The 138,147-nt window shown below is 51.4% G+C and overlaps 7 protein-coding genes across 21 annotated transcripts in view; 2 read left to right on the top strand and 5 right to left on the bottom strand.

The window, feature by feature from the left end:
• The window catches only part of KIF7 (kinesin family member 7), a 25,467-nt gene extending 14,049 nt beyond the window's left edge, over window positions 1-11,418 (bottom strand). Inside the window, exons 1-11 of one of the 2 annotated variants that reach the window (XM_035024120.1) lie at window positions 11,304-11,418; window positions 9,378-9,732; window positions 7,911-8,111; window positions 7,129-7,522; window positions 6,394-6,934; window positions 5,766-5,882; window positions 5,022-5,249; window positions 4,169-4,290; window positions 3,668-3,783; window positions 3,345-3,497; window positions 1,898-2,100 (exon numbers count right to left, since the gene is read on the bottom strand). In XM_035024120.1, coding sequence (XP_034880011.1) covers window positions 1,898-2,100; window positions 3,345-3,497; window positions 3,668-3,783; window positions 4,169-4,290; window positions 5,022-5,249; window positions 5,766-5,882; window positions 6,394-6,934; window positions 7,129-7,522; window positions 7,911-8,111; window positions 9,378-9,705 — 2,403 coding nt within the window. In that variant the 5' untranslated portion in view covers window positions 9,706-9,732; window positions 11,304-11,418. The remainder of the gene's footprint in view (window positions 1-1,897; window positions 2,101-3,344; window positions 3,498-3,667; window positions 3,784-4,168; window positions 4,291-5,021; window positions 5,250-5,765; window positions 5,883-6,393; window positions 6,935-7,128; window positions 7,523-7,910; window positions 8,112-9,377; window positions 9,733-11,303) is intronic. The other variant, XM_035024122.1, reaches the window with a different exon arrangement.
• Window positions 11,419-17,736: 6,318 nt separating this feature from the next.
• Window positions 17,737-30,758, bottom strand: PLIN1 (perilipin 1). Of its 3 annotated transcripts, none has more exons than XM_035024125.1 (9): window positions 30,568-30,758; window positions 29,827-29,885; window positions 26,900-27,104; window positions 25,180-25,262; window positions 23,581-23,845; window positions 23,082-23,254; window positions 20,896-21,087; window positions 20,238-20,483; window positions 17,737-19,291 (listed from the first exon to the last, which is right to left on the bottom strand). In XM_035024125.1, the coding sequence occupies exons 2-9, from the start codon at window positions 29,869-29,871 to the stop codon at window positions 18,944-18,946; spliced, it is 1,557 nt and encodes a 518-aa protein (XP_034880016.1). In that variant the 5' UTR covers window positions 29,872-29,885; window positions 30,568-30,758; the 3' UTR covers window positions 17,737-18,943. The 3 variants fall into 3 exon arrangements, with proteins under 3 accessions (XP_034880016.1, XP_034880017.1, XP_034880015.1); XM_035024126.1 differs by having other exon boundaries at window positions 30,496-30,758; XM_035024124.1 differs by having other exon boundaries at window positions 30,421-30,758.
• Window positions 30,759-33,891: 3,133 nt separating this feature from the next.
• Window positions 33,892-42,895, bottom strand: PEX11A (peroxisomal biogenesis factor 11 alpha). Of its 4 annotated transcripts, none has more exons than XM_035024131.1 (3): window positions 42,712-42,851; window positions 37,364-37,479; window positions 33,892-35,357 (listed from the first exon to the last, which is right to left on the bottom strand). In XM_035024131.1, the coding sequence occupies exons 1-3, from the start codon at window positions 42,765-42,767 to the stop codon at window positions 34,786-34,788; spliced, it is 744 nt and encodes a 247-aa protein (XP_034880022.1). In that variant the 5' UTR covers window positions 42,768-42,851; the 3' UTR covers window positions 33,892-34,785. The 4 variants fall into 4 exon arrangements, 3 of the variants coding, with proteins under 3 accessions (XP_034880022.1, XP_034880023.1, XP_034880024.1); XM_035024132.1 differs by lacking the exon at window positions 42,712-42,851 and adding an exon at window positions 40,546-41,987; XR_004682648.1 differs by lacking the exon at window positions 42,712-42,851 and adding an exon at window positions 40,546-42,000 and having other exon boundaries at window positions 35,265-35,539.
• On the top strand, window positions 42,875-89,085 carry WDR93 (WD repeat domain 93). Of its 7 annotated transcripts, none has more exons than XR_004682644.1 (18): window positions 42,875-42,961; window positions 46,308-46,649; window positions 47,270-47,462; window positions 49,157-49,221; window positions 55,118-55,196; window positions 57,160-57,275; window positions 58,869-58,907; window positions 64,563-64,647; window positions 68,438-68,609; window positions 69,797-69,867; window positions 70,424-70,510; window positions 71,574-71,693; window positions 73,075-73,288; window positions 75,503-75,566; window positions 76,395-76,551; window positions 76,881-77,079; window positions 83,563-84,022; window positions 85,102-85,190. XR_004682644.1 is itself a non-coding variant. In XM_035024127.1 (18 exons), exons 2-17 carry the CDS (start codon window positions 46,350-46,352, stop codon window positions 83,741-83,743), a joined length of 2,142 nt encoding a protein of 713 aa, XP_034880018.1. In that variant the 5' UTR covers window positions 42,875-42,961; window positions 46,308-46,349; the 3' UTR covers window positions 83,744-83,746; window positions 85,102-85,182. The 7 variants fall into 7 exon arrangements, 3 of the variants coding, with proteins under 3 accessions (XP_034880018.1, XP_034880019.1, XP_034880020.1); XM_035024127.1 differs by having other exon boundaries at window positions 83,563-83,746; window positions 85,102-85,182; XR_004682646.1 differs by lacking the exons at window positions 83,563-84,022; window positions 85,102-85,190 and adding an exon at window positions 76,616-76,759 and having other exon boundaries at window positions 76,395-76,519; window positions 76,881-76,971.
• Window positions 89,086-90,806: 1,721 nt separating this feature from the next.
• MESP1 (mesoderm posterior bHLH transcription factor 1) lies at window positions 90,807-92,197 on the bottom strand. The gene is made up of 2 exons (XM_035024351.1): window positions 91,481-92,197; window positions 90,807-91,154 (listed from the first exon to the last, which is right to left on the bottom strand). The coding sequence occupies exons 1-2, from the start codon at window positions 92,195-92,197 to the stop codon at window positions 91,089-91,091; spliced, it is 783 nt and encodes a 260-aa protein (XP_034880242.1). The 3' UTR covers window positions 90,807-91,088.
• Window positions 92,198-110,453: 18,256 nt separating this feature from the next.
• MESP2 (mesoderm posterior bHLH transcription factor 2) lies at window positions 110,454-113,014 on the top strand. Its single transcript, XM_035024352.1, has 2 exons — window positions 110,454-111,308; window positions 112,155-113,014. Exons 1-2 carry the CDS (start codon window positions 110,454-110,456, stop codon window positions 112,425-112,427), a joined length of 1,128 nt encoding a protein of 375 aa, XP_034880243.1. The 3' UTR covers window positions 112,428-113,014.
• A 2,759-nt stretch (window positions 113,015-115,773) lies between these two features.
• ANPEP (alanyl aminopeptidase, membrane) overlaps window positions 115,774-138,147 on the bottom strand; it is a 25,930-nt gene continuing 3,556 nt past the window's right edge. For 2 of the 3 annotated variants that reach the window (XM_035024135.1, XM_035024134.1), the window contains exons 2-21: window positions 133,052-133,909; window positions 132,383-132,525; window positions 132,131-132,270; window positions 131,583-131,709; window positions 131,345-131,499; window positions 130,970-131,083; window positions 130,734-130,877; window positions 130,526-130,591; window positions 130,317-130,382; window positions 128,669-128,841; window positions 128,439-128,518; window positions 127,022-127,155; window positions 126,846-126,901; window positions 125,937-126,084; window positions 122,872-122,963; window positions 122,037-122,147; window positions 121,784-121,951; window positions 120,873-121,013; window positions 120,377-120,458; window positions 115,774-116,387 (exon numbers count right to left, since the gene is read on the bottom strand). In XM_035024135.1, the coding sequence (XP_034880026.1) occupies window positions 116,238-116,387; window positions 120,377-120,458; window positions 120,873-121,013; window positions 121,784-121,951; window positions 122,037-122,147; window positions 122,872-122,963; window positions 125,937-126,084; window positions 126,846-126,901; window positions 127,022-127,155; window positions 128,439-128,518; window positions 128,669-128,841; window positions 130,317-130,382; window positions 130,526-130,591; window positions 130,734-130,877; window positions 130,970-131,083; window positions 131,345-131,499; window positions 131,583-131,709; window positions 132,131-132,270; window positions 132,383-132,525; window positions 133,052-133,683 (2,922 nt within the window). In that variant the 5' untranslated portion in view covers window positions 133,684-133,909 and the 3' untranslated portion in view covers window positions 115,774-116,237. The remainder of the gene's footprint in view (window positions 116,388-120,376; window positions 120,459-120,872; window positions 121,014-121,783; window positions 121,952-122,036; window positions 122,148-122,871; window positions 122,964-125,936; window positions 126,085-126,845; window positions 126,902-127,021; window positions 127,156-128,438; window positions 128,519-128,668; window positions 128,842-130,316; window positions 130,383-130,525; window positions 130,592-130,733; window positions 130,878-130,969; window positions 131,084-131,344; window positions 131,500-131,582; window positions 131,710-132,130; window positions 132,271-132,382; window positions 132,526-133,051; window positions 133,910-138,147) is intronic. The other variant, XM_035024136.1, reaches the window with a different exon arrangement.

Here is a 138,147-nt window from a genome sequence, read left to right on the forward strand (position 1 = left end):
GTTACTTCTCTGACATCGGCTGGAGGAACTTTTTTCTAGATAGGTCTCCTGAGGCAAGGGAACTAGAAAGAGAAATAAACTGTTGGGACTACATCAAAAATAAAAAAAGCTTCTGCCCAGCAAAGGAAACAATCAACAACACTAAAAGGTAACCTACAGAATGGGAGAAGATATTTGCAAATGACATATCCAATAAGGGGTGAGTATCCAAAATATATGAAGAACTTACACAACTCAACCCCCAAAAGATAATCCAATTAAAAATGGGCAGAAGACATGAACAGACATTCCTTCAAAGAAGACTTCCAGATGGCCAACACACACGAAAAGATGCTCAACGTCACTCATCATCAGGGAAATGCAAATCAAAACCACAATGAGAGATCACCTCATGCTTGTTAGATTGGCTAGAATTAAAAAGACAAGAAATAACAAGTGTTGGTGAGGATGGGGGGTTGGGGAAGGAAACCTCATGAACTGTTGCTGGGAATGCAAATCAGTGCAGCCACTATGGAACACAATATGGAGGGTCCACAAAAAATTAAAAATAGAAATACCATATGATGATCCAGTAATCGGTATTTACCCAAAGAAAATGGAAACACTAATTCGAAAGGATGCAAGCACCCCTATGTTTATTGCAGTATTATTATTTTTCTCAAAGACTTTATTTATTTGAGAGACAGTGAGCAAGAAAGAGCACAAGCAGAGGGGAGAGGGCGAGGGAGAGGGAGAAGCAAACTCCCCGCTGAACAGAGAGCCTGACGCAGGGCTCGATTCCAGAACCCATGACCATGACCTGAGCTGAGGCAGATGCTTAATTGAGCCACCCAAGATGTGGCTGCCATCTTGGTTCCCTTCACTGGCCTGGAGGTTACAGCACACAGAGAAGCCCTTACTGAATTCATCCAGCAAGCCTTAGATGATGGCCAACAAAGTCTGTTGTTACTGAACACTGAAATGTCTCTGATGAGAATAGCTATTCTCCAAACTAGGATGGCCTGAGACATTATTACTCCACAAGGAGGCACCTGGGTGCCATTATCCAAACAGAATGTGGTGTGTTCACAGCTGATGAGTCTGCTAATGTATGATCTTTATTAAATCACATAAGGACATAAGTGAACGCCCTGAGTGATCCAACCCCCAGCCTCGGGAACTTATTAAATCAGTGGTTCGAATCATGGGGCTCTTAGAAAAAGCTGTCACTGATTTTGGAATCAGTGTCTTATTCTGCATTCTCTCTTACACGTGCCTATGTTGTTGCTGGGGCATCTGCCTCCAGTGTAGCCAGAGAGCCACCAAAGGAGCCACTTCCAAGTGAATCAGACCCCCTGCTGATGGCTCAGAGCCCACTGCAGAAAGAGGGGCACCCAAGACAAGTTCCCTTGCTCAGTAAACCCGCCACCTTCCCACTTGGAGTGGCTGTCTCTTTCTTCCATTTCTCCCTCCGAGTGTGGGGACCCATTTCAGGTTATACCTGGGAAGCTCCAGAGGGGGTTACGAACCAACAAAATGATAAACAGGTGTATGGATGAGACAGACATATGGATGGATGGGTAGACAGAGGGAAGATGGAATGGAGAGGTAAGTGCCTGGGGAACTGGGAGGCGAGGGTCGCATGAGGAATGGGTACCTTGCTTTCGATGCCCACCCTTCCCCTCTTACCGGTCTCCAGGCAGGACAGGCCTCCCTGCCTCTGCCGTGTTTAAAGCTGAGCTGACCCCCCAGGCTGCCAACTTCTGTGTAACACCAGCCTCACCCCGGGAGGCCAAACCAGCTAGAAGCTGGGGGCACAAGGCCCTGAACATCCACAGGTTCCAGTGAACGTGGGCCCTGGGACCCACGTGTCTCGATCCCAGGACTCCAGCCACCACCCCGGGATCCCAACACTGACCTGCACTTGGCTCTGGGCGGCAGCGACCCTCTTGCGGAACTCCTGGAGCTGGGACCGCTCTCCGGCGTCCTGAGGCTCCTTGCCCTCGAGCTCCCGCAGCTGTCTCTGGCTTTCACTCAGCTCAGCCCGCACCTGTTCTGCATCCCGCTCCAGCTCCTGAATATGCTGGCTGTGCTGGCGGTTCAGGGCCTGGGCCGCCTTCCCTGGAAGAAGGTGGGGGGGCTCATCACAGGCCGCCCCTCTCCCCCAGGAGGACCATCCCTTCACACCCCTGGGAGGGGTTCCAGTCACCCGCCAGCCAGGGGCACCTGCATGGGCTTTGCCAAGGTACCACAGGTACCATGAGTTAATCTACTTTCTTTTAAATCACTCGCTTTATAAATGGGCCTTATCAGTAACAGCAATCCAGGGATATTAATGGGTTAAATTGGCTTTAGTTTTACCTAATACATACTAACAAATATAGAGCTTGGGCCTGCATATTATTAAGCCTCTAGAACTAACTTCCATTTGCAGGAAATCTGAGGACAGAGGAACAAGTTAAATAACAACATGAAGAAGCAAATAGGCAAACCGAGAACATGGGGTTGAGGGGGTGGGGGTTGAGACATTCTACAGGACTTTGAGAAGGAGCTAGAAGGGAGACTTCAGAGGCCTAACAAGCACACACAGCATGTGGGACACGTGTGGAGCTGGGTTCCAGCAAACCAGCGGGCCACAGACCCTGCCGAGGAACTTCGGGGACGGCCGTGCCCTGGGCATCCAGGTGACAGGAAGTTTTGTTCGACGTGCTCACAGCATTTTGGTTAAAATGTCCAGAAAGAGGCATACCGAAATGTGTGGGGGCCAAATGACAAGATTTGTGGGGATTTGCTTCAAAACAGCAAAGAGAAAAGGGAGAGATCAATGTGGGGAAAACCTCGTAACACTAAATCTGGGTAATGGGGTGAGGGCCCCACTGACCCAGTCTCTCCTCGTGTGTTTGAAATTCTTCATCAGGCATTTTGTAACAAACATGTAACTATTAAAATAAAAAGTCTCAGCTGGTCACTACCTCAAACCGTTCCCAGGCCCTTTACACACATCACCAGGGGTAGACAGAGCATGATTTGGGGACACTGTTTGCTCCCTAAGACCAAGAGGTCTGAATGCACCACACCGCCTCACACAGCAGACAACTAGTAAATACAACTACTCCTCATAGGTAATGCTTCCTGAGAACCAGCCTAATTACTTCAGCTGAATTAACTCACTTCAACAACCCATAAAACAGGGACAATTACTATCCCCACTTTAGAGATGAGAAAACTGAGTCACAGAGGCGCTATCCTACTTGCTCAAGGTCCTACAGATGCAAGAGGCTAGCTGGTTACCAAACTTAAACCATCTGGCCCCTGCTCCTAACCACCCTCAGGTGGGAGACCCACCCGAAAGCCCACCACCTCACCTGTGCGGACCAGCTCGCCAATGAGCTCCTCCTTCATGCGGATGTTGATGGCCAGTTCTCGGATCTTCTGTTGGGCTTGCGCCAGCCGCCACTCAGAGGCCATGGCAGCGGGGGTCTGACGGGGTCGAGCCAGGGCCTTGCTCCCACCAATGACTGTAACAAGCCCACTGTCAAGGCCGCTGCCCCAACAGGAGGTGACGGGGGAGGGAAGAAGCACGCCCTGGGCAGGGGCAGCCAGGGATGAGGTGTGGACTGTCCAGGATGGCTAGTGCAGGACCACGGAGGGGAGGATCAGAGCCCTCTCCACCCCGGACCCAGCTCACCTCTGGGCCCCGGGATGGCTGCACCCAGTTCCTCAAGGTGAAGCTCTGGGCCCTTCTTGTCGAGTGGACTCCCTGGGCAGGCCCCCACCCTCTGGCTCCACTTGCTGATCCCGTTTCTGGAAGACAGAAGCAGGAGTCTGTACCCTTCCCAGCCAGAGGAAGGAAGAGAAGCCATTGGGCCTTCTATCCCCTCAGGGCCAATGGAACCCCAGGGTGTTAGTCTGGAAGAACTGAGGCCAGGGGGGCTGAGCTTAGGGGGCGCTGGGCTGTTGGGGGCACCGAGGGCCACCTTGAAGGCTGAGAACCAGGAAGCCTCGGCCCACCCTGCAGCACATTCACCCCAGTGAGAACTCTGGGTCCCAAGCCCCCCGCCCCCATCTGTTCTTCCCAACTGCACGGGGGAATGGAGGTGAGGGTACCCTGAGACCACAGCGGGGTCCTCCCCCTGCCCAGCCCGGGCCCTGAGGTGGTTTCTGTCGGGTGGCAGCTGGTCCCACTCACCTGCGCAGGTGCAGGGTCCGCTGGGGGGGCTCCTCCTCCTCCTCGTCCGAGGCAGCTGAAGAGCCGCTGCCGGGCCTGTCTGCCTCCGCCGTGGCTCTAGCCTCTCTGCCATCTGTCACCTCCTAGGGGAGTGCCAAGGGCTTCAGGACAGGAAGGCTCCAGGGCGCCCTCCACCAGGCATTTCCCATCACCAGTCTTGGTGCCCCCCATGCCCCGCCCTGCCCATCCCAAGTTGGAGCAGGAGCTCCCTCCCTCCCCCACCCAGCACCTGGGACTCCTCAGGTGACAGTCTGCCCTATCTTTGTATACAGGCCATCTGCACCCAAGTCTTTATCTCACCAACAACACTCTGCCCGAGTGGTGGGTGTGTAACAGACTCCTGCCAAACTCACGCCCTCCCTCTCCTCTGTGCTTTTACAGCGGAGATGACCCAGAGCTTTCAGGAAGATGCAGGAGCAGCCTTTGTCCAAAAGGTCCCAAGTAGGAGGCCAAGCTCAGGGCGATTAGGGCTCATGGGAAAGTAAACTTGCAAAGACAGAAGGGGTAACCTCAGAGGTGATAAGCTCCCCATCTCTGGAGGTATGCAAGCTTCCCATCCAGTGCCGGAAGCCAGAATCCCCTCTGTAACCTCCACAATCTGCAGCCAGCCCAGGGATGCCCAATGGCAGCAGATCCTTCTGAGTGGCCCTACAGAGTCACCCAAATTTTGGCCCTTCCTCTAGGGGCACTGGAAAGGGGCGTCTCCCAGCTGGTCCCAGGAAAGCCTGGGGTGAGGGGCACATTCCCCCGCACCGCCCTTGCTCTGCCCAAGGCTGTCCAGTTCAACAGACACCCAGCCTCACCACCTCCTCACCTCTCCCCAGTTCTCGGGGCCAACTTCATCTCCAGGAAGGCAGGCAGGGGGCACCATGCCCAGCGCGTGGCTGTGGGCACCCCCCAGGGGGGCTGTGTGAGGCCGGGGCACAAAGGACCCGGGAGGCAGGCCCTGCAGGAGCCCTGGGGCCCCCCAGCCGGGCCGCACCAGTTCTAGCCGCAGCCGCAGCTCTGCCATCTCCCGCTGCTGCTCCCGCAGCCGGTCGCTCTGGAAGACAAGTGCCTGGTGCTGATGCGGGGCGCGGGTGGGGAGGGCGCAGGGATGCCGACAGAAAACTGAAGAACAGGTCTGAGGCCACCCCACCCTCTCTGGGCTAAAACTGAGAAGGGCCAAACACCTCTGACCACCCCTTGGGCCCTCGCACCGCCCCCCCACCCCCCGCACTAGTTCAGGGTCAAACTCACCCCACCCAGTTAAGTCCTATCCCTCCCTCCGTCAGTCCGCCACTTCCATGCCCATCACAGCCGCCAGAGGGCGCCAGGATCAATGCTGACCCAGTTACCTTGGGACAAAAGGGCCTGACTCCAGGGACCAGACCCGCTGCCCCTCCAGTCCCACCTCTCATCCCGCTCATCGCCATCCCGCACACCCACCCGCACCATCTGTTCCTCACCTCCACACTTGCTCACTTGTTCCTCCCCCATCTCTTTCCACCCTGTCAGAAGCCCGCCCTGGCTAACTCCCTCTTCTCTGAATTTCACCTCAAGGAAGCCTGCCCCCCACCTGCAGTTTGTACTGCTCCATGGCGTCCTCCAGCGCAGCCAGGAAGTCTCGGTTCTCCTCCTCCAGCCGGGCCACCTGGCTCTGCAGGGCAAGCAGCTGCACTGCCCCTTCCTCGTCCTAAGGGGCAAGGAGAGAGACTTCAGGACAAGCCTGCCTGTCTCTGGGACACCCCAGCCCTCCCTCTGCCCTGCCAGGGGTTCCCCTAGCCCAGCTGGCCACTGCTGCAAGCCCTGGCAGCAGTCGGGGCTCCAGAGCCCACCCTGCCAGTGGTCCCCTCTGCAAGCTATTTGCGCCATCTCTTGTCATTATTAATCATACTTTTATTAATAATAACATCACCACTATTATTAGGAACCACCTACTGAGGCTCCGCAGCATGCTGGGCTGGGCACTTGGTACCCCTTCGGCCCTTAGAACATGCCCAGAGGTAGATCCCAATGTTAGCCCCATTTCACAGATAGAGACCCTGAGGCTCGGGGAGGGTAAGGAACGTGATCGAGGTCATCAGCAGTACTGCCTCTGAATCGGCAATGTGCTCTGCTGATGGACAAGGCGCAGGGGCACGGCTGGCTGTATGAAGACCTCTTCCTTCCCCGCTCCCTCCCTCCCTCCGTCCCCGGGGCCACACCTGGCCCTTGGCCACCGTTGGCCCGCCGGGCCCCTGCGTGGCCTGCTCCTCGGCTGAAGCGCTCTCGATGCCGCTGTCGGGCCCGGAGGCGGAGCTCAGGGCGCTGCGCTCGCCCTCGACGGCGCACAGCCAGTCGCGCACCTTGCGGGCGGCGGCGCCGGGCAGCCCGGGCTCGGCCTGCAGCTCGCGCAGGAGGCTGTAGGCGGCGTCGGTGCGCGCCCGGTAGCGCGCGCACTCGGCGCCCAGGCGGGCGGCGGCGGCGGCGGCGGCGGGGGCGTTGGCGGGGCCGGGGCCGCGCCGGCCGCGGTGGATGATGCGCGTCTCCGAGCGGTGGCGCGGGGGCCCCCGCGCGCCGGCCGCGGCCTCCTCGGGCGCGCGCTCCGTTTCGGGCCGCCAGTTGACCGTGGCGCGGTTGCGGATGTTCTGGGCGCGGCTGGCGTAGTTGAGGGTGTTGAGGGTCTCGTCGAAGTCGGAGGAGGAGGGGCTGACGCAGGCGATCATCACCGTCTTGGCGTTCCCGCCCAGCGAGTCTTTGAGGATCCTGAGGACGCCAGGTGGGGGCGTCAGGGGCCCCAGCGCGCCCGGACCCCGAATCGTACCCCGCGGGCCGGCACCTCGGACTGGTGGACGGTGCGCCCCGAAGCCAGATGGGACCCATCCCTTACTCGCCTCCTCCCGCTCAGCAGCCCGAGAGGGGCCCCTGCTCCCGTGGGCCGCCGGCCGCAGGGCCCTCACCGGGTGATCTTGGAGTCCCGGTAGGGGATGTGGCTGCCGCGGCGCTGGGGGTCGCCCAGGGCGCTGATGACGTTGCCCAGCGCCAGGAGGCTGCTGTTGATCTGGATGCTCTCCTTGAGCCGCTCGCCCGTGCTGCCCGTCTTGAGCACCCTCTCCGAGCCCGCCAGGTCCACAAAGTGGAACTTGGACACCAGCAGCTGGCCCGCGGGGGGTCGGGGCAGACGGCTGGGGGCGCGCCCCCGCTGCTCCAGGGTCACGGTGAAGACGGTGTGTGAGCGGCTGGACAGGCGGTTGAGGTGTGTGGCCCCCGTGTGCCGCGCCGCGTTGCCCATCTCCAGGAGGCTCAGCACCTCGTCCAGGCCTTCCACGTCCACCTCCTTCACACCACACAGCACTGCGGGCACGGAAGGCGGTGAGCCCGGGCCAGGGGCTGCCCGGGACTGCGCGGCCAGGAGGGCAGGCAGAGCAGGGCTGGCCCTCTACGGCTCTTCCTGACCCAGGTGCCCCTTCCCCATGCCCGGGACACCCGGGGGGTAGGGGGTGGCGTGTCCTGTTCATCCTGGCTCGGGCCTCGGGGCTCCAGCTTGTCCCAAGCCCACCTCAATGCCTTGCACTCTGGGTACAGAAGTATATACTGAACTCACGGGAGACAGGAGACAGGAAGGCACAACCTTCCAGAGCTTGGGTTCCCCAGTTAGGAGGTACCCCTCCCAGACGGGTGAACCACCCCTCAGCAGGTGAAGCCCCACTCCCAGCCAGTGGAGGCCCTGGGAGTTCCTCACCAACATTTCCCCGATCATCCTCCCGAAGCTGGATGTCACGGCTGGCAGTGCCCACCTCCAGCAGGTCCCGGAACTCCTCCTTATACACTTCCAGGTAGGACACATGCACCAGGCAGTCCAGCAGGTCATTCTCATCGATAAGCTTGAAGGCTTCAGCCATGGCCCGTGGGATGATGCCCTGCTCGTCCTCATGCAGGGACGCTGGGGACACACCACAGAGCCTCCTGCCACCATGCCTTCAGCTGGACAGGGCTCAAGGCCGCAAGGCCCCTGCCAGCAACTGGAGGCTGGGGCTCCAGCATGAAGGCAACAGAAGAGGCCAGGATGGCTGGGTAGCCTGAGCCAGCCCATGCTCCAGGGTGGTCAGGCAGAATTATAGAATTTCAGAGTTGGAAGCAACCTCTCAAGGTCCCACCAACCCCTTTCATGATGTAAGCATCCCTTCCACTACATCCCTGCTAGATCAGCAGATACCCTTGGGTTGATTACTCCCCAGGACGGGGAGCTCATTACTACAGTCTAGGCTCAGTTATCTAAAGGACCTCCTAAATTTATCCCAAGGGAGTAATAAGAGGCTATTCAGAGCAGCACTCTAAATAACTTCAAAAAAATTCAAAAGTCCTAAGATCCAATAGGGGATGTGGTTAAATAAATTATCTCATATACACCATAGAATGCCAAGCCACCATTAAAAAATTAGCTTGAAAAATAAATAAATAAATAATTAGCTTGAACAATAATGATGTAGAGAAATATTTATGATAGATTATTAAGAAAAATAAACAGGATATAAAAGAATGGGTATAATATAATCCCATTTTTTAAAGGTAAAATAATTTCTTCAGAGAAAGAAATTGGAATGCTAACAGGGCTGAAAAGCAATTATCAAGTATGTTTTCTTTTGTGCTTGTGTTCTTCTGTATTTTCCTAATTTTGCATGACAAACATGGATACTTTTATAACCTAAGAGAAATGGGGGCAGTGAAAATGGGGGCAGTTCCTTCAACTGGCCCAGAGCATCTCTCCCAAGAGTCTGCTCCCGAGCTCCACTGAACTGCCTGCTCCCTCACCAGGCGGCAGCCAAAGCATGGCTCTCCCAGGACCGTCCCCATTCCAACTACTCTGACTCTGACTCAAACACGGATTCCTGACCCTTGGCAGGCATCCCGACAACCTCCAGAGACAAGCCGACTTCTCTCCCCTTTCCGCCCGCTGAGATCACCCGAACCACATAGTGTGACCTCGTTTCTGGAGCCGAAAGGCCCCCCACCTCCAAGGACTCTCCCTTCCTCCGCTGGTCAGCCTCCTGCCATGGCTGGTCCCCCCAGTGGGCTGCAGATCTGAGGAGGAAAGCTGCTCTCCTTCCCCCAACGCTCCCACCTTCGACAGGGAACGGCAAAGGCAGAAGTTTCGGCGACAGCGAGGCCCCTCAGCACGGGGCCCGGGGCCTCAGGCAGGGTCACTCACCCACACTGGCCTCCCCCATGGTGTATGTCTTCCCGGAGCCTGTCTGACCGTACGCAAAGACCGTGGCATTGAAGCCCTCAAAGAAAGCCTCGAGGAGGGGCTGCACACAGGCCCGGTACACGGCCTCCTGCCCGGCGTCCTCAGCCAGCACCACGTGGAAGCCAAAGTGGCGGTCTCGCCCAAGGGTGACGTGGCTGTGCTGAGGCCCCGCCCTCACGCAGCTCTGGTGCCCGTGCAGCAGCTCCTTGGGCAGCAGCGGACGGACTCTCAGGGCCACCCTCACCGGGGCCTCCTCAGCCCCTGGCAGCCTCTGGCTCTCCAGCCCCATGCTGGGGAGGGGGCGCTCCTCCTGGCCCTAGAGAGAGAGCAAGAGGCCCCTCCCATCAGCACCTGTACCCCAGGGGCTGGACCCACCCCGCAGGTGACCTGGAGCCACATCCTGGGGCTCCTGACCTTGGAGAGCAGGGAGGGAGGGTGATTAAAGTTCGGAGCGTCCTCTGCACCAGCCTGGCGCCCAAATACTGCAAGGGCCGACTCAGTCCTACAGGTAACCCTTCGTGGCCCCCATCACTGGCAAAACAGGCCCTAACTCCACCACCTGAGTCCCATGGGCTCCCGTGTTCTAGCTGTACCCTTCCCCTGGAACCCCATCTCCTAGGACACACCCCCCCCACTACTGCTACCACCACACCAGGGAACTCCTTTCCCCAGTACCCACTGGGGTCTCCATAATCTCTGCCTTTGTCACCTCACATCCCCGCCCCACCTTCTTCAAAACAGTCAGATCCTTCGAGACCAAGTTCCCGCCACCAGATCTGCCAATTCCATCTCCTAAATATCTCTCAGGTTCACCTGCTTCTCCCCATCCTATGGCCAAAGCCCGGGTCCTGGCCACTGACCTCTTGACCAGCTTCCTCACTGCTCTCCGCCTCCCTGTGCCCTCCGCCAGGACAACCAGGGGCATCTTTCAAAATTGCAAAAGCAATCCTGTTACTCTCCTGCTTAAACTCTCCCAAAAGAGGCTCCCCACTGCCCTTGATATTCAAAAGTCTAACAGCCCTGTCTACCTTGTCTACTAACATCCTGCACCCCACCTTTGCCCACCTTTGCTCACCTTTCTCTGCTTGCAACACCCTCCCATCTCTCCCGGGCTTACACACACACACACACACACACACAGCCACTGGCTGCTCTGTTGCAGACGGAGCCGGGAGGCAGGGACCCTGCGGTCCCGTTTCGTGCTGCATCATCAGCGCCCAGCACAAGGTCGGTCGCTTAGTAGCTGCCCAACAGTGATGATGAAACTGCATCCAAAAAACTTTCCCCGTCCCCATTCTCCTCTTATCGCAGTCCACACCGCCCCCTACCCCCGGGCCCACAGCCCTCAATTTGTCACTAACTCTCAACACATGTAACGGTTCGTTCGTTCCCTCACTCATCCAGTCCCTCCCGGGTGCCGGGCCCTGGGGACACAGCGGGAACCATCGCGCAATACAGTGGGCTCCTCCGCGCGCCCCGCACCCTGAGCTCTTCCAGCGCCGCGCGCCGAGGGCGCCCGGACAACTCCACCGGTGCGGTCGGGCGCTGGAGGAGGCGGGCACCGGACAGGAGCTCCCGGAGTTTGGAAAAGTGATTACAAACGCGGACCCGACCCTCGCAGCGTCGGCGCTCGCTCCTCCCGCCCAGGCCCGGGATGCTGGCCTCAGGCCCCCGACTTAGGGAAGGGGGTGCTCCCGCCCGCCCAGGAAAGGGCCTCCAGGAGGCTGGTACGCAAGGATGGGGGTTCCTCGTGCTCGGTCAGAGCTCCCCAGGTGCCGGCCCCCCCGCCCCGCCACCCGGCCCAGGCCTGCGCGGGGAGGGGGCGAGCGCGCGCCTCCCCCCACCCGCCCCGTCTTCGACCTCCACCCCTCCCGGGCCCACACCCACCTGCTTGGGTGGGAGCACAGTCCCCCCCCGCGGTGCAGTCAGCCTCCGAGCCTCCGCGCGGCGCGCTCCGATGCCGTCATCGGGACCCCCGCCCCCCAAAACATCCCGCCCCTCACCCGCAACTCCGCCCGCCTGGGCTCTCGGGGGCGGAGGCGCGAGCCGGGCGGCGCCGCGGAGTCTGTCCGCAGACGGGGCGGGGCCAGGGCTGAAGGGGCGGGGTTTGGACGGGGCCTCGTCGGAGGGGCGGGGTCATACGTCCCCAGGGGTGGGGGCCCAGCGCGGTCCGGGGCTGCAGACGCTGCTCTCTGATTCCAGCGCAGACTTGCGGAATTCTGGGGACACGGCGACCACCAAGGCCCGCCTGATGCTCCGAGCTGGAGAAGCCCACCTGCTCAGGGAGCGGGGCACCTATATCTTACAATGCAAGTTGCAACAGGTGAGAAGACGAAAACGAACAAGGAGACTTCGCTCCGCGAGGGGAGGTTGGGTTTTCCAACCCTAGACTCTGAGTAACAGTGGACGAAAGATAAGCTACTGTTTGTTCATTAGTTCATTGGTTCAGGTGCAGACCTTTTCTCCTCCCTCCATTGCTACCCCTGTATCTCTTCGCAGCACTCCCTACGCCCCCTCAAAGCTCAGCAAAGCTCTCCTTTCCCCATCCCCAGGAAGCCTCCACCCTCCGTTTCTCTCTAAAGCTGAGAATGATCCATCCCCCAGGAGATTTTCGAGATTGGGCTGGAGGCCCACTCCACCCTGTGTGAATGGGCCCTAGCTGCACCCTCTGCACTCACACCAGAGTCGTCGCTGTGCCCCTTCTCCGCCAAGGCCCCGGGTGGGGTGGTGGGGCGGTGGATGCCACCAGGAAGCCGGCAAGCCAGACAGAGCGCAGGGTGGAGGCTGCCCCTGGGGGAGCCTCACCAGGGCAGGCCCTGACAAGGCGTGGCTCCACAGCCCTGGCTTGGAAGCCCCCAGTTTAAAATGAGCAGGGGAACCACTGGTCTATTGGTAGACTGCACGGCTACCCAGCCTCGGGTTCCTGGAGGGACAAGTGCCCCAGAAAGAGGCCACTGGGAGGTGAGGTTGTGGAGTTCTCAGCCAACCTCTCTAGTTAGGGAGGTTATTCTGGGTGAACAGCTAGGGGAACCTTGCAGAGGTATTCATCCTGCATTTACCTGGGCAGGTGCTGCCCAAGGGACTGCCCCACACATCACTTCCAGTGTGTCCCCCACCATCCACCCCAGCACTCCAGCCATCCTTGTCTCCTCCTCTCATCCTGACTGCCCCTCCCCCATAGCTTCCAGTCCAGGCAAAGCTCTTTGTCCTCTACACCCTGGCCACCCAAGCCACCATCTGGGCCACTGGAGAGCCTCTTCACTGGTCTCCCCCCTGTCCCGTAACACACGCCAGTTAAAATAGCACAACGTATGAAGGAGGCAGGTAAGAACAATCAATGTCTTGGAGGTCAATGCCTTCCAACTCTTATTCTCTTTGTGTCTTAGTCCATTCAGGCTGATATAACAAAATGTCAGATGCCCAGACTGGACAGCTTATAAACAGCAGACATTTATTTCTCAAGTTTTGGGGGCTGGGAAGTCCAAGATCATGGCACTGGAAGATTCAGTGTCAGATGAGGGCGCACTTCCTGGATGTCCCAGAGGGTCCAGGTCACAGTGTGCTCACGTGGCAGAAGAGATAAGCTAACTCTCTGAGGCCTCTTCTATATGGACATCGACCCCAACCATGAGGGCTCCACTCTCATGACCTAATCACCTCCCAAAGGCCCCACCTTGAGGGTTAGGATTTCAACATATGAACCTGCAGGGGGACACAAACATTCAGACTACGGCCCTACGATATACAAGCACATACATACATATTACACATGTATAATACACATATTGTCACTTATCCATTGTACCTACTAAGACATTAGTAGGTCCACTGACCTACTGAGAGGTCCTTGAAAGGAGTGTGCCTTATTTACCCCTGTGTCTCTTTCCCTTGGCCCATAGTCTGGCACCGTCACTCCATAGAGGTTTTCAGTAAAAGTTATTGAAGAAAGGAAGGAAAACCTTTTTGCATTAGCAAAAATATGGATATGGATCACTATGGCTCATGTTTTCATATCGTAGGCACAAAGTGACAGAAGGGCACTTAGGACACATCTGGAGAATAAAGAAGCATCCTCTTGATGGCATTTTATGCTTTAGAAGTCAAGGCCCACATCTGGAGGCCATCCTGTCCTCAGCTCAGAGTCCCGTCTTCAGTCACCTCTGTTCTGTACCCTCAGTCCTGAACCCCCCAAAAAACAGTAGAAATGTCTATCTCTCCACATCAAAAAAAAATGCTTCCTCATTTCTAAGACTCCCATTTTCTCACATTGTCACATTTGTGAAATGGAGTTGCATCTTGTAGTCATTCCCCGGGGAAACGTGGCACCAGGAGAGGTGATGGGGACGGTCACCGGCCACCTCAAGGAGATGGTGTCTTCACCTCCGTGACCTCTGATGGACTGGTAGCACTGGGAGCACCACGTGTGGTTGAATTTTAATTAAAATCTAAAAACATATTTGTCACATTAAATGTCATTAGAAAAATTGAACTCTGGGGTGCCTGGGTGGCTCAGTCATTAAGCAGGTCATGGTCCCAGGGTCCTAGGATCGAGCCCCGCATCGGGCTTCCTGCTCAGCGGGAAGCCTGCTTCTCCCTCTCCCACTCCTCTTGCTTGTGTTCCCTCTCTCGCTGTGTCTCTCTCTGGCAAATAAATAAAATCTTTAAAAATAAGAAAAGAGAGAAAAATTGAACTCCACTGTAGTAGAGAAATTTATTATGTATACAGAAGATTGCCTATCATAGATAGGCAATGCAATTAAAGGCTGTAGAAGTTACCAAGTCTCTCTGGATAGATCTATATTAGGAAGCCCTCAGCTTCAAGGAACACAACCATAACTCGATGTGGCTTGAACAATAAGGCTGTGTGTTATCTCAGCTGAAAGACAAGAGGGAGGAGGCTCTGGGGCAGGTTGGGTCAGTGGCAGTGTGACAGAGGACCTGGCTTGTCTCTTTCCCCTGCCATCACCTTCCACCATAAAACATCCAGAGGAAGAAGAGAGCACCGTATCATGCTGCACCCTTCGGATCGAAGGAACTTTTCCTGGGAGCCCTAAGAGCAGCTTTCCCTCACATCTCTTGTACCGCATGGCTTAGGGCTGCTGCCTGGGAAGTAACCACTGTAATGTTTGACTTCCAGAATGACTATGACGGCTTAGAATATGAACATGAGACAGGTCTGCATGGTGTTGGCAAATGTGATGGTTCATTTTATGTATCCACTTGACTGGGCCAGGGACTGCCCAGATATTTGGTCAAACATTACGTTAGATGTCTCTGTGAGGGCGTTTTTTAGGGTGAGATTAACATATAAATTGGTGAACTTTGAGTAAAGCAGATCACTCTCCCCATTGGTGGGAACTTGACACGCTTTGGCCAATGGAATCTGAGGAGACAGGATGCAAGCAGAGGGCTGTGATTTGTTGTGGGAGAGCATGCCCCAGAGAGCCACTGACCCTTACTTACCCTGGATCCCTGAAATAGTACACCTGGAGCAGATCTGAACTCATGCACAGCCTGAAGCCAAGTTCAGATGATCCACAGGCCAGAGCAGAGCCACTTGGAGTGCCACAGGGGTGAGCTGAACCGCAGTCGACCTGCTGACCCACAAACGTAAGAATAAATGTATGTTGTCATAGCCATAATCTGTAGGATATTTGTTATGCAGCAGTATTATGGCAAAGGCTGACTAATACACATTGTTATTTAGGGCTTTCTATCTCTCAAAACAGAATCAATTCTAATACAAATGACTAAGTTAATATATTTGATATTAATATACTAATTTTATGTATGTATTAAATATAAAATGTATTTGTCTTAGTCCATTTGGGCTGCTATCACCAAATACCACAGACTGGGTAGCTTATACACAATGGAATTTATTTCTTACAGTTCTGAAGGCTGGGAAGTCCAACATCACAGTGCCAGCATGGTCATGTTCCAGTGATGGCCCTCTTCTTGGTTCATAGCTGGTGCCTCTTGCTGGGTCCTCACATGGGGGAAGGGGCAAGGGAGCTCTCTGGGGCCTCTTTTATAAAGACACTAATCCCATGACCTCATCACCTCCCTAAAGCCCTACCTCCTTATCCTATCATCTTTGGGGATAGGATTTCAACATATGAATTGGGGGGGGGGATACAATCAGATCACAGCAATATTTGCATAATAAAAAAATCTCTAGTGAAAATGAGTGACTCTCAGGAACTTCATTTTGAGTGAAAAAAAAAAAGTCTCAGAAGAATACATATAATTCCGCTTAAAGTTCAAAGCCTGCAAAACGAAATAGTATTGGAATGAGGTATATGGATAGGAAAGGAATCTATAAAGCAAAGCAAAGGTACAGTAAACACAAAATTCCAGATTATGGTTCCTGGGGGCAGGGCCAGGGTGGGAATGGAGAAGCCAGACAGGACGTTCTAACGGGTGCTCGCTTCGGCAGCACATATACTAAAAATAGGACGTTCTAACGGTACCTCTCACATTCTGTCTCTTACGTTGAGTGGTGGGTAGAAGAAGGGTCCACCCACAGGACATGCAGGCTTAGTCCCCTCTTTGCAGAGAGGGGACCCTCTGGATGCCTGCTAACTATAGTGAGATCCGATGAGACATGTAGAAGTTTCCACTGACTCAGGGTTTATAGGAATATGTAAGAGAATTTGACTTCTGTTTGTGACCAACATTTCAAGATTTAAAATAATTTGATTTATGCATCTTACAAGTTTTGATTAAGCATGAAGTGTTTAAATGTTTAGGAAAATTCTGCTTCATACAATGAGCAAGAAAGCCCAAGTCACAGGGCTGTCTCCAGACACAGAAGTCCTTCAGATATTAAGATCCTGAATAATTATGGAAGAAAAAAGTGGTAAATAACTGCATGGATAGATGTATTTTGTGGTTGGTAATGGTTCTTTTTCCATCTCCAAAAGTTGTGATTGAGTTGGAGGTGCATTTTGTGAGCTGGACTAGAAGAGAGGGGGTAAGGTGTTTCTCTGGAGAGGGGCCCCGACATTCCAGTGTGACATGGAGGGTTTCCCGAGGTCGTGAGCGTCCAAAGATGAGTGTAGATGAGCCTTCGCATCCACGTGAGCAAGGAGACTTGCCAAAGTGATGTCTCTCGGAACAGTGAAAAGTCCCACACCAGACAATGAAGCACATTTCTGTCATTTAGAGGAGATACTTTGCTCTCATTTCTCTCCAAAAAGTGTTCAGAAGCCCCAAGGGCCAGGCTCAGAGCACTGTGCTACCTACAAGAGATTTTTAATGATAGAATCTTTTACTTCAGCTGTTTATTTCCTGGGCTGTGCTATTCCATATGCTGGCCCCCAGCACCCCGAGAGGTGAGGGGTATGGGCCCGGCCAGCAAGTGTGTGGACTGCTACAGCCCTGTGGAGGCCCCAGCTCTTCTGGGTTGCCGAGAGGGCAGTTTTTGTGCCAACTGGGGTATGGTCTAGAAGGAAGAGCCACAGGACAATGGAGGAGTGGACTGTCAGGAGTGTGGTTTCGCAAGCTCCAGGAAGAAAGCAGTGTGGGCAGGTGAGTCCAGACAGCTGGCTGTTTCTGCCTGAGGTCACTGCACCAGCAGCTGCCCACGAGAGCCCTGCCAGGGCTAGGCTGGACTTTATCTTTGTAGCCCCTGTCATATCAGCTTAGAAGGGCCCCTCTTGTCAGATGACACTCCCTCCCCAGGAAACTGCTGGGGGTGGTGTGGACTGTAGAGGTGGGGTGGGGTGCCCAAGGCTAGCTCTGAGTCCTGGCCGTGTCCACCTGTGCATGTCCATCCTCAGATTCCAAACCCAAGCATCAAGGCCAAGGACTCATTACACCAAAGATCTGCCAGGATCCAGAGTCAGTTTCAGAAAGCTGGGCTTTCAGGTATGCAACAGAGTGGGGGCCAAGAGGGAGCTCACAGGTCTGAGAGGGGCCTATGGGGGTTGTATATATGGACATCTAAAAGGACTGACAGAGATGTAGTAATTTCCTGTGCAGCTGCAGATGACAATAACAAGGAAAACGGAGTTTGTTTTGGAAGGCTACTTGGCCTTATCTAACAGTATTTAAAATGCACATACTCTTGGGGTGCCTGGGTGGCTCAGTCGAGTTAAGGGTCTGCCTTCAGCCTAGGTCATGATCCCAGGTCTTGGGATCGAGCCCCACATCAGGCTCCCCACTCAGCGGGAAGTCTGTTTCTCCCTCTACCCCTCCCCCCACTTGTGCTCTCTCTCTAATAAATAAAATCTTAAAAATAAATAAATAAAATGCACATGTCACGATTCCAAGTTATAAATTTCTCCTGTAGATATACTTATACATCTGCACAAAACATTTTGTATACAGACATTTATTGTAGGACTGTTTGCAGGACCAAAAAAAAAAAAAGAAAAGAAAAGAAAGGAAACAACCTGAAAGTCCATCACTAGGGAACCAGTTAAATCAAAGAGCATATCTACATTATGAAGCACTTACTACATGGCCATTAAAAAGAGCAAGGAGGATTTATGGATTTATGGTGCTGATACAAAAAGATCTCTAAGATTTATTGTTACATGAAGAAAGAGGATCACATCCCACAGCTGTGTGCACAAAGTGGGCTTGCACATGGACAACCTGTACCTGGAAGGATACCCAAGAGACTGACGGCACGGTGGTTTTTGTGAAGGGGAACTGGGGAACTCAGTGAGGAAGACACACACCCTTTTGCAATATTTGAATTTTTAAATTATATGTATGCATTCCCTAGATTTACCAAATATTGATATTTTCAGAAATAGGACTTGGAATGAACTGTGGCTACTACAGAGTCCATACATATAGTCTATGTAGTTCTTTATAAGGTGAACGGGTCATCATTGTCGTCCCCCGGCCCTGGGGGCGCCAGCAATGGTGCAAGAGTGAACGTACAGATGAAGTCAGGAAGGAAGCAAATGGAAGTGTGGCTGTGAGCCAGGAGGTGGCGCTACAGAGCACAGGCCGGGAATCACCCTGCGAGGAGTACTGGGTACTCGGAAAGGGAGGCTAATATTTATATAAACATCCAACAGCTTCTGCACCTAATTGTCGCTCTCTTCAAAGTAGTCTGTCGAGAGCCTGGATACTCAGAGGAATCTCTGAGCTCAGGCCTTAAACATATGTCAGAGACTCCTGCTTAATCTTTGTCTACAGAGGATGGATCTAAGTTTTGGAAACAAGTCAAATGTCATTTGGCCACACGTTGGTTAAAGAAGTGAGAGCTCAAGTCGGGCGCTTAATCCTTTGGCTAAGAAACAGAACAAAACAACAAGGCATAGAATCAAAGCAAGCTGCTGCTCCGACGCTTCTTAAAAATAGGTTCGGACAGCGAAGCCCCAGAACGGTGCTAAAAAGATAATGCGTGCCTGGGCAGCGCCGCGGGAATGAGGCTCGGGTTCCCAGGGGACTACTTGGAAGAGGGCACCGCTCCCTCGGAAGTGCCGGTTCTGCTTCTGTGCGGAGAGCCGGTCCCGGCCTCGCCGTCGGGGCGGCGGGCGGGACGGCGGGCGGAGGCGCGGGGCTCAGCTCTTCTTGCGCAGCTGGCTGTACTGCGCGCGGCCCAGGATGGGCTCCATGACGCTGGGCCGGAAGAAGCTGTCGCTGACCCTGCGCCTCGGCTTCTCGCGGGCCACCGCCGGGAAGGCCGGGCGCGTTGCGGCGGGCGCGTCCGCCCTGTCCTCCGGCCCCGGGCCGGGGGGCGCCGCGGGGCTGCGCGCGGGCCGCAGGCTCCCGCGGGGCTGCGGGGGGCGCGGCGCGGGCTCGGGGCCGGCGGGCGGTGCCCCAGACGCCCTGCGCTCCGCCTCCCGGCGCTCGGCCTCTTCGATGTCCCGGAATTCGCTCTCGGGCTCCATCAGCGACAGCCTGGGGAGCTGAGGGCCCGGCAGCCGTGTTAGGGCCCCGGCCTGACCCCTCGTCCCTGCGCCTCCCATCCACCGCTTCTCCCGGCCCCTCGCATGCACCCCTCCCAGGAGCGGCCTTCCGGAGCGCACAGCCTGGGGTGTGCGGCGCGGGCGGGGGAGCAGGGGAGAGCGCTGACGCCTTGCCCTCTCCGATGGCCTCCTCGGCCCAGACCCCCAAGGCAAGGCAGGCAGCCCCCCTCCCAAAGTGCCTGGACCCCTCGGGTCTCCCTCAGGGGTCGCTCCGTGGAAAGTCAGCGGCTTTCCCACCGTCCCTTGGGCCGGAGCTGTGCGCTCAGCACAGCCCACCCGCGGTCCCAGCCAGGGGCAGGGGATCCCTGCCTGGCCCCGTGTGGAGCCCAAGGTGAACAGGCTGGCAGCCAAGACCCCTGCGTGCCTCTTGGAAGTGAGGGACTGCGTAACCCCCGCCCCCAACCCTTGCTCACTCTAAAGGGTGGGTGCCTGACTGCGCCTTCTGGAGCCTACACAACCCGTGCCTTGCTCTGGGCAGGGGCCCGGGGACTGCCAGAGGGACAGTATCGGTGTCTCTTGGGTTTTTCCTGTTGGTAATAGGTGATAGGACAGGGATGGGGCAGCAGCTGCGCCCTGGAACAGAGCCCACCCCCCAGGGCGCCCTGGAAGCCTCCCTCTAGCCGCACGCAAACCCCCTGAGGTGAGGGCTGGCCCAACTGGGGACCCCCAGACTGATGGTCGGAAGGGGGGGCTGTGGGAAAGGGTCTCAGGCCACGGCCAGTGTCTCTATACTCTTGGGGCTGGCAAGGGCCCCCCATCAAGGCCGTAGTTCGTCAAAATGTTTCTGGGGCGCCAAGGAGATTGGGGAAAGGAGGCCCACTGCAGCCCCTTGGGTCCAATCTGCTTTACCCGTCCTTCCCAGGCCCCTGGGGTGGGTGGCACTCACCGGCACATAGTGGACCACCGTATCTACCACGTTGTCAGTGACGCCCTTCAGGGCATCTGACAGGGACATGGCCCTCCCCTTGGTAGGGGAGGCGGCGTGGGCCGGGCTGAGGCCCAGCATCCTCGCCGCCGAGCCCAGCACAGCCACAGGCGCCCACGTCACGGCTGAGATGGTGCTCCACGTGGCCTTCTGCAGCACGTGCGCCACGCTGCCCAGGAGGCCTTGCGGGCTGGGCAGGGCTGCCACCTGGGGGGCCAGAGCTAGGTCAGCACCTGCGGCGGCGCGCCCCCCGCCCTTGTCCTCCCCACCGCCCCCAGAGCTGGAGGGAAAGGACGGGGCCGCCTGTTTCTTCCGAGCTGTGTGGCCTTGGGCAGGTCACTTCCCCTCTCTGGACCTGCTTCCTCACCTGCACCACGGGGATGACAGTCTCCGCCCTGCCTACTTTCTGGGGCTGTTGGGAGGGTCAGCCGAGAGAAGGGCATGGAAGTACTTTGTTAGCCGGCCGTCTGGGGGTGCGGTGAACAGCGCAGCCTGCACGCGCTGTGGCTCTGGGTCTGGGGGCCGAGGCCCACCCCGTGCCTCTGCTTCGCGGCCCCTCAGTGGGCTGTGGGACCGTGAGGCGTCCACGTCCCCACTCGGCCTCTGCTCGCCGCCTTACCTCGCTGAGCTTGTTCTCCTCGGTGTCAGATTCCTCCTCCTGCTCCGTCTCCTCTCCCTCCGTGTCCGTCCGGTCGTCGTGGTCCTCGTCCTGGGCGGCGGCGAGGTTGTGCAGCCAGGGCACTCGCACCTCACTCTGCCGCCGGGACACCACCTGCATGGCGGCCGCCGCGCCCCACTGGGCCAGACTGCTCTGCGGGGGTGGGGATGGGGGGGGTGGCCCGTGAGCCGCTGGCCTCCCACGCCTGCAGAGGGCCGGGCAGCCCCAGCGCGCAAAAGCCCTCACCAGGGGCCGGGCCCCAGCGGACTGTCCCCCAGACTTGTCCCTGAGTGATCACTCACACACCTGGGGTGCACACATTGGAAGCGTGCAGCTCTGTGACGTTTGGTAAGCACATACGTATGTAACTACCACAGATCAAGACAGAGGCCACTTGCAACACCGCAGAAGTCTCCCGTGGGGGTGCCCCCCACCCTGCCAGTACCCCCCCCCCCGCTGAGGGACCACATGTTGACCTCTGCCAACAGAGGGGTGGTTTTGCCCATTTTTAAACTTCATATAAGTGGACTCATGCAATGGGTCTTCTTTCACAAATAGCTTCTTCTGTTCAACATGGTGTTGTGAGACTCATCCGAGCTATTGCACGTCAAGATAGCTCCTTCCTTGTCACTTCTGTGTCATAGTCCATGTGGAGCCACCACAGTTTACCCACCCTGCTGTTGGTGGACATCTGTGCTGTCTCCGGTTCTTGGCTAAGGATAAAGCCTGATAGGAACATTTTGACGTGTCTTATGGGGGGACATAAGCTCTCATTTCTGTTGGGTTGAATTGCTGGGTCTTGGGGCGGGGGGGGGGAGGCGTGTTTAGCTTTAGTAGATTCTCCTTGGAGACTTGGAGATCTTTAAAGAGTGAAAAAATCCAGAGGACCCCAGTGTCCCATGGGTGGAAACAGACCTGGGCAGGTGGGCTGGTGCCCCGTTGAGGCACAGCCTGGCTCATTCCTAGCCCTAGGGAACTCCCCAAACAGGGCCTCTTTATCATACAGCTTCAGGGGACACCACTATGTTGTGTGTGAACAGGCTGCACAGTAGCAGGCCCTCCCTACTACACGTAAGGCTGGGACATGGGTCAGTCGCCGCCCCCACGGGTAAATGATCCCCCAGGGCAGGGGACAGAAGAGAACCACTACTCCCGTATCCCTACTGGAGCCACAGAACCTGGCGCATGGTAGGTTCTCAGCAAACATTTGTTTGAATGAATGAGTCAGGCCTGATGATACTTTCAAAAGTGTTATTCAAATGATGGCTGAGGGCGCCTGGGTGGCTCAGTTGGTTAAGCGACTGCCTTCAGCTCAGGTCATGATCCTGGAGTCCCGGGATCGAGTCCCGCATCGGGCTCCCTGCTCGGCAGGGAGTCTGCTTCTCCCTCTGACCCTCTTCCCTCTCATGCTCTCTGTCTCTCATTCTCTCTGTCTCAAATAAATAAAATCTTTAAAAAAAAAAAAAAATGATGGCTGAGAAGTGGTTGTTTTGTTTGCCGACCTTTATGCTTTAAGTTTTAATTTTTATTTCCTTTGTTTTCCTTGATTTGGCCTTTGTTTCTTATAAAGGTTCTTATGAAAAAATTCCAGTTTCTATCTGCTAAAATACACAGTGGGGGTGGGGTATGGTGGGCAGTTAGCCCTGCCTGGGCCTAGAAAAGGCAGCTTTACCTTAGGTGCAAGTAAGATGCAAATTAGAAGCCTCTAAAGGGGAAATTTTACAACCTGGGGGCAGTCAGAGTCAGGGATGCAGCCCAGCCAGCATTCTCTCCCCAGCAGAAGGGGTTTGGGACCTTGCTTACTTACAGGTGACACTTCCTCGTCCTTGGATAGCAGCTAGGGGGTCTCTGCTCCCTCATAGGTGGGAGGGCCCACCGCAAGAAGCTCCCTTGTGAGGATGAATACCAGGGGTAGGACTCCGAGGGAGAGGGAGAGAGACAGAAGTGCCCTCGGCTCAGAGCCTGTCCTTTCCCCTCTCCTTGAAGCCCAGAGGACTGGCCCTCCACCCCCTTAAGGCCTCCTGTCCTTAAACCAAAAGTCCCAGCCCAAGCTGGAGGAGAGAATGTTCCTAGGACCAGAGGTGGAGTTGGGTGGGATGGGAGGGACCCAGGCTAGGGCTCAGCCAGAGCTCAGGGCAGACACTCACCAGGGGTGCCACACCTGGGATCCACATGGCCAGGGCGTGGCCCTGCTTCAGTGCCCCGGCTGTGGCCTGGAAGGTGTGTTGAGAGAGGGTGCTGGCCAGGGCCCCAACCCTGTGCATGAGGCTCGGCTTGGCTTTGGGGGGCTTCTGGGCCTGCTGCTGTCCTGGAGCAGGGGCTGGATGGGATTTGGGGGGAAAGCAAGGAAAGCTGATCAGAGAGAGAGGGGTGCTGGGGAAGCTGAGGTTGTGTCTAGGGTTGGAAAGTGGTTACCTGAGCTCCACCACAAGTGGAGTCGGTGACTTGGGTCACTCACTTTCCCCACTCACAAATGGGGAGAGGAGGCTAAATTAGGATAGATCCCTCTGGAAATCTTGCTGGGCCTTCCCTGTTCCAGAGCCGTGGCCGGCTGAGCCCTGGCTGCCTCTTACTAATTCCCAGGCAGCATGGGCAGCCAACTCACTTCCCAAGAAGGGTCTGCCAGCCCCCCATAATGGTAGATACCTGACCCTTCCTTGGCTGAAGGGAGGAGGAACTCTACCATCTTCTCAACACTACCCAGGGCCAAGTCAGCCCCTCCAGAGGCCAGCCGGCCAGCTCGGGTGTTGGCAGCATACTCGGCAGTGTCTTTGGCTACCCCCGAGGCGAGCTCATAGCTGGCCAGAGCGGCCCCCAGGACCTTGTCCGAAGTGCTGGCGATGGGCACGCTGATGCTATTGCGGGCACTGCGAAGGTGGGTAGAGATGGTGTCCTTCAGCTCAGAGGCGATCTGGGGGAGATGGGGAGGGGAGTCAGGCCTGTTGGTCTGGTAGCCCTGAGCCCAGCTTCCAGGAAGGCTTCATTTAAAGGCTCAGGAGAGAAGCATGTGGCTGTCTCAGTCTGTAGAGCGTGCGACTCTTGATCTCAGGGTCATGAGTTCCAGCCCTACACTGGGCATAGAGCTTACTTAAAAATAAAATAAAATAAAGGCCCAGGGGAGGGGCACCAATATCTGGACCCCTTGATTAAGCTGAGCTTTAAAGGGAAAGGGCTCCAGTCCTCCCTGTGCATGGATCTCCTGGCCTCTTTGAACCCCACTTCTGCCTGGCAACATCCTAACCAACTTTACCCCCCAAAGGCCACCTCCTTGATGACACCTGTCTTGATATTCTCATGCTCACAAGGCATCTCCACTCCCAAATTCCTCGAATGTCTTGTCTGTCCTTCCCTCAGAACATGCTCTCATTCCCATCTACATTTAGACTGAGTCAGAGATGTGGCTGATCTTCCTACCAGTTCTGTATTGGAATAATTTATCTTTCTCTCCTAGTAGTCTGGGAGCCCTTTTGTGACAAAGATGCCCTTCATCTGGAAAAATGTGAAGAGCACAGGCCTCGGAGCCAAACAGACCTGCTCTCATGTGGCCTCCACTGAAGGCTGTGTGCCCAGGGCGAAGTCACTAGTTTTCTCATCTGTAAAATGGGGATACCCACCCTGTACCAGAGGGTTGACAAGAGGATTAAATGGGAGGGCTCCATAAATCGCATTGTGGCCCCTGGCATAGGGTAGGGCTCAGTAAATGTTAGTGGGATGAGTAGATAGTCAGTCAGTGAGATGAAGCTTATTCCCCAAAAGCGCCTGACATGGCCCTCATCTAGCAAATACCCAATGAATATACAGCTAGGTAAAGGGACTTTTTCAGTTTCCTGGTCCATAAAGGGCTGGATCTTGAGGACATGGGACTGCAATCCTGAGCTCCGATGAGTGTGGCCCATGATCTTAGGTGACTATAGTTACCAAGTGGCCCAGTGCCGGCCCACCAGGTATCCTGAGGTGGGGAAGGGGATCATGGGATTAGAAGCAGTGGGACCCACCCCAAGCCCCTGTTTGAGTTAGCCCCTGGGCTGTGCCTGCTTTCCAGAAAGCCTGCCTCCATTTGGCACCGCAGGGAGAGGACTAAGCCCACTTGTGGCCTTAGGGGCAGGCGGCCACCCCCAAGCTTGGAGGGCACTTGCCATAGAAATGAAAGGCTGACAGTCATGGCATCGTCAGCCTGTGCCCTCTCCTCCTGAGAGGTGGGACAACAGAGTACGGGGCACATTAGAGAAGAGGAAAGGGGCTCACCTTTTCAGGAGGGTACTGGAGGGCTGGGATCTTTTCCTCCAGGTGGTCCAGGCCACGGCAGGCCAGCTCATTGGCAGCTATGACTAGAAGCAAAGGCCACAGTGGGGTGAGCCACAAAGACCTAGCAGTGGCCTCTGTGTCAAGGAAGGCACCTCAGAGCCCTCAAAACCCCCCAGCCCTGCTGCATCAGAAGCATCTTGGAACCTGAGTCCCCCCCCCCCCACCCCGCTCCCCAGCCCCTTTTAGCTCCCCATTCCGGGAGGCCAGGCTGGTGTCTTCCGTCTGTGTAGGAACTCTGGAGTCAGGCAGATCTGCATGCAGAGCCCAGTGCATGCATCTGCAGAGTGTGGCTTCGGGTACGTCACAGCGTGCCTGAGCCTCAGGTTCCCTGTTTGTCAAATGTGGACTAATGGTGCCTAACGTGCTGGGTTGTGGAGAGGAGGAAGTGACAAGAACTCTGTGAATCACCAACAAATACTGGTGTCTCCTTCCCTGTCCTCCCTCCCCTGTCTGGGTGAGGTTTGGGTGGGCATGAAGACAAGGTGTGTCCATGTCCTTCCTTCTACCTTCTAGGAGTAAGATGATCAAGAGGGTGGCAGGGAAGAGAAAGGAGTTGCCCCCAGAGAGGGGGGCAAGTGCCAGAGTATGTAGATGCTTCTAGGAGGTACGGGCTGCTGAAGACAGAGCTCTGCAGTCATGATCATGGAGATCAGTTCTCTATGCTTTCATATATTCTCTCTCTAGATAGCTTACATTTCTTTACAAAATTCTCAAGCAGCAGAGAGCCCAGATGACTTGGGCCATCTTCTGACTGGGCAAAATGAGACCCAGGGAAGTTTTTGAAGGAGTTTGGAGGCAAGGAGGCTGGCCCAAGGCAGAATCCTCATGCACCCATAATTCTCTAATCAGGATGGTAGAAGGTCCTAGACTTCTTGGTGCTGCTGGAATTTCCCTCAGCCCTGTCAAGAGCCTTGCCTTGGATGCACTTGTCGTGATGAGCACTGGGTGATGTGTGGAAGTATTGAATCACTATGTTGTATGGCTGAAACTAACATAACACTGTATGTTAACTATGCTGGAATTTAAAAAAAGAGAGAGAGAGCCTTTCCTTGGAGACCATATTTTCAAATGGGGCAGAACAATTTGAGTAGGGCTGGGTCAGGTAGTAGGGCCTGTATGGACAGTTGCTCTCCACCTCCATGGCCCAGGCTGCTAGCTCTCTGCTGCTGGGCCCGGACACCTTCCCGTCTCCCCCTACCCCACCCCAAGGCTCTGCTGGGCCAGACCTAGAGTCTCCTGCCCCTGCTTCTGTATCAGACTCTGCTAGTTCCTATTGTTGCTGCTGGATTTGGGGCCAAAGTGGGCATCTGGTCTACCACGAGCCTCACTCCCACCACTGCCCACACAGCTCTGCCCATCCCTTGCCCTGCCAATTCTTTGGCCCATCATTGTCATCCCAGGAAAATGCCAACTGGGCTGTAGATGGGACATCTACAGAGGAGGAGAGATGTACCTCCATATCTGTACCTGTATCTACAGCCATCTCTCACTGTATCATCTACAGCTGTAGAGGAGAAGATCATGTAACGGGATATAGGTGGTTAGAAAGGCCATCGGACAGCCAAAAAGGCGCACAGACATATCGGCAGACAGACAAGCAAGCTACCAGACAGACAGACAGATAGACAGGTGGTGGCCTGCCAGTGCCCGGAGGACTCACACTGGGTGGACAGTCTGCGGACCACTGGCTCCATGCTCCAGGCCGCCAGGCTGCTGGCGCCCTGCACACCCTTCTCGTAGGCATTGCATACAGAGGCCACCAGTGGGTGGGCTTCCTTGGTGCTGGTGTAGGTCTTCTGGAAACACTCACAGGTGCCGCTCACCACCGGCAGCTGCAGGACCCTCTGCAACACGTTCTCCTGCTCCTGGAGCGGAAGGAAGGAAGGCAGGCAATCAAGGTGTTCCCTGCCTCACGGGAAGGCAGCCCCGGGTCATGGAGCCCACTGGGGAGGCTAGCCTGCGTCCCAGTAACCTAGGAGGAACCCAGGCCACAGAGGTCTCTGGATGGCTCACAGGAAAAACCAGAGCCAGCCTGCTATGCTCTCCTGGCTCAATCCGGGCTCTGCTGAGATACTGGGACACGGCCTCCCTGCCTACGTAGGCTAGTCCCCTGCCTGTGCATGCTCCCCCTTCCCTCCCATACCCATCTATCTGGCAGAATGCTGCTTCCTCAAGACACAGCTTGAGCATCACTGCTTCTGGGAAGCTTCCTGACCCTTCTCCTCACAACAGCAGCCACCACTTCTTCCCTGGCTCGCCTCCATCACATGGTGCTGTGATCATGTGTGTACTCGTCCCTCTCCCAGTGCCCAGCTCCAGGGCAGCAATGCTGGCTGAATAAATGAATGGGTCGGGGCTGTGCCTAGGAGGGGTAAGTTGAGATCTGCCCAACTGCACAGAATCACAGAAGTTTAGGCCTCCAGGAGCCTCTGCAGCAAAAGAGCTTCCCATAGTCTTTCTGGCGGGCTTGTATTTTTTTTTTTAATTAAAAATTTTTCTCAAGTTCTTCATTTTCTTTAATTTAAATTCAATTAATTAATATATAATATTAGTTTCAGAGGTAGAGGTCAGTGACTCATCAATCTTATGTAATACCCAGGGCTCATTACATCACATGTCCCCTTAATGTCCATCACCTAGTGACCCCATCCCCCCACGTTCCTCCCCTCCACGGCAGGCTTGTATTGACATGCCTCCTTGGATGGACCTTGGCCCTCATAGAGTGGCCTGTGGCCCTCGTTGGACAGCGCTGCTGAGCTGCAACGTGCCTTCACCCGCTGCTCCACCCTCTGCCCTCTGGAACAACACTGAGCACATTTATTTCATCATTCATGGGCTGGCCCTTCACATACTTGAAGGCAATATGCCTGCCTTTAGTGGTCCTTCCTCCGTGCTAAATAGCTCCAGATCCTGGCTCAGCTTACCGCCCTGGTCTGGTGGTCCCCTCTGGCTAGGCTACAGTTTAGTGTTGTCTTTCTTAAACGTATAGCACTCCAACTTGAAGACAGCATTCCAGGTGTGGTCTAAGCATGTGGGGTACAGTGAACTTGTTGCTTCTCATTTTTGAGGTGCTGTGCTCTTATTAATGCAGCCATACAATGAAACTTAAGGTCACCCGGGAATTTCAGTGAACACACACTGGTCTTTGAGTAAAGAATGTGGGTTCTAGTCCTGCACGAGGAAATATTTACTCCAGGCACTGACTGGGGGGCCTGGGTGACAAGACCTCACTGAATTCTAACAGTGACCCTCTGACGTCAGCACTAGCACTTTGCCGGTGAGGACACAAAGACCCAGAGATGTGAGGTGACTTATCCAAGATCACACAGCTAGTAAATGACAGAGTCAGGATTCCGACTCAGGCCTGAAGTGGCCTATCTGCAAGATTCACTTCAAAATATCACAAGGTCTGGGGATAAAGGAGAGCGCAGGTGAGGCAGGATTGGCCACAGGATTGATTAATGGCTGTTGTGGCTAGTGAAGGGTATTAATATTCTTCTGTCCACTCTTAGGAAGGCTAAGAATTCTCCACATGAAAAGTAAAGACAGAAAGCTCCCCAGGTCCTGACTCAGACACTGGAGCTCTCTGCAGTTTGACTATGTCCCTGTTACAGGGTTCTGCTCTGGAGGTGAGGACCTAGCCTCTTCCATTTGTAGGCTGAGTTAGGAGACCCATCAAGGAGACTTGTAACAGCAGGCTACAATTTTTTAGCTTTCATTTTGCAGGTGAGTTTGAAATTTGAACTAGAAAAAGAATCTGACTGTAAACAAGAGAATATTTTCTTTAACATTTGGACAGAGCCTTCGGGGGTTGTTGTAAGCAAAGCCAAAGAGGGACAGAGAGGTCCTGGGAAGGGAATAAACCACCAACCGTTTGGATGGGTTAACTATGCACTGGTCCATTTTATGCCTCTGTGTTCTATGATTTAATCTAAAACTTGGTGGTGATTCCAAGTGCAAAAGTTAGCTAAAGGCTAACTTGGGGCAAGATGGGCATTATATAGGCTCACAGTTTTTAAGTTTCACCCACTATCTGAACTGTGCCTAAATCAGAGAGGCCTTGCCTGGAAGGGTCAGGTACCCCTAAAGGTATCACACTGCTCCAAGTCACAGTGAAAACCAGGCTAGACACAGAACCCCGGAAATAATGTTCCTCTAACCCTTTCGCATATGCAGCACAGGCTGTGTGTCGTGTAACCCCAAGAGGTGCCATTCTCATACTCTAGAACACGCACGACACCCCAGAGTTACAGAATGCAGTGGCTTGGCATTGGAATCTACATCCCGCCTGGGCGGACAAAGCGTGGGCGTTTGTATCAGGGTTTAGAACACAGTAGTTCCCTTCCTCTCCTTACCAACTCAGCCAATATTTCTGTTCTTTTCTTCCGAGGTGCTCAGTTTTCAGTAGGCACCCGCCCACCCCAAGAGCACCCTGCAAAAGGTACTGAGGGCAAGAATAATGAAAGACATAGTGGCCAATGAAACAGGAATATAATCTAGACATAACTTGTTCTGAGTCCCCTGAACCTCTCCTCCCTGCTCCTTCCTCCCCTGCTCAGTGGTCCCCCCACTTCTCAAGTTACTTACAGGGAGGTCTCCATCCACCAAGGTTGGGTCCTTGTTGACCGCCATCGTAGCTCTTCAAGCTGCAAAGCAGAGTCACAGGTCCATCAGAAAGCGCTCAGCTTGAGGCCCGCAGGGTCAGTTCCCAATCTCTCATGGCCCCGATGAGGCCCAGGCTGCCGGGGAGCTCCAGCTCCCTCAACAGAAGGCATTAGGCTGGAGCCTGAATGTCACAGACAAGCGGTCACTCCCTAGAGCCCCATTGGGAGGAGGTGCCCCACAGCCTACTTGTCAAGACTGATGTTTCTGACAAGGGTTCAGGGTAAGAAATGACAAATAAGGGTAGCTTTAAGAGATAAGAGGTTTTAGATGAAATTAAGGGGTCCCAGATGAGGATCCAAAAGAGACTAAAAGAATAAATTTCAGCTTCAGTCTTTTTTTTTTTTTTTGATGCAAAAGTTCTGCAACAATTCCTCTCTTTTTAGGCAAGCGTACCCTGCCAGTCCTTCCCTGAATGTTCAACTAGGAAGAAAGTCATCACTTAAAACCAGCTATTTCGGCTGTGTTCTGGAAAAGCTAGTGCCCCAGAATATCTACCCTACAGTCTTGGTTATTCACCTTGAATAATCTCTCCCCCTCAGTGGTTTCCCTGCGGCCTCTTCCTCTTCAGTGAAATTCTCAGGAGACCCTTACCCTCAGCTTCTTTCCTTTAACTCTCGAAAACAAACCAGGTAAGGCAGATGTTCCCGGGCCCCCCGCACTCACGCTAGCTGACGCTGCCTCAGTCCCCCAGAGCCCAGGCTGCTGAGTGTCTCCCCCAGCAGAAACAATTCCAGCCGCTCCAGGGAAGCCTTGGGCAATATTACTAACACCTCCCAGTTGGAGGAGGGCAGAGAGGAAGAGAACGTTGGGTTATTTGAGCCAGGGTCCCCTGAACATATCCTAACTTTGGCAAGGAGATTTGAGCAACTAGGAGGAGGACTGCAGAGCTGACAGAGATCCAGCCCCAGAGGAGTTATTATTCCAGAGCCACGAAATATCAGTTCTGAAACATGTTTCTGGCCCCCACTTCTCCAAAAAACTGTCTTCCAGAAGGAAGGTGTGGGAATATAGGTCATAAAACTCAAAAAATTCTAAAGTTCTATAATCTTTGGCTCCTTTTTCACAGAGTGTCCTGTGGACCGTTTTTAACCCATTTCCCTCATCCCTTATTATTTACTGTTAAGAGCAAATTTTGAACAGTAAGATTTGAACCCACACAGGAACAGAGTTCACCTGAATGTGCTACTCTTCGATTATTAAGATAAATTGCTCTTGGGGCACCTGGGTGGTTCAGTTAGTTAAGCATCTGCCTTCAGCTCGGGTCATGATCTCAGGGTCCTGGGATCGACCCCTGCATTGGGCTCCCTGCTCAGTGGGGAGACTGCTTCTCCCTCTCCCTCTGTCCTCTGCCCCCCACTTGTGTGCACTCTCTCAAATAAATAAAATCTTAAAAAAAAAAAAGATAAATTACTCTCAATGAAGAAGAGGACCAGAGCTAGGGGTTAACTTCTTGACATTCTAGCCTTTGAGGGAGCAATTTCAACCTCTGTAAATTCCTAAATTTCAAGGAAGTTTATTGAACTCTACCTGGTCTAAGGTGCCACCAGAACATGCTGTGGGAGAGCCAACTGGATTTTGCTGAGTCTGGAAAAGTGTTTGTGTTGACCAGGATCCTCTTACTGATCAACGGCATCCAGACAACCAAGAACTATCAGCTCCCATCCCTTCCTTAGCAACAAATCAGGCAGGAGCCCAAGTTCTAGTTCCTGGCTTCAAAGATGATGGAGGACTGTAGTGTAAGCCATAGTTTTCAGATATCTAAGAAGGGTCTTTTAAAATGGATAATGGGTATGAGGGGGCACCAGCCTGGCTCAGTCGGTAGAGCATGCAACTCCTGATCTCAGGGTTGGGAGTTCAAGCCCCGTGTTGGGGTTTATTCATGATAAAATGGATAATGAGGGGACAAAACTTATTTTCCTTGTTGTTGGTAGAATTACCTCTATTGTTGACCCTCTGCTAAGTTGTATGCTGTGGGCAATAGGAGAAAGAGGCAAGAGATGGGGAGATTTCTGATGGATTCTTGGTAATCCTGTATTTGTGATATAATAAGGCAGGGAATGAGGGGTCAGAAAAGGGAGAGTCAAACAGGGAGCCTCCAAAAGGAGTTATAAGTATGTGATACATTTAATACTTATTGATCCAACCCGGACTTTTAAAATACAAGACAGTAATGGAAAGGAAAGGAAGCATCTAAAAAAGGAGCCTCTGCCCTCACTTCAAGGTTCAGGACAAACTATCCATGAGGCTGGAGAGCAAACTGGGCCAAAGGGCTGTTCCAAGCCTTTGGAGTAATGGCCCTGGGCCAGAGAGTGTATAGGGCTCTGTGCCTGAAAGTTCTGCTGACAAAGCCGGTCGTTTGGCAGCTTCAGCTGGGAGTCTGGAATGTGGGTAAGAGGTGAGAAGCAGTGAAAGGGCCTAGGGCAGTCTCCTGGGAGCAGTCTGTCTTCTAGCCCCAGCTTGAAGGACACAGAGTTATCTTCTTTCCTCCCCTCACCAGCCCCTCCCGCCCCCTCCCTTCCCACATGAGCACAGGGACCTTGGTCCTCCTGCGCACAAGTGGATCCCACTGCTAAGCATGGCATTCAAACATTTGTTGCTGAATAAATTCTCAGGGAACAATGTTCAGTTGTGAATGTGCTGGCCTGTACATCTCTTAGGAACGTCTTTGGTTTTTAAAATCCCTCATGAAATGTGGAGGCTCGGAGGTGGGGAGGGTTCGTTAGAAACGAGAAAGATGTACAGGGAGGGAGGTACCAGGGTACCATTAAGGTTTTCACGAACTCTAGAAGAAGTAGTGCTCCCCAAATTCCCCATCACCCACCCTAAATCGCAGAGGACAAAAGTACCAAGATGGATGCCACCATAACATGCCACCACAGATTCAAGGCCAACTTCTCCAAGCAGAAGCAAAAGCTCCACCTGACAGAGCTGATACAGAAGACCCTGTCCTGGATGAGATCGCCTCAGAGGTCTCTTTCAACCCAGACGTTCCAATCTACATCTTTCTTCATCCTCCTCCTCAGCTTAGATCTTCCAGGCGAGAGCTCATTTTACCAGAGCGCTCTCTACCAACTGTGTATACTCTGATCATCTCTGGATCGCCCTTCATTTAGCGCTTCTTCATTCCCAGAACACATTCACAGACACTGGAGTCTCTTTTGTCTAGAAATTTATTAGACATAATTAATCTACAACAGTAGAGGATCTGGACAAAGTAAAATCAGTTGCTTAAACTTTTTACTTGCCCTGACCTAGCAGCTTTCATTTCACTTAAAATTCCCAAAGTATTTTCTCAAATCTTATTATCTTGATTAATCACTTTAAAAATAAGAGAGCCAAGGACGTGAGTCTGCTTTTTAAGAATCTCATTCACAGGGCGCCTGGGTGGCTCAGTCGTTAAGCATCTGCCTTCGGCCCAGGTCATGATCCCAGGGTCCTGGGATCGAGCCCCACATCGAGCCCCACATCGGGCCCCTGCTCAGCGGGGAGTCTGCTTCTCCCTCTCCCACTCCCCCTGCTTGTGTTCCTGCTCTCGCTCTCTGTCAAACAAATAAATAAAATCTTAAAAAAAAAAAAAAGAATCTCATTCACATTTATGGGAAATTTATTTAGTGTACATTTCTTTTCTCATTTCCATTCAGGTAAGTGAAATGGCTTTACTGATAGGACTGACATTGGCCTCCTAGCTGATGGCATCTTATTTTTCTGCTTCATTTCCCTCAAATCAGAGGATCTGCAATCACAAATAACTCAACACCCAAGATGGGAAGTAGGACCATGAATAAATGGCCTTTTCCACTAGCCCCTTATTGCTCTTTTCCACTCCCCCAACCACCTCACACATATGAAGTCTGATTTATCATAGAAAATTGTGATGCTCCTTCATTCAGGGTATTCATGAAATTTCTTAACTGTATAACTTTTGATGAAAATTAATGTGGTAGTGCCCAAACTGTTATATGGCTTTAAATAAAAAAATCTAGCTGATGAATCTAGACACAGTTTTAATTTTTATATAAACCACTAACAAAGTTCTAAAAAAGGCTTTTTGTACAGGATTCTGGAGTCTCACACGTCCACTCAATCAGGAAGGCAATGACCTATCCTCGAAAGAACACTGAATTGGGAGTCAGAGGAATGAGGTGCTGGCTGGTTTTTTAAACCTGTTTCCTCATCTGTCACAGGCCACCCACAGGCACCTGTTGTGACCTCCCATATTATGTGTACCTCAGTCCTATGTGCTTCTGATTTCTGCTTCCTCAATGCACCACCTAAAGTAACCATATCTACCATGAAGGTGCCTGATGCGTTTCTGATTCTACTTCTGGGCAGAGGAAGGACAGGACTGCCATGATGAAAGGCTATAAGCCCAGCCCCCTCCCCCCGCCACGCCTAGGCATGGGCCTCTAGGGAGAAGTGGGGTGGGGGGTGGGGGGTCGGGATCTGGTCAGAGGAATAAGAGGCCTGTACTAGGTCTGGGAGAGGGCTGGGTATCAGACCGACGGTAGTTGGGCAAAAGCAGTGAGGCGCACAACCCAAAGGTCGCTGTATATTAATGTTCAATTTTGGGGGCCTTTTTCCATTTTTATACATTCAGCAAACAGTAAGCTCCCACGATGAGCCTAAGAGATGTTCAATAAATGTTGGATGAAAGGAAAATACTCAGAAATTCAGAAGTCACTCCAGCCCTCTAAAAAACACATATAAATTTTCATGCGCCCCATTCTCCATTCTTGGCCCCACCTCTGCTCACACCACTGGTCACTAAATGCTCACGTGAACAAGTCTTTTGCGCAGTATGACATGGTCTGTGCCTCATGCAAATGTCCATCCTAAGACGTTATCTTTAAAGCAGGCACTAGTCTTCAGTATGAAACCACTTCAGTGCATCTTCAGCTTCATCTGAGGATAGGCCACGATGATGATGCCTGCTATGGAGGACACAAGACCTCCAAGTCCAATGATGCCAGGATTGGACTTATAGATCCCCAACTGGTCCAAGGGGTTCAAGATATCACAGAAGTTCTTCACTGTGTCCAGGAGCAAGGGAGGATGCTTCTTCAGAGATCGGAATAAGAGAAGGAGAAAGGACTGGAGCCATTCTGTTTCCTCATCAGCCACGCTGTACCCAAGAGGTTCCTGAGACAGGGACTTCTCCCTCTTTGCCCTGTCGTGTGCAGCCTGTTCCATCTGCAGGGAGATTTCATACAGATCCCTGGCCAGGCTCAGCAGGAGAGAATAGTAGTAATGGCGGGCAGCCCACATGCGCCATTTCTCTTTGTTAATGCCAGAGGCAAGCCCTACGCTCCTCACCCACAGGATGGTATCACAGATGAAATAAATCACACGGTTCACGTTGGCTAATGTCAGGCATAAGCGGGGTACCAGGTCAGTGGCATGAACGCTCTGCTGAGTCGCCTGCACAGCATGTAACACATTGCCTAATCTGAACCCTGCAAGAAGAACCCACAACAGTTAACAAATATTTAATTACTATGTTATATGAAGGCAGAATCCCTATATCAGGGTGAGAGGCCAGCACTGGTGTTTTGACAAATGACTGTCATTTGAGGCTCAGTCTTTGCTCAGGCATAAGGAAGGACTTTGCAGTATATTAAGGACACCCAAAATGATCCTGGAAGGCACAAAAGACAGTGACTCTTTAAATTTATCACCTCTGTTCCAGTGAATACCTTAACATTGGCTTACAACATCCTTCAGGCAAGGTCAATCATGAGTATGGATTGCGACATTTGAATGTTACCAGCTATACTTCGTTAGAAGAAAAGTACTATAACATGAAGTCTAGATGCAACTTTATTTATTTATTTACTTATTTATTTATTTTTGCACATACGAAGCTTTGATTCACTGTGGCTATTTCTCTGACCCAGATGCCAACATTCTGGAGAGTCTGATGCCTTAGATTTTATTTACTTTCCAGACAAAGATGGCTTTTCTTATAAAACACCATTATCATTTTGCCATCTTGTGGTCCAAACCCCTTTTGGCTCCCTACTGTTAGGAAGACAAAGTAGAGATGGTAGGATTTAGTGGCTGGGAAAACTATTAATATTGTCGTATGTGACTCCTAGTTGAATTAAATCAACCACTACAAGGCATATCCTCATCTGAGCATGTAATTCAATTAATCAGGGATGTATCAATCAACAAATATTTATTGAGCACCTACTAGAATGAGTTATAGTCCTAAACATTATGGAGAATACAAAAGAAGTACTTTCCTTAAAGGACTATATCTTAGACTCAGCAAACGCTCAAAAGTGGCTACCCTCAAGAGACTTAGAATCTCAGGAGAATGTCTGGTATTATTTTAACAAAAGTAACACAAAACAGAATACGTAATGAATTATCCTGGGTTCCAGTTCTTGCTCTTGCATCAACTGGCTGAATGACCCTGGGTAAGTCCTTCCCGGACTTCAGAGACTAGTGATCTCTAAAGTACCTGTGAGTTCTAAACAATCTGAGATGTTTGTTCATACTAAACAATCTGAGAACTTCTTATCCTATCCTTCAAAGTCATCCAAAAAAGCTCACCCTACCCTTGACAGCTTAAGTCTTCTGTCATTGACCTTCCAATACAATGGTTTGCTCATAACAGTTTTGAGCCTTCGTGGGGGGAAAGAAGGCTCTCCTTCCCTTTCTCTCTAGCTACACCTCAAGTTCCACCTCCTCCCAAACCTTTTCCCCCCCTCTATCCGAGCTAATATATTTGGCACTAAATCTTATACATTATTTATACCATGTAATCTTATTTCTCTTATAAAGCTCAGCTCTCTACCCAAAGTAGTTGCTCAAAAATAATTGTTCAACATCGGATTTCTACATTCCATTCTAACATCTCTGCCTACCTACTGTAACAACATCTGATTCTTATCAAACAACTAAGATTCAGGCATGCAATTGTTACTAGAAGTTTGGGGTTTCCCAGTATGCTTTATTATTAAAATGAATTAAATGAGTGCAAGACACTGACTTCACTTTTGCCTGTAACATGAAACCATCCCACAAACAGGCCGAGAACCACCCCTCGATTTCCTCTAGCAATCCCTCAAGAGAAGAAGGGGAAAAGGCAAGCTATTCTGTTCTAGAGAATACAAAGGCCTTCCACAAGCCAGAAGCTCATGTTAGGGATTGCCAAAACGTTGTATAATTCTAAGAATTAAAGGTGAGCTAACACACTGTATGTCCACTGGCTATGATTAAGCAGAAAGATATGGTATAGCACCAAATGTGCACATAGGAGGGTGTTGGCGAACGGTCTGTAGCAAACGTTCAATCTTCTTGGCCTGTCATTTCATGAAGGCAGCTTTACTGGTCAACTTCATCAAAAAACTTCAAGGATTAGAAATTAATGATCTAGAAAGCATTTTGTAAATTACAGGGTCTGACGATTTGAAACCAGGAACCACTGTCCCTCAAGAGACAGGGTACTTACATTTACGGCCAGTGCTCACACTGGACTCCAGTTTCTTGAGCTTCATTACCACCTTCTCTTTGCCAGCTTTAGGCTCTAACAAATATCTAAGCAACATGCATGTGTACTGAGTGGCTCTGAAATGGAAAAAAAAAATGAGGAGAATGATTTACAAACCAAACGAAATTTGATTCATGAAGTAAGGAAAGGAGAAACATGTGTTGCTAAAAGCAAAGTTTCCAAGACAATTTCTCATATAAGTGGCTCTTACAAGAGCATAATTCTGCAACAGTCACTCCACGAGGCCAAAGGGTAGAACATGTGATGGAAATGTGACACAAAGGTAATGAAAGAGAACTCTGTAGTAATAGTGAACAGCCCTTCAAAAGGCCTGTTGCTGGCACAGAGAAATGGGTAGAGTCAAAGTGGAAATTGCAAAAAATCTCCCTCATGTTAAGTCTGCAGCGATCCATATTCTCTATTTTCTCCTGTTTAGAATGATTTTTCAGATTTCTAAAATGAACTTTTTACGTATCACCACCTACTCATGTGATCGGACATACACTCAAACCAGAACCAAATGAAAAGTTCAGTTGGCACATTACTGAATTTTTTGTAAAAGGATCAAATACACACCAATACATGAATATGTATAGATAGGCTTTTATATTTGTCTTTCAAAACTAGTTAGGATTTTATATAAATACAGACTCCTGCTTAATACTAAATAGTCCATAAAGTGATTATTGTTACGACTACAAATAACACTGCCTTACTAACAGCAGTGTAACCCATGAGAAGTTTTATATCACATGATCAAACATCTAAACGCACCGGAGTCTATTTAACAAAGAGGGTGCCTGTCTCCCACAGGCCTGTAACTGCACTGGAATCCCTGCAGGCTACACATGTTATTCTCAATAAAAATGTGGCACATTTTCCAAAATGGTGAACTTGTTATCGGGGATGAAGTAAAAAAGAATCTCTCTCTTTTAAAGTAGTTTCCTGGCTACAGGGCTCAAGCCTGACACGCCAATAAGCCCCCCTTCCTCAGATTTGGGCTAATAACAGGAATGCGTCCCAAACCCAGGTATTATTTTATGAATGCCAGTTAGTTTACAGGAGCTATAGATCACCATAGGGATTGGGAAATGAATACCAGAGAGCTCAGATCTTGCGGAAAAGTATATCCTAAACAATTATTTTATTAACCAACCTCACTGATAAACCTTGCAGGGTACATTCTGAGCGCACTGCATTTGAAGACTTCTTTTTAATGAAGCCTGTATACAACGTGACCATTTAAAAAAATCTATCAAATTAATTACAACAGTGGTATGGCTTGGTCATTAAAAAGGTGGGCACTGGAGTCAACTGCGTGGATTTAGATCTCAGCTCTGCCACTGTGTTCCTATTAACCTCCTGCTTCAGTTTCCCCATCTGTGAAATGGGAATCATTCAGAGTATCCACCTCTCAGGGTTGTGATGAGGGTTAAATGCATTAACAGTGGTAACACACTGAGAACAAAATCTGGCATAAAGTTGGCTTCCAAAAGTCTCATGACTGGGGCTATGCGTACTGGACTGTTTGTATCAGCACCAGCACACCCAGAAGAGAAGGGAAGCTGTTAAATGAAACCACAACCCTAACGATTTAGAAACCTGTATTTGTCAAAGTTCCTTTTTATTCTTTATTACTGAGCAAGAATCAACCAAATTTCTAAAAGAAACATCATGAACTAATTAGTATGAAAGCACAATCTCTGTTCAGTATTTTCAGTACTTAGAGGTGCAGTTAGTTGTCTGGCGCTCTCCATACGGTACTTGGTTTTACAGTTCACAAAACTATTCACACGCAGACTCTTGTAGGGGCCAAGAGCAGGCTGCCCCCAAATGTGCCCACTGATTATTTTAAATAAAAGTTACTTAAGACACAGCTGGTGCAAGGACACTCAGACCCCCCTCTGTCCCCCGGAAAGTAGGAAACACATCTCCCATATGAAAAATATCCTCCCTGTACTAAGAAATAAAAAGACATCCTTTAGGGGCTTTAGAACAGAGAAAGTTGTAGAAACAAACCTCGTTTCTTTTTTCTAATCCTACTACTCTCAGACCCTACGGGCTCGAGAGAAATTTCTGCCCCTCCCTTAACTATACAGAATCTAAACTGAAGGTCTTTCCCAGAATAAGGGTTCTTAGCAGAGATAAATTTTATCTGAATGACCCATCTGTATGGTAAGGTAAACATTTAATTACCAAACATCTGCTCTTCTTCTTTCACTCTGTGAAGTGCATTTCTTTCTTCTGAAATCCCAGACTTGTACTCCCTTCTCCTTAGCTCAGGATGAGACAGACAGACAGACACACACAACTAATTTTGCCTGTCTTTGGAATTTTCATGTCTAGGTGGATACCCTGTGTGTACACCTGTTAAATTTGATTTTCTTCTTTTAATCCGTCTCAGGTCAATTTGATTCTTAGACTAGCTAGAAGGATCTTTGAGAGAACAGGAATTCTTGCTCCCTGACAAACTTTAATCAGATCTTTAACCATGGCCATTTTTAACTTTTTTATCATTTATAGACAATTAATACTTTACTCAGATCCTTTTACAAAAGTTTCCTGCATATGTGTTTCATCTTGAGAGATTCATAAAAAGGAACTTTGACAAATACAGGTTTCTGATAACCTTAAGATCATAAAACTGAACTGGGAAATAATTTTTGAAACTAATGGAAGAACAGAATTAAAGCAGATCAAGAATAAATAACATGGGACTAAATGAACTGAGGAGGATAATTACAACTGTGACATTTTTGCTTGAAACATTGATAATTTTTTAATGTTTTGTTTCTCCAGATTTAAGAAAAGTTCTTCTCTTAAGCTATGATTTACAACAATTTCTTCTTCTCCCTATCTGATCCCTCCAGAATTCAAAAACTCCCATTGAATTCTTGTATTTTTTTTGACAACATATTTATTTGGGTAAGTTCAGTAAGAGTTTGTTCTTCTTGTAACAGGACACAATTGGAAGCATGGGTTATATTACCAAGGCTTTGACTGGAAAGTCACATTTGGGAGACAGGCATTAATTTGGATATGACTAGACAGGTTTAAGGCACTAAGGGTGACTCTATGGAGCAAGTAAAGCCCTTTGGAAAAACAGCCTGACAGCTTGCTTACAGGGCTCCCAGCAATCTTACCAGGTGAGTAAAGGAGGTCACATCCTGACAGGTGCAAGAACCTCAGGATATTCGGGGGGGCCTGAAGAAGAGAGGAATTAACCTTAACCTGTAGGTATTACAGGTGAAGTCTGATGGCAAGTATCTGGCTTGGCTTCTGGCATCAAACGGCCATTTAAAGTTCAATATGGATATTCCTTATAAAAAGCTCCAGCAAAGCAGATTTAAAAGAGCCTGTATGATTAATCACTATTTTTGCTGCACTTATATAAATAATCAGGCCAAGTTTATCCAAACTAGGCTTATTTTGCAAAGAAATTAGTCTTGATTTGGCTATCTTTGGTAAAATGAGAGTGATTATATGAAAAAAAAATTATGTTTCAATAACACACCTTTGTGGATATTAGATTCGAATACAAGTCATTATAAACTGGACTAGATCCTGATTTCTTCTAGTTTCTTCCAATGCCTGGCTACAATTCTCCAACCTAATATTTTTTATATTTTTGACTTGAAGTCATTTGATAACTAAGACTGACCTTTCTCCTAAAGCCCTGCAAACTGAATATGAACAACTTGATGTGAACTTCAGAAAAATCACAACAGCTCACACATGAGCAATCTTCATGCCTGGTGCTCTATGAGCCACTCAAAATGATCACCAGAGATACTCAAACTACAAACCAAGCAACTCTGTCAGATTGCCACAGTCTGCCCTCATTTTATGTAAAGATGCTTTAAACCTGACAACTAGAAATCCTCGACTGGCTACATTGAGAACTCCGAAACTGGCTTATAATTTGATCTAATCGTGAATCGTTGTTCTTCTTTTGTTTCCATAGAAATGCCTTATTTATTACCTGATTATTTGAACCATAGGCCTAACTTTGAGGACACACACTTGCACCGCTGCCTCCTGAAATGAGTTTAACTAAAATGACCTATTGTCAGAACTAAGACACTGGTTCAAGGAAATGGAACAACTTATCAGCTCAACTTTTAACGTAAGAAACTTCCAGGGAAGTTTCAGAAAAGGAAATTGTAGGGGCGGAGGGTAGGCCACCCCAAAATGTGCCACTTGGGCATACTGATTATTCTAAATAAAAGTTACTTAAGAGACAGCCAGTGCAAGGACACTCAGACCCTCCTCTGTCCCCCAGAAAGTAGAAAACACATCTCCCATATGAAAAACACCCTCCCTCTACTAAGGAAGTAAAAAGACATCCTTATCACCGGAGATAGGAGCTTTAAAACAGAGAAAGTTGTAGAAACAAACCTCGTTACTTTTTTCCTAATCCTGCTACCTCAGCCTAAATCCTATTTAGGATTCCCGCCTAAATGAAGCTCCCAAACACCCGTTTTCTTTATCCTGTCAATTCCTCACAAATGTATTGTCTGTTTGCCTAAAATGTAGAAACACTGCCTGCCTGGGGCATTTCTCTAGGTCTTCATTTCAATACTGGGCCTCTGTGCACACACCTTTTTTTTTTTCCCCCCTGCTGTGAACCTGTTCCGTGTAAACTTAATTCTTAGTCTAGTTGAAAGACCTTGAGGGTAGAGGAAGAATTTTTCCTTCCCTACAATCTCAATGAGGTAGACAGGGCAATAACAGAAGAGAAATACGACTTCTGTCTCTCCATAAGCATTTCATGGGGGTATTTGTAGCCACAACCAAGTGGCTGACTTCCCTGGCCACAAATGCCAACCCAAAGTTCATCTCAAAAAAAAAAAAAAAAAAAAAAAAAAAATTCCGGGGGACGCCTGGCTGGCGCAGTCGGTGGAATGGTGGACCTCTTGATCTCGGGGTTGCCAGCTCGAGCCCCACCTTGGGTGTAGAGATTACTTAAAAAAACCAAAATCCTTAAAAAATAATAATAATAATAATAATCCCGGAAGAACGCTGAGTGGAGAGGACCCGGTCTCTCCCAGGTTAGGAGAGCGCTGGTGGGCTGGTCCACCACGGTCAGGGCCTGGGCGGCTCCGGGGCCACACACCGGGCTGTCCCGCGGAGGCCCGGCCGGACCGCAGGGTCCGGTCCGGCAAAGTGCCGGCGAGAAGGGCTCCGGAACCGAACTCCGTCCCGCCGCCGTCCACTGGGCGAGTCCCTCCTCCCGAAGCCGGAAGACCCGAGACCCAGCTCGGGTCGCAGCACCGGGAAGAGGTGGAGGCCGCGGGCACCTGCCTCACCTGAAGAGTCGGTCCCGGCCCTGGGTCTGGTTGGTGAAGCGGATGAAGCCGTCCATGGCTCCCGGCCCGAGGCCACGTGTCGCCCCGGGTTCAGTCGCGAGTCCTCAAGGGTGTCGCCGCGTCCCCGCGGGAGAAGCTGAGTCTCCCCGCCCCACTGGGGGCCGGCGCGCCGTCCGAAGAACGACTTTGCGGGCTTCCGGTGGGGGCCGGAAGTGGCCGTTACTAAGGCGACGCCACGCTCCCGGCCCAGGTGAGCAGAAACTAGGCTTCCGGCCCGGGGTTCAGCGGTTCCCCGCGTGTCCCCGGACGCCCTTCGACATCTAGGGTCTCCTAGAGGGGGGCTCGAGGGGGGGGGCATCTCCTCAGCCTCCGGCCTTCCCGGAGATCCTGGGAACTCAGGAACCCCAAGGGGCCTCCCGAGTGGAGATTCCCCCGAGGTTTTGCTTGGGGACTTTGGGGCCTAATCATTTCCCACCTCTGGACCTCGGTTTCCCTTGAGCAACACCGGCTCCAGGTCTGGGGAAGGAAATGGTTAGAGCAGAGAGAAGCCAATGCGTGGTATGTAGTTCTAGCATGAAGATCTGGGTAAAGTGAATTTTCTGTTCGGATCATTGAGTACTCAAAGAAGATTGCTACCTGAGGAAATCCTAGAAGGGTTAATATGGACAAAGTGGAGACAGAAATCCATTACGACGAAATTGCACCACTGAACGTTGGTTCTTTGGGGCTTGAAGACGTGGAATCCCACCTGTTCCATAGCAGTAATATTACAAAATACACCCCCTACAATCAAAAAGTGAGGTCACCTATTTTTTTTTTTTAAAGATTTTATTTATTTACTTGACAGAGAGAGAGACACAGCGAAAGAGGGAACACAAGCAGGGGGAGTGGGAGAGGGAGAAGCAGGCTTCCCGCGGAGCAGGGAGCCCGATGCGGGGCTCGATCCCAGGACCCCAGGATCACGACCTGAGCCGAAGGCAGACGCTTAACGACTGAGCCACCCAGGTGCCCCGAGGTCACCTATTTTTGTAACCTTTATTCCCTTGGTCAGGCCTGCCCTTAACATTTGCAGGCCCCAGGGGAAGACTACAAATAGACACCCACATACCATATGGTTATTTTTTATTTTATTATTTTTAAAATACTTATTTTTAAAGGTTTATTTTTATTTATTTATTTGAGAGAGTGTGTGCTCAAGGGCATGGGGTGGGGGGCGGACAAGGGAGAGATCCCAAGCACACTCTCAGTGAGTGGGGCTACATCTCAGGACCCTAAGATCATGACCTGAGTGGAAACCAAGAGTCAGAGACTTAAGGACTGAGCCACCCAGACACCCCAAAAGCTTTTATTTTTAAATAATCTCTACACGGAACCTGGGGCTTGAACTCAGAACCCCAAGATCAAGAGTTGCATGCTCTACCGATTGTGCCAGCCGAGCACCCCCAGATTTCATTTTCTTTTTCATGTGTATTTTGAATTGCTGCAGCTTTATTGAAAAAAAAATTATCCTTTTTCCACTGAATTATCTTTGCACCTTTGTCAAAAATAAACTGTCCGTACATATGTGAGTCTAATTCCGGATGCTTTATTTGGTTTCACTGATCTATTTGTGCATTTTGATGCCAGTACCACACTGTCTTGATTACTGTGGCTTTATAATAACTCCTGAAATAGGTAGTATTAATCCTCCAATTCTGTCCTTTTTCTACATTATTTTGGCTATTCTAGGTACTTTGCATTTCCATATGAATTATAAAATCAACTTCTAAATTTCCTTGAAAAAAGAAAAAGTCCAGCTGGAACTATCATAGAGATTGTGTTGAATTTATAGATCAATTGGGGGAGAACTGACATCTTAACAAAAAAAGCAAGGTATCTCTGTCCACTTATTTCGGTCTTCTTAGGTTTTGTGTATTCCTAAATATCTTTCTGTTACTGATTTCTAAAATAATTTTGTGTGGTCAGAAAACATACTTCATATGACTTGAGTACTTTTAAATTTATTAAGACCTGGCTTATGGCCCAGAATAGGATTTGTCTTGATAATGGTTTTATGTGTACTTAAAAAATGCTGTCCACTGCTGTTATTGGGTTGGGTGTTCTAGAACACTGCTCTACTGTTCTTCACTGGTGGTTTCCTTAGGAAATCTGCTGTCATCCTTTATTTTGTTCCTTTATTCATGTCTTTTTTCCTCTGGCTGCTTTTCAGATTTTGTCTTTATCACTAGTTTTGCTCATAATGTGCTGTGGTATAGATTTCTTTGTGTTTCTTTTGCTTAGGACTTGTTTTTCTTCTTGGATCTGTGAGTTTAGAGTTTTCATGGGGATTTCAATCACACTTCTATTAGGCTACTTCAGGTTCTCCCACACCTCACTTTCTTCATTTTTTTCTCTTTATTTCAATATTTCTATTGCTGTATCTTCAAATTTACTAATCTTCTGTCCATCTAATTTGTTTTGCTCTGAGAACTTGTGATTAATGTAATCGAACGAATTATTCATCTCAGACATTGTAGTTTTCATCTCTGAAAGCTCAGCTTGGGTTTCTTTGCAACTTCCACATCGCTAGCTAACATTTCCTCTTGGTTTTTGAACATGTGAAATACATTTATAACTGATTTGTCTGCTAATAACTGTGTTGATGATGAGTCAGCTTCAATTGACTGACTTTTCTCTTTTATTATGGCTGTGTTTTCTTGCCTCTGCATGCCAGGTCATTTTTTTTTTATTGCTTTGACAGTGCAAGACCCCACTCTGCTACAGGTGAAGCATCTTAAAATGGACCCCATGTGCCACATTAAACGCCTTTATTTAACTGTAATTTTGAAAGCCTTTTTATAATTTGTACAGTTTTGAGTTTTATGAAGTTCAGATTACTTGTTCTTTTCTATGGACTGAAACGTTATGCACACATGCAGACTGGAGCTGCTAAGTTGTAATATTTTTGTGAATGTTTAATTATTTTGATTTTGTGAGGATTTTGTTTTGTTTTAGTCTATTTTTTTTTTCTGAGTCTCAAACATTTCTGTAGGCCCTAGAAAAATCTCACAGGCCCTGGCACTCGGTCTACAGAACTCCCAGTTGGTAGCAGTGGGCCTAGAGAGAAAGGACCAAATGAGACAGCAAGGATTAAAAGTGCCTGAAGGGCATCTGGTTGGAGGCGAGAGAAAGGAAGGAGAGCAGTCCTGGCTCACTACCCAGCTGGCCTGGGCACAGCCACTTGCAGAGATGGAAGAAGGAGAAGACCGAAGTTGTAGGAGAGTGGTTGGATTCTAGTTGGAACCCAGACAGACACTCTCTGAGTAGGAGCTGGGAGAAAGGCAACAAGGATGCCACATTTCCTCTCCCTGTGCCATAGCACCCATCATCTTGAGCTGGCCTGGAAGATGTGACTCGTTAATACCCGTTTCTGCTGATATCCTTATAATATGAAGATCATTCTTTAGTGATGTGGTAACAATCCTGTGATAAATAAGGAAAATGCCAGTCTCTAGAATAAATAGTCCCCATGGGTTTTTGGGCTTGAGAAGATGATATGCTGTCTTCTGGTAACTTCCCTTTTTTCTCAAAGTACCTTTGCTTGCTTCCTTTATCAGCTTTTCAGAGTTTCCTAGACGTTCCCGGTGCCAGCTTCTGTGATGTCAATCCCCAGAGGAAGTCAAGTCCAGAAGAGGTTCTCCAGTTTTATGAGAAAGGGGCTGCTGGAGGTGCCGTCCCCAACAGAGAAGGACTGGCCTAAGGATGATGAAGATGATTATGTCTTCGTAGACTTGGGTCAGGAGGTGGATTCCCTGCCACAGCCTTATCGCATGATCAACAAGATGGTGAACCTTCTGTTTGACAGATGTTGGGAAGTTATTCAGGAGAGGGATGCACTGAGGGATGTTGAGTTCAGCCGGACCCAGCCCACCACCTACCCTCCACTTGTAGAAAACAAGGTATGGAGCAGCTGACCAGGAGTTCCTGTTTCCCAGTTGAGGGTTAAGAAATGAAAATACCTGATCCAGGGAAGGAACTCCTACAGGGAACCTACTCATTAAGATAGGTGCATTTTTGAAAGATTACTAGGCATGCTGATGTTGATTAAAATGGATCTAGTAATTACCTGGGAGGAATGGGTGTTCTGATTAGCTGAAGATTATACAGAAAGTCTTTTATATTCTGTTGTTATTTAAAAATATTTCTGAATATATTAATCACTCTCTTGCTTGATGGTTGAGAATCGGCCAGTGTCTCAGCTATAGCTCTTTCCACAGCATTCTAGATGAAAAAAGTACAGGGAATGGGGCCATTGTCCACTCATCACAGGGCTTGTGGTTGTGGTTAGTGTTGTAAATGTTTACTGATTCCCAACTTATTTGTTTGCTCTGGCTCCTTTCTACTAAAAGTAGAATGCTATGACTTTCTTGATATTTGGGCAAGATATTTAGATGGGTACTGTTTGGGGTGATATTATATCTAGGAAGGGCCCACATGCCTCTTTGAAAAATTAGCTCATATTCTTGCAGCTGGTGGCAGCTGAAAATCATTCCTTTTCTCTTTGTTTTTGTTTTCCCAGTTCAACAAAATGCCAAATTGTATGGCGATTTCCCAAGACTATGTCTTTATTGGAGGAGCCAAAGGATTCTCCATCTATAACCTGTACAATGCTAAACGAATATATATTTGGGAGAAACTTAAGGTTGATGTCACTTCCATCTGGGCCACAGATTTGGGGAATGAAATACTTATTGCTCCTGTGGATGAAATGGGTACATGTTCTTCCTCTTTTTTTTTAGCCGAATTTATAGTTATCTGTAGACTGTTCAATTTAATCTCCTTTCCAGGTATGGGTGGGGCCAGACCTGGAGAGTTCTCCTTGGTCATGTAGTATTAACTAACATCCACAGGACAGGATGGTGTGCCAAGCACTAGTCTAACATTGCACATAGGTTAGCCCATTTAACCTTCACAATAGCTCTAGGAGGTAAGCACAATTTCTTATCCCTGTTTTTCAGAAGAAGCAACCAAGGCATTGAGGTTAAATAACTTACTTGAGGTAATGTGGAAGGTGAGTGGCACAGGCAGGATGCCAACCAGCCAGTGTGGACCCAGAGTTCACACCCTTTGGGCACTCAGAAATCCTACTGCTCATAAAAATCAGGGATTGTTTCTTCCCCTCAGCGTGAGGATGAACCAGGGCTTCATGGGGATGATAGTACACAGAACCATAGACAGTGTCGTGGAGGACAGTGCTTCTGCAGGAGAGTGACCTGACCAGATTGGCATTTTAGGAAGGACACTATGGTAGGAGCAAGTCAAAATGAGAGGCAGAGATATGGTTGTTTAGTAGTTTACTTGTCCAGGGATGCAATTCTGTACTATCCCCAAATAAACTTATCTTCTGTTAGAAAGAGAGGAAGAGGGCGCCTGGGTGGCTCAGTTGGTTAAGCGACTGCCTTCAGCTCAGGTCATGATCCTGGAGTCCCGGGATCGAGTCCCGCATCGGGCTCCCTGCTCAGCAGGGAGTCTGCTTCTCCCTCTGACCCTCCTCCCTCTCATGCTCTCTGTCTCTCATTCTCTCTGTCTCAAATAAATAAATAAAATCTTTAAAAAAAAAAAAAAGAAAGAGAGGAAGAAAGAGAGAGAGAGAGAAAGAAAGAAAGAAAGGGAGAGAGAAAGAAAGAAAGAAAGAAAGAAAGAAAGAGAGAAAGAGAGAAAGGAAGGAAGAAGGCAGGAAAGAAGGAGGGAGGGAGACCAAGAAGAACTGTTGCTTTCATCAAGGAGAGAAATTATGAAAGTCTGAACCAAGGCACAGGCTGTTAAAATGAAAGGAAAAATCATACTATGGTTATGTAAGATGCTATCACTGGGGAAGTGAGGTGAGGGATATATGGGAACTCTTGGTACTATTGTTGAAACTTTTCTGTAAGTTTGAGCATGCACAGCCTTGAGGCAGCTAGAGGGGGAAAGTTGATACTCAAGAGGAGTTTGGTCTAAAGATAGGAGTGTACTTTATCACTGCATTACATCTGCTTGGTTTCACGTCTGTGTGATCCTCAGTGTAATGCATGTGAAGGCAGAGACTGCCTTGGTTGTCCCTGGCATATTTGTGGTCATGGAGCAGCTATCCCTTGGATGTTTATTGTGTTGAGTTAGACCTTCACCCACAGTGGGCCCTTTACCTTTCTGGATTACGGGTATTGGGGCAAGTTAAGAGTGTCTTACAGAGGCTTCTAGGACAAGAGGATGGGCCACGGTAGGCAGAGAGGACCCAGGAGGTAGAACAGCCTGAACATGTCAAGTCAGGGGTGGAGGAAGCCAGGGAGACTGAGTCAGCAGGGGCCATGGAGAGGCCAGGAGGAGGCTTAAGAATCCATAAGCACAAGATGATAATTCAGAAAGTCAGATATAAAATTCCAGTTCTTCTTTGATTCATTTGTCTGTCTTACATTCTCTGTTTCAGGTATTGCTAGACTGTTTTATTTTAATAAGGATGGTCTTTTCCTAATCAAAGCCATCAATGAAGTGGTAAGTTCCTGTTCTTTCACCTAGAGCTGGGCCAAAGGCTGTAGCAAATGAAGTTTACTTTTACTATGGAGGTGACAACAGTTGTCCTAGAGTAGAAAGATAGAGACTCTCTGGATGGAGAGCCTCCTCTAAAATATCCAATTTAAAGATCCCCCACCAGCTCAGGGTACATGCTGAATGCTTTGGATTTATTTACCCTGTTGTCGGGAGAAGAAAGTTACTAAGGAACTCCAGTCCAGATTGAGCACCAGACCAATATATTCAGCAACTATTTACAAGTCCCTAAATTTTCCAGGCTGCTTCACATCCTGTTCCCTTGCCTGTGCTGTTCCCTCTGCTCAGAGTGCTCCCCTTGCCTCCCTACCTACTATGTGTGCCTCTTAAATTTCCCTCATTCCCTTACATTTCCTTTAAGACCAGCTCAGATATTTCCTTCTCTGAGATACTGTCCCTGAGATGCCCCAAAGGACCCGTTGTCTCCCTCCTCTGTCCACCCCATACAGAACAGAATCTCTATCACAGTGTTTTCTCCACTCTGCATACTTAGTTGTTTGTATGACTACTTCTTCTCTTGGACGTAACTGTTCTGAGGGCAGGGGACATGTCGTATTCACCCACGTATCCCTTGTTCCTAGCACACTGCCTGTATACTGTGGGGTCTCGGAAAGTGTTTTGTGAATTGATGAGTCCAGAAAAAAATGAGAGAGAGAGAGAGAGAGAGAGAGAGATTGCTCAGAGTAGATTTTTAATTGCAGTTTAACTTGTAAAAAATACCATTGATGGGTATACAAGCAAGTCAGTGTGGAAAAGAAAGTATTTTCAACAAATGATGCTGGAATGCTAGATTAACAAGTAGGGGGGAGACGAACCTCCACCCTACTTTGCACCATATATGAGAAATAATTTGAGCTGGATTATAGGTCTAAATGTAAAGGCTAAAAACATTATCCTTTTTGAAGAAAACACAGGAAAATATTTTAGCTACCTTGGGGAAGGCAAAGATTTCTTAGGACATGGAAAGCACTAAATATAAAAGAAAAAATTGATACTGGACTTCATCAAAGTTAAAAACTTCTTATTCTCATACCATACACAAAAATTACCTTGAAATGGGTCACATGTCTATCTGTAAAATCTAAAATCATAAAACCTCTAGAAGAAAACATGGAAGTCTTGTGACCTTGGGATTGGCAAAGAGTTTCTAGCTGCAACATCAAAAGCACAACCCATACGATAAAAAATTGATAAGTTGGATTCCATCAAAATTAAAAACTTCTGTAGATGACACTGGTAAAAAGAATAAAAAGACAAGCAGTGGCCTGGGAGAAAATATTTGTAAATCACCTATCTGATAAATGACTTGTATCCAGAACATGTGATGAACTCTCAAGACACAAACTCAAAAATAAGGCACTAAACTACCCAGTTTTCAAAATGGGCAAGGGTTTGAAAAGAAAAGACAGTTCACCAAAGAAGATACATGGAAAGTAAATAAGATGGTCTGCATCCTTAGTCATTAGGAAAACAAGTCAATCACAGTGAGCTACCACTACACATGCATTAGAATGCCTCATGTTAAAAAGAGTGACCACACCCAGCGTTGGGAGAGATACAGAACAGCCAGAACTCATACACTGCTGGTGGTAAAGTAAAATGGTACAATCATTTTGGCAGGTTTTTTTTTTTTTAAGTTTTTTAATTTATTTAAGTAATGTTTACACCCAACGTGGGGCTCAAACTCACAACCCTGAAATCAAGAGTCGCACGCTCATCCAACTGAGCCAGCCAGGCACCCCTTTGGCAGTTTTTTAAAAGTGTTAAACATACACCTACCATACGCTCCAGGCGTTCCACTCCTTGATATTTACACAGAACTGAGAGCATATCTCCATACAAACACGTGTACGTGAATGTTTATAAGCAGCTGCATGTGTCATAGATAAAAACTGGAAGCCACCCAAATGTCCATCAGCAGGTGAGTGGATAAGCAAATTGTGGTATACCCACACAATGGTATGAACTATTAATGCACGTAACAATGGATGCATCTTAAAATAATTATGCTGAGTGAAAGAAGTCAGACACAAAAGAGTACACTCCGTATGACTCCATTTATAAAAAATTCTGGAAAATACAAACTAATGTAGTCACGGAGAACATCAGTTTTTGCCTGGGGTGGCGTGGGAGGAAGGTGAAGGGGATGATTACCAAGGGCAGGAGGAAACTTTCCAGGTGATGGATATGTTCACGGTCCTGTGGGGATGGTGTCAAGGGGTATACGTATGTCAAAACATCAAATTGTACACTTTAAGCATGTGTAGTTGGTATATGTTATTATATCCCTATATCCTATAACATATACCTGTTTAAAAAAATTAAAACTTCTCATCAAAAGATGTTAGTAGAGTTCACTCTGTAGCAGGAGCTGACTGGAGCCTGAGGGCCTTGAGTGGCCCCACTGGTGCTGGCCAGTGACCCTCACACCCCAGGAGGAGCCTCACACCCCAGGAGGAGCCGCAGCCGGCCCCAGTCAGAGTGACCACAGTCCTGAGCAGTGGGGCAGAGACCCAGCAGGGGCCTCACAATGGCCCCGCCCACACTGCAATGCCCCCACCCACGCCACCTGCCACCGTGCAGGGAGCTGTGGCATCTGCTGGTGGGGACAGGAGGTCACAGCAACAGAGGTTTAGGGACCAGTCAGATGATTCCATGTGCAGAACAGACATGGTTTCATTAGCAGCAAGGACACCAAGGAAGATGTATTTGCATAGCAGACTGCCATAAAGGGTAACCCCAAGAAGGGACTTTTCGGTATAGGAGCTGGAGAGATGGAAGAGTTTGATGTTGTTGGAGGAGAAAGTGTGCAGAGGCAGTAGGCCTTACAGGCCCTGGTGGAGTTCAGTGCAAGGCAGTAAATCCGCAGCAGAAGACAAGCACTGTGAACACCGTCCACGTCTAGGGCCATGCAATTACCAGTAGAATTCCAGACTCTTGAGAGTAAGGAAAGGAGTGAGGGGTCAGAGAATGCCCCTGAATGTCAGGCCCCACAGCACTGGGCCCAGCGCAGGCGACAGTCCCCACCTGCATGTGGGCAGAGACCTTTCGGGAGCCCATCACACCACACCAATCCTCCTGTGCAGAAGGGATGGAAGGGGTTGACAAGCAGGGTGCAGAAGCAGATAGATGGTGAGAGAATAAGGTAAGATAAGCAGTGAGAGAATCTGTATCAGGGGATGGGCCCTTCTCACTGAAGACAGCCTAGAGAGGACAGCAATGAAGAGGAGAAGGAAAATCAAGGAGATGAGACCCAAGATCAGCAGCCACCTCAACCCTGCAACTTCTACTACTGATGTAAATGCCCAGAAAACCTAGGCCATAAGATGTCAAAGGGACAAAAGCAGCTGAGAATTCAGGTGAGACTTCACGGCTCCTGAGGCTGAGCAGGGTGGGGCTGAGCAAATGCAGGCTTACCACCTGTACCATCATGCACTTCAGTCAGCCAACAAGGAGTGATCTCGAAAAATAAACTATCTGGACTACACCAAAATAAAAGGATTTTGTGCAGCAAAGGAAACCATCAACAAAATGACAAGGCAAACTACAGAATGGGAAAAGATGTTTGCAAATGACCTATCTGATAAAGAGTTAGTATCTAAAATATATAAAGAACTTTTACAACTCAACACCCAAAAAATAAATAATCCAATTAAAAAATGGACAGAAGATATGAACAGACATTTCTTCGAAGAAGACATGCAGATGGCCAACAGACACATGAAGATGCTCAACATCACTCATCATCAGGGAAATACAAATCAAAAAACCACAATGAGATATTACCTTGCACCTGTCAGAATGCCTAGAATCAAAGACAAGAAATAACAAGAATTGTCAAGGATGTGGAGAAAAGGAACCCTTGTGCACTGTTGGTGGGAATGTAAATCAGTGCAGTCACTGTGGAAAACAGTATGGAAATTCCTCAAAAAATTAAAAATAGAAATCCCACATGATCCAGTAATTGCACTACTGGGAATTTACCCAAAGAAAACGAAACACTAATTTGAAAAGATATATGCACCTTGGTGTTTACTGCAGCATTACTTAAAATAGCCGAATTATGGAAGGACCCAAGTGTCCACTGATAGATGAATGGATACAGAAGATGTGGTATATGCAGACACAATAGAATATAACTCAGCCATAAGAAAAAATGAGATCTTGCCATTTGCAACATGGATGGACCTAGAGGGTATAATTCTAAGTGAAGTCAGACAGAGAAAGACAAATACCATGTGATTTCACTCTTATATGGAATCTAAGAAACAAAACAAATGAACAGAGAAAAAAAGAAACTCTTAAATACAGAGAACAAATTGGTGGTTGCCAGAGGGGCAGGGTGGGGGGGTGGAGGTGGGAGGATGGGTGAAATTATGACACTCTGGCAGTAAGAAGTGAAAAAAAGATTGGAGCCGAAGACCTTAAGTGCTTGTTTTTCTACCATTGACCAGACAGCTAAAACTAGTGGCATTATCTGCAGCATCTGGTTTTTATTTTTACTTAAAGATACCTCTTTTTGGTAATACCAAATGGGTTTTTCAAAAAGTCTGGTTTTTCTTGATATACCCTTAAAGGTTTTTAAATTGTTTCATATCTAGCCAAGTTGAGATTTTTATTTTTATTTATTTATTTATTTTGGAGAGAAAGAAAGAGAGAGCAAGCCTGGGGTGGTGGGGGAGAGGCAAAGAGAGAGGGAGAGAGAATCCCATGCAGGCTCCATGCCCAGTGTGGAGCCAGATTCGAGGCTTGATCTCACCACCTGAGCCAAAATCAAGAGTTGGACTCTCGAGCAACTGAGCCACCCAGGTGCCCCTAGCCAAGTTGAGATTTTAAGCACCTCATTTTTAATTTGTAATAAAACATTACAACTTGATTTTTTTTTCAAAAAAAGTCAACAAAATGCAAACACCTATTAATAAAGGTCTTAATAACAATTATCTTCGTTATTATAAAGATACAATTAAGAAAATGAAAAGGCAAGCCACGGACAACCATAAACATTGAGTCTCTCACCTGGCCTGAAATTTGAGCAGATTTCATACTAGGGTTACAGTCAGTCTCTTCTTGCTGTGGACTGAATGTTTGCATCCCCACAGAATTCAGGTTGAAAATCCTAATCCCCAGTGGGATGGTATTAGGAGGTGGGGCCTTTGGGAAGTATTTAGGTCATGAAGACAGAGCCTTCGTAAATGGGATTAGTGCCCTCAGATGAGGCCCAAGAGAGCTCCTTCAACCCTTCCACCATGAGAGGGCACCCTGAGAAGGTGGCAGGCAGGAAGTCTACAAACCAGCAAACGGGCTCTCCCCAGGCACTGAATCTGCCAGATTCTTGAAATCTGGAAATCTTGGCTTTTCAGCCTCCAGAAGTGTGAGAGAGAAAGGTTTATTGTTTATGAGCCATTTATAGCAGCCTGAACAGACGAAGACACTGTTGTAGTCCACATAGAGCCTTTCTTCAACACCTGACCAGTTTTCAGTGTCATACAGAACTTAGTTCAACTCATTTTGAATAACTGAGTGCTGGCATAGTTCTTTAGAGTTTGCAGAGATGACCAGGAGAACAGATAGTATGTAATCACCACAGTCATCAGGAGTATTTAAGAAACCAGGAAATATGTCCAAAACCTTTAGGCAGGAAATTGAAATTCCACTTCTTTATATACGATCTTGTCCAACTGCTGTACAAAAATGGGAAGTATGAAGCAGTTTGAGGCATCTTTTCATGTCTCAAGCTCTACGAGGATTTATGTTCCCTGGTGTGACCCACAAAAGACCCCGAAACACATTCCTCTCCGTCATCAGGCTGAGCTTACTCCATCAGCCCTTCTCTTCTTTTCAGGATGATGCCAGCAAGCAAACCACCTGTATAAAGATGGAGATCTCTCAAGGAGGGGACTTCGCAGCCTTCCTCCTACAAGGCAAGATTAACCGAAGGCTGATAAGAAGGTTCAGATTTGTAGTCTCTTCCAGATAACCACCTTTTTTCAAACCTTCTATTTAGAAATAATTTACAGGAGAGTTGTAAAGATCAGTACAGGGTTCCCCTGGACCCTTCACCCAGCTTTTCCAATACCAACATTTAACATGACCAGATGTTTCCATTTGTCAAAATCAAGCAATGACATTGGTATAATACTATTCACTAAAGGTGGTAGGATTTTTTTTTCAGATTTTGCCCATTTTCCACTAATATTTTTGTTCCAAGGCTCAATCCAGGATATCATATTCTATTTAGGCATCGGATCTTCTTAGTCTGCTCCGATCTGTGACAATTTCTCGGTCTTTCTTTTGTTTTCACGACCCTGACACCTTTGAAGAATACCAGTCAGATATTTTGTACAATGTCCCCCAATTTCAATTTGCCTGCTGTGTTTCTCATGATTCAACCAGGGTTACGGATTTGGGGGAGATGCCACAGAGGTGTCATTGTATATCGGGGGTATGTGCTAGCAACATCATCTAGTTAGTTGGTGTCTGCCAGGTTCCTCTAGTGTTAAGATACTGCTTTTCCCTTCCCATACTGTGTTAGAAGCAAGTCACTACGTCTAGGTCACACTCAAGGGCAGAGGATTTAAGCATCCCTTCCTGGAGGCAGGAGAATCAAAGAATTTGGGGGCATATGTTGAAAGCACCACAGTAATTGATAAACATTTGGGGGGAGATACTTTGAGACTATGCATATATCCCATTTCCCCTTAAAGTATAACCCCCCAATTCTATCATTCATTCTTGGATCTTACCTGCTGTCATTATTACTGTGGTGATAGAACATCTTTTATTCTTTTATTCAAGTGACTGTTAGCTTGATTTTTAACTTTTAAATATTTAGACACACAGTATATGGACCTCTATATTCTTGCCACAGGCCCCTCAAATGTTAAGTGCTTATATACTTTATAATGCTTTATGCATCAAAGGAAGCTTTTATACTTCGTCATATTTCCTAGGCCCCAACAAAGTACCACAAACCAGGTGGCTTAAAACAAAAGATATTTATTCTCTCCCAGGACTGGAGGCCAGAAGCCTGAAGTCCAGATGTCCAGATGATTACGTGTTAAAGAAAACACACTTAGCCAGAGTCCCAGACCAAGGGGAAGTAACCCTTCCCAGGTTGACAGGTATTGGGTATAGAAGCTGAGCGTGTTTCTGTGACAAGTTAAAGCCCCACAACCACTTCCATGGGTGGTCATTTCCTCAAATATCAGAAGAATGCTCCGGAGGGATCTCTCCCAATTCTAGCCCTCAGCCATACCCATTATAGAGTTATAGACTCTATAATACCGCCTTCCTCCCCTGATGGGAAAAGCTGTATGACAAAATGTCGGTGTAATTTACCACTTGGAACCTAGAAAACATGGGGACCGGGCAGAGCAGACAGCTTGGTTAAAAACTGTAATATCAGTGCTGTGAGTGTGAGGAGCCTGGTTTCCTTCAGAGGGTGGAGGCCTGAGGGGAGGCGCCCTACCGCTCTGGGGGAGTGAGGACTGGCAGTGACCCATTGCAGGACCACGTCTCCTTCCATTTGCCCAAGTGGCTGTTACAAGGGTGCCTGCTGGGGACACCTGGGTGGCTCAGTTGTTAAGCCTCTGCCTTCGGCTCGGGTCATGATCCCAGGGTCCTGGGATCCAGCCCTGCATCAGGCTCCCTGCTCCGCAGGAAGCCTGCTTCTTCCTCTCCCGTTCCCCCTGCTTGTGTTCCCTCTCTGGCCCCTCTCTCTCTCTCTGTCAAATAAATAAATAAAATCTTTAAAAAAACAAAACCAAAAAACCAAGGGTGCCTGCTGGTCCCTGTGCTGGGGGTTCTGAGAAGACAGGCTGTTCCTCACAGGAAACTTGTGGCCTGCTCACAGTTGCTCAATGGCTCCTTGGTTTCCCAATGCAGGAGCTGGAGATATTTGGCTGGATGTGTATAAATTGCCCAAGGAGTCTTGGCTCAAGGAAGTGGAGCACCCCCAACCTGCTATAAATCCAAAGAAGAAAGTCAAACAGCCTCAACCGGTAGGAAATGTCCCTGTTTTCCACTGATATGTTTCTCCCTCCCCTTGACCCACATCTAGCCTAAGGCCTCCTTGGGATTTCAGGACGAATGGGGCCTTATGGAGGCTGTAAGAGAGGACTGCAGGCACAATGGCCCATGACTCCAAAATTGATTTGCTTTGGTTAAAATAAGATATTAAAAAGTAGAGGTGTCCTCAGTAGTGGGAGCCTCACTCTCTCTTGTCTGAGAGTTGCCTCTCCACCAAGACCACTCCCAGGCATTTCTCTGGGAGAACGGTCTTTTGTCCTGATTCCTGCCTCATTGGTAATTTTTCCCCCCATCTGGACTGAAATAATCCTTTCATGCCTCACTGAATTTCCCAGATTATGGTATAAACTGGTTGTTCTTAATATACAGGAATACATTTATTCTTCATATTATTCTTAGAAAGTAGGTGCTCTACCATTTCAGTTTATTTTTTTATTTTTAAATTTTTTTAAAAGTCATCTCTGTGCCCAACATAGGGCTCGAACTCACGACCCCGAGATCAAGGGTCGCACACTCCACCGACGACTGAGCCTGCCAGGCACCCCCATTTCAGTTTAGTTACATGTGATCCCTGGGCCTTGTGCTCTGTCTTTAAAATATAGTTCCTCAGTAAATACTATTTTGAAACTTAATTTGCTTATCTATCCAATGTACACTTGTTATTTTTTAGCCAACAACAATTATTAATTGGGTGTGCCTTTAAAATGGACTATGTCAGGTGCTAAAGAATTGTGAAATTATTAATACAGGAGAGCAAGACAGACTCACCTTCACTGCCGAGCTCACTGAGGGCCTTTTCTCCCCAGTGAATGTCTTCAAAGTGGGGTGTAATCCTGATCCCTGAAGAGTCACCAGCCCAGAGATCTTCCTCCTCTAAACTCTTACAGAATTATTTCTTGTACCCCTTTTTTGGCATTTCCCATATACTACCTTGATTTTTAGTTATCCTTTTGTGCATGGAAGTTTTTTTTTTTAGTTAACTAGATGATAAATTTCTGGATTGTTAAAAACATACCTCCTGCTTCTTATGAACCAACACCACAGCATCATACTCAATGCCCCACAGATAGATTTTTTGAGGGCTTGATTTATTATCCAGTTGGGAAAACCACCTTGGAATGGGGATGTTTCTCACCATAATTCACTCGGTTTCCATACACTGAGAAGCCACCAACTAACACCAGTTGCAGGGGTAGTCCTGGTAACTATGAGTTACATTTAGAGTTGGTTAAATAAAATTGTCAACATGGCCAATATATTTTGCCAATCAGAAATATTTGCTTCAACTTAGATTTTTGGAATGGGCTCCTAACTGATCTCCTTACCTCTGTTCATTCATATTTCTTCCTATCACTATTTCCAGTTTCCCCTCCTACATTCTAAGATCCTGGACAATAGGGATCCTGTGTCAAAACCCTGCGGGGCTGGGGACCATGCAAGTACCAGTCCTCTGGGTCTACAGGATGAGTTTGCTACTGACAACAGTGATGGGGAGAAAGAGATTAAAGGGGAGGGGGCACATACATCAAGCCTATTGTGAATTAATTTCTCACTTTTCTCTTCAGAATACTCTTGAACCTGTGACTTCAGAGAATTTAGAAATGGTAAGGAGCTTTAAAGAAAATCTCCAGGGAGATTTAGGTTGCATGCCACTGATTTTTATTTTGACTTGAAATGTACTTTAAATACCAAGTATACTAGTAAAATGTTCCCCCAGGGCACTATTTTCAGACTCTCTGTGACTTAATCTTGTGCCTCATATCCACGGAAGAAGGCCCCCTGTCCCTGAGGATAATAGACCCAAGGCATTTGTCCAGAGATGGGTTTCCATGAAGATAAGGGAGGTGAAATTTCAGGGCCCCTCACTTGTATGGCTCCTTCCAAAGCCCTGCAAGGGACCCTAACAATGTGTTCACATGGTCATATAGTTTTGTAAAATTGGCAAAAGTAACATTTTAACCACAGTCACTTAAGACTACTCTCTCTTTTTACTCACACTTCCCCTGTCACCATTTACTCCATACCGTGTGGTGTTAGGATAGCCATGGGCATTTTGTGCTCAAAATTTTGTGTTCTCTTTTTTCACAAAGGCCCCCAAATCATATATCCTCAGGCCCCATGAGACCCAATTTGCCCCTGCCAAAATAACAGCCCAGTCCCCCAAGCCAAGTTTCCTGAGGGGTTTCATCTTTGTATTGGGATACCTTAGGGAACTAGAGGCTTCCCTGGAGCTTCCCGGCTCTCCCTTTGAGGCCAAGAGCCCACCGTGCTTTCCAGAGGCTCCGCTCTCGGGAGGACTCAGGCTTGCCAGTAGGGTAGAGGTCACCTCCACATGGAAGTCTCTCGAGAGCCCTCTGTTTTCCCTCTTTTTAAATTACGTTACGTTTCACATTATACAAACAATACGTGAACATATCATACCTGGGAAAAGCCAGGTAATTCAGAGAGAGCAGCTGTCTCCACAGGTCCTCACCATTATTAGCCTGATGGGTGTTTTCTCAATCTTCAGTGTGTATTTAGATTCTTACCTTCGTTTATCTTAAAAAATATATAGTTTTGTTTTATGGGAATGTCTTTTCTATGGGAATTTTTTTCTATTTTTTTGTTTTATGAGAATTTCCTATACTATTTCTATTTTCTTACAACCTTGCTTTTTTTTTTTTTTACTCATCAACTTATTGGCAAAGTTTTTCAATGTCAAATAAACCTACCTTGTTCTTTTGACCTCTTGTATTCTGTTCCATATTATGGATATACCACAGTTTATTTGGGGTATGAGTCTATTGATGATACTGAGGATATTCCCAATTTATGGCTTTTACATAACACGGTGAAAATCTTTGTAAATTCTTTGTATACCAGGTGCTTCTGAGCATTCAGGTACGTGCATTTTTAGTGTTAATGTAGATACTGCTAAATTGCCCCCCCCAAAGTGGCATGACAATTTACATTTAATCAATTTCTCCACAGCCTCTCTGACCTTGATATTATTATTATTATTATTATTTTTTTTTTTTTTGCAAACTGATGGAACAAAATGACATCTCGTGTAATTTTCATTGATCTCTTTCATATTTTTTATTGGCCACTGAGGTTTTCTTTGAATTGCCTGCCTGTATTGTTGTCTTGTTATGTATTTGCTTCCAATTCATTGTTTCCCTTTTTCCTTTGTTCATGTGCTTTTCTGTTGTAAAGAAGTTTTAGGTTTGGGATGCCTGGATAGCTCAGTCAGTTGGGTGTCCAACTCGATTTTGGCTCAGGTCACGATCTCAGGATCGTGAGATTGAGCCTCATTTGGGGCTCTCTCTCTCTCCCCCTCCTTCTGTTCCTTCCCACTGCGTGTGCATGCACACGCTCTCTCTCTCTCTCAAAAAAAAGGGGGGGGGAGAAAAAAAGAAGTTTTAGGTTTGGATACAGTCAGAATTTTCTATCCTTTTTTTTTTTTTTTTAAATACTCATTGCACTGGGCGCCTGGGTGGCTCAGTTGGTTGAGCGACTGCCTTCGGCTCAGGTCATGATCCCAGGGTCCTGGGATCGAGTCCCACATCGGGCTCTCTCCTCTGCGGGAAGCCTGCTTCTCCCTCTCCCACTCCCCCTGCTTGTGTTCCCTCTCTCGCTGTGTCTCTCTCTGTCAAATAAATAAATAAAATCTTTAAATACTCATTGCACTGAAGAAGGCTTTCCCCACCTCAAGGTTATAAATAAGTTCTCCTGTGGTTTCTTCTAATAATTTCAGAGTTTTGTTTTTGATATTTCACTCTAATTCATAGGGGAGCATCTTTTGTGAATGGAGTGAGAAGGGGGTCAACTTTTATCTGTTTTTTTCAAATAGCCAATCATCACACAATATCCTTGAGTAATTCATCTTTTCCCATTTGTTTTGAAATGTGATCTTTTATCATTCCTATATATACGTCTATGCTCTTTATCCTGTCCCATTACAATATTCATCTGCCTACACCAGGACCTTAATGAACTTTGGAGCAAAACTGCTGGGGTTCTAATCTTATCAATGCCACCTGCTTATTTTCTGTTCTATTTTCCATACTTTTATTGTTGTTTACCTTTGGGGAAATCTCACTGGTTCATTCTTTCCACTCTCTCACTGAGTTTTTCATTTTTTTTCAATTTTTTTAATTGTTATGTTAATCCCCATCATTAGTTTTAGATGTAGTGTTCCATGATTCATTGTTTGTGCATAACACCCAGTGCTCCATGCAGAATGTGCCCTCCTCAATACCCATCACCAGGCTAACCCATCCTCCCACCCCCCTCCCCTCTAGAACCCTGTTTGTTTTTCAGAGTCCATCGTCTCTCATGGTTCGTCTACCCCTCCGATTTCCCCCCCTTCATTCTTCCCCTCCTGCTATCTTTTTTTTTTTTTCCCTTAACATATATTGCATTATTTGTTTCAGAGGTACAGATCTGAGATTCAACAGTCTTGCACAATTCACGAGTTTTTCTCCTTTAATCTGCTAATGTAGTGTATTGCATTGATAGATTTTCTAATGTTGAAACATTCTTCCTTCCATTCTTGGGTAATCCATACTTGGTAATAATTCATTTAACTACACTGTCAGTTTGCTTTGCTAATATTAAAGTCCTAAGTAAGATATTAGCAGACCAAAATGATAGTTTGGTGTTCATGGGTAGTATCCATGTTCAAACACGAGATTGGCTTGTAGAACTTTTTTTCCTTGTGGTTTTCTTATCAGCATTTGGTATTAGTGTTATGCTAGCCTTGTAAAGAAGGCTGGATGTTTCCTTTTTTACCCTCTAGGTCTAAAAAAGTCCTATATTATCTTTTTAATTTCAAAATTAAAAATATTTTTTGAGCCTATTTCAGTCAGAATTCATTTATTAGTGGAGATATATAGGTATAGATATGTGTAAATATGTTTCTCCTATAGTATAAAAATAAAAAACTGTCTCTTAAATCAGTCTCTTTTCTTGTTCTTAATGTTATTTATGTGTGCCTTCTTTTTATTTTTTAAAGAAACTATTCATAAATCCAGCTTACCAATTTTAACTTGCCAATATTTTCTTAATAAATTTCACATCTATGTTCATGAAGGATATGTTTCATTTTCTTTTCTTTTTTTAAGATTTTATTTTTAAGTAATCTCTAAACCCAACGTGGGGCTTGAACTCAAACCCGAGATCAAGAGTCACATGTTCCATTGACTGATCCAGCCAGGCACCCCGGTTTTATTTTCTTATAACATCTTTGGTTGTGGTATCAGGGTGATGCTGGCCTTGTATAATAAGTTGGAGTATTCCCATTCTATTTTCTGGAAGAGTTTGTGTAGAATTGGTATTATTTCTTCCTAAAATGTTTGATAGAATTAACCAATAAAGCCATCTAGCTGTGGAGCTTTCTTTGTGGAACTACAAATTCGATGTCTTGAGTGACAAAGGGTTATCTCTTTCTTCTTAAGCAAACTTTTGTATTTTGTGTCTTTTAAGGAATTTGTCCATATTATGTAAATTGTCAAATGTATTGGCTTAAAGTAGTTTGTAATCCCTTGTTATCCTTTCATTATCTGTAAAATCTGTTTTTTAAAAAAGATTATTTACTTATTTATTTTAGAGAAAGGGGGGGAGTGAGCAGAGGGAGGGGCAGAAGGAAAGAAACTCAAGTAGACTCCATGACGAATGCAGAGACTGAGGTGGGTCTTGATCCCATGACTCCAAGATCATGACCTGAGCTAAATCCAGACTGAGCCACCCAAGCACCCCTGTAAAATCTGTTTTGATGTCATCTTCTTCATTCCTGATATTGGTTTGTTTGTTGATTGATTGATTGATTTGAGAGAGAGAGAAAGCTGTGGGGGGAAGGGGCAGAGAGAGAGGGAGAGAGAATCCCAAGCAGATTCCCCATTGATTGCGGAGTCCAATGGGGGACTCTATCACACAACCCTGAGATCATGACTTGAGCCAAAATCAAGAGTCGGACACTCAACTGACAGAGCCACCCAAGTGCCTCCATTTCTGATATTGGTAATTTGTGTTTTCTCTTTTTTTCTTAATCAGCTTGGCTAGAGGTTTGTCAATTTTATTAATCTCATCAAAGAACCAGCTTTTGGTTTCACTTCTTTGTGTCCATTTTTTGTGTTTTCTATCTCACCAGTTTCCAATTTGATTTTTATTATTGTCTTTCATCTGCTTACTTCAGGTTTAAGTTTTTTCTTGTCTTCTAGTTTCTTAAGGTAGAAAGCTAGTTCATTGATTTGAGATCTTCTTTTTTGATATGGGCATTTAGTGCTATAAACTTACAGCTAAGTACTGTTTCAGCTGCTTCCTTTAAATTTTGATGTTATTTTAAGAAAAAATACTTCCTAATTTGCTTTTTGATTTATTTTTTGACCAATGAATTATTTAGAAGCATATTATTTAGGGTCTAAATACTGGAGATGTTCCAGATATCTTTATTTTTGTGATTTCTAATTTAATTCCATTGTGATCAGAGAACATGCTTCATATAATTTGAAACCTTTTAAATTTATTAAGATTCGTATTGTGCCCAGGATATGGTTTATCTTGGTAACTGTTCTATGTGCACTTGAAAAGAATGTGTATTCAGCTGTTGTTGGTCAAGTTATTTAAGTCTCCTATATCTTTACTGCTTTTCCTTCTATATCCTTACTATATTCGTTCTGATTTTCTGTCTATTCTATCAGTTATTGGGAGAGTGTTCAAATCTCTAAGATTACGGATTTATCTATTTCTGCTTTCACTTCTATGAGTCTTTGCTTCATGTATTTTGAAGCTCTGTTTTTAGGTGCGTAAACATTTGGAACGTTATGTCTCCTTGATGAATTGACCATTTTATCATTATTCAGTGAATCTTTGATCCCTGGTAATATTCTTTGCTCTGAAATCTATTATGTCAGATATTAATATAGTCACCCCAGCTTTCTTTTGATTAGTTTTACAAGATGTATCTTTTCCTATACTTTAAATATATTGTTGTCTTTGTATTTAAAATGAATTTCTTTTTGACAGCATGTAGTTGGGTCTTACTTTCTTATACAATTTTTATACGATTACCTTTTAATTGGGGGTAGTTAGGCCATTTATATTTAATGTGGTTGTTGATGAGTTTGGATTTAAAACTATCACTTTGCTATTTACTTTCTATTTGTTCCACCTGTTTTTCTTTCTTTCCCCTCTTTTCCTGTCTTCTTTTGGATGTGTTTTTAATGATTCTGTTCTATCTCCTTTGTTGGCTTATTATCTGTGCCTTTTCCTTATCGTAGGATATGAACGTTTGTTTTAGAGGAGACATTAAGCTGAGTCTTCCAGTTCACATAATGAAGATCAAACCACCCAAACCAATTACAGGTTAGTATAATTCAACTAACACTCTCTTTCCTTCTGCTATTAATTTCTGTTTTTTCTTTCTTTGCCTTTCTCTACATTTCCCATCTTTTCTATTTATTAGCAGCAATATCTAAATTACAAGTATAATTTTGAAAGGAAAATTTTTTTAAAGTCATAAGCTCTGGGATCTAAAGACAAAAAAATATAAATGTTACAAGGATACAGCTAACTAACAGAATTGGGAAATCAGGAAAGACAGACTTCTAGCTGGAGTTTATTCATTTCTATATTCCTGTGTTAGTTCATTCATTAGTATTTGCTGAGTGCCAGTAATGCACCAAGCACACAGATGAGTAAGACACATCTTGTGCTCTAAAAGCTGCAGTTCTACCAAGGAAGAGTAAGAGGAAACCAGCATTGTAGGATATGATAAGTGCAGCCATGGGGAACATCTAGGACCATGAAAACATAGAGGAAAGAGTGACTAACTCTGCTCACAGAGAGGCAAAGTCTTTATCAAAGGATGGGACATTTGGGAAGGTTTTGAAGGATACGTGGGAGTAGGTCATGAGGAGTCAAGGAGAAGTCCATTGTAGGCAGAGGACAGAGTCTATCCTTTCAATATCTGCACCAGACATCAAAGATCTAGAATGTTCACTGCAGCCGTATTTATAGAGGCAGAAAACTAGTTAAATGAAATCTGGTACACCCATCCAAAGGAATATTTTGCAACCATTAAAAACAAAGAAGGAAATTCTAAAGGCCAAGAATATCCAGTTCACTCTCATAAAAAGAACATGATGATGCTCCATCAGGATTTATTATAAAGCTGATACAGTGAATAAGACAAGATAGAAAAATAGATGAATGAAATAGAGAGGCCAGAACAGACCCAGGCATTAGTGGCCACTTGATACCTGAGGGGTGACACTCCAGAGCAGTGGAGAAAGGATGGTCATTTCAGTAAATGGTGCTGCTTGTCCATATGGAAACAAAAGTGAGACTTGACTCCTGCCTCACGCCATACACAAAAATAAATTCCAGTTGAACCACGGAAGTAAATAGGAAAGAGAAAACAGTAAAGCTTTTGAATTTTTAAAAAAGATTTTATTTATTTGAGAGAGAGAGAGAGAGAATGCAAGAGCGAGCACGGGTGGGGGTAGGGGCAGAGGGAGAGGGAGAAGCAGACTGCCCTGCCGCCAAGCAGGGAGCCTGATGCAGGGCTCGATCCCAAGACCCCGAGATCATGACCTGAGCCGAAGACAGACACTTAACCAACTGAGCCCAGAGCCATCCCAACAATAAAACTTTAAAAAATTAATACAAGACAATATCTTTATGACTTCTAGGTAGGGAAAGACTTTTTAAACAAAACACACAAAACAAACACAAAAAGCACTTATAATAAAAGAAAAATTTGATAAATGTGGCTACTAAAATTAAGGACTTCTAGTTACCCTAAGACATCATTAAAAGCATGAAAGAGCAAGCCACATAGTGGGAGAAGATATTTGCAAAACACATAAAACATATGAATGGTCCATATCAAGAGTATATACAGAATTCCTACAACTTATTAAGGAAAAGAGATAGTCTAGTATAAAACAGGCAAGAGATTATTCAGATGGCCAATAAACATGAACATACGTACTCAGCATCCTTAGTTATCAGAGAAATGCAAATTTTTTTTTTTTTAAGATTTTATTTCTGTATTTGAGAGAGAGAGAGAATGAGAGACAGAGAGCATGAGAGGAGGAGGGTCAGAGGGAGAAGCAGACTCCCTGCCAAGCAGGGAGCCCGATGTGGGACTCGATCCCAGGACTCCAGGATCATGACCTGAGCCGAAGGCAGTCGCTTAACCAACTGAGGCACCCAGGCGCCCGCAGGGAAATGCAAATTAAGACCATAATGAGCTACCACTCCATACCCACCAGGATGGCAACAATGGAAAAAGACTGACGGTACCAAGTTGGTGAGGATGTGGACTAACCATACACTCTCATACACGGTATCAATGAAAATCGGTACAATCACTCTGGAAAACAGTTTGGTATGATCTAGTAATGTTGATGATAATTTATACCCTGAGACCCAGTGCTTACACTCCTAGGCAGTATGACCAACCATTCCAGCTTGCCTGGGGCTGAGGGGTTTCCTGGGATGTGGGGCTTTCAGAGCTAACACTAGGGAACTCCTGAGCAAACCAGGGTGAAGCAGTCCCCCTCCTTCTAGGTATATACCTGATAGGTTTACAAGTAAATGTGTACCAGGCATTTACAGACATACAAGAATGGTAACAGTAGCGTGATTTTTCAGTAGCCCGCAACATGGAACAACCGAAATGTCCATCAACGATAGAGCAGATAAAGAAACTGTCATATATTCATTCACTTGATGGAATACTATCGATAAAAAGGAATAAACTACTATCCACAACAAAATGGCCAAATCTAGGAACAGTATTAAGCCAAAGAGGGCGGACATAGAGTTAACACCGTATATAATTCCATTTGTGTATACAGTTCAAAATCAGGCCAAACAAAGCTATCGTGTTTAGATGCTCATTTAGATAGCAGAAGTAGAATAAATGTAACGCGGTGCTTACATAGAAGCCAAGAGAGTGGTTGCTGCTCTTCCCAGGAGGTTGTGACTGGAGACAGGCCTTTGTGGAGCTTCTAGGGAACAGATGATGTCCTGTCTCTGGACCTGAGTAGAGACAGATGTTTGCCTTGTATGAATTTATTAAGATATATATTTTTTATGCTCTTTGCTGAATGTGTTATATTTCACAATAAGAAAAGGCTTAGTGAATGAAAACAAGCAACAATGAGGAAGCTCTGTAGTACTGATATGAAGAGATCTCCAAGCTACTGTGAGTGAAAAATGCAAGAGTGCTAGTGTCTAAGAGCAATTCTCAAACGTTAGCGGGATCAGACTCACCTGGAGAACTTGTTAGAACCCAAACTGCTGGGCCCCACCCACAGAGTTTCCGTTTAAGCCTGGGGTGGAGCTCAAGAATCTGCATTTCTAACAAGTTCTGGTTGAGCCTGCCGGATCCCTGCTGATCTGGGACCACACTTCCGGGAACTACCAGTGTATCATATGTTACCATCTGTTAAAACAGAAGGGGTCTCCTTGTAGCAGCGAATTCCAGAAACCAGTTGCCTCTGGTTGCCTCTGGGGAAGGGGGCCTGGGGCACTGCGGGGCTTCCTGGGCACCCTCCAAAGAGAGCAGAGTTCGGAAAGCTGGGGCGGGCACCCAGAAAAATCCACAGTTTTACTGTGGATTTAGGAACAGTTGAAAAAGAAGGAAATGAAAGGTTTCAGGGGAAGTGGAGTGGTAAGAAAAGTGATTGGCGGAGAGGAGGTTTTTGAAGGACGGTAGTTGGGTAGATGTAAACACAGGTAGGGGGCAGGACTGTTGGCTTAGGTGGGCCTTCAGCAGTGGCTCTGTAGTGACCATATCTGGCAGGTTTGGGGCCTTGCTGAGCTGGGAGGACAGCAACGGTGGTCTGAGGCCTCTAGTGACCTCCTGAACATTTCCTTGGCCTCCTCTGCGGATCCCGTAATCCGGAAACAGGAAGTGGTGGTGGGATGGGGCTGTAGGAGCAGGAAGAGGGACGGCAGCTGCCTGCGCTCCCTGAGCAGTCGGGGCCGGAAAGAGGCAGGGAGAAGGCCGAACCCTGGGCTCCCAGATGGATTTTTGAGGATGAGGGATTCCACAGGAAACCAGGAAGCATGGAGGAAGGAGGGAAAATCAGGAAGGGGGAAGTCCCATGGTTTGACCAATTCTGGAATCTTTTCAACCGAGGTACCACATTTAAAAGCCCCCTGGAAGTGTTCGCAAAGGTAGAGGACTATTACGGGCTGGGCTCGGGGCAGAACCACTTCATCAAGGACAGTCAGTGGGAGCAGCTGGCGGCCATCTTCCTGGCACCACACGGGAAGTACCTGGACAAGGAGTGGGAAGAGGAGCCACCCAGGTGAGCGGGCAGAGGCCGCAGGGGCACCCCGCTCCCCACGAACTGTGGGGGCACACGCAGCAATGTACCCAAGCCCTCGAATTCATCCGAAGTCTAAAAGCTCCTCCCAGTTTGGGGGATTTTCCCGAGAATTTCAGCAGATCTTTCGGAAAGGTGTGTGGAGATGATTCGAATACATTAGAACAGAGGCTGATCACACGGATTTCAAAGAGGGGATAGACATGTATGCAGATGAGGAGTTTATTTTACAATTTTATGCACATCATGTCTTAAAAACTTGTTTTCCTGATTATCTAGACAACACAGACGATCCTAAAGAGAGAAATAAAAGTCACACTATTCAGATTTCCTCAATTTCCATCCAGTCTTTCTAAATGTAATAGGTTAATGTATAATTAAAATACCTTCCTTTGTAACCTCCTGCAGCAGGTAGGGCTCAAGATCCCCCTGCTGTGATTGTAGAAACTGAGCCCGTCTTTGAACTTGGTGGAGCTGGTTTTAGGAACTAGCTCTCCTCACAGCTATGCTGGACCTCAAGGAATGTTCTTGCTTCACGCGGGAAGCGAGGCCTCACATCTTGCTATATCAAGCGCACCTCAAATTTTCTCACTTCAGGACACAGCCTCCTAGGGTTGCACCCTCATAGCAGCTGCCATGAACCAGCAAGACCTGAACCGGGACCCAGCGAGGTTCAGGGGTACACTGCCTAGCAGGGTAGTTAGGAGTCTTGCAGGCTAGTTGTTAAACTGCCCTCAATGTCTGTAGTGGGAGCCTTTCTACCACAAGAAGCTCTTGTAAAAGCAAACTATAAATCAGGAAATTGGTTTGCTTTTTTTCTTAAGAGCAAATTTATTAGCACCCCCCTAGTTGGATTCCCCCAGCATAAGTGAGCCAAGTCTGGTCACTAAGGGATCTTTCCCTAGGACAGAGAAAGTTCTGCTCGGTGGTGGGTGCTGTTTCCAGCCTGGGAGTGACCCCCCCAGCTCAGCCTGGCTGGCCCTCACCAACTTCCAAGGTCTGCAGCCACCAGGACCAGCACGCAGAATGTGATTGACCTCATGGCCCTGTACCCCCAGGAAGGTCCATCCTAAACACCCGTGTCTGGTTTTAGTACCAAGACTCTGCCAGCATCTCTCCTGGCCAAGGAGTCTGCCGGGGCTCTGACTGGTGTCTCTTTTTTCCCCCAGCATGGCCACGTTCCATTTCCTCCTTCCCAGCAGCATAATTACAATGCCAATGGAAGTCAAGGGCCCCTCAGGTAAATGAACACGAAACAGGGAGTTATCCTTGGCAGTGATCCACTTGAGGGAATGCCTCAGCAGACCCTGTGTGTGGGAGGGAATGAGGCGGAAAGTGGGTCGTCAGCTTCACAGCTGGAGCGTAACTGTTTCTGGTTGGATGCACGGCACCCAGATTCCCTGATGACGGAGGCTGGCATTGTCTTCGGGGAGTGACGGGCCACAGAGGAGGGTGTGAGCACGTAGCCCGCCAGGCTGCTTCTGGACACAAATTCATTTTGGAGAAAAGGTTATTTAAAACACCGACAGCCAAGAGGACGTGAATTATCCAGAAAATGTGAAAGCAGCCAAGGGGCAGTGTGACCATCCTCCCAACCCGGGGAGGTGACTCGGCCCTAGGAACAGCCCTCCCAGGGGTGCCCCCCACCCAGGAGGCGTGTCCTTCTGTTGCCTGTTGCCCATTAGAACTGACCACTTTTGATTGCAAAACGACTTCCTCTTGGGCAAACACTCTCCGTACAAACCAGAGGGTACCCAGATTCCTTATGTGATGCTTCTTTCTCTCTTCTTCCCCAGGGGTAGCCTGTGTCCTTGGCATACACTGGGCTGGAAGTCACAACTTCTTCCTCTATTCGCTTCACCGAACTCTGAAGGATAAAGTCGGTACTTTGAGATGGGAGTTGCCTAAGCTCGGGGCTCTCAGAATGTGTCCTTCTCCAGCTTAGTTGAGGGCATGTGACTGACGTGTCACTTTAGGGGATGAGATCTGTGCAGACTGAAGCAGGTGGCTCAGTGCCTGGGGTGTCAGTGACCGCAAGGCTCTGTCTCTGAACGGTCCCGTTTCTTAAAGAGAACAGGTCAGTAGGGACAAAGCCCAGTCAGGTCCCTAAGGCTTCTTTGGCAGCTCAAGTAAACAGAGGCCTGACATTAGAGGCCCGATCCAGCCCCGGCCCGACGGTCTGCAAGCTGTGTGCTGTCAGGCCAGTCACTGAGAGCCCCAGTCCCGTTTTCTCATCTGAAACACAGAGCTAATTCATGACACCATCCCTGCCCACTGCTCGCAGTTGTTACGCATAGCAAAATCCAGAGGGTCTCTGGATGTGAAAGCTCTTTGAGATTGAAGGCACTTTGGAAACATGGTGGTTGTTTGGTTTATACAAACTCATGGAAGCAGTTAGGTAAGCAAGTTCACTTTGTGGTAATTCCTTGAGCTCTACACTTATGTTATGCTTCAGAATTATACTTTACAAGTATAGTAAAATGTAAAAATGGACAAAGGAAGAATCTCTCTCCTTCCAGCCCTCTCCCAGGCAGCATGGCTTCCAATCTCAACCTCTGTACTGACTGGCTGGGACCTTGGGCAGGTCGCTTACATCTCTGCCTCAGTTTCCTCATCTGTGAAATAGGGGTACTACTAGGACTCACCTCATGGGACCCTTGTGAGAATTAACTGAAAGGAGGCATGTAAAGCGCTTACCACAGTGCTCAGCACCTCGTGAGCACTCATTCAGTGTTCGCTGCAGTGGAATACTGGTATGACCCCTTCTTTTATCCTGAGGGAGGAGGCAGCATTGGTGAGAGGCAAGAGAGATGGTGAGCCCAGACAGCAGCTCCTGCCCACATCCCAGACAGGCAGACTAGTCAGGGTCTCGGGCTGTGCAGGTGGAGGTGATGGGTGGGTGCGGGGTTGTGGGGGCGGCCTAGCACGTGGTGTCCTCCCCACTAGACCCGGAGGGCGTCTGGCCCTGTGCTGCACCCATTGCGGTCTCCCAGCTCAGCTACACCTGCACCTACCTAGTGCTGGCCTGTGAGGATGGCGTGCTCACGCTGTGGGACCTGGCCGAAGGTGAGCCCCCCATCTCTGCCAAACACCTGGGTGGGTCTCTGGATAATGAGAGTCCGGGAACTCTGGAATTCCTATAGGCTCTGGGCCTTCTGTTAGTTACTCTGTGTTCTTAAGTCAGCTTGGGGAGCTGGTCCTGCCTTCTCCTCATCTACTCATTCGCTGGACATTTATTGAACTTAATATGTGCTGATAATTCCCATTCCCTGTGGATTTATTGAGTACTTGCTTGGTACCCGGCACCAGACCAGGGCCTGGAAGTCTGTCCATTGCCTCATTATCACACTCTGGTGAGGAAGTATCTTCCAGCCCAGGATGTGGGATCATGGCAGCCTCAGCCCTCCTCCCTCCTATCCCTCAAGCTCTCAAAATAAGCAAGTCTGCGTTCCTGCTATGCTACCCCCACCCTTGTCAGTGAGAACCTCACTGGTGTGGAAGCTAAGAGACCTCTAAGGTGGCCAGTGCAAGACCAGCAGCTATTTTGGGTGTGTGGCACCTTGCTAGAGGCCCCGGGCCCCAGGGTCTTGGGTCCAGCTCTGCAGGTGGAGAAAATCAGTGGTGTCTAGTTGCCCTAAATTGATCAGGATCTAAAGGAGTGTCTCCATTTATTTATTTATCTGAGAGAGAGAGAGAGAGAGGTGGGGGGGGAGGAGAGAACCTCAAACAGACTCCCCACCGAGCACAGAGCCCAACACGTGGCTCTATCCCACCACCTATGAGATCATGACCTGAGCCAAAACCAAGAGTCGGACACTTAACTGACTGAGCCACCCAGGTGCCCCTATTTCCATCTGAAGAATTCCATGGTTGTTTCCGATAGCAGGCACTCTGCCCACATGGTGGAAAGATAAACATGGCTATGGGCCCTCTTGAACTTGAGTTACTGCACCCACAGCGTTCTTACAATAGCTAAAGATACGTCAAGAGCAGAAGAATGATCCTAATTGCACATTCACTTGCCCAGTAGCTTGCTTTCATTTTTCTGGATATTGATACATTCTGGATATTGCTTGGCTACACACACACCTCCCTCTCCTTCTCTAAGACCACCTCACCCCTCGCCCCCTCTGATGCATCTTGACCCGCCATGGTCAGCTGCAGTTCAGGACTGGCTGGGTGTAGCTTCCTTTCTTCGGTCCCAGTGCTGACTCTGCCCCCCCCTCCACGGGGCTGGTCCTCCCTGTCCCCCGCACCTCTCCATACTCAGAAGGGGGGCTCTTCTCTCCCACTGGGCATTGGGGTTTCTGGTTTCACTCTCAGAGGGTTCTCATTGCTGGATCTTGCCTTCACATCCCTCATACACCTGCTAGTCACAGACCCTGCGCCCATGGCTGCATCATCCTCTGCCTACTTTTCTGACCTGCTTTTGCGATTGTTTCTCCAGGTTTCCCTCTTGGAGTCATCGCTCTTCCCAAGGGATGTTCCTGCCAGAGCATTCACTTCCTGAAGTACTTCTTAGTCCACAAAGGACAGAACATGTACCCTGAGAGTCCCTTGAAATCCCAAATGAAATGTGTGGTGCTGTGCACAGATTCTTCTCTCTATCTGGTGACAGCCGAAAGGACCCAAGGACCCACCATCAGCGTGCTTGTTGAGAGGTTGGTGCCTTGAGTGCAGGACAGGGTAAATGATCTGCCAACCAGATGACTAATAGGAAACTGACCACCTCCCCAGCAGGAGTCCACTTGCTCTGTAGCCGCCACCCTCCCTGTGAGCTTCTCAAGGTCCCCACTGTCTTTTATACGTGGATAGATATGTAAAACTTGTCTCGCAAAATTGTATGACGACGCAAATGACACCTTTCATGTCCCACATGACCAAGAAGAGGATCATTTCTGCCAAAATAGCCTTTTATCCATTTCCTCAAGGGTCTCTTTCTTTTTTAAACTGTGAAATACTTTATGCATGCAAATGATCTATAGAATATGTATGTGTGTGTATTTAGGGTGTATCTATATATATATACCATATATGTATACACGTAGATGTACAGTCTATATACACTACAGGGTGTGTGTGTGGGTGTGTGTGTCTAGAGAGAGCGAGAAACTCCCCTGTACAAGCTTAAGCAATAAATCATCTCCAGGGGCGCCTGGGTGGCTCAGTCGGTTAAGCGTCTGTCTGCCTTCGGCTCAGGTCATGATCCCGGGGTCCTGGGATCGAGCCCCGTGTAAGGCTCCCTGCTCAGCAGGGAGTCTGCTTCTCCCTCTCCCCTCTGCTCATGCTCTCTCTCACTGTGTCTCTCTAATAAATAAATAAAATCTTTTAAAAAAATAGATCATCTCCAGGTCAGCTAAGGCTGAAAACAGTCACTGTTGAGCCCAGGACCCCCTGATCCTGTAGATCAGCAATTTGGGCGAGGCTCAGATGGGCAGCTCCTCCACTGGTCTTGCTTAGGCTCTCATGTGTGCCTCAGGCAGCAGGCAGTTCGGCCAGGGGCTGGACGGTCCTAGGTGGCCTCACTCACATAGCTGGCCGTTGGCCAGGACACTTGTTTCTCATCCTTGTGGCGACTCCTGCGGGCTGTCTCAGCCTCCATCACCTGGAAGCCTAAGGGGTCCCCTCAGCAAGCAATGCACAAATGCTTTCCAGGCCTCTGCTCATGGCACACTGGACAGAGCATGTCACATGACAACACCCGCAGTCAAGCAGTGGGAAAACTGACTCCACCTTTTCTTTTTAAGACATTTTTTTTTTAAGATTTATTTATTTATATTGAGAGAGTGCGTGTGCGCAAGGAGGGGGCGGGACAGAGGGAATCTTTCAAGCAGACTCCCTACTGAGCAAGGAGCCGGAAGCAGCGGGGCTCAATCCCACAACCCGAGAGCCCGTGACCTGAGCGGAGACCAAGAGTCAGATGCTCAACTGACTGAGCCATCCAGGCGCCCCTTGACTCCACCTTTTGTTTTTTTTTGTTTTTGTTTTTTAAAGATTTTATTTATTTATTTGAGAGAGAGAATGAGATAGAGAGAGAGAGCATGAGAGGGGGAGGGTCAGAGGGAGAAGCAGACTCCCTGCTGAGCAGGGAGCCCGATGCGGAACTCGATCCCGGGACTCCAGGATCATGACCTGAGCCGAAGGCAGTCGCTTAACGACTGAGCCACCCAGGCGCCCCTAATTTTTTTTTTAAGATTTTATTTATTCATTTAGAGAGAGAGAGAGAGAGAGAGCGCGCATGAGCAGGGAGAGAGGCAGAGGGAGAAGCAGGCTCCTCGCCGAGCAGGGAGCCCGATGCGGGACTCGATCCCGGGACTCCAGGATCATGACCTGAGCCGAAGGCAGTCACTTAACCAACTGAGCCACCCAGGCACCCCTGACTCCACCTTTTGATAGTAGTTGCTGCCAAATATTAAGGCCAGTTTCTTTTTCAATCTATAATATCCGTTTCCAAAATTCATCATTCCTTCACTTTCCTGTAAGAGTTAACCACCTGTATCTCCAAGTAACCTATCGTTTAGCTGTGCATATTTGGGGAATTTGTAAATGGAATCATGTCCTATGTATTCTCCAGCTTGTTTCTCAGCGCTTTTTCTTCTATACCTTGCGACCTTGTTCATGGGAGTTGCACATGTTGGGGAACACGGCTCAGTTATTCTCCCACCGGCACTGCAGCCTGTCATATAATAGACCACAACGAGGCATGCTCCTACCAGTGGACAATCGCATTGTCCCCAGTATTTGCTACTCTGAACAGTCTCTGACATGTCTCCTGGTGCTTATATACAAGAGTGTGTCTGGGATATATGCCCAGCAGAGGCTAGCACAGCCTGAACACTTCCAGTATGAATGTCTGTGTGTCTTGTTTCCTGCAGGCCTATAAAGCACCTGGATGAGGCCATCTGTGCAGTGGCCCCGGTCCTAGCCTTACCCGGCATGGTAGGTTCCTCATGCCCCTCTCTCCTCTTCAGTAAATGTGGTCATTTGTCCTTCAAAAACTATGTGTTGAAGGCCTGTCAAGTGCTAGGCACTAGATTAGCTCTGGGCTACGTGGGGATGAAGGGGCAAGTCGCTGCCCTGCTGGGGTGCACAGTTCAGCTGGGAAGACAGACGAATCGCCGAGCAGCTGCCATGGGAGACAAGAGAGGCCATGAGGCATGATGCACTGGATGCCAGGAGCAGAGAGAGGGTTGCCCACAGCCTATGGAAGTTGGCGGGGGTGGGCGGCTGCTTTGGGGGGCCGTGACAGGAGGGGGTGGAGAGGACAAGGACAGGCGCCGGACGTTTGAGTGTGGGGGAGGGGAAACGGTGTGGCAGGTGGAAGACGATGGCATTGGGGTACGTCTAGCATGCTCATCTACAAGGAGGAAGGAGCCCAAGCCGGAGGGAGGTCTGCCTCTGATCTCAGGCCAGGAGGGGCCATTGGATTGAGCAGGGGCCCCCGAGGACAGGAGAAAAGGGTTTGTGCACAGAGGCAGCACCGAAACCATGTGCAGGGCCAGCTCCCCAGCAGCGGGGATGCTGGTGAACTAGAAGAGAAGCCAGGGTAGAAGGGGAAGCACCACAGAGGATCAGACCCAGCACCTGGAGGAGGGCCTGTTGCGGCTGGGGCCCCCAGAGTAGTAAACACACACTTCTCTGCTCCCTGAGCAGCTCTGGGGGCCTGAAAGCAAACCAGTTCTATTGCTGGTTGTTATGGCCAGCTGCTTCTCTCATTCCAAACGGAGGTGACAGAGAAGTCCCCGTCACCATCTCTTTGCTTCCCAGTTGCTGATCTTCGGCAAGAATGGCTCTGTACAGCTCATGGATGTGGCCAAGCCTCAGATCATCTGTGCCTTTGCTCTACCCAGAACCTACCATCTGGCGGTCCCCTGGAAGCCCTTGTTTGCCGTGTCTGTTCAACACCCGTGTTTCCTGCTCCGAGGTAGAGGAGGGGGACCCCGTGGCCTGCTGACCATTTCCCTGACACTCTCTGTCCCCTCCCAAAGCACAGGGTGATGCCGCCCGATCTCTTCCCTGCTCTTCAACCCCACACCACAAGCCAAAAGGACACAGCTGTTCAGTGCTCACTAGGCACTTAGTTAGAGCGCTAGGCAAGGTCTTCTCTCTGGAATCCTGCTGCTCCAGATCAGGTGAGCCCCCCACAGCTCAGTCCCAGTGACCCAGCCTTTACAAACAGAGAGCAGCCCCCCTGCGCCCGCCCAGCCCACAGAGAAGGTCATCCCTCCACAGCACACGGCTCTCTCGTTCCAGGAGACCACCCAGACGAAATTGAATCCGACGACACCAAGGACGTCCAGAATTCTGTTTTCTATTTTAATCTCGAGGCCTACCCACCCCTGGAACACATCTCAAGAAATCACACCATTCCTGAAACTGACATGACAGAGAACATGGCCTTGGCCCAGGTGCTGCCCTTGGAGAAAAGATGCGAGAGTTTCCTCCAGAAGAGGTACAGTCCTGGGTCTGCTTCCCATCCCTGCAGCTGGGGTTGTCTCTGGGTGGAGGACTAGTGGCGTGTGTTTGATAGTAAGATCCGTCCAGCATTTAGGTTCCCCCTTCAGCGGGGGACCCCACCCTGTCATAGCCCCGGAGCCCGTTCCCGTTCAGCTTGGTGATTCAGCAGTGGATTCAGGCTGGTAAGGAAGGGCCGCCAGTGGCTGTTTTCTCCTTGTCAAGACTGTCTTTGCTTTCTGCTTTCTCAATTCTTTGGTTTTTTGAAAATCATATTTGGATTATCAAAGACGGGCTGGCCAACAAGGGGCTGTGCCCGTTTCTCGGAATAAGGTGTTACTGGAACAGTCAGGCCCGTTTGTTAGGTTTATGGATGGCTGCTTGTGCTGAAGCTGAGCACCGCCCACAGACACCAGATGACCCGTAAGGCCCGCCTCACTGACCTGGGCCATTTATAGAAACTTTGCCAGCCCCTGGTCCAAGCCCCCTCTGCTTTATCCATCATCTGGACAAACGGTTAGGTCCTGCGTCTCTCCCCTTTCCACTGACCCAGTCCGGCCGGGACTCTGTCCGAAGCCCTTTCTGCCGTAGAAGCATCGTGAGCTGTACTCTGTCCGCTCTGGGGAAGCAGGTGCCTCTTCTAATCTATCCGCCACAAATTTCTGGCGTCTTGCAAATTCTTATTGATGATTTGTGTCGTGATTAGACCATACACTTTAGGCGGGATGGGGTCACGAGTGGAGCCCTGGATTCTCACCATGACAGAGCGGGGGACTCTGGTGGCCCCTTCCCTTCCAGGGCTTTCTGTAGTGTCCGCTCTGGGACTCTGTGATCTCTCCTGGCCATGTAACAACCCTTTATGACCACTCCCCCTTTTGCTATTTACTCTTGCCTCCAGAGGAATGAAGTGGAATGGCCAGGATTCTCAGGTCTAAAATCCGACGCCACCACTTACTAACCCTGAGGCCTTGTTGAGTCCCTTAACCTCCAAGAGCCTCAGTTTCCTCGTTAATTCAAAAAAGCTTTGTCCAACACCCACGGTGCACCACGCTGTGCTGTGGACTCGTCGACGATGCCTGGCCCTCACATTTTGTAGGCATTCGAGCGATAATACGTGTTAAGGGCTGGCCACAGGTAGGTCCAAGAATGATGCTGGGTTAATTCCAGTTCATGCCCGGGAAACTCTAAACACCACCGCCAGGTGACGCCACGGCCCCCATGACAGCATTTACCTGCTGCACTCGGTTCCTTCCTGGGCTTGGTGGGCTGCCGGGTGGCTTTCGGCATCCCTGGGAGGGAAGCAAGGCCATTCCTCAGGAGAGGGGGATGGTCTGTAGGTCTTGGGGGAGGACAGCAAAGAAGGGGTCAGTGGACATTTCTCCTGATTGAAGATTTACCAAGAGTGTTTGGCTGTTCCTCCCACGAGGGTTCTTATTTTAACCCTTGATGGCTTGACTCGTTCTGAGGACCTGCGGCTGAAGAATTTAAGGGTGAAGCATCATGAAGTCTACAACTTACTTTCAAGCAGGCCAGGAAAACGTTTAGAGAGAGAAAGAGAAAATGTGAAGTGAAACCCAGGAAAATATTCATAGAAAGAGAGACAGACAAAATGTTCACTGGTAGTGAATTATAGGTGTAGGTTCATTGTACTACTTGCAACTTTTCTGTAGGTTTGAAATTTTTCTAAATAAAAGATGGGGAGAGGTTATAAAATATTACAGTATAATCCTGATTTTGAGTAAAAAGGACTGGAAGTGTGTATACCCATAATAATGGTAGTTGTATTTGGGTGATGATGTATGTCTGATTTTTTTTCTTTGTGTTTTCCCTACTTGCAGCTTTTCTACAAAAATAATATGTTATTTTGGAAAATTTAAAATAATGGTTAAAAAAAAGTCAAGAGTATGAGTTTAGGTCATGGCTGTAGTGTGACTGTTCTCCTCGGGGGAGGTCCTGGCATGGAGCTTTCTAGAGCTCTTTCTTTTTTAAATTTTAAAAATCAGTTTCATATGTAGAAATTAGTGATTCATCAGTTGCATATAATACCCAGTGCTCATTACATGCAGTACCCTCCTTAATGCCCATCACCCAGTTACCCCATCCCCCCACCTCCCCTCCAGCAACCCTCAGTTTGTTTCCTAGAGTTTGTCTCTTATGGTTTGCTTCGCTATCAATTTTCATCTTATTTTATTTTTCCTTCCCTTCCCCTATGTTCATCTGTTTTGTTTCTTAAATCCTACATGAGTGAAATCATATAGTATTTGTCTTTCTCAGACTTATTTTGTGTAGCATAATACCCTCTCATTCCATCCACATCGTTGCAAGTGGCAAGGTTTTATTCTTTTTGATGGCTGAGTAATATCTGGAGCTCTTTCTTGATGAGACCCAGAGAACTCCTTGTTTAAGGAGCTTGTTTCCATTTCTGCCTTTCAGTCTGACCCCCTCTTTTACTGGCCTAGAAAGGGTGACCCTTCCCACTTGACCCAGAAGCCAACTGGCTGCCCCACTTGGGGGAATGGACCCCGCCAGCCCCACATTTCCAGTACTGGAAGGCTTACCTCCTGCCTGACAGCAGAGGGTCCGGCCAACTCAGGCTGCCTTAGTCCCTGATTGACAAGGCCCACCCTCAAACAAGGTATAAGTGGAGATTAGTACTCAGACACCCGCAGAAGGAACCCTACTTAGCCCCTGAAATTTGCTTCAAGCAGAACTTACTACTGTAACTGAGTACTTCCCCTTGTAAAAAAGTTATTCATTATTTCTGATAGAAGTTATTATATATGCACTTATAGAAATTTGGAAAACAGGACAATGCAAAAAAAAAAATTTAAATAACCCACGATCCATCACAAAAACCCTAGCACTGCTATTCCTATGTTAGTGCATTTCCTTCAGGTTTTCCCTTTGGCATTTTTACTAAGTTGAGATCCTGTTTCATGTTCAGTTTTTAAGTCTGGCTTTGTGTCACTCCAGAATATAAGTTAATTATTTTTTTAAGAAAAAACTCCTTATAAATATGGTTTTTAATGCCTATGTAATGTCCATGGAAAGGATGTGTCTACCACATATTTCTCCACTCCCCTGTGGTTGGGCCTGCTCTCATAAGGATGAGGTTCTTCTGCCCTGACCTCCTCCAGTCTGTGTTCCTGTGGGAATGGGACTTTTTTTTTTTTTTTTAAGATTTTATTTATTTGAGAAAGAGAGAGAGACAGAGATAGTGACAGAGAGCACACGGAGGGAGGACAGGGAGAAGCAGGCTCCCGCTGAGCAGGGACCCCGATGTGGGGCTCGATCCCAGGACCCCGGGATCATGACCTGAGCCAAAGGCAGATGCTTAACAAACTGAGCCACCCAGGTGCCCCTGGAGTGGGACTTATCTACAGCCCCCTTTTTCAGATGTCTTTCCTTCCTGTCAACACAGCTTAGCTCTTAGGTCCCACACCCCAACCTCTGCCTGGGAAGGCCCCATAGCCTCTGGGAGGGGTGGAGAGAACTGCCTCCCGGGGAACCTTCTGCAGGGGAGAAGGCTGGAGGAGCTGGCCAGGTGGGACATCAGGGACCAGGGGCTTGAGAGCTTGGGAACAGAAAAGCTCAGGGAAGTGCTCACTGGGTCCCGGGACTTAGCAGGAGCTGGGAGGGGTCACACTGTGTGGTTGTGGCCAGCCCAGATTGAAGGAACATTTACTTGGGCCTGATCTCAATAGAAAGCCCATTTTCTAAATTGGGTCCCAGCAATAAATTGGGAAACATTGATTTAAAGAAGGCTTTTCCTCTTCTACTTGCTCTGAGGTCTGATACCTGGGGTTTTCCCAAAGAGTAGTCCCTGCCCCAACATTTTAGTTTGAAAATTTCCTTTCTTTCTTTCTTGCTTTCTTTCTTCCCTTTCGAAAGTGCACATGGGGTGGAGGGGGGGAAGGCAGAGGGAGAAGGAGAGAAAATCTTAAACAGGCTCCATGCAGCTCGTTCTCATAACCATGAGATCGTGACCTGAGCCAAAATCAAGAGTTGGACTCAACTGACTGAGCCACTGAGGTGCCCCTTATTTTGAAAATTTTCAAACATACAGCAGCTTTGAGAAAAAAAAAGTCACTGAACATCCACATACCATCTTAGACTCTGTCATTAACATTTTCCTATTGTTGTTTCTCACACATACCCATATATGTCCCCCAAATTTTAATCTCATCTTTTTCTCCCCTTTTTATTCCTCATGTCTGAAACAGCTTCCATTGGCCCTAAAACTAGGTGAAATTTCAAGGCAATGGGTTTATGTGGCAATCGATTCAAAGTTTCAGACTTGCAATAATCTGTCCAAATTGTTTTCACAAAACCTGCACTTGGGACTTTTGTAAACAGCCAGTGCGAAAGGGAGCCTGCCTTTGGGGCTTTAAAAGGAGGCCAGTTAGCACCAAATATGTGCCCCCACCCCCCACCCCGCCGCCCCTTCCCTGAGGCCTGGCTTCTGCTCTCCTCCAGCCCGGGTCTCCAGGCACCATTTCCTGGCTCCCTGCCCTGCTTTAGAGTCTGCCATCTCCGGCCGGGTCAAACTTGATCACAAGACAGAAATTTCTGGACACCAGGAAGCAGACAGAAACAGAGTGTCCCTTCCTCTCTATGTCTCTCTCCTCTCTGTCTCTTGTTCCCTTTATTCCCTGTGGAATACAGAGCCCAGCAAGACTAGGGGTTCTCCGCAGTCAGCTTTCTGTCAGAAGGTGGGCTTCTGGGGTGACCCAACAGACCAGGTCCACAGCCAAGGGAGCCAGGGGCTGGGCAGGAAGGAATTGATAGCTCATTCCTATTTTCATTAGGAAGTGAAGGAGATTGAGCAGCTTTTTGTTACATATAATGTACGTTTCTCTCTCTCCTTCCTTGACTTGCCTTGGATCTTTTTCCCAAGCGTGAGTTCATTTTCTTTTGATTTTGAGAGTTCTGTGCCAGTGTGTTATGAATAATTTTTTCCTGGTTTGTCTTTAGGTAGGAGCAAATATGGCTGCTCATCTAGCCAAACAGAAGTTTCGAGGGTCCCGTAGCTGGAGTTTTCCACCTTCTCCCTTAGGCTTCACTGAAGGGCGGGCATAAAGAGCCTCAAATTCAGGGTGCAAGCTGTGCAGTAGGACCGGGACACAGACTGGGGGCCTCTGTGGACGGGACAGGCCTCAGTGTCTTCGTGCATGAAATGAAATGAGTGGCAGCCGTATCTCCGCATGGGACATTATGGCACATGCAGGAAAGGCTAGCCGTTACTTAGCATTAGATCATAGAGAAAGGCCATCTCCACACCAACGGTGTATGTTGAAAATCACCCGCGTCTTAACACATGACGGCTTTATTTTCAGGCTTCCTTTTAAAACTGGCCCTTGGGGCGCCTGGGTGGCTCAGTTCTTAGGCGTCTGCCTTCGGCTCAGGTCGTGATCCCAGGGTCCTGGGATCAAGCCCGGAATCGGGCTCCCTGCTCAGCGGTGAGTCTGCTTCTCCCTCTCCCACTCCTCCTGCTTGTGTTCCCTCTCTCGCTGTGTCTCTGCCAAATAAATAAATAAAATCTTTAAAATAAGTAAGTAAATAAATAAAACTGGCCCTCATTCCATCTATTCAGCTGCCTCTTGGATGGTCACTTTTTCTTTTTTTAAGATTTAATTTTTAAGTAATCTCTACACCTAATGTGGGGCTCAAACTTACAACCCATCCACCAACTGAGCCATCCCTGTGGTTTTGACCTCCTGACCCAGAAATTTCACTTCCACTAATTTATCAGCGGCAGAAGTATTATGATAATTGACCTGTACTGAGCACCTACGTGTGCCAGGTGCTATTTTTTACTGTCATTACTGTCCCCACTGCACAGCGAGGAAGCTGAGGCTGATGGAGGGCAAATCTCCTGCCCAGGGTCACCAGCTTGTAAGCGAGGCACACGCAGTCTGGGTTCAAAGCCTGAGTATGTAACCCGCACACACTGCCACCTCCCTCCCCTTCGCTCCCGCACACACGCACGCACGCTCACTGCAGCCTGGAAGGCATTAACAAAAGATTGGCAGCCCCGAATGTCCTCGATAGGGCAAGAGAAGGTGGCAGATCTGTGAGTGCCACCTAGAAGCAGTTTCTAGGATACTTTTCCAGTGCAAACACCAGGGTGTACAACAGTGTGTGGCAAAAAAAAAAAAAAAAAAAAGATTTTATGGGCATAAAATCATACACGTCTATGCTTATACGTGTATAAACAATTTCCAAGGATTTACAAGGAGCTGTTAATGACGGTTGCCTTGGGAACGGAAAACCAGGATCTGCGGTGAGAGGGAGATTGCTTGTAATTGTATATCCACCTGGACTCTTTGATTTTTTTTAAAGCAAAGGATAGATTACTTTTTGAAGTGAAAAAATGTTTTAGTGAGTCAGTTGAGTACCAGATACATCTCCGTGTGGACGTCCCTTGGCAGGCAGAGCCTCCAAACAAATCCAAAGCTGCAATCGCTGCCTTTCTCCCCAGAAGGAGCCCTCCTCCTGCCTGCCCTCAGCGTTTTGACACCCTCCGTGCTCGCAGGCAGAAGCCTGGCCAGCAGCCCGCACCCCTTCCCCGGATCGAAGGCGTCCTCTGCATGCTCCCAGCGGCCACCTCTGCCTGCAGAATGAGGGGTGACTCCTGGACTTCTCTGACTCTCCTCTACTGAAGTGCATTTACTTGGGTTTTTGGTTTTGTTTTTTAATTAACCTCTTACTCTGTAAGAGACCCAACTCAAACGCCTTATCTCCCAGGAGCACTCCCGGGCAGGCTGGAACCTTCCTCCTTCCTACATTTGACCTCGGTGGCATTTACATGCCTCCTATTACAAGCTTTCTTTCATTCCTGTCACCCTTAGGAAACCGGGGGGGACCGGGGCTGTTTTAGGCACTCTGGTCTTTCCCACACTTGCAGCGCCCGTGCCTGTCACTGGTGTAACCAAACCAACGTGAGTTCACTGGGAAACTACACCAGGCGAGCTGTCGCACTCGTTGCAGCCAACGAGGAGATCACGGGGGATAACTTCCAAAGCCGGGACTCCCTGAGCAAGGGTGAATGGGTTCCTTTGGTTGAGGGTTAGGATGAATATTAAATAGGGAAGCCTCGTCATGGTACATAGAGGTGGGCACAGGGTCATGCGTGTGCCTTAAGGAAACATGCCTGCACATAGGTTGTTTGTTATGTAAACGAGGCTTTTGCTCCTCCTCAGGTGGAGATTTTAGTATTATATTGAGGTAAAGGTAACTGTCGGTCCCTCCGTGGGTCACTCCATGGTCCATGTGCGCAGGCGTGAGTTGGGGGTTAAGTTCAAACCGGTCTGGGTGGCCTGGGCCTCCGGAAGTCTCTGGGTAGATGTTATTGCTTGAGGGGTAGTTTCGGGTTCAATCACGATTGCTGTGCCCCTTGGGTCTTTTGCCTGAGTTAAGAGATACGCTGGAAAGGGATCAAGCCCCACGTGGGACACCCTGCTCAACAGGGAGCCTGCTTCTCCTTCTCCTCCCTGCTTGTGCTCTGTCTCGCTATCTCCCTCTCTCAAATGACTAAAATCTTAAAAAAAAAAAAAAAAGTAAATAAAACTGTTTGGAAAGAAGGGCTTAAGGAAAAATGCGGGACAAAGGTCGGTGGGTACAAATAGGCGGGCAGTCAAGGTCAGGGCTTGGGGTCCAGCTGGTGACACTAGTAGATATTCAAGGAGTGTTGATTCACTGGGCATGTTGGCATTGTGACGTGGCTCGCGGTGGTCCACGCACACGGACCGTGAGCCCCCCGGCGCGCGGTGACTTCTGTCGGGGCGCGCCTCCTGGTTGAGGACGCCGGCCCTGTCGTCAGGCAGTGAAGGGGTTCCGAGGGCGGGCTGTGCGCCAGGCTGAGTCCTGAGGACACAGACAGGCAGTGGATGTGCCATTTGGAGAGTTTCTTAGTTTAGCACAGGGCCGTCAGGGGCTGCCCGGGGACCTAGGAGCGGGAGGGGTGGGGGGCAGATGGCACCAAGCGGTTTCCTCTCATCCCCATCTATGTGGCCCACAGGTTCCAGAAGCTGGAGAAGAAGGTGAAAGAGCAGGAGCACTGGACCCGCCTTCGCAGATATTCCTTGCTTCTCCAAAGAGAGAACTTCAGGAAGTGACTGGGCTGTTGCCCTGGGCCCTGTGAAAAGGCTGACCGCAGGCCTGCTTCACCCCAGGGTGCCCCGATGGCAAGAGACGTGGTGACAAAGGGCTGCAGCTCAGTAGGCCCAGGGGCCTGCTGGACTGGCCGTCTGGGACCTCAGCAAGGCGGAGGTATGATCTGGGGAGCCTTCAACCTCCAGCCGTTTGTCAGAGCCCTCGGATGGGCAGATGTGTCACCCCGATAAACAGCGATACTGTTTCCAGGCTCCAGAGTTGCTGTGGTGTGCAGCCCTGCCTTCCCACCCAGCCAGACCCTAGCAGGGCCCCGGCAATGGTTTCAGGCAGAGTCCCGGGCCTTGTGAGGACCCCTCGCCTTCTAGGCCCAGGAGAGTCACTTTGCTCAAATGAGCAAGACCCCAGGCTACCCCAGCTACTCTGTGGCCCCGTTTCTCCCCACCCACTTCCTCTCCCTCTCTGTGCCGGCGCACATGACCTTTCTGGAGTCACTTCGGAGAGGCTGAGGCTCAGAGTGGCTGGGCACTGCCTGAGGTCACAGGGGCCTGAGAGGCGAGGTGGCAGGCAGGGACTGTACCACGGCTGGCCTGGAACCCTAGAGGAGGCCGGGGGGGTGGGGGTGGGGTGGAGGACAGGAGGGGGGCAGAGAGGTGCCTTTCTCTTCTGGAAACGGCCCTTCCAGGAGCACAGGACGGAGGGCTGCCCCCCCCTCAGGGCCTCCGCCTGCCTCTCCGAGGACACCGTGTGGTGCGTCTGACAACTGCAGGTGGTTGACGCGTCCCCGTGTGGCCGGATCCCGGCAGGCGGGTGACAGGCAGCTCCCTTTGTGCCCCCATCCCTCTCCTCCCTGGGGTCACACACGCTCCTCATTGCCACGACACCTCCTTCCCGGCGCTGGTACTGACCGCAGGACGTCCCTGGACGGAGAGGTCCCCCCACCGGGAACTCAGCCCCTCGGCCTCCCACCGGGCAAGCTAGAGCCGGGCAGCAACTGCGACTCGCACAACCCTCTTCCTCCAGACGGCACGCACGGGGGGCCACTCTCGTTTCCGGTGAGGGAGGAAAACTTAGGATGATGGCCGTGGCCTTACACGCCACCCGAATGGGACAGGGGACGAAGGTTTAGGGGCCACTACTGTGATTGTGGGCTTGACCTGTGCGCCTCAAGTAACCTTGTGAAATGGAGAAGTTATCATTATCCACGTTTCACAGAAGGGAAACTGAGGCTCAGGGTACACGGCCTGGAACAGCCTGTATCGAGTCCTAAAGGACTTTTGCAACAGCCAAGTGTCAGAGACTCAACTCAAATGAACTTCCGGGTTGGCTCATGTAATGGAAAAATCCAGGCGTGATGCTTTCCACGTGGCTGGGTCCAGGTGTGGGAGAACATCAGCACTCTCCTTCCATGGCGGTTTTGGTTCCCTTTTTAAAAAGGGAGGCCCTCTGCTTGGCTGGCAGCATGACCGGCAACAGCACCCACGGCCAGTGTCCCTTTCTGGACGGTTCCAGCAAAGTCCGAAGCCTGCTTCTCACTGGTCTCAGTGTGGTCACATTCCTGAAGCACTCAGGGGTTGACCGTGCAGGCCTGTGACACGGGCCCATCCCTGGAGGGACATGGAGGTCACGCCCACCCAAACTAAGGAGGGGAGAGCCGTCTGAAGACAGGGAAATGCCAGGTCACATGGGAAGAAGGCAGGAGGGGTGCTGAGCTGGCCCTGACCCCCTCTCCAAAGTCATGCGCTGCCCGCCCAGGCCACCTCGTTGCCTAGTGTGTGGGGGGAGGGGAGGTGGGGCATTCCCAAGGAGCCTCATATGCCAGGTACACTGGAGGGGGGAGGGGAAGAGGGCAGAGGACCCAGGGCTGGGCAGAAGAGGCCTGAGCAGCGCTGAGCGGGGGACCCACGGCTCTAGCCCCACTCAGGGCTGGTGCGCCACCGGGGGCTGAGCGGGCGGTGCCAGGGGTCCCCAAAAGAGGTCCTTGCCCACTGGGTGACAGAACCCCTCAGAAGGGCCAAGAACCTTAGGTCTCCTCGGGCTGCCTGGGTGGCTCAGTTAAATGTCCAACTCTTGATTTCAGCTCTGGTCATGATCTCGGGGGGAGTCTGCTTGAGATTCTCCCCCTCACCCACCCTGCTGGCACACAAGTGTGCTCACTCTCTCTCTCTAAGAAAGAGAACCTTGGGTCTTCTCAGGGGACTGTTGGAAGTAGTGTGAGTCAAAGGAGTGCCCAAGGTGCCATAGTTAGGAGGCATCACGCTCAGCGTTGTGCAAACGCAGGGATGACATCTGGGGAGTGGGGTGGACAAGGTGGCTCCTGGCCTCGCCCTGGGATAAGCAGGGGCTTTGCAGTTCGGCCTAGCTGCCCTCCGCAGCCCTGGGCTACCCTGGTTCTCCAGATACAGGCTGTTTCAGAAGCCTGGCGCATCAGCGTGCCCCTCAGATGGCCCTCTTTATTTAGCAACACGTGGCCAGAGGGACATCTGGGCTCAGCCTCCTCCAGACGCACCACCCAGGCACACGAGGCCTGGCCCAGCCTCAGTCCTATCCCCTCCCATCCGCCGACAGACAACCATGACCACTACCCTCTTCCTCCCCCCCCACCCCCGGGGTTCATATGGTGACCCATGTAGCATGTCCTGGAGTAAATAAATGTCTTGGCTATAAAACCATCAGCTTAGCTGCCCCTCCTTAGGACGTGGCCCATCGGCATCAGCACCCACACAGTGCAGCCTTCTCAGCGGGAGCAACATCCCTGCTCAGCAAGCAGAAGCAGCTTCCCCGCTAGCAATCGCACGGGCGGCCAAGGAGCGTGAGGGCCCTCATTCTGCACCTCCCAACGCACGCACGCACGCGCCTGCCAGGACCTGATGTGTCAACCACCACCCACCGCTGTCCCCGCCCCGACGGCGAGGCACTAGCTCTGTGAACGATTCCCCGGGTTCTGTGCTCCGTGTCCCGCTCCGTAAAATAGGCCTAAGCCCACCCACCTGCCCACCTCCCCTGCGGCTCCCGGGCTCAAAGGACCTGAGGTCCGGCGCTGAATTTAAAGCCCTTACCACCCAGATTGGCTGGCGGGAGCCGCTCCGTGGGCCTGTGCCCGCTGGGTTCTGAGCCGGCCAGCCGTGAAAGCAGCTCCCCAAGGAGGAGGCAGCACCCGCCAGTGGCCCGGTGGGGCACCCCGTGCTGATGCCGGCCTCCGGCTCCCGCCTCCCAGCAGGCGCGCGCCCCCCACTGCCAGGGCCCCCGGGGGGGCACCACCCAGTACCCTTGTCCTCGTCCTCGAGACAGGCTGGTGTTCGGCTGTGTGTGCACCCCGGGGAAGCTGCACTCCCGTCGGGTCCCCATCCAACGCCGCCCCTGACCATCTGCCCGGGCGCGTTCGTTAGCCTCTCCTTACTGCACGTTCCCATCCTTAACACGGCCCCACCAGCTGGCCGCCCTCACAGGCTGGTGGGCGGAGAACCGAGAGAGCACAGGCTCTCACCTACCTGGAAGCCGCTGGCCGCCCCAGTACCTCGGATCGGGTGCGGGGGGCACTGGCCCAGCAAGGGGGCGCAGGCGCAGGAGCGGTGCGAGGAGACCCCTTCCCATGCCCGGTCCTCTGTCTTATTAGCAGAGACGTGTTAATGAAAATTCACACCCAGGTGCTAATAAACACTGGGCCGCTCCCGGCTCCGAGAGAGGGAGACCAGGCTCGCCCCAGGGGAGGGCGCTGGCCAATGAGCCCCACTTATCTGTGAAAAGACTTGCTAATAACTTTAATTCCCCATCCTAAACCACAGGGCCTTTGCCATGCAAACAGATTTTCTAAATTGGCTAGGCCCCTGGAAAGGACTTCCCACTCTGCTCCGGTTAGGGTCCTGGGAGGGGAAAGCAAGATGGGAGGGGAGGTGTGGGAAAGGGGGTGGTCGGTGGAGGTGTGAGGTCTGCCCCCCTGCAGGGCCTCTGCTTTTGGATCCCACTCTCCGCGGCCAAATGCTGGCCAGGGTGCGCCTGGCCGGCTGAATGACACAGCAGTGTCGCTGGCCCGCTCTGAGTTACCGCGCCTCCCGGCCGGGCCGACCACTGGAAATGATCTCTGAGGTGGTTTCCAAACAAACCTATCAGTATCCACGGCTAAACAGATAAGCTGGGGCATGTCCGTGCAATGGAGTTATCACTGGGCAGTAAGAAGTACTGATGCAGGAGACCACAGGGATAAACCCTGGAAATGTTATGACAGGCGAAAGAAGCCAGACACAAAAGGCCTCATGTTGTGTGATTCCATTCATTCAAAATGTCCAGAACAGGCAGATCTATGGAGACGGAAAGGAGATGAGTGTGCTGGGTTGGGGGTGGGGAGAATGGGATAACGGGGGAGTGCCTGCTAATGGGCACGGGGTTTCTTTTGGGGGTGATGAAAATGTTCTCAATTTAGGGGCACCTGGGTGGCTCAGTCCGTTAAGCTTCTGCCTTCGGCTCAGGTCATGATCCCGGGGTCCTGGGATCGAGCCCTGCATCGGGCTCCCTGCTCAGTGGGGAGCCTGCTTCTCCCTCTCTCTCTGCAGCAACCCTGTTTGTGCTTTCTCTGTCAAAATCTTAAAAAAATGTTCTCAATTTAGACAGTGGTGATGAATGCGTAACTCTATGAATACACTAAAATCACTGAATTACAAAGTTGAATTTTATGATACATAAATTGTATCTCAATAAAGCTCTTATAAAAAATAAAAACCAAGGCCTGTATTTCAAAGATGCTTGAGGGAGAGGGGAGAACTTGGTATCCATCCACAGAGGGCCTTTGGGCAGAGGCTACATCCACTAGCCCCATCTCACCTTCCCCCCAAGGCTTGACTACTTCCCAGACCCCTTGAGCGAGGCCAGGCTCCTTTAGGGTCAAGGCTTTCTTCTTCCCCATACAACGTGTCCCTGATCAGAACCCAGCAGTGTAGACAGGAGTGTGGTTCCAGGTCAGCTGTGTGGATCTGGATGCAACCCCCATGAGCCTCTCCACCCTAGCTAGGCCGCTAGGAGCTCGCAGTTACATGAACCCGGCATTGACTCACTGATGTTAGTTTATGTCCCTAAACCACTTGGGAGAGAAACCAGAGTGAAGGGAGATGAGAAAATCCCAAGGTCCAAGCCATGATGCTCTAGCACAAGGGGAGAAAAGGCTTGGGACACATGAAATAAGCCCTTGGTAGCTGGTGTCCCCTCAGACCCTGCCCTGATATGAATTCATATCAGGGCTTAAGTGCCGATCCTTGGTTTATTCTTCTGTAAAATGGTTATTTGGTGACACAATGTATAAAGGCCCTGACGCATAGTAAGTACTAACAGAAATGTATTTTCTGCAGAGATACTTAGGTTTACCCACATCCCACCAGGTTCAAAGAAAAGATGGGCAGACTCCACCTGCTACCACGTCCTCATATGCAGCATCTCCCCCTTCCAGGCTGACCTTCCGGGATCAGGAGATGCTAAGCCAGGGCTGGGGGCAAGGAGGAAAGGGCCTGAGCCTGTGTGCTTGGAAGGCTGAAGACTGCAAGAGACCCTCTTGATTCTCCTAGGTTCTTCTTTGAGGGGGGGGGGGGAGCTTTGTGCCCAAGTAGAGGAAGAAGAAACGGTCAATGACACCAGCAGAGTTTATTCACAAATAAATAAATACATACTAGGCAGGCACCCCTGCCGGCCTCCGAGGGTCTATCTATGGGTCCCTCCATTGCGGGAGGGGCTGAGGAGGGCCGTCCTGGGTGGGGACAGGCTCTCACTCTCAGGAATGCGGACGCCAGTGCCGCAGGGGCCCCCTCCCAGGAAAGGAGTCGGGAGAGGGGCCGTTTTGAAGGTGCCGAGGCCAAAAAGGCCTCGATGCTCACAGACAGGGCGCCAGTTGCACGTCGTCACTACAATTATTCAGGCCGGCGGCCACTCCGGGGGCATCCAGGTCTCCAGCAGGGCCAGCACGTCGCCGGGAAAGAGCTGCGGAGAGAGAGGGAACAGGTTATCGTCCGCGTTGGCCGCTGAGGGTGGGTGTCCGCGCTCATGCGTTCCACTCTCAGGGGACCTTTGGCGGAGAACAGGACCCTGTCCCCTGCGTGTCCTCTCCCTCCCCTCCCCGCTTGAGCGCCCCGGGCACACCAGTTAAGCTGCTCCCGACAGCCCGCAGACCGGGCCAGGCTGCCGGTGGGGGTGCCGCAGGGGGAGTGGCCCCCGCAGGGGGAGCTGCACGCCGGGGACGGGGACAGCAGGTAGCACCACCCACGACGGCGCCGGGAGCGAGTCCTGCGCGGGAAGGAGGTACTAACCGGAGACGAGGGGCTCAGCTCCACTGCCAGCGATTCCGGACACGCTGCCTCGTCGTAAAGCACCGGCGGTTCTCGAGGCTCGGGCGCCGCTAGTGCTCCGGGACAGGCCGGCGGGGACCCCCACGACGCGGCGGCGCCCAGGCCCGGGGCGCGCGCCTGCACCTGCGCCTGCGCCTGAGTCTGCGTCTGCGCCTGCGCGGGGCCGCCGTCGGGGCAGAGCGGGCAGCCCCGAGGCGCCGCCGCCGCCGCGCCGCTGCGCCGCCGCCGCCGCCGCTGCAGGCTCTCCTCGCTGAGGCCCAGCACGGCCGACAGGTGGCCGATGTAGCGGATGGCCAGGCGCAGCGTCTCGATCTTGGTGAGGCTCTGGCCGGCGGGCGCCACGGACGGCGGCAGAAAGCGGCGCAGCTCGTGCAGGGCGCGGGCGAGCGTGCGCATGCGCAGCTTCTCGCGCTCGCTCGCGCTCTGCCGCTGCCCGGAGCCCAGGCGGCTGCCTCGGGCGCCGCGCCTGCCAGCGCTCCGGGCTCGGGGGGCCGCGTGGGCGCCGGGCCGCCCGGGGCTCGGCTCGGGGCTGCCGGCCGGGACGCTGCCCCAGGAGTCCGGGGACGAGGCGGGGGAGCAGCCGCAGCCCCTGTCGGAGCGCGGCGGAGGCCGGGCCGGGCCCCAACCCGGGGAGAGGAGCCAGGACTCGGAGAGCGGCGGGCACAGGGACTGGGCCATGGCGGCGGTGGCGCGTCTGGGGGCCGGCGGCCGGCGACCGCTTTATCCCGAGCCCGAGGTGTGAAGTGGCCCCTTCCAGGCCGCATCAGCACTTCAAAGCGGGCTCGGGACCTGGAGGGGGCGGGGCCTGACCCTTTGAACCAACGGCGGGGGCGGGGGGGTTGCTGAAGGTGCGGGCCCGTGGCTGCCCCAGGTTAGCCCCACCTGGGCCCCCGCATGGGCACCTGACCCGGCCGCTCGGGCCTCTTGCTTGCGCCCAGTGGCCCGAGCTGCCTGGTGTGTTGGGCCGCTCAGCAGGTTAAAGGAAGCGCGGTCAGGGAACTGGAAGTAGAGGACCTAGATTTGGGGCCGCCTTCACCTGTTGGGACCTAATGCAGATTCTTAACGTTTTCTTGCAAGTTCGTTCCCAGTTTGTACAATGGGAGCTTGGGGGCATGCTGCAGCCAGGTCTAGAATCGGTAGGATGGGGGGGCACCTGGGTGGCTCAGTGTTAAGCGGCTGCCTTCGGCTCAGGTCATGATCCCGGGGTCCTGGGATCGAGCCCCACATCGGGCTCCCTGCTCAGCGGGAGGCCTGCTTCTCCGTCTCCCACTCCCCCTGCTTGTGTTCCCTCTCTTGCTGTATCTCTGTCAAATAAATAAAATCATTAAAAAAAAAAAAAGAATCGGTAGGATGGGGACCCTGAGTCGGCCCTGATCCCGCCTAGAGGTGAGAGAAACTAATCCATTTTTCCTCCTGGAGGTGGCCCACCTGGTGGTGGTGGTCGTGGGAGGTGGGGGGCCCTATGAGGGAGCTATCCCAGGCAAGTCCAACAAGCTGGTCAAATCCGGTCAAGTTGCTGGACCATCTGAGCTGAGGGAGGGGAAGCCTGATGCCCTTCAGGACACCCTCAGCCTGGCGGGATCAAGGGCGTGGCCTGCTCCCCCAAGCTGCCACCACTGGCCTCTAGCTGGTACTCCGCCACCTTGGGGCAGGAATAGAGGACTCTGACATTGAAATGTGAGTGGACGTGACACAGAAAAAGCACTTAACAAAATTCATACTCCTTCATGATGAAAATTCTCAGCCAACTAGCTGATCGAGGAGAACTTCTCAACCTGATAAAAGGCTTCTCCAAAGAGCCCACGGCTAATACCATACTCAACAGTGAAAGACTGAATGCTTTCCCCTAATCCTGAGACCAAGGCAAGGATGTCTGCTCCCACCCGGGCCTACTCAACATTGTCCTGCAGGGCCTAGCTTGTGCAAAAACAAAGGAGAAATAAAAGGCATACCGATTGGAAAGGAACAATAAAACTGTCTCCATTTATAGACAGTATGATTGTCTAGGTAGGAAATCTCAGAGACCTATGCTGCCTTGCCTGGGCCCCTCAGGAGTCTTGAGTTTGCACCTTGTCGTAATAGCTACTTTGTGCACGTATGTCTGTCCTCTGCCTAGACTGTGAAGTACCTGGTGTCTAGCATCATGTCTTCAAGAGAAGTAGTACCTTACACGTCTTTTTTTTTTTTTTCAAGATTTTATTTATTTATTCATGAGAGAGAGAGAGGCAGAGGGAGAAGCAGGCTCCCAAGGAGCAGGGAGCCCGATGTGGGACTCGATCCCAGGACCCTGGGATCATGACCTGAGCCAAAGGCAGACGCTTAACCATCTGAGCCACCCAGGCGCCCCCTTACACGTCTTTCAGTGTGAGGGGTCTAATGTTTCCCATCCCCCATGTCTTCCAGCCCACTGAGACTGATCGGTGAGCTGGTCTGTGGCGGAGGTGGCCAAGGGACTTGGTACCTTCTCCCTGGGTATCTCTGTCCACCACCGCCCCCTCCCCTCATTTTATCTTCTACTGCCCTTGGCCTCTTCTAGCACCTTCTGTACCCCCTTCCCCTGCAGCCGGTCCCAGCAGTCCCAGAATTCTTAAGCCCGTGGTTGCATCCAGGAGAGGTAGTGCCATCCCAGCCTCGGGGAGAAGGGGAGGAGCCCATTCCCTGGGCCCGCGCCGTAGACCCATCTATTCCCACGGAGAGCCTGCTCCAGGGGGGCCCTCGTCAGCCTGAAGCTGTCAGTGGGGTCTGCCCCTTTTGGGCCCTGGTCAAGGGATGCCTCCCCGGGACTCCAGATCCAAGCCAAGAACCTGGCACTGCAGCCCAGCTGCTGGGCCCCTTCAATGCCACTGGACCCGAGGGGACTAATAGTTGGCAAATGGTAGAGCCTATCGCGCACTCGGGTGGGAGGCAGTGCAGAGTACAGACTGGTCAGGCAGGAGGGGTGGGACTTGCGAGGGCTCTGGGCACTCTGCTGCCAACCTTCTGAATGTCCAAAAATCCCTCCAATTCCCACGATTCGGATTTCCACTTTGCAGCTAATCACTGAGAAAACTCAGAATGACCAAAAACGCCTAGGCAATCAGCCACCCTCTTGTTTCATTGTCATCTCTTTAAAAATCCCGTACGTGCACATGGCTGGAAAGTCCACAGCTCAACAAGCACCGAGGGTCTAACAAAGTTCATTACCGTCCTGCCTCTGAGGCCTGCAGTTCCCTGTCCAGGGGAAACCGCCGGGACTGGTTTGTCCTTGAAATGACTCTTCATTTTACTCAGTACAAAATCAACTAGACATGTTTTGGACAACAGGCCGTATGTGTGGGAGACAAACTGTTTATCCTAAACACACAGCTCTGGCTCCTGATGATTCACACATCTAGGACCTAAGCTCTGACATCCCTTGGGCCCTTGTGCGGGAGCAGCCGAGAGGCCTGGAGCAGGAGATACACGGTGGGCAAGTGTATGTGACAGTAGGATCTCTGGTGTCAGGCCGAGGGAGGGCTAAGGAGGCCCCCAGGCGAGTGAGGAGGCAAAGAGCCCACAGAAAGGGCATGAGAGAGGCAGGGCAGATGGCAGGTTTCCACCCTGCCCCAACCTTGGGGGGCTCGGCCCTAAAGGCTGCTGCCTGGGAGTCCCTTCCTCTCCTGCTGCCCCCCAGGGGTGTCCGGGCCCAGGGTGTGCAAGGGCCAATGCCAGTGGGGACAGAGGAGGGACCCCCCCCCCCGCCCCAGCCTGGAGCCTGGGCTCTACGGCCTCCTGCCAGTTGGCCCCCACCCCCCCCACCTCTCTCACCTTTGATCTTATCACCAGCCCCTCCTCCAGGCTCATCTGGGAGCTGCCCCCGTTAATGAGTTCTCCGGGCAGCAGGGCCCGCACGCCCTCCCGGGGCGGCGAGGCCTTCACACCTCTGGGGCCCGTGTTTTGACAAGTGCCGAGCCAGTGGCTTCTGCCCCCTGGCCCGAGCCTGCCTGCGCCTGCCAACGTGTAAGGCTGGGAAATGAGGCCTGGGGGCAGCCCCACTGAGCAGAGGTGAGAGCTCAGCTGGGGCCGTTGGCCGGGGTGGGGGCGGGCGGACAGGGCAGCCTCCTCTTGGGCCGGGGCCTGTGGCTCAGCCTTCCCGCCAGGGGCCAGCCGGCTCCTCGGGCCAGGCCTGGGTCCTGCACGCCGGCCCCCCTCCCGCCTCCCAGCCTCCGTGCTCTCATTTCCCGGCAGGCCCTTCTGACACGGGAGTGCTAATCAGAGGTGCTATGTCAATACTCCCCTTGTAGCCCCTAATCCCTGTCCCCGCCGGAGCCAGGGGCCCCAGGGGAAGGAAGAAGCTCCTCTGCCGCCGGCCCGCTGAGCATCTGCAGGCGCATCTCCCGGGAGGCTCCTCACTGAGGTGTCCCCTACGGGCTGGGATCGTCCCACCACCCCCCAGCACCAGCCCGAGAGGCAGGCCCTTCCCGGGGAGGGACTGTTAGGAACCAGCTGCCACCTTGACACGGCCTAGGACACCCCTGTGGAGTATGGCCAGTGTGGGTCAGAAGCGAATCCCCATCCTGCCAGGTGCCACCCGTGTCACGTGGGGAACTCGCTCCCCATCCCTGGGCCCCAGCTTCTGCTCCCGTGCCACGAGGTAGTTAGACCTACTGTGCTGACCTTGGGAGGAGCAGATCATCCTGCGTGGCCTGGCCTTTGGGCCACCGTCGTGGTCATGGTTGCTACTGTCACCTGGGCCTGGCACCGTGTTGGGGGCATGGCTGGGTCACAGCTCACCGCCCAGCCGTGATGTGGGCGCCACTGCCTCCCTTTGCAGATGAGGGAATGGAGGTGTCGAGTGGTCATCCCGTGTCACGTGGCAAACAGGGGCAGAGCTGGGGCCTGTTTGCCTCTGCCTGGGTCAAAGCCTGTGTTCTGTCCTCCCCACCAGCCGTCCTGTCTCCTCGGGAAGACAGGAGGGGCTCCTTTCCTCCTGAAGGCTGCCCCAAGAGTGAGGGTGCCGGTGTGGGCGAGACGCCCCCAGAGTCCTCGAGCACCCACAACACCTTGTCACAAGTCCCAAGGACCCGTGGAGATAGAAGAAGGTTTCCACACCCACCCTGGACCTGCTGCACCAGAGCCCCTGCGGGACGGAGCTGGAGAATTTGGGTGTGAAAAGTACAGTTGCCCCAGAATTATGAAACTCGGCCACTTTCGAGAAGCAGTGCCCTATAGTGACCACCCCCCAATCCAGAGAGTGGAAAAAGCGTGGGGAGTGCCCAGCCCCCTAGCATGGATCCTAAGCCCCCATGGGTCACAGATGGATGAGGTTGTGGCCACCTGGAGCCCCAGGGCAGTCAGGGGGCTCAGCAGGAAGGCCCCCGACTTCTCCTCCACCTCCCTCCTTCCCCAGCAGCTTCCCAGCTAAGGCCCCCGAGGCTCCCACAGAGCCCCTTCCAACTAAGATCACCCCCTTTCCTCACACCTTTAGCTCCCGGAGCCTCTAAGTTGGCAAGCCATATGGAATAGATTATTCTGGACCCAAGGTAATCTGATTATCTTGGTCATGGATCAGCTGGATGCGCAGCCAGTGGAAGTCACAGGAGGCAGAGGGGTGATGAGGAGGGAGGGGGTGGGAAGACAGGAGAGAGATTTGGCAGATTCCGGGAAAGGCTCCAGGGGAAATGCAGAATCTCTGCAGTTCTGGGAGGGGGGCTGAGAATGCGGGGTACGCAGATAGCGCCTCTCTCTTAGGGGAGTCGCATTTACGCTCCTTTGCTTCATCTGGGTAGGTGGAGGAAGATCTAAGCTTTATAGTGTAATGTGGGGAAACCAAGGCATAAAGGGGCTAAGGAGCTGAACCTGCCCAAAGCCGAGATGTAGGCATGCGAACGGGAAGGCGGGGGAACCTGTCACATGGCACCTTGGTTTCTCCAACTGTAAAATGGAGCCCAGAACTCCCAACCGCCTGCTGAGATGTTTTGGGAGATTGTATGCCTTGTTGGAAGGCTCCCATCTCAGGCCAGAGGGTGGACCCCTGGGTCAGCCAGTGTGGACCCGTGTCCGCGAATTCCCAGCCACCACCAGCAGGGGGCACTGCCCAGCCACCTGGGGTTCAGCGATCTGAGCAGGGCACACCAACTTCCAACAAGTCCGGGGCCTTTGTTCTAGGGCTAGGGCCTGGGTGGGGTGGGGTGGTGGGCACCAGGCACCGGAGAGCAGGGGCTGGCTTCAGAAGTGGGTGAGGCCACGCAACGTCGGCCCTTGCTCCCCCTGACCCCGTTCTTGCCTGCGGAGGGCCCTGGGCAGCTTTCGTTCTGGCCTCGCTCCCTCCCACGCTGCCAGGTGTGGGCTGCGGCGCAGAGGCTTCCATTTAGGGAGGGGATAAAGGCTGCCCGACCTACGTCGCCCTGCTTTCTCACGCTGCTTGGGGACCGCGGCCCCCTCAGTTTACTTTCCATGACTGCAAACTGCTGTCCGGTGCAGGCAGGACTCCTGCCTCACCGAGGGTTGGCCCGTCGGGCTGCTGGGCCTGTGTAAACTCGGGGACAGCTGAGGGCGCACAGGCTCACTCTTCCACGTTCCCACGTGAGCCGGGCCTGCAGCCCAGTGGCACACCATGCCAGGCTCACCACCTGTTCTGAGCCCCAGGGCTGTCAGAGGGCAGGCTGGACTTGCCTTACCCTGGGCCGACCTTCGCCCCTGGGGCCCATTACTGGACTCCACTGACTCCTAAAAAAACCACGAAACTAGCTTCCTTTCTTAAAAAAAAAAAAAAAGTGGGTGAAGCCAGCTCAGTGCCAGAGTGATGGGCTGTGTGACTCCCGGACAGGCCACCTGCCCTCGCTGGAGCCCTGTGTGCTCATCTGTCCACTGGGAAAAACATGCATCTGTGTGCAGAGAAGCAGCGCAAGATAGAGCCCAGAGGAATGAGGAGATGGGGGAGGGGTCAGGAGGTAGGGCCCAAGCAGGGCTCCCTGGGGCCCTGACCTTCCCTATGCACTCCTGGGAGCAAAGGTGGAAAAAAGACCCCAAGATGACGGAAACTCTAGACAGGGGATGCCTTGGTCTCTGTACCCTTGCCTAGTCCCCGGTAAGGATTTGCAGGTCCAGCTCAGCTGCCAACTTAGGACACATCCGATCCCAGCCCCTGCAGAAAGCACAAGGCGGAGCTTCCTCCAGGCAGGATGCACAGCTTGCGGGCTCCTTGTAACACCACCCCTACCCGTGCTGACTGCTCACAATAGCACGCTGAGGTGCCAAGGCAGTGATGAGCCCCCTGCCAGGTCACTGGGTGGCTCAGGCCCTCAGCCAACTCCAAGGGCAGAGGGGAGCAGGGGAAGGAGGGCGCCCCAGAGCTATCTGACTTCAGGCCCAATAAAAAGCAGAGTGGGGGCTCCTAGGACTGAGCTGGAACACCTGGCCGGGACCTGGGGGAGTGAGAAGCCTTTGGGCAGAGGATTCTTTGCCCGAGGCTGGGGGCCAGGGATGTCCCTGAACACAGTGGAGAACATCTAGGGGGACAGAGCTTAAACTGACCAGATACAAAATCATCGAGGAGAAGGGTCTTACGTGGTCAGGACTGGTTATTTGCAAAAGGATGAACCCAACCCTCAGTTCTAGAGGTTCCCCCGCCAAGAGAAATCCAAGATCCAGCCCCTGGCCTGAGCCAAGTGAGTTCCTTGCCCTGGAGATCATGCCCCAGCCCCGGCCACGCGAGTGCACAGACAGCGCCCGACACGGCGCAGGCGGCCAGGAGAGCTGGGGCACCCCAAACCAGGGGAGCTTCAACAGCCCACCTCCAGGGCTCCCCAAGGCCGGCCTGCAACTTGAGAACAGCCTCCGCGCGCCCTCTGCCCAGCAGTTTCCCTGATGGGAATTCATTCTGGTTAGAAAAGATTACGGGCACACGCGAAGACACACTGCTGAGCGGTGGAACCAAGCTGCGGAAAAATCTATTCAGTAGCACACCACTGAGAGATGCACGAACACAGATCTGTGTTCTACGGATCTAAAACACAACCCCTACACAGAAAGGCATCCAGTGATACCATGCCTGTTATGAGGGTCCGCTGTACGCATGCGTGTGTGTGTGTGCGGAAAGGGTCTCAGGGCCCTCACCTAATCTCTAACAACATCCCAGGACTTACTTGGTGTGTGTGTGGTGGGGGGCAGGTCTGGGTTCCGGGAGGTGGTCAAGGGAGACTTTTTCTCTTAAGACTTTATTTATTTATTTGAGAGAGACAGAGAGTGCACACGAGCAAAGGGAGAGGGACAAGCAGACTCCCTGCTGAGCAGGGAGCTAGACGCAGGGTTCAATCCAAGGACCCTGGGATCATGACCTGAGCCGAAGGCAGACGCTTAACGGACTGAGCCACCCAGGCGCCCCCAAGGGAGACTTTAATCTCATCTGTAATGTTTAAATTTTTCAAAAAGAGTTTGCATTCATATATTACATGTGCAGCTTAAAAATAACTTTTAAAAATCTAGGTATAAGGATGTCGCCATGTGGAAAGCCATGAGGCATCTCCAGTGTGTACTAGAGAACTTACGACCAAAACTGCCACCACATCATGGAGAACCAGGCGTGCTCTAAGCATCTCATTGCACAAATACATCTACTGATGGGGCACCTGGGTGGCTCAGCCTGTTGAGCGTCTGACTCTTGATTTCGGCTCAGGTCATGAGACTGAGCCCCGTATTGGGCAACACGCTCAACGGGGAGCCTGCTGGAGATTCTCTCTCTCCCCCTCTGTTCTTCCCCTGACATCGCTCAGGGACACACACTCTCTCTCAAATAAGTAAAATCTAAAAAAAAAAAAAAATACATCTACTGATATGGGGAATGTTAATATAGTAAGGAGAAAAGTTGGTCACAAAACAATAGGCTCTTTTCATACCCAAAGAACTTGAAAGCAGGTTCTAGAACAGAGATTTGTACACCATAGGAGCATTAGACACAACAGCCAAAAGGGGGAAACAACCTGAATGTCCAGCAACAGAGGAATGGATAAACAGAATGTGGTCTATACGTACACCGGAATATTTATCAACCGCAGAAAGGAATGAAGTCGTGGACGAGCCTTGAAGGCGCCATGAAGTAAGCCATGCACAGAGCGCACGCTGTGTGATTCCCTGTCATGAGGCACCTGGAATGGGCAGATCCGCAGAGACGGGACATGGCAGAGGGGTCGCCAGGGATGGGGGGTAAAAGGAGTTACTGCTTAATGAGTACAGCGCTTCTACTCAAGGTGATGGAAAGCTGTGGAAAGAAGTGATAGCTACATAACACTGCGGGTGGAATTAACGCCACTTAAAAACGGTTAAGATGGCAAATTTTGTTATATATATTTTATAAAAGTTTTTTAATGCAATATACAAAACTACTGAATTGTACACTTTACACAGGTAAACGCATGATGGGTGAATTCTCTCTCAATAAAGCTGGTATAAAAAAAACAGGGGCGCCTGGGTGGCTCAGTCGGTTAAACGTCCTCTGGATTTCGGCTCAGGTCAAGATCTCAGGGTCGTGAGATCGGAGCCCCCGTGTCCCGGCTTGGCAGGGAATCTGCCTGAGGTGCTCTCTCCCTCGCCCTCTCCCTCTGCCCCTCCCCCCACACGCACGCACACTCTCTAAAATAAATAAGTCAGTCTAAAAAAAAAAAAACCATATACCAGAAACTTCAAGAAATGGAAAAAACAAAACAAAAAACCCCGACATGCTCCCTCTTGATGCCTCTCTCTCTATGCTCGTGTAATTGCAGGGCTGCCTGGAGCAGCTTAGAATGCAGGGATATGTCCTAACCCAGTGCCAACTGGTGTTAACCTGGTTCTCTCTGGGTGGATGGAACCAGGGGCATTTAAAATTCCTCCTGATTGGGGCGCCTGGGTGGCTCAGTTGTTAAGCGTCTGCCTTCGGCTCGGGTCATGATCCCAGGGTCCTGGGATTGAGCCCCGCATCGGGCTTCCTGCTCCACGGGAGGCCTGCTTCTCCCTCTCCCACTCCCCCTGCTTGTGTTCCTTCTCTCGCTGTGTCTCTCTCTGTCAAATAAATAAATCTTTAAAAAAAAAAAATCCTTCTGATTGTCTACATTTTCTCACTTTTCCTGTAATGAGCATGCACTGCTTTGATAATTAAAATAAGAGAAAGAAAAGGAGGGTAGGGAGTGGGAGAGGGGAAGGGAGGAAAAACACTTTGCAGAACCACCCCAAACTTGTTTGCATTCCAGCAGGTGGGCCCAAGCCCCCTCGTGGCTTCTGGGGCCAGGAGCCTGGGCCGCAGGAGTGCACGCCACTCACTCTCCCCCTCTGTCCTTCCCAAGAGCTGCAGAAGCACAGGGGGTCCCCTCTCTCCAGCAGGGCAGGCAGGCAGGCAAGACTTCTGAACTCCCACATGCCGAACACATGATGCTCCAGCTAATCCTCCCAGCAAGGACACCCATTTCATAGATGAGGAGACTGAGGCTCAAGGGATGGAGCCCAGGCATGGTTGGCCCTAGGTCTGAGCCCCCTCCACTGGGCCTTATTGCCCCGGAATCTGGACCAGGCAGTCCTGGGGCCTCCGCAGGCCCTCGCACGCCAGCCTCCTTGGTTCAGCCTTCTTGTTGGAGGAAGAGCAGCGGGTCCACCTGCATGGCCCTGGCTGGCTGGGCAGCTCCGTGGATGCCTATGGCCCCAGCCCCTCCCGTGCCTCTCCCAGCCCACAGGGGCCACGTCCCTCCTGCCCTTGTCCACATTCTCGGCCTCGGCTCCTCGGCCCATGCCCAGCCCCTGCCAGCCCTCACACATGCGACTGTGGTCTCCTCACGCTTCCCGCCTCCAGCCCCTCACCTTCCGGCCCCCTCCTTCCTCAGAATGTCTGTGGCTCTCACTGCCTCCCTCCCTGAGAGTCCAAACTCCCCACCCAGTAGCCTTTCCAACCCCTGCCTCCTCCCGCTTGCTAGCCCACAGCCTCTCCCACCCCTCCAGGCAGACCCCAGCCCACCGGCACTCCCCAGACTGGTGCTGGGCTGCCTGCTCCCGGACCTGGGCTCCCACCTCGTCCCTCTGCCAGGTCGGCCGCACCTCCACTTGGAGGATACCCACAACTTTCGGTCCCCCCCTTCCGCCCGGGACCTGCCCTGATCATGTGGCCGGGTCATGCCCCTCTGTGGCCCTTGGCTCCCCGCACACCAGGTCACCGCAGACTCAGAAGCTCTCTTTCCCCTCCTCCAATTTCTGAAGTCCCAGAGGACTCGTCCCTCGTCCCTCCCCGGAGCCTCCCCTCGGCCAGGGCAGTTTCCCCGTGGTGTGGTGCCTGGCCTCTGTGGATCTGAATCCTGACTCTGGGGAATGAAGGCCAAGGAACCGACTTCTCTGGGCCTGGCCCATCTAAGCGCGGGGAGAACCACGGGCTGGAAGTCATGGGGTCTGAGCACTGACGCGGTTACTGCGGGCACAGTGGTGGGCACTGCAGAGTCTAGAAGTGCTCAGAAGACCAGGCAGTCATGAGGCCCTGTCAGGGTGACCTTGCCTTGGTGGCTTCGGTCTCTGGGCCTCCTGGTGACACCGATGGCATTCAGCCAGGCAGGGCCTCGTCAAGCACCAGATCCCAGAGCCAGGAGAGGGGACTAACTGGGCAGGTGGACTCAGGGCTCCGGTCCTCCCCCATTCCCCCCTCTTCCCCGCTCCCCATCCCGGGGACACAGGCCCTACCTTCTCCCTGGGCCTCCCAGGGTGGGGACCTGCAGCCTCCCACCCCCACCCCAGAAGGGCTTTCTGGGGTTTCTGAGAGGACCTGCTGCCGGACTGTTTTGGAGGCCCCCGAACACCCTCGTTCCCAAGTCGACACCTTCTGCCCTGGGGGAGGTGGCCTTGTGTCAACAGGCAGAGAGGAGGTGTGAAGGCAGCCACAGTGGCCAAGGGGGGTGCTGGCCTGGCCCTTACTGCTCCCTGGTAATGAGAATACCACACGCCGCCGCAGCCCCTGTGTGCCCTGCCTCTCCTTCCCCCACGTTCCCACAGCCGGGCCACCCCCACGGCCTGGCAGGGAGCCGGGGGGTGGGGGGAGGCAGAGAAGACCTAGAGGGCAGAGGCCAGGCCTTTACCTGGCTCCAGGTCCCTGGGTCTGCTCCGGGGGGCCCTGCACTGCCTGCCCAGGGAGAAATAGCAGGTGGAGGTCGTCCAGGAGCGGGGCCTGTGTTAAGTCACTAGGAGCAGGCTGGGCCACCGTCACTGGCCTCCCGCAGCGCCTCGCAGGGCCAGAGCTGACTGAGCACGGTCAGGGTCCAACCTGGGCCTCTCTGCCCTTCTCATCTGACTGCCGGCCTCGGGCAAAGTCCGGGGAAGTCGATGGGGGAGGATGAGTCTCCTCACCTGTAGGAAAGGATCACTGACACCTGACTGGGGCCACCCTGGCAAGCAGAGCCAAGGGCGCTGTGACATGATGGTTCCCGCCTACACATGAGGAGGCCCAGCTGAGCCAGGGCTCCGGGCACAGAGAGCAGGGGTGGGAGTGTCAGGGGTCTGAGGCACCTGGGAGGCCTCAGGGTGCAGCCCCAGCCCGGCCCAAGACAGCCCAAGACCCCGTGGCTCCTCGCCCTCACAGAGCCCAGGGCCCTGAGGAGGCCGCCCCATCCTCTCCCTGATTCTTGGCCTCAGCTCTGATTGTACCTCAGGGGTCGTCACGTCCAACGCCCTCGTTTTCGGGGGCCTGTCAGCGTCGGTGGAGTCGGGCACAGCCATCCACTCCAGCTCCTGCCTGTGCCTAGTGTGTACTCGTCTGGCCTCTTCTTGATCACCTCCACAAACAGGCCACTCACTCCCTCATAAGACGCCCCTTCCGATCTTAGGAAGTTCTTCGGTCTCCCTGGAGTACTCCCTCCTAGGCACCTGGAGGCAACCATCCTACCCCAAGGTTCTTGTTTTGTGAACAAAACATCCCTGAGTCCTTCGACTATTTCTCTGGTGACCTGGCTTGAAGCTATCACTAACCCTGCTGTCCTTGGCTACGGCCTGTTTCATCATGAATGGCGGCCCCCACATCTGGCCACTTACTCTGGCAAAGGCCCGTCCTGCAGAGGGAACAAGAGACAGTCACGTCCTTGGTTGAAGACCCCGTTTCTCGCGAATGGGATCACCTTTGTTTTTCACGCGTGCTGCTGGTTACATGCCACCTGACCCCGAACTAAGAGGGAGGTTACATGGAGCCCTGTTGATCCCACCTTATTCGATCTGGTAGGCTGTCCGAGCCTGTCAGCCTCTCCGGGATCCTGGCTGTTACCCAATTCACTTGCTGCATTTGGACCCTACCCCAAATTAGATCAATTCATATCTCCATTCGAGATCATAACTCTGCCCTTGACGAGGCTGGGAATAGAGCTGGTAGTACCATCACCGTAGACCTTCCTCCAGGTGAACACCCACCCGCTCCTCCATGGGAACATCAAATCTGTTATGAACTCACTCAACTGTCATCCAGCTCACATGGCCCTATTTGTTGACAAGGATACCCTGGCACTTCTTTATTACGTGGACAGGAATTACGTGTGGCTGCTCATACGCACCCAAATGTCCATGACTTATGCAAACTGGTAATTTGTTTTCTCTCACATTAAAGAAATTCAGGGATAGACAGTCCTGAGCTGGTATGGTGCTTCCATGTTGTCATCAATGCCTCAGGCTTCTGTCTGCTCCATCATCCTCAGCGGATGACTTCTGTCCTTGGGACTGCTTCAGTGCCACCAAATGGTTGCTGAAGCTCCAGCCATCACATTTCCCAGGAAGAAAATATAAGGGGGTAGAAAACATGGGAGTGTACCTCTCTGCTTTAAAGAGCTTTCCTAGAAGCCCCATCCAATATTTCTGCTAACATCTCATTAGCCATTCCGTGAGCAAGAGAGGCTGGGACGTGTTTTCCAGTTGGGCATATTGCCACCCACAATAATACAGCCCTATTATTAAGAAAGATGTAAGAATAGAGGCTGTAACTGATGCTGTGTGTGCAACTAGAAGGGTCTGCCAGACTCGTGAACATTCTACGGACCATGTTTCCCTGACCTAACCACCACCTCCTCCCATCACAGAAAGGAGGGGGTGAGCCCCGTGCCAGGAGCCTGCTGAGGCCCAGAAGCTAATCACCTTGTCCAAGAGCATATAGCTGTAGCTGTCCCTCCTTTTAACAGGACAGTTGGATGAGGAAGAGAGGAGAGCCCCCCGTGGGGCAGGGCCCAGACCCGGCTTGTTCACCGAGCACCTGGGGCAGGTTCCCACATAGCGGAAGGAATGCTTGAGGGTCCCAGAGGCAAGCTGGACCAGCACCTGGGCCAGGACCCAGCCCACCAGGAGAAGCAGGTTGAGATCTTCCATTTCCTAGCCTTGGCTGGGCTGGTGGGCTTGGTTCCGGCTCCAGGCTTCTGAGCTCTCCTGTCCCCTCTGCGCTGTAGCTGTGGTGACCCCTGCCACAGGCCAGGGGCTGGAGTGCCCGTGCTGGGTCCACAGAGGAAAAGGGCTGCGGGTGGAGGAGGGGGCTTGGGCAGGATGCACTAGGTCTGGTGCTGGAGTCTCAGGAATGGAAGGAATCACCTTCTTCTACGGCCAAGACTAAAAGAGACCAGCCCCCTTACCCAGGCCCCAACCTAGTCCTTTACCTACTTCATTCTGCTGCCCCTGAACGTACTATAAGCAAGACTCATAAATGTAGGCTCTGTGCTAATCACTATGAAACGCATTATCCTTACTTACCCCAACAATCACCCTGGAAATCAGAACGCTTCACTTTACAGATGAGAAAACAGATGCGGAGTTAAGTTGCCCAAGTTCTCACGGCTTCGAAGGGGTGGAGCTGGGATCTAAACCCAGGTCAGTCTGATTCCATAGCCCAGCCTCTGCACCATCAAGTGACATTACCTCCCTGTGCTAAGTGGAGGCCCAGTGGGGGGTCCGCTTCGGCTCCCCCCGCGAATGGGGCTGGGAGACAGTGTGTCCCTGTGCTTCCAGAGCCTGGCTGAGGGGCCTGGTGAAGAGCCAGGGCCTCACCTCCCCGAACTTATGCTCTGTCATCCCAGTCAGTCTGAGGCCTGGGCTCTGGGGCTAGCCCAAACCAAGACAGCAGGCCAGGTTATCCTAGAGAGGAAAGGAGGGTAAGCAGGGCTCGTGCTGGTGGTGGACTCCCATTATTCACCAAATCCTTTCACAGGAAACCCCTCCAGGCCGGCTCTAATTCTGGATTTTCGGACCCTTCCTGGAGATCACAGGGCCATCCCACCTCTCCAGGTCTACCTGCCTGTGCACAAGGCAGGGCTATTTGGCAAAAACTAAACACACACTAACGATGCATCAGTAAGGGCCTGACTGGGGTACAGGTGCTATAATATCACAGAACAGTTAAAACAGTGAAAAGGGGTGGGTCAGAAAACTCAGTATCGGGACGCCTGGGTGGCTCAATGGGTTAAGCGTCTGCCTTTGGCTCAGGTCATGATCCCAGAGTCCTGGGATCGAGTCCGGCATCGGAGGACTCCTTGCTCAGCGGGGAGTCTGCTTCTCCCTCTGCCTGCCGTTCCCCTGCTTGTGCTCTCGCACTCTCTGATAAATAAGTAAAATCTTAAAAAAAAAAAGAAAAGAAAATTCAGGATCAACAGCACATTATTAACCTGAAACTTCAGAATCCTGATCAAGAAACATACAAGAAACCTGAGGGATTTTGTTGACAAATGTCAATTACATGTAAATTAATTCCTAGCCAGTACAGCCATGAGTTCAACCTAAAAAGTGTAGGATCCACTGTTTTTTAAGTCCCACCACCCTTAGGGGAAAAAAAATTTTTTTAACTTGGTGTAAATCCTTTCAAGTCATGAAATACTCGCATAACTTCCTGCTTCTTTCCAGAGAAAGCCTATTTGGAGTCAAGGCCACTGCTAAGTGAGTTACCTTCTTTCTGTGCTCTGGACAAATTAGAAATTTCCTCTCCTCACTCATGGCAGCTAGAATAAACTAAACAGGGGTTGCCCTGACCAACATCGTTCAACGCCGATTATTCCTTCATCATCATGCTACAGTGGTGACTTGGGCATATTTTCTCTGATATTTTAAAAAATGAGTCCTAAGGGGTGCCTGGGTGGCTCAGTCGTTAAGTGTCTGCCTTCGGCTCAGGTCATGATCTCGGGGTCCTGGGATCGAGCCCCACATCGGCTCCCTGCTCAGCAGAGAGCCTGCTTCTCCCCCTCTGCTGCTCCCCTTGCTTGTGCTCTCTCTCTGTCTCTCTCTGTGTCAAATAAATAAAACTAAATAAAATAAAATAAAAATAAATAAAAATAAAAAATAAGCCCTGAGCAGAAAGTGAGGTCATCTCCTCATTGAAGGTTTGTCTGCACCTCCTGCCATTTTTTTTTCCAGTTAAAATGATCTGCTCTAATGTTCGTATAATGTTTAAATGTTCATCCATTTAAGTCACCTATGACCCTCTACGATCAGTTCAACATCTCCTGATGGGAGTGCTCTAAGACCTGCTGTTGAATCAAACAAAGCAAGTGACAGGGCACCCGGGTGGTGCAGTCGGTTAAGCGTCTGACTCTTGTTTTCGGCTCAGGTCATGATCTCAGGGTCATGAGATTGAGCCCCTCGTCATGCTTGGTGTTGGACATGGAGCCTGCTTGGGGTTCTCCCTCTCCCTCCCCCCCACACTTCCATCAGGCTCCCTGCTCAGTGGGGAGTCTACTTCTCCCTCTGCCTTTGCCCCCCCCCCACTCGTGTGCTTTCATGCTGTCCCAAATAAATAAAACCTTAAAAACAAAAAAAGAGAACAACTTACAAACACAGGCCGCAATGTTCCCTCATTTACATACGTCCAGGTGAACGTGCGGGCCTGGTGTGGAGGGCCACATAGCAACCTGAGAGCTGCTCTCTTTGCTGAGAGACCTCAGGTTTACCCGTAATGTTCCCACTGCTGCCAAAGAGAATGTATTCGTTATGTAACTTGTGTAACTAAATGTTTGTTTTTAGGAGTGGCCACAAATACTGCAAGGGCCATTATTTATTACTTCAAGCTGATAGAGGCCCATCTATCCCAGAAACCAGAAGCATCATCATGTTGAACTTTCATTACTGATTGCCTGCTTTTTTTTTTTTTTTTTCATGTCACACTTCTGCTCCAAGGTCCATCTGGCAATCCAGCTTCTTAGCCTGGCCCCAGCCAAGCTGTGCGCCAGCTCTCCACATCAGCACCCCTTCACACTGTTCCAGAAGCCCCTCAGCAAGTCCCACTGCCAGGCCTTTCCTTAAGCAGTTCCCATGGCCAGAATTCTCCCTACCCGCCTCTCTCCTTAACCAAGTCCTACTCATGGTTCAAGGCCCAGCGGTGACCTCGCCAGCTCTGTGGCCAGAACTCTACAGCCCCTGGCAATCATTTGGCCCTTAGTCTCGGAGTTCAGCCCTTTCTCCGAAGATCACAAAGGACACAGATGCCTTTTTTTTTTTTTAAGATTTTTTATTTATTTATTTGACAGAAAGAATGAGAGACACAGCGAGAGAGGGAACACAAGCAGGGGGAGTGGGAGAGGGAGAAGCAGGCTTCCCACCGAGCAGGGAGCCCGATGCGGGGCTCGATCCCAGGACCCTGGGACCATGACCTGAGCCAAAGGCAGACGCTTAACAGACTGAGCCACCCAGGCCCCCCAGATGCCTCCTTTAAGCTGTAATAAACTGCTGAGGAGAGCTTTACTATCTCCAAGTTTATACTATGAGACTATAACAACAGTCCTACGAGTCGATAACTATAATCATTATTCCTGTTTTACAGAGCACAAGCTCAAGCTCTGACAGGTTAAGGGCCCTGCCCAAGGGCACACAGCCAGTTAGTGATGGAGCTGTTCAATGTATAATGGTCTGTTCACTTGTTGTCTCTCAGCACGAACTTCAAATGTCATGAGAGCCGAGACCACAACTAACTTGTGTTACGCTGGTGTGCCCGACCTTTACCAGTTGCTAAATAAGTATGAAGTAAATGAGTAATGCCTACAGCATCTTGAAATGGAAGTACCTTCCTTATGAAATGAGAGCAGCAAACATTTAGCTCACCTGCCAGGCCCACACTGAATGGTTCCACAGATGGTTCCACTTAGTACCAGCAGCCTTCCCAGGTGGTGGGCATTTTGTAGTATTATTGCTGTGAAACTGAAAGAAACTTGAGTCTCAGAGGAGGTAAGTAACTTGCCCCAGGTCACACAGCAAACAGACTCAGGCCTGCCTGGAGGGCTCACCTTCCCCCATTTTCATCACCCACTGCTTCCTATCCTTTTTCTCCAGGCTGCTCTATTTTTCAGGGACGGAAACTATCTGTGGGTAGTGAGATGACGTTGCTCGTGTTATTCAGCAAACCAGCAAATGTGGGTTCTGGGAGCAAACCAGGAAGGCTGCACTTGTATGTCCCCCTACTTCCACCCCACCCCACCCCACATCACTGTGGGCAAATCCCTCGGGGCTTGTCTTGCAGGCTTATCCAGCACACCTGTAGACAGTGAGTGGCAGTTACTGGACAAACTCCCCCACTCCCCGCCTTCGCCCCCGGGTGGGGGGGGGGCTGGAGATGAGAGAGGCAGCCACTCTTTGCATGGGTCCACTCCTCACATGAGGGACAGCCTGGCCGTCCCCAGACGATGATGGCACTGCCCACCACCGTCGGGCTCCTGGGCACTCACCATGCCACGAGCCCGGGTGGGTGGGAACTCGGTGAGAAGCTTAGCAGCTCCATCCAGATGCGAATTGTCCCTCCCACACTTCCCGGGCTGCAGGGGCCTCCATTAGAGCCCCCGAGGAGTCAGAATCCACACCTCCGCAAATGGGCCCGCTTTCCCAAGGCCCCCCTGCCCAGGCCTTCCCTGGGCTCTGTGGGTTTTGACACCTCTCTGTAACCTGGCAGGGGGCCACCTCTCACCTTTGGTCCGGATAAAAGCTCAGGCCTCGAGGTGGCCGGCCCAGGCTCCCAGAGCCCGCAGCCGCCCCGGCCATGGCCCAGTCCCCTCCTCTGCACGGCCTCCTGGGCCACGACCACTGGATCTTGCCCCAGGGCTGGGGCTGGGCCGGCCACCCGGACTCCACGTCCCCGGCCTCCTCCTCGGACTCTTCGGGCTCGTGCCCCTGCGACGGCGCCCGCGGCCCCTCGCAGCCCGCGCTCCCGGCCCGCGGCGCCCGCTCCGCAGAGGCCGCCCCGACGGCGCCCGGACGAGGCCGCAGCGGGCCGGCGGGCGGGCAGCGGCAGAGCGCGAGCGAGCGCGAGAAGCTGCGCATGCGCACGCTCGCCCGCGCCCTGCACGAGCTGCGCCGCTTTCTGCCGCCGTCCGTGGCGCCCGCCGGCCAGAGCCTCACCAAGATCGAGACGCTGCGCCTGGCCATCCGCTACATCGGCCACCTGTCGGCCGTGCTGGGCCTCAGCGAGGAGAGCCTGCAGCGGCGGCGGCGGCGGCGCAGCGGCGCGGCGGCGGCGGCGCCTCGGGGCTGCCCGCTCTGCCCCGACGGCGGCCCCGCGCAGGCGCAGACGCAGACTCAGGCGCAGGCGCAGGCGCGCGCCCCGGGCCTGGGCGCCGCCGCGTCGTGGGGGTCCCCGCCGGCCTGTCCCGGAGCACTAGCGGCGCCCGAGCGCCTGGGGAGCAGGGTGCCCGAACTGGATCCCTGGGTTACACCCCCTTACTGCCCTGGGATACAGTCGCCCCCGCAGCTCTCCCAAGGGAGAGCCCCCGAGACGGCCCTTTGGACACCGCCCCAGGTCTGTTCCAGAAGGCAGACGTCCCCGGAACCTAGGAAGCAGGCCGTGCCCTGGACGCCGCCCCCCGCGGCCCCGGAGCTGGCTGCAGCAGTGTATCAGGTATGCGGGCAGGCCCGCGCCACTCCTCTCGGGCTGGTCCCAGGTTCGTTCGGAAATGGAGGCAGTGGGTGGGCTCTAGTCTGCAGAGACTCCCATGCTTTGGGGATCCGGGTTTATCTAATCCAACCCAGTTAGGGTTAGAGAGAAGCTGAAGGGAGTATGGAGAGGACCCTAGCCTCCTTGGGGAAAGAGCTGGGGCCCCGGGCCGTTAAGGCCGCCACCACCTCTACCTAGAAGTCTTCGCAGCCGCGTTAAAGACGGAGAATCCTCGGACTTGCTCCAGAGGCAAGATGAAAGGTAGCAAGAGCCACTGGTTCTAAGTGCTCCATTAAGGCTTGGGGGGAGGGAGGCTGGCCAGCCCCAGGGGTGGGGACTTCCAGAGTATAGGGGCTTGGAGCTGGTGACCTTCGTGTTTCCTTTAAGCTTCATTTGTTCATGAGGCCCATGAGTGAATGAATCGTGGTCCATAACAGAGCGTATTGATAACCAAAATTTACTGCTCGCTTGCTGTTTGCCCAACACCGTTCTTAGCACCGGACACGTATTGACTCAGCCGGCGCTCCAGCAACTCTGTGGCGTAGGGACTGTTATTATCACCCCCGTTTTACAGATGAGAAAACCGAATGAAAGAGGTTGCGTTCTTAGAGCTAGTTAGTAGCAGAGGTGGGATACGAACCCCCGGAGTGTATCTCCAGAGCTGGTGTTCTTCACCACTTTGCTTCACTGCGTCCACGACCCCCAGGGCTGTCCGGAAGCTGCCAGCCACACTCCGGGGAGCATCCAGGTTCCAGGTCTCAGGGCATCAGGCAGTGGCCCACTACCCGGCTGCTTTTGCCTCTCTTACAGGGTGTCTCGGTGTCTCCAGAGTCCTGTGTGTTGCCAGAACCCCCACCCCTCCTGTCCCGGCCAGCATGCCAGAGGCTCCAGCCTCAGACCCAGTGGGGATGTCGGAGCCGCAGTGCAGAGGTGCTCCCCAGCTCAGAGGACCAGGGACCAGGCCCTGCCTTCCAGCCCGGTGACCAAAGCCCGTCCCAGAGCTCAGGCCTGCAGCTCAGTGGCTGCCCTGAACTTTGGCAAGAAGATTTGGGGGGGGCCCACCTGGGCGTCTTCTACCGATAGCCTCGCCTGTCCCCTTGTCAGCCAGGAATCAGGCCTCTGGCGTGGAGTGTCCTCCTCATTTGCTACTTGCTGTGGTCTTCAAGCTTTTTTTAAAGCCAAGGATCTCTTTTCCAAGTGATGTCTTTCCCCGAGAGGCAGTGTCCGAAAGAGAGAGTGGGTGGCCTCCGTGGCTGGAGTCCGGGCTGACACCCCCCCGAGTGACCTGTCCCCGAACACACCGGCTGAGCTGCCGCAAGGTGCTGGCTGCGGGACCAGAGTCGGCGGGGCTGGGACTGCTGGTGGAGTGCGTTCTGGGGGTGGCGGAGGGGGGAGAGAAGCTGGTACGCTTCCATTTTTGTACTTCTTAAAAAAAAAAAAAAATGTTGGTTTGGTCTGTTTTTCTTCTATCAACCTGGGTTTTTATTGCGTCTGGCAAAGGAAGAATGTTCCCATCCTGCAGGGAACCATCCTTCTGCTCTTCCCCTCCCTGGGTCCAGGCCTCCTGAGGTTGGTGTGTGCCCTCCCGTGCCACTGTGACAAGTCTTCACCTGCAGGGGCTCCACTTGGCCTTGCTGCGTGAGGTAGCACGGATGGGGGTTAACGTTCGGGCCTGTTCGCTCGCCTCCCGCCCAGCCCCGCTACCTTGTCCCTTCCTCTGAGCGTATGCCCGTCGACCCGGAGGGCTCTTCCACAGTCTAGGAAAACGTTTTTAAAGGATGCCGGGTGGTTCGCTTCCACAACCGAGGCCCGGCGTATTTGTTTCTGGGGCTGCTGTAAGCACACATCGGGTGGCTGGGAGAACAGAAACACAATTTTCTCACAGTTCAGGAGGCTAGCGTCCAAGATCAGTGTCCGCAGGGTTGGTTTCTGCAGCGTCCCTCCTTGGTTTGCAGATGGCCGCCTTCTCTCTGTGCCCTCAACGTAATTACGCTGCGGTCTGTGCACCTGGCTTTATCACGCCTGGTAAGGCCCCCAGTCATCCTGGATTAGGGCCCCCCCACATGACCTTCTTTTACCTTCATTGCCTCTTTATAAGCGCTATCTCCGAATACATTGGCGTTCTGAGGTCCTGGGGGCTAGAACTTCACCATGGATGTTGGGGGAACACAGTTCATCCCCAAATACCCAGTGCCTTCTTGCCCAGCCTTCTAGGGTTTGGGTTCTTACCCCAGGGCCTCCTGTCCCTAGCTGCTGCTCCTGAGAGGCAGGCCTGAGGCTTCCCTTGCAGAGGCTGAGGACGGGGGTGGGAGATGAGCCCAAGCCGGGTGTTCTGCTCTTGACCACACCTGTCTGCTGCGGGCCTGGCAGGGGAGAGAGAGGGGCTGATGCCTGTGCCCAGCCCGGAAAGACTGGTCTTCCCACACCTTCCTGGGGACCCGCCCCCCTCACCATCCATAAAAGACTGGACATTTCTGTCATGACCCTGCACTGTAGACGACGTGCTTCCGAGGAGTCTCCTGGGTGGGGGGAGGCGGGAGACCTCCATCCCCAGGGCCTGCCTCTCCCGCTGGCCCTGAGGGGTCAACCCGCCACAGAGTGCTGGGCACAGAACAAGCAGCCTGAGTTCGAGTCGGCCCCTGCTCTGTGTGCGACCTCGAGCGAGGTTCTGCAGGCGGGTCTCTGGCTCTGGGTGCCCTCACGGTATTCCCGGGGACCTGATTTCCTCCAGACACACAGGGCATTCTGGATGCCAGGCTTGGGAGCCGTCGGGTGGTGGGAGCATGCAACGTGTGGATGCCACAGATCTTGCCCTGGCTCCAGATGGAGGAGGCCTTCCACTCTGCTGCTTTAGAGCCTGCATCTCGTTCTAGCCCTACTGACTTACCTCCCTGCGCCTCAGTTTCCTTATCTGCAAAACTGAGATAAAAGCAATCCTTATCTCCTGGGACTGTTGAGACCCAAATGAGATAATGCGCATAAACACTTCGCCCAGTGCCAGGCACAGAGACTAGGATCCCTGCAGACTCTTCTCCCTGGAGGCCAGCTCTCTCCCAGGGACCCTGGTGGGGGTGGCCCCTCCCCCAGCGGGACCTCCTGAGGGGGCCTGCCCTCTGATCCCCAGCAGGTTAAGTGCCAGCCAGGGCTGCTGGGCACTGGCGACAGGAAGAACTGGCCCAGAGGGGCTGGGCTGAGGGAAGCCTCCTGATTGGTGGAGAGATCCCACCCTCTCCCCTGGGCTGGTCTCACCCCTTGGCCCGCCCCACCTTTGATGTAGGGACTGCAGTGGCCGCTGAGGAGCCTTCCGGGCCCGGCCCACCCCCACTTCTCCCAAAGGGGAACAGAGGCTGTGAGGAGAGCCGGGAGGCCAGGAGACAGGGCTAAGGATAACAACACCCAAATCTCCTCCTGTGTTGGGGGGCAGTGTACCAGATACCCCCATATGTGAATCTCCTTAGATCCACACCCCAATCCTGTGACCCATCACCTTTTTCATGCAGATGCAGAAGCCAAAGCCCAGGGGTTTGGGTCACTTGCCCAAGAAACTGGCCAAGCTGTGATCTGACACCAGGCCCCCTGGTCTCCGGGACTCCAGCCCCAGCGGCTCACTTGGAGGAGACCCCCAAGGAGCCCTGTGGTCTGTCACCTCCCATGTTCCCTCCACCAGCCTGGGGCACTCAGCGGGGCCCCGTGGGGGCTGAGGCTGAGGTGAGCTTCCAACAACCTGGCTCCATTTGCTAAGAAACTTCCACCAAGGCTAATGTGGGCCATGGAGCCATGTGGGTCCCAGACCTTCTCCTCAGAATAGGCACTGACCACCAGGTGATCTGGAGGGCACCTGCCTTTTTCTGCATGCGACTCTTGAGAACAACCGCTTTACAAATTGATATCCCACCTTCCACCATGGATCCTGGAGAGGAGATGGGACAGGCCCTTGGCCAGTGAGGGGTCAGACCAGGCTTGGGTCCCAAGGCTTGCTGCCCTCACTCCAAGCCCCTCTCTCACTGTCCCAGGTGTGCTGACTGCGACACAAGAAGAGGAGCCCAGTCGGCAGCCTGCTCCTTCCCTCATGTTAGGGCAGGTGCTGACCCCAGCGGAAACTTCTGCTTTCTCCCTCCCTCCACCGTCAGGACCTGCCCTGGGCCTGGCCCTGAGCCCCAGCTCTCCCCACCCCACCATGAGAACCGCTGGGTCCGGTTGCCTAGCCTCTAGCTCCTCATAGTTCCCAGCACCCAGGGTCTCCAGCCGCCACGGGAATATGGATGGAAGGAACACGGCAGGCAGACCTCATAGGACACACAGGCATTCTGGACACTTCTCCCCTCCTGTGCTCCCTGGGAGTCCCCTACATCCCAGGTTCCCTCCCTCCCAGTGTTCCTGGCTGCTATGCAAACCCACTCCTGCTCTAGTTTAGTAATGAGTCTAGACATTGATCTAGAAATCCTTTATTTACATTTTCTCTTAGAAAAAAAAATATAGATCTTCTGCCCTGTTGATTCTTTAGGTTCAGGGTCTTTATGGAAAGGTGAGAGAGGGCACAGGGCTACCCCCCCAAGGCCATCCGTCGTCCTTTGAGGGCTTCTGCTCATCTGGCCCTAGAGCTGGGCTTCCCTGAGATCAGCCCCAGGGCCCTGGGTGACAGGCACCATGCCAGGCCTGGGGTGAGGGTTGGCATGAGGGGCAGGGGCTGGAAGGTGCTTGGACAGTCTGGTCATCAGGAACTGGATCAGCTCCATGGGCAGACTGGAGAAAACGTGGGCCAGAGACTTTGTCCCTGAGGGGAGGACACCATCGCCTCAGGCTCCAGGAATGGGGTACTGTCGTGGGCCATGGGGGCAGACACGTAGAGGCATCTCACATGGGGGCCAGGTGATGGTTAAGGACCAAGGACTATTAGCTGTTTTCTGTGAACCAACTAAGCACCACTTGCTTGTTTTCTTTCACCCACTTGATGTTCACTTTGGTCTTCTCCAGGGCTTGCTCCAGAGCCCGAGTAGCCGAGCCGAAGCCTGTGTCCATGTTGTTCATCTTGAACTGCTCCAGCTGCCAGGAAAATGAAGATTCTCAGCCCCAGGCTGGGTCTCTAACTCAGCCTCAAGCAGAGGGCTGTGCAGTCCTCTGACCTCCCACCCATATTAGAGCCCTTGGGAACACAGCCACAGCCTGTTCTCCAGGAAAGGAAGGGCCCGTCCTTCTCTCCCCCTGGGATAAAATCTTTATCTAGGGCAGAGGTCAAAACTAACAACCTCGTGGTTAAATCTGGCTCCTGGATATACCTGATCTTCACTGTTTATGTTATTATGTTATGTTAATCACCGTACATTACGTCATTTAGTTTTTAATTGAACTGTAATCTCAGTCCAATCAAGGGAGGAGAGAGGGACAAATTAAATAAGATACCACAAGGAAGCAATCAGCCAAACTCAAAATGTGGCTATTTCTATACTACAAATAACCTCATTGTTTCAACAAATAAATGGCATCATTAAAAAAAGAAAAAAGATGTCACAGATTAAAAGATATATTGTAGAGGTTGTAGCCAGGGCAATTAGGCAAGAAAATGAAATAAAAGGCATCCAGAAAGGAAGAAGTAAAACTATCTCCATTAGCAGATGACATGATTTTGGATACAGAATATCCTAAGGAATCTACAAAAAAAACCCATTAAAACTAACGAATTCAGCAAGGTTGCAAGATGCAAGAGCAATATACAGAGATCGTAGTACATTTCTACACACAACAATGAAAAATACAAAAATGAAATCAAGAAAACAGTTCCATTTACAATAGCATCAAAAAGAATAAAATACTGAGGAATAAATTTGACAAAAGACATGCAAGACTGGCATGTTGAAAACTATAAAGCATTGTTGAAAGAAATTAAGAAGACCCAAATAAAAGAAAAAAAGACCCAAATAGACCCAAATCTGTATTAATGGTTTGGAAGATTTAATATTATCCCATGGCAACCCTTCCCAAATTGATCTACAGACTCGATACAATCCCTATCAGAATTCCAACTGCCTTTTTTTTTTTTAAATTTTTTACAGAAATGGACAAGCTGATCCTAAAATTCATAAAGAAATGCAAGGAACTCTGAATAGCCAAACAATCTTGAAAAAAGAACAAAGTTGGAGGGCTCACATCCCTAAACTCACTGCAGAGCTACAGTAATCAAGAGAGTGTGGTACTGACATAAGGACAGATAGATCAATGATATACAATTGAGAGTCCAGAAATAAACCCTCACATTTACAGTCAACTGATTTTCAACAAGGGTGCCAAGACCATTCAGTAGGGGAAAGAATAGTCTTTTCAACAAATGGTGGTGAGACAACTGGATAGCCACATGCAAAAGAATGAAGTTGGACCAGGCGCCTGGGTGGCTCAGTCGTTAAGCGTCTGCCTTTGGCTCAGATCATGATCCCGGGGTCCTGGGATCGAGTCCCACATCAGGCTCCCTGCTCGGCAGGAAGCCTGCTTCTCCCTCTCCCACTCCCCCTGCTTGTGTTCCTGCTCTCGCTATCTCTCTCTGTCAAAAAAAAAAAAAAATCTTAAAAAAAAAAAAAAAGAATGAAGTTGGACCCCTACCTTACACCATATACAAAAATTAAGCCAAAATTGATCAAAGTCTTAAATGTAAGAGCTAAAATGGTAAGATTCTTAGTAAAAAGCATGTATAAATCTTTGTGACCTTGGATTAGGCAATTGTTTCTTAGATGTGACACTAAAGCACAAGCAGTAAAGGAAAAGTTAGAAAGCTGGGCTTCATCAAAATAAAAAAACTTCAGTGCATCAAAAGACACTATCGAGAGGGGCGCCTGGGTGGCTCAGTCGTTAAGCATCTGCCTTCGGCTCAGGTCATGCTCCCGGGGTCCTGGGATCGAGCCCCACATCGGGCTCCCTGCTTGGCGGGAAGCCTGCTTCTCCCTCTCCCACTCCCCCTGCTTGTGTTCCCTCTCACTGTGTCTCTCTCTGTCAAATGAATAAATAAATAAAATCTTAAAAAAAAAAAAGACACTATGGAGAACGTAAAAAGACAATCCACAGAATGGAAGAAAGCATTTGCAAATCAGGTATCCAGTAAGGGTCTAGTATCCAGAATATATAAAGAACCCTTACAACTCAACAATAAAGAGACAAATACCCAATTAAAAAATGGGCAAAGGATTTGAATAGACATTTCTCCAAAGACGATATACGAATGGTCAATAAGCACGTGAAAAGGTGCTCAACATCATTAGTCATTAGAGAAATGCAATTCATACTACTTCACACCCACAAAATGGCTATAATTAAAAAAGAAAGAAAGAAAGAAAATAACAAGAGTCCACAAATACAGAAAGACATTGGAACCCTCCTACATTGCGGGTGGAATGTAAATTCGGTGCAGTTACTCTGGAAAACATTTTGCCAATTTCTCAAAAAGTTAAACATAGAGCTACCAAACAATCCAGCAACTCCACTTCTAGGTGTATCCTCAAGAGAAACAAACACATACGTTCGCTCAAAAATGTGTACATGAATATTCATGACAGCATTATTCATAGAGTCAAAAAGTCGGGGCACCTGGGTGGTTCAGTCAGTTAAGTGTCTGCCTTTGGCTCAGGTCATGATCCCAGGGTTCTGGGATCGAGCCCCACATCAGGCTCCCTGATCAGCAGGGAGTCTGCTTCTTCCTCTCCCTCTGCTCCTCCCTGGCCCCGCTCGTACTCTCTCCTGCGCTCTCTCTCTCTCTCTCTCTCTCAAATAAATAAATAAAAATCTTTAAAAAAAAAAAGGTGGAAACAACCCAATGTCTATCAACGGATCGGCGGATAAACAGATGTGGTATAACCACACAATGGAATATTATTCAGCCATAAAAAGGAATGCTACACGTTACAACACGGATGAAACTTGAGAGCTTGAGGCTAAGTGAAAGCCAGACACAAAAGGCCTCATATTATATGATTCCATTTTATGAAATATCCAGAATAGCCATGTCCATAGAGACAGAAAGTAGATTAGTGGTTGCCAGGGGCTGGAGACAGAGGAATGGAGGGTGACTACCACAGTTTCTTTTGGGGGGTAACAAGAATGTTCTGGAACAAGATGGTGGTGATGGGGGCGCCTGGGTGGCTCAGTTGGTTAAGCGGCTGCCTTCGGCTCAGGTCATGATCCTGGAGTCCCGGGATCAAGTCCCGCATCAGGCTCCCTGCTCGGCAGGGAGTCTGCTTCTCCCTCTGACCCTCCCCCCTCTCATGCTCTCTCTCTCTCTCTCATTCTCCCTCTCAAATAAATAAATAAAATCTTTAAAAAAAAAAAAAGATGGTGGTGATGGTTATATGACCTCATAAATATACTGAAAACCACTTAACATGGTGAGTGTCATGGTACATGAATTATATACCTCAGTGAAAAAAAAAAGACAAATCAACCTAATACAATGAGTTAACTTTGGCTTCTGATTCAAACATACATATCACTGCAAAAAGAATTTTAAAAGAAACCTACAGGGTTTAAATTGGCCCCGGGTAGAATATGATAGCAAGAAATTTTTCCTTTCCTTGTGTTTGCTAATGACATTGAGATTATCTGTTAAAAATTCCTTTATTTTAGATATGACTAAACCACTTACAGGTGAAATTATATAAGGGATCTCTGCTTGAATATTATATAAAATATAATATATTATATTTATATATGTTTATATATATATTTATAATATATATATTATAAATATAATATAAAAAAAGAATCAGCAAAATGTTGACAATCATTCAATCTGGGTAATGGGTATGTGGAGGTTCATTTATACGATTCTCTTTACTTTTTGCCTACACAAAAATTCCAAGATGAATGTTTCTGATTGACTCGTCACCTTCTAAAAAGCCTGGATGCCCAGCCTCCCCTGGAAATGAGGAAGGCCTGGCAACATGGAGCCCAAGCTCCCTTGTGAGCACGCTCAGGGGGCGCTCGCTGAATGGCAGATGCCCCTTTAGACTGGGGATGGGCCTCTGGGTGCCGCCCCAGGGTCCAGGGCCGCTTACCTGCTGCAGCTCGAACTCCGTGGAGAACCGTCGCGTCACTGCCTGGATGAGGTTGGAGAAGGAGAAGGAGCCGGTGCCGAAGCTGCGAGAAGGGGGAGGGGAGAGAAGAGGCGTGAGGGGCTGAGAACTAACTAACGCTCAGTGACTGGCAGGCGACACCGTATCCTCACGGCCACGCTGCGACTGTCATCGTGTAGAGGAGATGAAATGACATGCCCTAGGGACACGAACACTGGTCTGATTGCAGTGTCCCTGCTCCCACCTCTTCAGACTGTCCCCTGAGTGCGATGAGAGCCTGCCCACACCCTGCCTTGTCTTTGCCCCCCACCTGACTGACCTCAAGCTGGGTTAATTTTCCAGCACTCCTCGGCAGTGCCCACAGCCCCCCAGCTTCCAGCCCTGCAGTGTCCCATGCACACAGACACACAGACCCCGCCCCCCCCAGGACACCCCAGCCTCGGTGGGCACGTCTCCTAACATGCTCCCGCAGACTCACTCGTCAAAGAGCTTCTTCCAGTTGCTCTGGACGAAGTCCCAGACCAGATTTTGCCCGACCACATTGCTGGCGATGCTGCTAAGCGTGGAGGTGACATCTTGCTTCCGGATGAGGTCAGGGTTCATGGTGTAACTCAGGTACCTGTGAGGGCAGGATGCTGACTTAGTGACCAAGGGCTCGAGAGACAAGCCAGGACGGCGAAGGACCCCACCCTCCCCTCCCCCACACCTCTCCTGCAGCCTCTTAATATGGCTTTGGCCTACCGAGGGTTGAAGGCCCTACTCCTACCTCCCTCTGGTAGAAGGGATACTGAGTCTCCTAGGCAGGGTCACTGGCTATGCCAAGTGTCATGTGTCACATGGCCCCAGTGCCTGATAAATATCTGAGGGCAGGCCATGAACGAATGATAAAGGAAGGAGAACCAGAGCCAAGAGCCCTGTACCAGGAAAGGTGGCTATGTTTGTCTTTGACATAGAGAGGCTCTTCTTTCCTGGGTTCCGGGAGTGGGAGCCAGGAGCGCTCACGCAAGAGCTTGAGGCATGCCCAGCTGCACATCCGAAAGGACTCAGGTCCAGCTGCCCCAGAGCCCTTGACAGAGAGGAGAACTGAGCTTCGGTCAACTGCAGGCCAAGAAGCCACAGCACTTGAAAACCTGGGACGGAGACCCAGACCTGGGTTCAGATCTTGGCTCCACCACTTGTTAAAGTTTCTGGACTTTGGGCAAGCTGTTTTGCTTCTCTGAGCCTCAGTGTTCTCATCTGTAAAATGGGGAACAGACCGCCCCACTGCACAAGTTTGTGGGGATCCCGTGAATGAGAGTGTGGAGGCCTGGCTGGTTCGTTCTCTCCCACACAAGGATCCTGGTCTCCAGTGGGGAGGGAAAGTTAGCCCTGTCCGGCCGTGGCCCTCACCTGTTCAGGATCCAGACCTGGTTGCTGCAGGCCAGGGCTGCACGGAGTTTGTCGGCCTCGTTTACCAGCGTGGCATTTTGGAACTGTTCCCACATGAAGTTCCACTCCTCCTCCCCACCCTGGGCAACAGCGTTGCAGTATACGATGGAGCGCAGGTTGGGGTGGATCCTGGGTAGACGAGGGTCTGATGAGGACATGGCTGTGGGCTCGAGGGAGGGATGAAGGTTGGGGGAGGAGCAGGAGACACACTCACGGGTTATTTTGGGGGTCCTTCCTCCACTTTTCGAAAAGAGTTGAGACCAGCTCCTTACACTTAGGAACCCCATAGGTGCAGGCAGTGCCGATGGCGTTGATCTCATTGTACCTGTGCGAGGGGTGACACTTGGTCAGCGTGCCCGAGGGTCACCTGGCCCAGACTCTGGCCAAGATTCCCCTGCTGATGCACAGCTCTAGGGAGGATGGCAGGGCCCGGGCTCTGTCTGGGGCTGCAGCCCACCCAGCCCTCTGGGTCCCCCTGTTTGCTTTGTGCCTTGGGCAGCCCAGGGACCTAGAGGGGTCAGCACAAGCTCCAGCCCCAATTTGAACATCTAGAATCTAAATGACCAAGGGGCGCATGGGTGGCTCAGTCGGTTAAGCAGCCAACTCTTGGTTTTAGCTCAGGTCATGATCTCAGCGATCACGTCGGGCTCTGCACTCAATGGGGAGCCTGCTTGAGGATTCTCTCTCTCTCCCTCTCCCTCTGCTCCTCCCCAGCTCATGCACTCTTGCTCTCGCTCTCCCTCTCTCAAATAAATAACTCTTTGCAATAAAATAAAAGGACCAAGCCAGTGAGAGACCTCAGTTTCAGTTTGGTCCCTTGTACAAAGAGGTCAGATGGGCCCACAGGCCATGAAGAACCTCAGGGTAGGCCTCCTACTCCCAGGAGGGGTTCTCTCCCTGCTGGCGGCCCTGGTCCAGCCAGGAGATGTCCTCAGGAGGGCACTGCAGGGCCCCGCTCTGGACTGCCCAGGTCAGGGTGTCTGGGCCGCCCGTGACCTCCGGAAGTGAGCGAATGAGCAGGGCTCTGAGCTTCCCAACAGTATACTCACTGTTCCATCAGGGTCTGCGGGTGAACAGTCCATTTGTGGGTGAGTCTTTCAAAATAATCAAAGAGAGGCGTGACCTGCTTCCTCAGGTAGTTCTGGGGAAAAGAAAACAGGAAGGGCTTCGAAGGCGGGACTCACGCCTGACCTTTCTGGAGCCCGTGCAGCCCCTGACGTGGGTGGGAAGGTGTCGCGAGGGCTAACGTCACAGAAGGCAGAGAGGCTGGAGGGTCAGGCCTCGTCCAGGGCTGCAGGGCTCAAAGGGGCCGGGGCTGGCCCAGGTTTCAGCTCACGGGTCTGAGGTTCTCCCTCCTGGAAGCCCCAGTCGGTCTAACCCTCCCAGTCTCCATGTCACCACTTTTGAAGACAGTGTCGGGTCCTACCCTCCCCCCTGCCGCCCGATGCTAAGTGTCCCACATGTGTTGTGAGGAGCTTAGAAAACACAGAGCAGCATCTGCAGAAAATAAAATCTATTCAGGAGCTTCCCCAAACTATGATTTTCAAGTTGGTGAGTTTACCCCTTCTTTTTCCTTTTCTACCTAGCCTCTCTATAATTCTGCACGCTGCTCTTTGTCCCTGACACTGGGACGTAAGCCCCGCCTTATGTCCAAGAACAAACTTCGGAGAACAAAGGAAATAGGAAGGGAAACCAGAGTGGATGAGGGGCCCGTGCAGTCAAGGAGCTGGAAGGCGGGGAGAGAGGGATGGATGGGCAGAGTGGCCGCGACACGGCTCAGAGTCAGAGGGACGGGTCTGCAGGGGACAGGGGTGAGGCGGGGGCTGGACACAGGGCAAAGGAGTCAGAGTCTGTAGCAGGAGTAATTAAACCCCCAAGCTCCCACTTCCATCCTGGCAGCAGGCAACACCCCGCCCTCCCCTGTGGGTGAGGCTGAATGAGTAGAGGCTCAGAACTGTGCGTCGCCAGACACAGGGGAAGTGTTGGTGGACTGCAGAGAGGGCCAGAGGTGAAAGTTTATATCCTGAATGGAGATATCTCCAGTTTCTTCCCCCATCCCCAATCCCAGAAACTGAGCATCACCAGCTTCATTATAGAAGATACAGGATGGCTCTGTGGTCTCAGAGGAACACACTCATGGGTACTATTTTTTTTCTTTTTTTAGTAATCTCTATACTCAACGTGAGGCTCGAACTCACGACCCCAAGATCAAGAGTCACATGGTCTTCCAACTGAGCCAACCAGGCACCCCATGGATACTAATATTTGAGGGTCCCCATGAGGAGTCACTTGTCCACCCAGTCACCCCCCAGTGAGACCTGCAGGTAACAAATGTGACCTCCTCACAGAACTTCCAGTTGCCTTTTATTGCCTCACTCTCAAATCCAAAGGGGGCAGCTCAGCCTCCAACGTGAGGTCTCCAAAGGAGACCAAAACAAACAGAAGACTCAGGAAACAAGCCAATGGAAGAAAAAGAAAGCTTTGTAAAACCCTGAGATGAAGACCCTCTGAACGTTCCAAGAAGATATGCATAGGATGCTGGACCCAGGGCCAGTACTTGGAAGTTTAAACGCAAGACAGAAGAAAGGCCAACGCAAGAACAGTAAGTTGGATTAACAGGGGACCCAGAAAGAGAACCGAACAGCAAGGAGGGGAAGAACATCTTAAGGAGCAATGCCAAAATGTCCAGATGGAAAGGGCAGGGGGAGGAGAAAGACCCACACAAAGGCCCACCAGGATTGAGAAAAGAACCCACAGGCTTCCAGAAGGGAGAGAATGGCCACATTCAAATAACCAGGAATGAGCAAGGCTCTGAGCTTCTCAACAGCAACACGAAAGGCTGGGCGTCAGTAGAGCGAGGCCTGAAATTCGCTGAGGAATAATTTCCAACCTAGAACCTTCTACACCCAGGTAAAATCTGGGTCCTGTGTCGCGGTGGGACAAAGACATTGCAGATGATGTGCCTCCACGTCCTATGAACACTTTCTCAAAAACTCCTGGAAGGGGTGCTCCCCCGTGGGAGAGAGAACTCGAGGAAGAACCCCCGGGTTTGGGAAACAAGAGAGGCCGCACCACGGGAGAGCCTGCCAACACCAAACTGAGCAACAGCTCGTATTGATAAAATATGACTTCCCTACATCAGGAGGATGGGGGTCAATCCAAGGTGGGCAGCTTAATGAGTTAAAAGCTCATTTACCCTAATACTTCATTTACCCTAATACCTCATTTACCCTAATACCTCATTTACCCTGATAGGAAGTTAATGTGAAAAAGTTTTAATTAAAAATGATCTCTTCAAGGGGCACCTGGGTGGCTCAGTCAGTTGAGCGTCTCTTGATTTTGGCTCAGGGCATGATCTCAGGGTTGTGAGATCGAGCCCCGCGTTGGGCTCCGTGCTGGGTGTGGAAGTCTGCTTAAGATTCCCCCTCTGCCCCGGCCCACCCAACCTCACACACGCAGTTGCTTTCTTTCTGACAAAGAAAAAAAAAAAGATCTCTTCGAGTATTATCTGATGGTTGTGTAATATGCCATCAAATGGATACTGTAGTTTACTTAACCAATCCCCAACTGTTGGACATTTGAGGGCCTGGGGTTCTTTTTTTTGGCTGAAGCTGCCGAGTTTCCCTCTGGTCTCCCTCATGGGAGCCTCAACATACCCCACCCCAACCACCCCAACTTCAAAGCTGTTAACACCTGCATCTCCCTCCCCGCCCTGGGGCTAGGCAGGTGTGGGCCTGCTCACTTCACAGAGGGGTTCGCTGGGGCTGAAGAGAGTTGGCCGAAGCCACCCAGCTGGTAAAAGGTGGGCCTTCCAGCTCCCAGCGCCGTGGCTTCTTCTGTCCCTTCTGACAGTGCTAATTTCCCAAACAGAAACTTCGCTAGGAGTCTGTGTCCTTTCTTTGCCCTCCCCAATCTGCTCACCTCGTCGGTACCTGCTCCCTTCATCCCATAGCCCTCTTGCCACCTTGCCCAGCCTGCTCTCGGCAAAGAACTCCGTGTTGTGGCAGCCTGAAGGGTCCACCACCACTCCAGATAGTATTTCTGTGAACTCCCTGTGATGCAATTTCAGGCACTGGGTCAATGGGTCCTTGAACCCTGCCACGCCCCTCTGTACCTTCATGGGGCCGTAGACCTCAGAGCGGTCGAACATGAGCTTGAAGTAGCTCAGGCTGCTCAGGGCGGCCTCCCAGGGCATATACTCTCTCTCTTGGCTCAGGAAGAGAGTGCTGTTCAGCGCCAGGGTGACAGGGACCTTTCGGGCACTGGGGACAAACAGAGAGGCTCAAGTAAGTCCAGCCCCACGGAGGGAACCCCGAACCCTTCGTGGAACCTAAGGTCCAAGAGCCCCAGCCGAGGATGGGGCTGGGGGACATGGATGCTGGCTGGTACCACAAACGAGGCCAGCTCAGGCCCCGCCCTCACCCACGGCCAATCATGTATTGTCCCCATTTTACAAATAGGAAACTGAGGCTCAGAGAGGTCAAGTGACTTGCCTCAGGCCACAGAGCTGAGATTCATAAGGACAAAAAGCCTGCGCTCTTTATTCTGCCCACCTCTTCTCTTGCTTGGCCCTCTGTGCCTTCCTCCCCCTCCCTCTCAGGCCATATGCACACATTTGGTTCATAAATGACTGTGTCTATGGGGGACTTCACTTAAATCAGCTTAGCACCTGCTGGGAACACAGTATGTGCTCCATCTCTCCTGTCCTGGCCTTCCCAGATTTTCTGAGCACCTAGCGTGGCGGCCTGGCACGCTGTTAATCCTCAGAAAAAGCTCGGTGTTGGGCAGTACAGCATGGTTTTAGAGTGGACGGGCCTGTGTCTGGCTGTCAGGGGCTCCCTCTGTGTGGCCTGAGGTAAAGTACTCAGTCTCGGATGCCTTATGTGGGGGTCCAGGGAGGACTGTGCAGAAGCACAGGGAGCCCACTGCCCTGTGCCTGGGACGGGAAGGCCAAGAGGAACAGCACTTGCTCAAGTCACCAGGCCTGAGCCAGGCTGGGCCCGAGGAGGAAGGGGGCACTCACCTGGCCAGGTTGAAGGTGTCATGGATGACCTGAGCCCGGTTGATGACAGGGATGACCTAGAAGGGGCAACAGAGGGTGTGACCTCAGGCTGGTGGTGAGGGCAGGCCCGGCAGTCTGGGGCGCCATGTTGGGCCCGGGTCTGGGGTAGGGGATGGGGTGGGGCGGCAGACACCCACCGACAGGTTTGTCTGCAGCTGAGTCTGGATCTTTCCCCAGTTCTCTTCGTCATAGTTCACCAGGTAGTAGCCTGTCACGTTGAGGTTCAGCAGGACCCACTCATTAGCTGTGGTTTTGAACAGGTTATCCTGGGCTGTGGGGAGAGACCAGAGCTGGGTGGGGTTGCTCACAAGGCCATAGGCTGACGCTTGGCCTGCCTCTCTCCAGGCCTTGGCGAGAGCAGCCTCTCATGCAGCCTGGCACTGGCTGGTCCTCAAGCCTTGGGCGATGCCAAGGAGAGGGGAGGGGAAGGGGCGTAGGACTGGGCTGCCAGGCCAAACTCTGCCATGGGTTGGCCGGTGACCTCGGATGGACCTCATGCGGTCTCTGCCCCTCCATGCCCACCCTGCCTCCCACAGGCTCCACGTGGCTGGGCCAGTGACCGCGGCCTGGATATCTCCATCCACACCCCCCCAGACCACTCAGATTCAACTCCCCAGGCTGTTACTCCTCCTCCTCTCTGGGCTTGTCAACAGCCCCATCATGCCCTAGTCCCCGAGGGGGAAGCCCAGGCGATGCCTCCCTGCCGCTCAACCCCCCAGTGCCCCCACTTCCAGCCTTTCTCCTGGCAGCCAGAACGCGGTCCTTCCATAGAGGTGGTTCTCACCCACTTCCCACCTGCCCGGGCTCCTCCTGGCCTGAGGACACAGCCGCTGTGTCCTGCAGCCTGCAGGGACCTCAGGAGCCAGCCTCACTTTGAGGGCACACGTCTGCCCTACCACAGTCCCTACGTTCTCTCCTACCTCTGTGCCTTGCCCTTGCTATTTCCTCTGCCGCCATGAGCCTGGCTAAGTCCTTCCCTTCCTCTAGGACGCCGCTCACCCCCTCCAGGACGCCTTCCCTCACCTCTCCACAAAGCGAAATCTTCCTTATTCCTGGCTCCCTGCCCTGTGCCCAGCAGCCCAGAGGCTGTACATGCCTCTGTTAAAGCACGCAACACAGCTCTGGAAAGTTCTAGCTGCTTATCTTCCTTCTCTTCATCGGCAGTTCTGGCCTAGGCCAAGGAGGAATTGCCTTAAGCTTGGTTTCCTTGGTACCTGGCAGAGCAGGGCTGTTCATACTTTGTGCCAGGCGCTGTTTTAAACATTTCCTATACATTCTCTTCTTGAGTCCCCACACAAACTCAATGGCGTAGATACCGTTCTCAGCCCCATTTTATAGACGAGGAAATGGAGACCAGAGAGGGATGGTAACTCGCCCTGGGTCACCCAGCTGGGCAACAGCAGAGGAGAGCTTAGAACCAAAACAGTTGGCTCCATTGGTTGAATGAAATGACGAAGGAAGCCACCAGCGAGGCCTGCCGTAGCCCCCAGAACGTGGGCCAGGAGCTGGGAGTCTGGGCTGGGCCTGCCGTCCACTAGGGCAGGGCCGGATTACCCTGTGCATTTCCTGGAAGCCAGTAGCCTTTCTGCTGCAGGCCATTTCTGATGGAAGTGATGGGCACAATCCACAGGTACCTGCAACAAGAGCCCCCCAGACCAGGTGGTGAGAGGCAGCCTCGGCCAAGGAAGAGCGACCACGGGACGCCCCGGGGTCAGGGGGCGCCACGGCCACTGCCCCTCCGAGCCCCTCCTAGGACGCCTGCCTCAGTGGCCCCGTCTGCTCACTTGAACTCTGAGGGGCGGGTGACCACGGACTCGGAGTCGAGGAGGAAGTGCTGCTGGGAGATGGCGCCAGTGGTGGTGTTCACGGTGATGACCGGGAAGCCCATCTGCAGGATCCAGCGGTCCATGATGTTGCGCACGGTGTCTGGCAGCTCGATGGCTTGATCGTTTACGACCTGGGGCACAGCAACACGGTGCGGCCGTCAGCGGGGCGCCCTCTCCCACCGCGCCCACCCGCCGCAGCCTCGGCAGACCCCCAGGCTCGCTGTGGAAGTGCCACCTCGTGGGGAGGCAGGAGCGGGGCTCCCAGCCCCAGGGCTGGGCGAGCTGAGAACCTCCAGGCGTTTGGTGCACTGCCCATCAGCTAAGCAAATCTATGAGGGTCCCCCGCTTCTGTGGCCCAACGTGAGGTGGGTATGTGGGGGGGCAGCCAGCATGAACAACCCTGGAGTAGGAGAGGGCAGAGGAGCAGACAGGGTGCAGAGCGAGGGAGAGGGTGAGAGCGTGGGTGGTCTGGGGACGGGCTTAGGGTGCTCTCCATTGTCTTCTTAGGTTTTTTTCCTCTGTTTTCACGCACATGCATTGCTTTTGTAATAATGGCAAGAAGCCAACAACATCTGTTAATAAGTGAGAAAATAAAGACAGAAAGAGGAAGAAGAGCCTCAGAAGGCCAGAAGCTGAGCAGGGAGGGGAGCCGGGAGCTGCTGCAGAGAGGCGGGGCTCAGGGACAGAGGGAGTGGGAGGGAGGGGTGGAGCTGGAGGGGCACCAGGCATGGAGGAGGGCTCAGCTTTGCAGGAGAGGAAGGAGCGGGAGACTGAGGCAGGCCAGGAAGACAGTGGATGTGGAGGGCAGGGACGGAGGCAGTGAGGTGCCCCCAGTCAGCAGGTTGTGGGAGGTCCGGGGAGGGGGCGGAATTGGGGAGGGGGGCCGACCAGGCTCCTGGCAGATAGAAGTTGGGCCGGAGACCAGCCAGGAGGGTGCTGGAGCCCAGCCGTGACTCCCTGCCGAGGCCCTGGGCCTCCCCTCCCTGCTGGACTGGGCTCGGGACTCTGGAGGAGTCAGTCAGGCTGCTGTAAAGGAGGGCAAATGAGGGGAAGATGGGAGTGTGTAGACTCCAGCCCTAGGAGAGGCAGGGAGGGGAGAGGGGAGGCGGGGTGGTCAGAGGGTCTGTCCCACAGACTGGGCTGCGTGGGGTCTAAGAGGACAGGAATGCAAGGCAGGACTGGGCGAGAAGGTCAAAGTCAGTGCTGTGGATGCCGGAGTGTGCAGAGTCATGCCTGGGAGGGGCGGCCAGGAGTGCTGAGTAGGTGGAATGACTGGCTCCAGAGTCCCAGGCAGAGGAGGGCTTAGGAACCATGCGGGCTGGCTGATGAGGGTGCTCCTCGGCTCCCATCATGCAGCTCACTGCAGCGGGGGGGCAAGCTGCCTGCCCGAGCTCCAGACCCACGGTCTCATAACACCTCCTTCGAGGAGCTCTCATGGCACCCACTTTACAGATGAGCAACCAAGGCTTCAGAGGACCTGCCTGGGCTGGTAAGCAGTGGGGCTGGACACATTCTCCCACACGTGACGCACCCCCCGCCGGCCCCGGGGACTTACAGCATCTCAGGACCCCCACAAAATGGCTGCAGGTGGCTGGCTGTTACTGACCTTCTGCAGGTGGTCCCACAGGTCCAGGTAGATGGTGTTTTTGTAGGCAAAGGTGTGGAGGTAAGACTGTGGAAAGACAGGCCACAGTGAGGGCAAAGCTGGTGCTCCCCCGCCTCTCCCACGGAACCCCTGTGGTAGACAGGGGCTTGGGGACACAGGGCAGGGGCTGGGGGAAACCCACCCCCGCATGGCTGGCCCAGGGTACTCACCGCCACGCCCTTCTTGAACAGATTCTCCGTCAGGAAGCTGGAGAGCATCCTGAGGACCGAAGCTCCCTGGGGAAGGGGAGAGGGGGTCTCAGAGAGCGATGCTGAGCCCACAGGACCAGGCCAGAGCCGTGGCTGGGGCGGGGGCGAGTTGGGGGCCTCCATGGGCCGAGTCCCCACTCCATCTGCCTGCCCCCCACTGCCTCAGTACCTTGCTGTAGGAGATGGAGTCGAACATCTCGCTGATCTGGGCCGGCGTGTTGACCTCATTGGCAGGCGAGGACAGCGGGTGGGAGGAGGCGAGCGCATCTATGGCCATCACCCTGTACACGTCGTTCAGCACCATGAGGTCTTTCTGCAAATCCCCAGTGGCCATCAGGAGACCAGCCTGGCGGTGGGGTGGGACCGCCGACCCCGCACCCAGGGGCCCCCAGGCAGCTGGCTCACCAGATTCCAGGTGGGCTCTGCATGGTCGGCGCCCAGGTACTCCACGTAGGAGGCAAAGCCCTCGTTCAGCCACAGGTCATTCCACCATTCCAAGGTCACCAGGTTCCCAAACCACTGTTGGGGAGGGAAGGTCAGCCCAGCTAGCCACTCTGGCCTTGTGGTCACTCACAGTACCCAGAACGCCCCTTCCCCGAGCGTCCCCACGTGCCAGGCGCCGGTCAGCACTTCACCAGCGTCGCCGTGACTCCCCTCCACTATCCTGCCTGCTGGGAGCCTCCTCCCTTTGCAGCGGCCTAGGGCAGAGCCAGGGCTTGTGCCCTCTCCTCCCAGAGCCCCCTACTCACTTCTCAGTGCGCCCTGGGATGGGGGGGCTACCTGGTGGGCCAGCTCATGCGCAATCACGGTGGCCACCCGCTCCCGGTTGCTGCTGGAGGAGGACTGCGGGTCGAAGAGCAGAGAGTTCTCCCGGTAGGTCACCAGCCCCCAGTTCTCCATGGCGCCAGCGTTGAAGTCAGGTAAGGCGATCTGGTCTGGGGGGGGCAAGGCCATTGGCAGGATGGCCTCTGGGTAGGGAGCCCCATCCTCTGCCCCCACCGCAGGGCCCCTCACTCACCAGATTTGTTGAGTGGGTAGGGTGTGTCATAATGTGCGGAAAAGAAGTCTAGGATGGGGCCTGTCACATTCAGGGCATAATCTCCATGGCCCTGGTCGATCCCACTAGGCCGAGCCCAGATCTGGATCTGCAAAGAGGATGGAGGTAGGTCAGAGGCCCTCCCTGGTCCCGGTGCAGATGGGCAGGGCCCCAGGGGCCAGCAGGCTAGTGAGGGCACCAACTAGGTTAAACTGAGAGGCGTGAGCAGCAGAGAAGGCTGGGGGGTGGGGGGTGTCTCTGAGGGTATTTGAGTCCTAGGGAGGAGCCTTTAGGAATAATAGTGGTCATGGCCACTGTCTGCCTGGCACCCAGGCACTGGGAACGCCCTTCATGAGGACAGACCCATTTTTCAAATGCAGAGACTCAGGGTCAGAACTTAAGACACTTGTCCAAGATCCCTCAGAGCTGGGATTCGAACACTGGAATAGGGGCTGAAGATGGGAATGAATTAAAACAAGGATATCCCTCGGGCCGATCCTGGGGAGGGACGGGAGGGCCCGGCTTCTTACCAGGACGCCACTGGGCGTTCTCGTGTGCACATGCTTGAACTCGCTAACGATGTAGGCCAGCAGGTAAGTGGACATTACAGGCGTGGTTTTAAACTCGGTGACGCTCCAGGTGGGATCTCTCGAGAAAGGGACGCTGGGGCCTGGGCACGGAGCCGTCAAACATGTAGAGAGGTCTCCTCTGCCCCGCATCGCGTCCCAGCCCCGGGCCGCCTCCTTCCTAGGGTTGCGTGGCCCCAGGACGGACGCACTCACCTCTGGGCAGCATGTTGGACAGGGCCACGAGGTTGTGGGGGTGGATGAGGGTGATGTTAAACGTGGCCTTCATGGCTGGCTCGTCGAAGCACGGGAAGGATTTCCGGGCATGTGTGGCCTGCATTTGCGTTGTGGCCAGCACCCTGCCCGAACCGGGACATTAGAACACACGCCGGCGGAGAATGCCTGCGCCCCGTCAGGGTGGGCAGGGTCGGGGGCTTCGGGGTATTGCCGGGCATGCAGGAGAAGGGCTGCGTGAAAGGCTGGTCCAGCCTCATCCCTGCCCTCCCCACCTCCCCCAGGCAACCTCTGGGGCCTGACAGGCAACTCCATCCGGAGTCAGGGTCAAAGTCCCAGCAGGCTCCACCCCTGTATTAGCCGGGAGACCTCGGGCAAGTTTCTCTCCCCTGAGCCCCAGTTTTCCTATCTATCCAAGAGGCTTTACCACTAGCCCCTGACTCCCTCGTGTGGGGTACGGAAGCCCCCAGGAGAGGGCTGCTTTCTAGGCAGATGCTCCCTAGCACCTGTGGATGGAGTCAGGGGCCAGCGAGAGGCTCCAGGAGGTTCAAAGGCTTGCAATCCAAGCCCTTTCTTGGCCCCCAGGATCCAGCTCTGCCTCAGCATCTAGGACCTGCCCCCACCCAACAGACAGACCCCGCGGCAACTTACTTTTTGACGCCGTTCTCCATATACTCGCTGCGGTAGAAGCCCGCCAGGTCGTCAGCCAGCTCCCCCTGGAACTCGCTGTCCATCTCATACTGGCCATTGACCTGCAGTGGCTCCCGGAGGTGCACCACCAGGTACTCGGTGAGCTCCACCAGCTCGGTCGTGTCAATGGCGGGGGCCCGCGTGCCCCCCACGCCCCGCAGGGCCACCCTTTGCCCCTGGATGTTGGTGTAGTTGAGCTTATTGCTGTGGATGATGATGACGTTGGTGGACTCACTGCACGTGAAGCGAACGGTGCTGGTGCCGTGGAAGGTGTACAGACCCTCACTGTTGGGGGTGAGGTAGGGCTGCAGCGTCACGTTGTAGGAGCTGGGAATCAGAGTCTTGGGGAGGCGGTAACGGTTCCATGGTTTGCTTTGGTCCGTGGTGGTGGCCGTGGTGGTGGCCGTGATTGTGGCCGTGGTGGTGGCCGTGGTGGTGGCTGCGGTGGCTGCGGTGGCCGTGGAGCTCCCGGTGTTCTTGTTCTTCTCCTGGGCATACACCACGGACAGAGCGATGATGGTGCACACGGCCGCCACGCCCAGGATGATGACCAGGATGCCCAGAGCCTTGGAAATGTAGAAGCCCTTGGCCATGGTGAGGGCAGAGGGGGAGCTGGGGGCAGTGCAGGACGGTGAGGAGCAAGGCAGCCTCGGGCCAGACTTATATCCCTGAGAGGGTTGGGGAGGAGCCCCACAGCCCACAGCCTGGGCGAAAATTAACCAGGGCTCACACAGGCAAAGGTCAGTGGGCTGGGCAGGGGCACCCTCCGCTCAGGCTCCGGAGAGGAGGAGATCCAGACACAGTGAGCCGGGGTGCCTGCTGGGGAGCAAACAGTATCTGGTTACAGGCTGCAGGAAGAGGGAGCAGTGGGGCTGGGTGGCACTGATCTGCCTGCGTGCTGGGACAGTGGGGACAGAAGCAGGAGGACTGAGGTTAGAGTCAGGGAAGGACTTCCCAGGAGCAAGAAGAGGTGGGAGATGCAGAGGAGAGAGTCAGTTTCTGGCTTGGGTCACCCCTGTGGCTGGATCCCGGCAGGACACCCAGGGCAATCCAAGCCCTGGGGACAGGGTCCCAGCCTCCCTTGTGTTCTTCTAGAGCAGGGAGTTCTTCCAGATTCCCCCTCTTACCCCTTCTTGCCAAAAATTTCTATCTCAACTATCAGCATACTGAGGAGAAAGAAAGATGTTCTGCCCCCTTTTTTTTAAGAGAGGAGGCCGGTGGAGGCTTAACCTCTTCCCAGCTGTGACCTTGGGCAGGTAACTCTACCTTGCTGAGAGCTCTCACCTCATAAATAGATAATAGTATTCACCTCTCAGCTTTGTTGCACAGATTGAACAAGAGAACATATTAAACACCACATAGCAGAACCTAACCATCATTATTCGCTTCTTCCTTACTCAGAGCTCAGCCATGGCCTCTTTTCCTAGCCTTAGTAGAAATGAAGATATTATTTATCATACTTAATAAAATGATGTTCATTATCACTCTTCCTATTAGGCAGCAGACCTTGACACCTCCTGACCCTTACTTCCATGTCCAATTCTGCCCCCATCCCCAGATCTCACCATGTCCTTGGTCAAAGCCACTCTCCCTGTTTATGCAGACACCAGTATCCCCCCAGGGACTCGCCACTTCCGCTCAGGCCCCCTCAAACCTGTTTGCCACAAGAATTGGATCACTTTTCATCACGGCTTCAAACCTTCCTGGGGCACCTGGCTGGCTCAGTCAGTGGAACATGCCACCCTTGATCTCAGGAACATGAGTTCAAGCCTCATGTTGGGGGTAGAGATGACTTAAAAAGAAAATTGCAAAAAAACAAAAAAACAAAACCTTCCTTTTGCTCATAAAATCCAGACTAAATCTTCCAAAGGGACCTACAATTTCAGATGCCATCAGCCTGCCCACCTCCCAGCCTCATTTTCACCACATTCCCTTCTGTCCAGCCACTCTGGTCTTCAGCCAGCCCCTCTGCCACAGGCCCTTTGCACATGCTGTTCCCGCTGACTGGATCCTCTTCTCCCAATTCTTTCCCTAGTTATTTCCTATTCATCCTTCCAGTCTTTCTCAGAGAAGCCCTCCCTGGCCAGGTCAAGTCTCTATTAGTTCCATTAGTACCACAAACCTCTCCGTCGAAGCCCTGTAACTCAGTACAGTTTTCCGTTTGATCCCTGTGGTGAAGACTTGAGCCCTGTCTGTCTCTCCCAGCAACTTCAGTCCCCATGAAAGCAGGCCCTTGGCTACTTCCACTCATCAGCCCCTGGCATGGTGCTTGGCACACAGCAGGTGCTCAATACATATTTGTTGAGTGAACGCACTCATGCATGAATCGATTCAGGAGTCACTGCTTTTTGGGGGGTTTTTGACTTTTTATTGTTATGTTAATCACCATACATTACATCATTAGTTTTTGATGCAGTGTTCCATGATTCATTGTTTCAGGAGTCACTGCTTATTGAAGTCTTCTTTTTTTTTTTTTTTTAATATTAATAGATTTTATTTTTAGAGCAGTTTTAGGTTTGCAGAAATATTGAGCAGCAAGTACAGGGAATTCCCATACATCTCTTCCCACCCTTGGCCACACACAGTTTCCCCTCTTTTAACATCTTGCATTTAGTGTGGTATATTCATTAAAATTGATAAGCCAGTATTGATTCATTATTATTAACCAAGGTTCATAGTTGACATTAGGATTCATTCTTTGTGTTATACATGCTATGGGTTTTGACCAATGTATAATGATGTGTATCCACCATTAAGGTACCATACAGAATAGTTTCTGTTCCCTAAGAATTCCCTGTGTTCCACCTAATCATTCCTTTTTCCCTTCCCCCAAACCCTTGGCAGCCACTCATCGTTTTTTTTAAATTGTGATAAAATATACATAACATGAAATTTACTCTTTTAACCATTTTTAAGTCTATAATTCAGTAGCATTAAGAACATTCACAGTGTTGTATAGCCATCATCACTATTTCTAAAACTTTTTCATCAACCCAAACAGAAATCCTATACTCATTAAACAATAACCCCCAAACCCCACCCTACCTCAGCGCCTGGTAATTATTGAAGTCTTTCTAGCCCATTTCCACCTCTGGCCCTGCCCCGACTCTGGCCCTGGGAGAACTGCCTGCCCCTTCTCGAAACCTTCCTCCAACCATGGCAGACAAGCAGTGTTCTTGTTCAGGCCAAATGTATCTCAGGGCTCACTTGTGCTGGCTCAAGTCAAGGCAGCTTGTCAGCCCCTTAAGAACCTTATCCATCTTCCCCTGCCCACCCTAGCTCCAGTCTGCCTTCCCCCGAGCCCGTGTGAACGCTTGGGAAGTGAATGCACACATGCACTGAATGGACACGTAGATGAATTCATTCACGCGTAACCGCAAGAATGAATGACTGCCCCCTGTCATCGGGCCGGCGGAGGTGAGAGGCTGAGTGCGGGGTCTTCGGGGGGATCCCTAGTGCTCATCTTTCAGACTGAGGGTGTTCTGAGCCTTTGGCATTCCTTTCCTTCTCTCTAGAGACCTGCCTACGGGGCCCTGGGCTGGCGGGTATGCATTTCCCACCGTGGTGGCCAGGACCCACCCTCCTCAGGCCTGGGCTGAGGGCCGAGGGCACTAATAGGAAGCCAAGTGCCCGAGAGAAGGCTCCAGCTTGGGCATGGTGACACAGGGCACAGTGGCTCCCAAGGGTGATGTGGCATGTGTTCCCAGTCTATCATTGGGGCCAGGGTTGACCTAAGGAGGCCATCTGTATAGCAACCCTACTGTAGGCTGGCCCCCAGGGCCCTGTGTCCCCCTAAACCAAGTTTCAATCCGTCCCTGCCTGAACCTGCAGCCCCCCACCTCTGAAGCAGAAAGACCCACGAGCCCACTTGGCCTAATCCCGTCTCCAAACAAAGAAAGAGGCCCTGCCTGGCCCACTGTGGTCTCTTCCTGTTTGTTTTGGACACGGACCACAGGCCCAGCTGGCTGGAATCGTTACTCTTTTGGAAAGGGCCTCTAGTTTTCAAAGTTGGCGCAGCTTATTGCCCTGTAATAAGGGGTCCCTGCTCTGGGCACCAGGCCAGCTCAGGCTGGGGGACACAGAGAGGGGCATGCTCCGCAGCTTCCCCCCTGCTAGGGCCCAAGCCTGGCCATCTTCACACCGCTCTGGGTAGTGGTGGCAGTCCCCAGCCTCGGCACACACCTCAGCAGAAGGATCTTCCTTTCCTGCTCAAGCTCGGTCTCCAGCTCCTCACTGCCTGCAGAATGAAACCTCAGTCTTGAGTCTGAAGACCTTCCGTGAACTTGACCATCTGGCCTCTCCTCTTTCCAATGCCTACTGTGGCTCCAGGCTCAGCCATGTCCCCAAACCTGCTGGTGCCTTTACTCATCCTGTTTCTGCTACTAGGAATGCCTTTCCTCTCCCTCCTGTCAAACTCCTACTCATCCTTCAAAACCCAGCTCAAATGTCACGGCCTTCTTCTCTCCCCTCTGTGCTTCCCTGGCCTCTGTTCCACATTTCTAAAACAGCATTTAGGAATAGACCATCTATGTGTTCAAAAGCCGGCCACTAGACCCGAGCACCTTAAAGGAAGACCCTAATTTTATAAGCCCCTCCAATACCAGCACAGGGCAGGAGCCCAGTAAATACTGGCTAAACGAATGATCATGTACACAATCCTTGCCATGGCTTTTAGGTCAGGCATGATCCAGCCCTCCAAGATTTTCTGGTCTCATCTCAAGCTTTCTTCCCCTGTCACCCTCTGGACTCTGCCCACAAGCCTCTTTCTGTTCCTCAAGCCCACCATGTTCTCCCCCTTCTAGCCACGTACCGCAACCCCCTCCCCACCAGCAACAAGCTACTCCTTGGGTCTGGAAAGCTTCTGTGTTTCTCTCACCCATCGTCCTGGAGGCTCACTTCAGTGATGCCGTCCCAGGACAGCCCTCCCAGCACCCCCAAGCCTCTCAGCACCATGGGGACCGTATCCCCCACACCAGGAAACACCTAGTACAGAGCGGGCAGATAACACCTGCTTGTGGAATGGATGCATCAATAAGAAAATGAGCCAGGGTTAAAGA

The sequence above is a fragment of the Mirounga leonina genome, unplaced genomic scaffold (genome assembly GCF_011800145.1).
Source record: "Mirounga leonina isolate KUSES-001 unplaced genomic scaffold, KU_Mleo_1.0 Mir_178, whole genome shotgun sequence".
Taxonomy (NCBI): Eukaryota; Metazoa; Chordata; class Mammalia; order Carnivora; family Phocidae; genus Mirounga; species Mirounga leonina.

Excerpts from the sequence above, each read along its gene's own strand:
- MESP1 (XM_035024351.1), bottom strand. The coding sequence starts at position 92,197 with ATGGCCCAGTCCCTGTGCCCGCCGCTCTCCGAGTCCTGGCTCCTCTCC. Across the intron at positions 91,155-91,480 it reads AGCTGAGCCCCTCGTCTCCG|CTCTTTCCCGGCGACGTGCT; the intron begins GTTAGTACCTCC and ends CTCTCTCCGCAG.
- WDR93 (XM_035024127.1), top strand. The coding sequence starts at position 46,350 with ATGTCAATCCCCAGAGGAAGTCAAGTCCAGAAGAGGTTCTCCAGTTTT. Across the intron at positions 46,650-47,269 it reads CTCCACTTGTAGAAAACAAG|TTCAACAAAATGCCAAATTG; the intron begins GTATGGAGCAGC and ends TTGTTTTCCCAG. Across the intron at positions 55,197-57,159 it reads CGCAGCCTTCCTCCTACAAG|GAGCTGGAGATATTTGGCTG; the intron begins GCAAGATTAACC and ends TTCCCAATGCAG.
- PEX11A (XM_035024131.1), bottom strand. The coding sequence starts at position 42,767 with ATGGACGGCTTCATCCGCTTCACCAACCAGACCCAGGGCCGGGACCGA. Across the intron at positions 37,480-42,711 it reads GGCCGGGACCGACTCTTCAG|AGCCACTCAGTACACATGCA; the intron begins GTGAGGCAGGTG and ends TTTCCATTTCAG. Across the intron at positions 35,358-37,363 it reads TGTGAGCACTGGCCGTAAAT|GGTTCAGATTAGGCAATGTG; the intron begins GTAAGTACCCTG and ends TTCTTCTTGCAG.
- PLIN1 (XM_035024125.1), bottom strand. The coding sequence starts at position 29,871 with ATGGCGGTCAACAAGGACCCAACCTTGGTGGATGGAGACCTCCCT. Across the intron at positions 23,846-25,179 it reads TCCAGTACCCTCCTGAAAAG|ATCGCCTCTGAGCTGAAGGA; the intron begins GTGAGCCCCTTT and ends CATCTCCCCCAG. Across the intron at positions 23,255-23,580 it reads TTCAGCCAAGGAAGGGTCAG|CCCCTGCTCCAGGACAGCAG; the intron begins GTATCTACCATT and ends AATCCCATCCAG.
- MESP2 (XM_035024352.1), top strand. The coding sequence starts at position 110,454 with ATGGCCCAGTCCCCTCCTCTGCACGGCCTCCTGGGCCACGACCACTGG. Across the intron at positions 111,309-112,154 it reads TGGCTGCAGCAGTGTATCAG|GGTGTCTCGGTGTCTCCAGA; the intron begins GTATGCGGGCAG and ends CCTCTCTTACAG.